The sequence below is a fragment of the Trematomus bernacchii genome, unplaced genomic scaffold, assembly GCF_902827165.1.
Source record: "Trematomus bernacchii unplaced genomic scaffold, fTreBer1.1, whole genome shotgun sequence".
Lineage (NCBI taxonomy): Eukaryota > Metazoa > Chordata > Actinopteri > Perciformes > Nototheniidae > Trematomus > Trematomus bernacchii.
In genome coordinates, this window is record NW_022987616.1 from 2677715 (window position 1) to 2821893 (window position 144179).

Consider the following 144179-nt stretch of genomic DNA (forward strand, 5'->3'; position numbering starts at 1 on the left):
AGATTTTGTAATGTCTTACGAAAACCTTGAAAAATGTAATAACAGTAATTCAAATTCTAGATTGAGTTGCACTCTTAGTGAAAACTAGCACTGTACAGTAGCATGACGCTTAGTTACATGCTAGGAAGAGCACAGGAACTGGAGAATTGGATGACGGTAATTAGGTGAATAACGACTGGAGGGGGTTGGGGAATTGAAACAGGATACAAACTCACTGTTCTAGTTCATTACAAAGTCAATCCCAGCGTAGATTGGGTTGTGGGGAGGGGGCGAGGTGTGTTGTTGAAATAGATTTAGTATAAAAACATGAGCCACCTGTTCCGGATCCACAACAAAGGTTTCAGAGCCCCACCCTCCTCTTCCTCTTTCCTTCCAACAACAGCTCATTCTGCCTGACATCATCTTGGCCTCCATGAAGGTCTCTATGAGTGTGTGCAGTTTATGTTACTGGATAATACTTCGGTGCAAACCAACTTCAAGCATCTGGTGAGAAATAAAGTCCTTGTGATGGCTCCTGGCAGGGACATTATCTGATCTTTTTATACCCTATAACTCTGAATGGTATGCTATTCAAAAGTCCATATTTGATAACCTACTGTTCTTACTTTTTGCAGCAACAAAGCCAGCTCTGATATTCTAGGAGGCCGTTTGGATTCATCAACAGGGAAACGTGTTTAAGTTTTTGCCTGCCAGCGGCTTTTTTGTGTTGTGTCCCTTTAAAAACAATGAAAGACAGGGTATATCCCTCTTCCTCTGATTTCCATTGTTTACCCGGAGCCGATGGCTGCCTTTATTTCACTCATAAATCTTGTTGTCAGTGGTTGACTAGATTGAGCAGACAAAATGGGCTGCTACTCTGAGCCTAGAAGGAGTTTGTTCCACGACATTACACCGCTGTTTGCAGGATGCCTCCATCCTGAGAGAAGTGGTCGCCTTTCAGCGGGGAGACATAGAAGGAAATATATCTAGGATCTTAAGGCTCTGCAAGGTTGTAGGACATCACTCGTGCTTTACAATGTGACTGAGGTCAGTCTCTAGCTCTTGGTAGTGTGACCTTGTCTTTATGCTGTGTCCATACATTAGAAAGTGTAACATTCAGGACTGAATAATGAAAAATGTAGAGATTTGTGTACCTCATGTGGTAGTGGTTACTGTTATTGTGATTTATGGTGTTTAGCTTAGGTTAGTAAGATAGCCGTGTTTGTCTACAGTCTCTTTTTGTTGTTCGTTTTATTGTAAACCCTTATCTCTATTTTGAACAGGCTCATTTTATTAGAGTCCTCCTTTTGTTTGCTCTTTAGTTTAACCTGCGCCCTTTTGGCCTCTTTTGTTTGTGCCCGGCCGTTTGCCTACCTTTTTGTTTAACTTGTTGTATAAATAATTAAAATAAATACTTGTAACTTTACCAATTCCATACTGGTGTATGTTGCATTCCTCTTCCCCTAATCGGGACATAACAAACTGCATTCCAAGACAGGAGAAGGAGATTTTTATCGACAACTGCCAAGATTTGCTCAAAAGCATACTGTATGGAATCCTTCTAGGCTTTAGTCTTTGCTGCCCACCTTTACACAAAGAGCCCTCACAGCTTTGGGGATAGAGGTGCATCTCGGACCAGAATAGGCAATTAAGTGACGCCAGCTGGTATTCAGGCGGAAGTGTTGCAAAGCGGCCAACGATGTTCGTCTCAGCCTCGTCTTGCATGGTTGCCTTGAAAGCCAATTGTTCTGAGATGCATTTTTGTAATAGAAGGCATCTGGATATTTGAGCATTTTCTGATGACCCTCCTGTGACAATCCCAGCAGATGGAGCAGCAGGGAGGAGAGAAGGATGGGAAAAGAGGTAAAGAGCCAGCGACAAAGACCTGATGGAGACTAAATGAGAGAAAATGAGAAAGAGCATGTGGACGACGAGAAAAGCAATGTAGGAGATATGAGCGATAGAGGCGCAGCAAATTGAGGACTGGAGAAAAGTGTTTTGCTTTCACATTAAATGATCCATCTGCTGAAGTGTGTTGTTGCTGCAGGGAAGGAGTTTGTTTTGCCCTTGGGATGTGTTCATCCTCAAAGTGTAAGCTCACAGCTGGCTCCACATTCAGACTGTGGTAGCCTCAAACTTAGGGTAGATGACCTGCAGTCAAAAAGCTGTTTTTTAATCATGATGGTAAGGAAGTGTATGATACTTTTATTTCAAGAAAAACAAAGGATAAAAGGCCTTTGAGCAATGTGAGCTCCTACTGCAAAAGGGATGAAAGAAAGAGGAGAAATCGAGTATTTTTTAAAGAGGTCCTTATATTGAGTATGCTATTCTGCCAAATAACATTGTTAAGAGACTAAGAGGCCACTACACGATTACACTTGCCTAAATGCAGTGTCAAATTCATTCACCATAAACATCACAGTGCAAGTGGAGTCATGGAGCCCCGTGAAATTACCAAATGGATGCCAGCAAGGACAGAATATAATTGCAGCTAACAAAATTCCATTCTCAAAGATGAAAGAGGTCTGTCCTCATGTCACCTCATCATGGCTTACTAATGACAGGAGACTGTCGGCACCTGATCATTTCAGGCTATTATATACTGTAGTGTTATTGAAGGTCATTTTCTTTTGGTCTACAGGTAAGGTCGCCCCTTCTCACTTTCACCCTTTATTTCTTTGGCTTTATCTTTTACTAATCACAAAAGCAACAGAAATAGATTCAAGCGCAATTCCTCTAAACTATTGAGATGTATCGAAAGTAAAGAAAAGAACAACAGTCTCTCATCAGCTCCCCTCTCTCCTTCCTCTGGATGTCTGAAACGTGGCCCCCTTCCCTGCTTTGATAAGGGCTCAGAGTACGGGGGAGGCCCCTCAGGTAACCAGAGCTTTGGACAGCAGGGCTTTCAGAGAGAGACAGCTGTGTCATTGAAGACAGCCAACCATGACCTATGGGCAAGCCAGACAGCCTGGAAGGGTCTGACAAACAGCTAGCAGATCTGTGCATGAGAACACACACAGCCACCTGTTTTTATGCTCTTTCAATAATCGTGTTGAGAGAAGTTTCATTTTCAGCCTGGGAACTTCAAGTGGGGAATTTATTTTTCCTTTTGCTTAATTTCAATCTTCACTTTCAGAAATCTAGCATGAAAGGTTTCGTGAGAGAATACATAAACATCTCAATCAGCTGCAAACTATGAGCATTAAAACAACATTCAACAGTGTAGTGTAGCCATAGTGTTTAGTATTGGGTCTTACATGTGTTTTTGTCATTTCCTGCAAACTTCCACACCAATCGCAATTTAGAAGAAACAAACTGGAGGACAGTTTATGAGTTGTTTGCTTGTTGATAGCTTTGGTTCCCGTCCTAACTTTGTTGCTGTAAAACCAATGCCACTTCTACTTTATGTGGAAATGCCAGTAGCTCAACAGTAGTTGGGCGAGCTGAGAGCATGCCTGGCTAAACCAAAAGTGGAAACCACTGATCCAGATGAAAACCAATTGGAATGGAGAAAATTATAGTTTCTGGGGTGAACTTTAGAGCACTATTTACAGGGGGTGATTACGGCTATACGCTGTTTAAATTAGCCTACTGAACCAAGACAGAAATCTATATAGTAATTTGTTATTTGGGGAAATGTAAATATAATGTTACCATATCTGTTCTACTATCCAGCAGCAAGGAGTCCTTAAGTGAGTAATGAAGCCCAGAAGCAGCACTACTTGTTCAGCCTTCTCCATCTTCACAATACATTTGGCTGTCAGTCACAAGCTATTAGATTTGCAGGACAGTTTGGCATGCTGACTTTGTATGTGGAATGGTGATTCGATGACTGGGGCTTCACACATTATAGTTAAATGGGGTCATTTTGCAGCCTGCTCCCCCTCTGTATCCAGAACAGAGATCAATGGGACCCATTATATTCCATTGATATTCAATCACGTTTCACTGAGTTCCCTTGTTCCCCAACAGCCAGCTACCACTGACTCATTAAAGAGCTGGGTAAAGGTAACCAGGCCTCTGCAGCCAATGCATTATGGGCGAAACAATCTCATCCTGTTGATTGTGCTGTAACGACAGAGCTGTGGTGTTTATGCTTTAAATGTGCCTGCCTTAGTCCCAGCAATAACTTTTCTTGACTGGCTTAAAACATCCGGATCTCTGGTGACGTTATAGTGTGGCAACTGATGAGGTTTTTTTAAACAAATGATGTAACTCATGATAATGAGTGAAAACCAAATGAAATGGCTCCCCTTAAGTGGTTGAACGTCTGTTTAAGTGCCAAATGATCCAATTGCAGAGGTGCATTTGATCAATGTTTTATTTTTATTTTTTAAATTACACAACATATGTAAACTTAATAGTTGGGTATCATGTTTTTCATTTACTCTTTCACATTTTTCTACACTGCAGAAGGTGGCCTATTTATAAAAATAAAATAAAATAAGACAAAAATGTATAAAAATGCAGATGTTTTGTCAGACTACATGTAGCCCTGTGTTGTTGTAAATTCCCCCCACAACACATTCTGTTGTTTCCACAGTCATTACATTGAAATCCTTTGGAGCAAATTAAACTGGCAATTTAATGAATCATAGAAAACATTGAAGATTACTTTTAAACTGCAGTAAACAAACAGCTGAATCTCCATTGAATGCTTTTTTTCATGCTCTCTGAAGTGCCCAGTGTTCTATTGCAAATTTATTTTTATTTTTTAGATTAACCTGGTGATCCACACCTTTTTTGATCAGTTGACCAAACATCCACCCAAACACTCCTGTAAGGCCAACTAGCTGATACTCTTTCCTTTAAGTAGGACTAGGAACACAGCGGAGACCTAAGGCCTGTACTACGAATCCAGTTCAACAGACCCTGGATATGTTTGAGTTACCCGGCTTACCTAATCCAAAACAAACGCGCTCTCGCTAAGCGATCCTACGACGCTGGTTATCAACTCGGTAACTCAAGCCAGGGTTTCTCTGTCCGGCTGAGTGCGCGTTCACATGAAAGGGGCGGGGTTAGCAACATTTGACCAATGACAAACATGGAGAAGCGTACTGACAGCGCAACGTCATACTTCCTGAATGAAAAGTGAACTATAATATTAGACAAATATGAAGAAGTTAAACTTTAAACATCCATGACTTAAACACTTTATCCAGGATAAAAGCAACATAGTTGCACCTGCGAGGTGAATACAGCTGGTCAAAAAAAGTGTTTGAATGTGTACATTAACGGGTTTATGATATCACTGCCCCGTCCAAGACACGAGTGGATCTGACTTTAATTACATTTGACTCGAGTGTTTCGTCAACTTAATGTGTTGCTTAAAATAATACTTCTGCATACAGTATGTGACACTGTAAGTGTTGCACGGCCAGATACGGCTCAAGAAGCTGACTCAGATAAGGAAATATATGATACATTATGATGTGATATGAATGATAATGGGACACATCGAAGTCTGCACTCACAGTGCCGCGGACTGTACTTAATGTTACTCTGATCCGGTTACTTATGTTGTGGCAGATATTTAAGTAAGCTTTCTTAACGCTAATGTTATATTAGTCAGATTGCTCTGAAGATGGGAGGTGATATTCTATTCATTTTCACGTTCACACAGTCAGTTGATTTTTGCCGGCCGTCTTTCCTGCAACGGCAGTTTTTCTGTATTTCCTTTATCCTGTAATATGACTTGATAGCTTTAAACTCCGTTCAGCATAAGTTACCATGGAGATCTAGCCCGCTACGAAGTGAACCAGCGTCGTAGGACCGGAAACCCAGAGTTTTCCCTGAAGTTAGCTCGCCAAGCGAAAATCCGGCTTCGTAGTACAGGCCTCTGTTGTCTGAGCCACCGTTAACAACACACATCCCATCTGTTCCCTTAGTTCAGCAAAAAGGTTTCAGGTCCATGTGAGCAACTACAAAAAAGAAAAAAACATTCATCTCCTTTGGAAAATATTATTAGGCCTCCACGGCGGTGTGTACACAAGCTCTGCCTGCTGCCAAGCACACAAACACAGATGACTCTTTACTGTCTGTTTGGCTCCGAGTGAGGTCAGCTTCCTCCACTTCCTGTTCCTTTCTATTATTCTATTGCACTGCAAAAAGTGACCACCTTAATCTTTATCCGTGCAATTCAACTTGATTTGACCCAACTCGTCATTTGTGAAGAAGTATTTAGACGTGTAATGAAATCACTTTTTCTATTAGAATGTAGCTTTCACATGCTAGCAGTTGTTGCTGACTCAGATCTGACGCATACTGTTAGTTCTGGGAGACGACAACATCTGGTAACTGATTTGGGATCAAGTAAAATTGTACTGAATAAAAGGATATATGTTACAACATTTCAGCATTGTTATGTAGCAGGATGTGCAATAACGGCAAATTAACTCAAACTGTCATGCTGAACAAGTTTTGCTGCTTGATTCAAAAGGGAAACTCACAGTTTTAAATTTGAAGGACTCTCCAGTCTTTCTGATTAATTTATTACAGTCAAAGCTTGCCACAATTTATTATAAACGTTATATATTTTTACACTTCACGAACCATAGGGTTCAGTATTTTGAAGTAGATTAGCACTGTGGGCTGGCAAAACTGATTACAATGCGTTAGTTAACTCTCTAGTTCTTCACATACTGTATATATTTAAAAACTGCAAGAGATGTTAAATATAAAACAAATTGAATAATAACATTTTTTGCAGTGTACTCTCTATCCATAAGCCTGATGTACCAGCATTTGTTGATCTATGACATCTTTCCTTCCACGGTGCTTTTGGAAAGTAGGATGTACGACCGGAGAGGATTCATTAGGGCGGCCTTGGCATCAAATAATGGCGTGGACAAGAAGAAAGCGACGCGAGGGTGCAGCACAGATGAGCTGAGGAATCAAGGCCAGTTGAGAGGGAGGAGGAGGAAGGAAAGGGGGGACGTGGGAATCGAAGCATATGGGCGAGACAGTAATTGTGAGCGTGTGCGCATCGGCACACATGCCTGTGCATGTTTTGCTCATGAACTTGATGGAGATTGGGCCATTAAAGACATTATCACTGTTCTGCTCAGGGGGACAATTGATGCCGACGCAAACAAAGACAGAAGTACCTCAACCTGTCTTTTTGTCATTAATCATTGTAAGGACGACAGCTGCAGCACTCCCAGCATCCGTTTGCAAGAATCCCTCACACTGTATATTTCTACAAAGGAGGCAATTTACGATGATGGGAGACTTAAAGCTGAGGAAGAAGGAGGCAAACACAAGACGCCGTTGGAAGGAAGCACATTTTATCTTGGCAGAGAAGGGATGACCAAAGGGTCGATGTGTTTTTGTATTCCAGATGCTCGCTGGAGAATGGGCTGTCATCTGGATTTCTATGTGAACATGAAGAGGAGACAGTGAAGGGACCGGGGTTGTCCCACCTCTCAGCTGATAAATTCTGTATTTGTTTATGCATCTGTATATTCCTCAACATTTTGGAATGTCTAACTAAACAAACGTCCATTGTGCACTTGTTTATGCACACTCTTCTGTGTCTGCTGACTTCCTGTGTGTGCATGCATGTTAGTATGTGTGTCCAGACCCCTCAGGGGCCAGTTCAGGCCACAGTGTTCGGCACTGAGCGCTGAGTCAGTGCATTACTGTCATGGCAGATGTATCCTCCGGCCTGTCCCCTCTGGCTCTCACTGCTGGCCCATAGAGATGCATTCAGCTGCAGCCAGCGGCACTTTGCGTGATGAGCCTGGGCAATGGCCTCAATAAGGACTGATGGCAGCATTTGGAGAAAAAAATGGAGGGAGTAGGTAGAGGAGAGGGTAGAGCGAGGGAAAGGAAGGTGTGGAGGAAAGATTACTGAAGGGAGGAGATATGTGTAGGGGTGGAGTGATGGGGAGCAGAGTAATAGCGTGGAGAGATGTGTAAAAAGGGTAATATTGGTGTATGCTGAGCTGTGTGTGTGCACTGAAATGGGCAAACTGCTGGCCATTAGAGATAAACATTCATGTTCTCTGACTACAGGCAGCTCAGACACCTATCATTACCCTGCTGGATTTATTATCAGACACTGAGAAAAAAATGGAATCCATTTCACAGTCACGTGGAGTCAATGTCCGGAGCCTCGCTGGCAGCTGAGTCTGTGGCACGTGTCGGCCGGTGGCACGCTTTAAAACTAGCCTTGTGCTGCTGCTGATGGGAGAGGGGCCGAAGCAGGGGGTGCCATCTCATTAGCACTTCACATCTATATAGCTGCGACTCATAAATAATTAGCAGTTTGGCACCATAGGGAGCCAGGCACGCTGCTATCTCAAAAGTTAATCAACAAACGGGCGATTTATTAACTTTTAGATCATTAGAGTGGTATGTTGGTAACTAAGATAATGTTTGAATTCACAGTTACAAACCATCCGTCGGTCGGCCTATATATTTCTGTCACACATATACAACATAATAAATATACCTTTAGCGAAAAGCATTAGGGAGTGGTTATAGCATCAATGAGCAGTGCAGTTACAGCCTTGACTGGTTCAATGCCAGTAAGTAATATGAATGTATAATAAAATGCCCCCTTGGCCAGAACACTGCCAGACCATTTGTGGGTTGGCATTATATAGAAAAGGCCCGAATGGCCATTTACTGCAATAAAAAAGACTGTACAATGACCTTGACCAACCATTTTAATTTGTATTGCATCAAATTTCAGTTGACATTGGCCACCTTCTGCAAATTGGCATGCGGGTCTAAACAGTAATAACTATTCATTGAGTAAGTAGCTGTATAGCAGGCTCAAAAGGCTTTTGGAGCAGTACAACCTTTATAAGTATATATATCAAGGAAACCAAAATCCTATGTTTTTTTTATGTTTTACATAACTATTGGTTCCGGCCCAGATGTCACAATTCATGCATCCTTACCAAGCGGCAAACTCTGGGGAAGAGCCGGGACGCCAATACCGAAGTGCCACAAACTGCAGTTCATATATTGGCCGATAGGCGATGACTGCAGAAAGGAGCAATTTCCATAGAGCCCCATGTTAAAATGCCCAATTTCAGAGCAGAAAAAAAACGTTTCTAGCCCTGGCTGCAATACATTTTATTATGTATATAGTTAGATTCCACCTTCATGATTATGAATCTGTGAGTGAATTGTTTTCTAACATGACCCTTTTATTTATATTAGGTCTTAAAGTTTTTGCATAAATTAGGGCGTGGTCACATTGAGTGACAGCTCTGTCAAGTGACTGCTGCTGTTAGCTTTTTGTCTCTCTGCTAGCTGCTCCGTCTCCGTGAAGCTACAGCGACTCTGCCTGGTCAGTTCATCCAGGGAACACAACTTGACCCCGGCCGTGTTTGTTTGTTCTTCATGCTTATATATCGGACTATTGTGACTCGCTCTGCGGTTAAAACAGACGGTGCATGAATGCCGTTTTGCGGTAAGTGAAATTCGAGTACTTTATTTATGTGTTTATGATTTCAATCAGCTACGTAATGAATGTTAAGGCTTGGGTTAGCGTGTAAGCGAGTGGTAGCTACATCGGTGCTAACGATGCTAATCTTAGCCTCCAAGTTAACTTAAAACCATAGACTGTATATATAAAGGTTAAAACGAAATAGACAAGTGTTAAGCGTTAAGTGGGATAATACTGTAGAACAAAAGGCTTCTGTTTGAGGTTGATAAAATACGGTCATCCTTGTAACTTAGAGAGATATTTTATTATGTAGGTAGGAACTTTATGCATCGCTTAGGTTAATTTAAATTGGCTATGCTCAAGTATGTAGACAAGCTAACGTCGAAGTAGTGTATGTGAAATCAACCTCACAATAAGATGTGTGTATATTACAATTATTAATGTCATATTTCAAGATGATTACTTAGATATTACAATATGGTTGGTTGAGCTGGAGTTCATTATTGAGCTTACACGTTAACGTCACAGTCATCTGAAGAACGAACCCAAACGTTGTTGTTTTTATTAATTGCATTACCAAATTGGTATCAAATAAACAGTAAGCATTGGTAACACAACTTCCAAAGTTACAGTAAAATAAAAAGGACCCTGACTCGGACAATACACAATCCAACATGTTCAACAGAAGATAATAAGTTATATTGTTTGTACACATGGTTCTTTACATATATATCTGTTTGTTTAAAGTGTCCAGGTGATTCGACAGGCTGGACCAGAGAGTGAGAGACAGAACTGGACTCCTCACAGCAGTGAACTTCAGCACAGGTACAAATACTCTTTTTTCATACTGTACAAAGAATCAAGAAAGATATTGGTTTAAATAAATGAAGTATTGACTTTAATACACTGATATACATTCCATTAAACAATACTAAATACTAGATCACCTACACATCAGTGAAGTTGAGGGTTTTTTCCATGCAAAGGGTTACATTTAGATGTTAACAAGCAATATGACTGTCAGCTTTCTAATTTAAGGTATTGAAGGCAAAGATATTTAACGCATAGTGACAACTGCTATTTATCTCTCAATATTGTCTGTAAAAACGTGGTAAAAGTTATTCTTTCAGTGAGACAACAGAGCAAGCTTGTTTTAATAACAGTTAAATATTATTTTGATAATAAAATACATTTCAATGTTGATGAATTTCATACTGTTCATTCATAATCTGATTGTCTTTGTAGCTCACTGTTGAAATAAAAAAAAATCATTACAATTACAAAATAATTATATCTACAGCCCCTAAACACAAGCACACCTCTTTCATAAATAACACACTTGTTCTGCAATAATATGCTTTATGTTTCCTGTAATTTTTGTTAGGAAAGGACATGCCTGAAAGACACGACTCAGCATCTCCTCTTTCTCCGTGGGTCAAGAAAAACATCCAATAGGAAAATTAAAAGCTGATGTTATGAGATGTTAAGAGCAGTACAGGACATTCACTAAGAAACCATTTTTATTGTGAAAACACAGTCAGCTGATCGAATGCACCTATTTCCACATCTACACTCCATCAGCTGATTATTTCTATTTGCCTCACTTCATGAGCTTCACAACATGTACCTTGTACCACAGAGTTTGCAACGCAAATAAACGGGGCCAATCTTCAGTCGGATGTGAATGTGTAATCTAACATTTTCAGTAAGAATAATGGACAAAAGGAGTGCAAATACAAATTCAATTTATTGAAATGTGAACCAAAAGTTAATCAAACATGTTTTAAATAAAAAGCACATATGGACAGAAGGTGTAAACCTATTAAATGTATAAGTAAACACATTTAGTCAAATAAAGTGACAGACTAGGCCTGATCAGGTGGTATCAGCTATGCATGGGCTCCTCCATCAGGTCTGGTCCTCCTCGCAGAGGAAAGACCCTCAGTCCTCTCCAAACCAACAGACTGGACGTCCATCACACGGAGGTTTCTCCCTGAAGTCGCTGCAGCTCTCTGGACACCACGCTGTCTCAATCCATCCACACTGAATATGAGAGGGGAAAAATGAAAATAATAAATGCTTTAGACAATAAGAAATATAAAGTTGACTGTTGAGTTGCTCAGTTTTTTTAGATTGTCAATACTATTACTGTATAACTAATATCTCAGGTTAAGAGGCACCTTCAAATAAAGATTGGTCTTTAAATACATTTTGTCTTTTGAATTGTTTGTCTAAAGTCAAGGATCTAGAACTGGTACTTGTAGTTTTAATGATACAGTCTGGTTATAATGCTGTTTGGAGGAGGCCTCACAGGTAAGAGCACTAACTAGCTATCATCACATGTACCTTAGCTTAACTTAAATGTATTAAACGTATAATTAAGTGATGGCAAAATATAAATAACTAATGTCATGCAAACATATTAATATTTTTGCTTGATTCCAGTGTTTAATTTAGCACATTGCATACAAACGTTAAGGGATTTTAAGATTCTGAAGTATTATGCTAAAAACTCAACTTAGATTATTATTTATAGTTTTGCTGAATAGTCTCATGTCCGCTTACCTTAGAAACGTAAAATGCGACGGCAACTCTGCAGATGGTGAGCATGTTAGCTTAGCTTGGTAGCTTCAGCTAGCTCTGTTACTTCCAGCCCGGAGGCAGCAGGTCCCGCCTCGGCTCCGCCTCTTTGCCCTTATTTGGAGCAGGCTGGAGCAGGCGGGAGTGGAACTCTGACGCCACTGTCGAGCCGTTAGTGGCCGACTCCGCCTACTAAGGGCTTCTCGGCAACTCTGCAGAATCCTATGGGTGACGTCACGGACCCTACGTCCATTTATATATACAGTCTATGATCCTTACATGTATCCTAAACAGACCATTCCTCGTGCAGCCTAATGTAGCTGTATTAATGAAAAAAAAAAAAAAGCTAAAACAGTTCTTATGTATGAGCAATGGAAGAAGCTGAAAGGTGCCGAGTATGCAACAGCTCTTTAATTAGAGCTGCACTTCAACCCTTTGTTCAGAAACATAGCTAATTGCTGTTGCACTAGCACTGCTTTAATGTAAAGACTAGTTCCACTGTAACCCACTCACCAGTATCTGACATGCATCCATCATGTTCGAAAGCACTGACACACGGTGACATTTAGCTGACTCAGATGACAGATGAGTCTGTGATAAAAGTGATAGATGGCATTACCAGCCCTCTGTACCGTACTGTAAGAATGCTAACTAAAGTGATGTCCGCAATGGGCCCATGTCAACTAATATGTCAATACAAATTAAATGTACTAAAGACTGAGATAAAAGAGGCATCTATGGGTATTAAAGGTCACCTATAATGAAAAGAAACTACTTTTTCTTCTTTTATCTTTCTTGTCTTTTATTCATAAACGTGTGTCCCCTCTGTGTAAAGATATTCTGAAAATGTTAGGAAAAAGATTCGCTCACTTTCTGTCCTGATCCATTTATAGAAAAACCTGTCTGAAAATGAGCCGATCAGATTTTGGCCACTTTATGATGTCATAACGATTGTTTGGCTTGTGTAACCATTAGCCAATCACCAACCAAGGTAACCCCCCCCACCTTATCACCTGAATCTCCTCCTAGAGCACCATTGTGTTCTTTGTAACCAAATATCTCTCAGAGGGGCGTGGGGAGGGGCTCCTTATTTTCATCTAAAGTAACAGACAGAGAATCAGCACTTTTGAAACAGGGCTGAAACAGAGGGGATTATGGGTAATGCTGCAATGATCTGTTTGGTATTTCGAGCAAAAAACTTCAGAGACATGATTTGTATATATCTGAGACCTATAATATATTGATGAAAAACAGTATAATAGGGGACCTTTAAAGAGAGTACACTTCAGTAAAAGTCACCAGTTGCCTTTCCCAAAGACACGACAACTGGTGATGAAAAAAACGAATCTGACCTGGAGGAGGGTTCACACTGAAACCAATAGAAGACATCCAACCCTTACATGGTATACAATCCACTTCCATCTTAGTTACGCTGTATGTTTGTAAAGGAGTGCGTTACGCCTCGTCTCATTTAAGATTGATCTTTTCTGATGCTGCAATTTGCTCAAGATTCCTCCTTCTGTCAACAAAGAGGATGACTCATTTCTGAATATTACCAAAGTCTGACAATGAGTGCTTCCACTGAGGGTCGACTGAGACAGACAGTTTCCTAATCAGAAAGACATTGAGCTTGATTATTTCAGCACTGATTTCCTGCAGCAAACAACACTGGGTGACTCCAGAATGTGAGATCACTGCTGACGGCTTTGACTGCTAATTAAGAGGGAAAGGAAGAGAGGTAGGAAAAGGAATGACTTGCAGAATATAGAAACTCAAACATTAGGAATAACTGATCAAATAAAATGTATACAAATGTTTCTGGATTAGATCATTATTTGGGATAATACTGCTTCGTCTGGATGACAAATTGGTGAAATAATTCGACATTAATCAAAAGATGGCATGCCTTTGATAAAATGAAACTAAATGATAATGCTGGATAGCTATAAGTTCTATATTCGGAAAAAAAACAACTATGATGTATCCAAGAACAATTCAGTCGTAAATAAGATTAATTGGTTTGTAATAATATAATAAATTACGATGTTTAATGATCTTCATCTAAACAAACAAATTGCTCTAGGGAACAGTGCCTTCTGTTTCGAGAAAATTAATAACTGAAGAGTAACATGGCATCCTAGCATGAACGGTTTCATTGTATAAAGCTGCAGGTTGTATCTGTTGTATATTCAGCATCCTGTTCCTTTGAAAAAGCACTCTCCAATACACCAATCCCACCTCCCAGCAAACAGACCCACAGTCATTATGCACCATTAGCTCCTGCTAACGCCGCTGCACCAAACATTATCACGCCTTGACACTAATGTTATGATTATGATTATCGTTATTATGCTGGAAACACATACACAGCGGAACTGGAGACCTCATTCCATTTTCTCCCCTGCCGTGAAACAAATCAAAAACTAGTTACGCTGGCGTCTCCGAATGACATTTCTGCTACCTCACCACGACATTGATATCAACCATCGGTAGGAATGTGCCGGGAAACTGTCCACTGGGGTCCTCTTCTAAGCTGGAGTCAATTAGTGAGGAGGGCGACCTCTTCAGATCTCCAATTATCATCCTCTCCCTAAAAACCCTCTTGTTGGTGCTAGTAACAGCATCGTAGCTGCGCTGCTAAGTAGAACCAATACAGATTGTTTTTCACCCGTTGAAATGTTTTCCTGACAGGTTTGATATTGTAAACCAAACACAATCTTATTTCTTAACAATTGGATCCTGCTGTTGCGGCCGGAAAAAAAAAGACACAATAGCAACAAAAAGAAGAAGACCAGAATGTCCATAGTATAATAATGTCAAACAGATTAGGTTCTTTGTGTTTACTAGTGGTGTCCTGAGTTGGCAGATAGGTCACATGTTGATTAGGACTTATCACAATATAACATGTTTTCTGTACATTTTAAACTAAAAAGATAATGACTATGGCTATGCTCCATTTTAGTTTCAGTTATTTTATTTCGGCTTTTAAACTGGTAGAAGGCCCTAGATAGAGATGGATATTAAATTGGGCATACAAGATACTCTTTTAAGAAGAAGTAAGTAGGAAACATTAACATTTCAGCCGCTATAGCTACATCTCTTAAAGTCTAGCAACAGAAGCAAAATCAATGGTCACCAACTACAAATAAGAACCTAGTTTTGGTCTGCGTCTGTATAAAAATCATCCCACTTTTTCAGATGTATTTCAGACTGTTCCAAACAACACCAGAACATTGGAAGGCTTGAAGGTGTAGCAACCACGATTACATGGGACAAAACCAAGCAAAAGGTCAACGGGAAGTACACAAAAAAGTTCTAGTATCTCCTCTCACCTCCTCTAGCCTCTATAACCCCTGGTTCTTCTCCCTCTTTGATCTCACACAGACGGATCTCCACCCTTATTTTGTTAACAGTAATTGGAGATGCATGGTGTAGGTCAAATGCAGCTGGACTTGATTTGTATTGCTAATACAAATTGGATGTTCTTAGGTACAGGGTGTACCTCTCAATCTTTACATTAAATGTCTCTTCTTATTGGTTTCCACTTAGTCAATGAATACAAGCTTGGCAGTAATTTCTTTTAGATAATCAAAGGTAGTTCAGTTCACCTTTTCAACCCAATGAACCCTAACAGGTTAACATAAACGTTATCAATGTTTCAAACCTTCTACTCTCAGTTCATTTGTCCTCAGCTTCTTCTTTAAAGCAGCAGGTTAAGTTTTACACAGTTTAACTTTAACTACCAAGCGGCTTCACTTTTGTTTTGTTTAATCCTCTGTTACACTTCAGGCTCTGCAACGAAGCACATATTTCTTCATGCTGTAGCCTGTGAAAAACAAACGTATCCAAAACCTTCCCCGTCCCTCTCTGCATTCTCAATCTTCTCTTCACCTTCAGCTTTCTAATAACGATCTTAAGTTGACATTCAGTTTTTCCCGGGGCAAAACACTTCTGCTGGGGCTGTCTGCTTTCTAATTGTAGTAATAATTGTGGTTCCGCCTAATCTCAGCCGGGGCTGTGACCCAGCCCGCTGTGAGCGGATTTGAGATAATGAAATAATTGCCCCAAATGCTTTTTTTCCCAAGCAGCCGCTGAAACCTGAACCCTCAGACGAAGAGACATCAACATTCATTCGGTCTCTATCAGTGGCGTTTTCCACCCTAATTGAAATGTAGATTGTTGTTGACCCCTGGTTGAGGTTTGGTGGGCAGAGCTGAGGAGAGGGAGGATGAAACTCTAATGGGGCGGGTTGGCCACATAATGCCATCTATCCATCATTGTATATATTAATGTGGGTGGGAGTACATTTAAGTTTTCATAAACAGAGGAAGTCCAGATCATATATCATCCCAAGAGTTGCATACATTTTTTGCATATTTTTGTGATCGCAGTAAACTTTACACGCAGATTTTCACAGTAGCTGTTTGGATATCACCATACATTATTTATCAGGCTGGTCCTGGCTGTGATTGGAAGGAATCTGAAGATCATTTCTGACTCATTTGTAAATGTCCTACATGACAGTGCAGTCTGTGTTTATATGTACTTCTCCACTGAAGGTTATCCGTGGAGCTGTATGACAGAGCACAAGAGGTTATCTTCACATTATGTGCCTCTGTTATGTATATCTGCCTCAATAAATAATGAGTAAAATGCCAGCAGCAATACATGTATAGAATAACAACTCCATGGGTGTCTTTAAGAATTCAGTTTGAGCATCTAAAAGATTTCATGTCAGATATCATAACATAAAAGTATGCTAAAACCTTCACTGTTGGAGCATACTGCATCCTTTAATAGGAGTGCTTCAAAGACATCTACAGCGGGAGCAAAATATATATTGTTGGCTATTGTATATCAGCTGGTACTAAATATTCAAACTGTAGAAAGTTAATTTAGTTAAGGACTGAAAAGCTGCTAAAAATATTTACTTTACAATCCCAAAAAGTTACATTTTAAGGCATTGTTTAATAGTTTAGTTTGGTTATTCTGTAGTAAACTAACGTATGCATCATGCAACTTTAAGTCCACAGCCAATTAATACAGGTGAGTGTATCCACTGAGAAATACATCTAACATTTACCTGTACATGACTTTCTATTTTCATCAATCAGATAATTATAATAGGTGTGAGCAAGTCGAATTTAAGCCGGTTATCATTTATTGCAAAAACAATGAGCTGGAAGATGCTAATGGTTAATAGGTCTGATTTGACTGCAATTATAGACTATAATTGTATAATTTTTTCACAACACATAAAAAGGAATGTGATACACTCTTGGTAAAAAAAAAAAGATATATATATATATTATAGCTTCTTTAGTCACTGACTAAGCTGGTGACCTTTCCTTATCAAACTGTCTTCACCATCTACAGTACAGGTGAATATTGATGTGTGATGGTAGTGCATTTCCCCACGATTGAGGAATAACAAAATGCTAGATTATATTCCACTAATACATTTTAGGCACACATTTTCTACTACATATTGTCAAACCTTTAGGAACATACTGTACTTAACATAGTACCCCATTACTGTACAACACTGCATCACTCATGGGGATCACCATGTTCACATTAAGGTTGCTTACATTGCACGTAAGGTCACTGAGGGGAATCACTGAAACATGAAGCTATTGAGAGGATTCCCTTAGAACCCATTATACTGTAGCACAACCGGTATAATATGGAAACTACTCCAGTAGCTGGAAATGGATCAATATTTCTAGAGAAACAATCAAATGAGATGTATTTATCTTGTGTACACACACACACACACACACCCCATTAACACACACACACACACACACACACACACACACACACACACACACACACACACACACACACACACACACACACACACACACACACACACACACACACACACACACACACACACACACACACACACACACACACACACACACACACACACACACACACACACACACACACACACACACACACACACACACACACACACACACACACACACACACACACACACACACACACACACACACACACACACACACACACACACACACACACACACACACACACACACACACACACACACACACACACACACACACACACTGTTATGAGTCCACAGTGACCAAAACCTCAGGAATCATTGTGTCTGAATGATTCAGGCCACAGAGAGATGGGACAGTGGGAGGAAATATACTCTATTCAGAGGTATACAGAAGACAAACAGGAAATACATAATCTAAGTTTAGAATATTACAAGGATTTATAGGGAAAAGAATGGAGAAAAAAGCCCACGTTCAATCACAGCATGAAAGACGTGAAAAGCACCTTAGCAAATTATTACAAAAGAACCATTTGCAAAAAAGGAAAAATAGTCCAAGACAAAGTGTTTTTTCTCAAACGGCACCAAATACACTTCCTCCGATGAGTTCTGTTCTGAATGGCATTTAGATCCTGGTTCCTATACAATTCATCACACTAATTAAACTGACTGGGGAACAAAAGCCAACTTAGCCCATCCAGTTTCCTTAATTGCTTTTGACGCAATGCACAGATCGTCAGAGATAAGATCCATACTCAGTGTTAGAATTAGTACCATTTTTAATTAGCCTCTTTTATAGAAGTCATTTTCATGAAGGCAATAAGAGAGGGACAGGGACTTTTTGTGAGCGCTCGAATTAAGGAATGACCTGATTCGGATAAAGGCAATTTCTTTATGATGATGCTCAACAATATCGCAAAAGACAAGGAAACAGTGAGGCTAAAGCAAATATAGATGCTCCATTATAAAGTTTATATATACATAAACCATGGTCACAGTGCAAGCTAAATGACCTTCCAATGTGCCATTAGATCCCCTTTAGTAATGTCGTTTGTGCTTTGATTTACAAAGAGAATACCGACACTTCATGTTACGCATTTAAGCTGAAAGGTTTTTTCTTGACCTTTGAAACAGCAGCTTGACAAAACATCTGTGACCACCAGATGAAAAACAGCCTCAGCAGGCCCTGAGAAGGGGTCAAAGGTCATGCATCAGGAGTCAACAAAGGGTCAGAGAACATTCAGGGAGGCCACTCACCTCCAACATCAGAGATCCTCCTTTAACAGAAACAGGGGAGCGGGCTAAGATGTGTGGCCAAAGTGAAGGAACCATGTGCTGGGAATTATTTTCTGATTCAGAAACCTGTTTATTGCTTTCAAAATGTCCCATATATTTCCTTTGTTGTCACTTGTCCCTTACTGGGATATGATACCTTTGTGGCAGCTTTTATTGAACCCAGATATTCAGGGATAGTTCACATGCTCTCCGACATCAGATGAATCCAATCCCTAGAATCTCCTCCAGTTTTGGTTCTTTTATGTCAAGACCTACAAAGTTTCTCAAAATCCTTTCAAAATACACTGAGTCCACTCGAAAATGAGGTCATCAAAACATCTTCAAACATGAATGAATGCAATTAAAGTGCATTTTAAAGGCAACCATTCGTTGAGCTACTTGCTATATCCGAGCTATGATTTAAAAAAAGACTGTTGATTTGACAAAAATATCTTACTTTCTAAAATAAATCCTCTTAATACTTTGAGAGCTTTGTTTGAATACACTGTTTATAATTCCCTCTCACAACATCAAACAGCTTTAATTCCCTCGCAGACGAGACGGTTGAATGATGATCTCATGAATTTGGGAGGTCAAGGCGTCTGTGTGCGGTGGGATTAGAAGGGAGATTCAAATCAGATCCAAATCTTTGAGATGCCATCAGTTATCAAACAAGAAGTAAGTCGAAGGTTGTTTTAGTCCACATCAAATTAATACAGTCGAGTGTGTCCACTGAGAAATACATCTTACATTGAGTGCAAATGTATGTTTCATATTTGGAATAAGCTTTGCCCCAAGAATTTTAATCCGAACGTTTCGGCCGGTGCATTCCTGAGAGGTTTGGAAATGAGATTCTGCTGTCGTGTATAATCCACTTCTATAATGACTTCCCTGTAAAAGGGATAGATAGTCTGAGCCCACAGGGGTTTGCTAAGTAACTCTGTCAGAGAGCTACGGCTACTCAACAATAACACAGGCGCTTACTAAAATACACACTGTCTGCTGAGCAGCACATTTCCACAGCACTGGTGTATTCTGTAAATAGACACCTTTCGGTGTCCTCACTGTACAGGTGACAACCCTGAGTTGCTGCCAGCATGAATGACCGTTTTGTGGTACTTTAATGTTTCCGCTACAAAGAGCCATCTGTGGCGAACTGCCACTGTTTTATCATGCCTGCCACTGAATCATTAATAATGAAAATTCCATTATGAAGCCCTAAATCAAATCATAAAGTCATGCCAAGTGGTGCATAAGTAGAGAGTTTGAAAAGACAGGAAGGGTTCATATTTGAAGCATGTATATTACTGTTGAGAGTGTCACGTTGAGTCTTTTCTAACAAGCTTTAACGAGTGTGGATAACGAGAGCAATCAAAGTGAAGATCCTTGGTAACTACCCTCATGATTCATGCATATTTCATCCACAGCTAAATTACACCAGGTGCTTTTGCATACAGCTCATTCTCCAGGCCACACATTAAATATACAAAGCTACAGTATGACCAAATGCTACTTCAAATCTTCTGCAGAATACAATGCAGTATCCATGCATGTGGTAGCAACATTTAACATAAAAGTAAAACAGCTGGTAATTTGCTACTATTATAAATAAGCTGTAAGAGAGTCCAGGGTGAGGGAATGTGAGCCAAGGATGTAGAAATGGTAAATCACAACTGTTTTCCAAAATTTCCGAAAATAAAAACTGTTGAACTACAACAATATGACAATGAAAAATGACAAAACACATATATCTAAATGTCCGTTTCCCAGACAAGATACTGTATCCAGAACTATCTGAAGAAGTTTAACAATTGTTTTCTTGGCAGTTGGTTCTGAGAAACTCTGAATTTGTGTGTTTTTTCTTAATGAAACCACAGTTATTTGAACTATTTCTGCCCAAACAAATTATGAAATTACTGTTTTCACATCATGTCTATTTTTAGGGTTTAAATTACAGAGTACCCTTAAGTGGAATGAAGCCTAGCTTTCACTCAGATAGGTAGCAGAAGACTTCAATAAAAACTAAATGGAGTTGGTAATGAGTGTCTCAACAGTGCAAAACCAAAGTAAAGGAGATAAAGTTTAATAAAGTTAAATATGACAAATTGCAGGAAACTGAGATAAACACACCCATAAGCTGAATATAAAGTATGTTGAGAAAGTGTGCCCTATCTTGAATGGGACAAAAGCCATAGTCTATTGACTTTTCTATTGAGCCAACATTACAGGGAAACTTAATGAATTAGCAAGGTGGAAGACTCTCGTTTACTTTCCTTTAGCCAATGTATAGTCCCTCTGCAAAAAAACTAAAAAAACTCTGAACAACAACAACAACAACAACAACAACAATACTGTCAATAGCAAACACATAAGCATCATATAGTAATGACAACAATAGGCTCAGTCCCAGTAAGAGCTTTTCACAAATCATACCAATGCTAATACTACAGCCAGCTAGCATAGCATTTGCAGAACTTAGCACTAAGCTAAGCCATGACACCTCACAAACACTGCACAACAATAACATGACAGTAGCATCAACAAACTCATATTATTAAGCAATTGTTTGGCAAGCAATTTTTACCTTGTTCAAGGGAAGCAGTTGTCCTGGCATCCCAGCGAAGAATACCCCCTCAAGAGTGGTTCAAAGTGGAATGTCCATCTTCAACTTCTAGCTAGCTGCTTTCTAACATGAATTCGGAGAAGTCGAAGAAACCAGTAGGATTAGGGTTCAAAAAGATGTCCTCCCTCCACAAAACGTTCAGAACCGACACTATTGGACTTTCAGCATGGAGTTAGCTTATAACGGGCTTTATGATATACTGTAATTACTGTATACAGTCTGCAGCGGCACTTACAGTTCAAAGACACCGCGCAACTAAAGAGGCAAATTCGATTCACGCCCCAACAGGGCCAGCAGGTCACGTGTCAGGGTGGCAGCTCACTTAAGCACCTGAAGTAGTTATCATGTATATATTTAAATTGTTCTTGTTACATTACATTACATTACATTACATGTTACTTGTTAGATGCTTTTATCCAAAGTGACTTACATACTCAATACTGTGGACAATCACCACAGGAGCAATTTGGGGTGAAGTGTCTTGCCCAGGGACACAACGACATGCTGAGTGCAGGGGGTTTGAACCTATGGTTTGAACCTGTGACACCCCTAATCCGAACACCAACGCACAGCCCACTGCGCCACACGCCTCCTCTTGTCCATATCAGTATGTATTTCACGTATCATTTTTGTTATACTTTAGTTTTATGTAAAGCACTATTGATTTCCATATTGTATAACATGAGCTGATAGAGTGGTGAAAAGTGGTGTGCCTACATTTAACCCAAGTCTACTCTATTTAAGTACACAATACTTCTGAGGTACTTGAACTTGAGTATTTCCATTTTATGATACGTTAAACTTCAATTCCACTTAATTTCAAAGGGAATGTTGTAAGTTATAGTTTACTACATGTATCTGATATCTTTAGTTACTAGTCACTATCTTCAATTTGGCTGTGACTATGTACATTTTCCCTCTGTGGGATGAATAAAGTGTTTCTGATTCTGATACTTTACAGATCACGTTTACTTGTATATCATTTACTTATAAATGGTGATATATAAGATAAATGCCCAGTGGGAAATTCTCAAGCGACCCAGTAGTTTAAAGTATTTAAAATGTGCGCCACCTTTTATAACTGGAACAATAAAGTATACATAAAGTGACACAAAGTAAAGTGTCAATACATATAATCAAATACAAATATATAGATTTGGATGCTCATACATTTACTCAAGAAACATTTTATCTGCATGACTTTTACTTGCAACAAAATATTTATCATATTGCTACTTGTACTTAAAGGTAGGGTATAGGTAAGAATGGAGAAACCAGCTCGAGTGCGCTAGAATTTGAAAGTACACAACCGAAAAAAATCTGCCCCTTCCTTCAGACTTCCTTACTGAGCCCCTCCTCCAACACACACGAACGCGCACATGACCAATGAGGGCACGAGATAAGTTTGTGCACGAGATGGAAGGCTGACAGGCAGGTAGGCCATCCAGTTATCTGCTGCGGGCCGAGGCAGATAATGGTACTTGCTTTTTACAGCGCCAAGGCTTCCACAGATGAAATATTTGTATATATTTATTGTCAAAGCATTTAATTTATTCATTGCTATCGGGATGTTAAGAGCATTCCATGGAATATAACAAAAAGTGTTTCTGAAGTGAATTACCTACCCTACCTTTAAGGTTTCTTGCACCAGTACATTTTCTTTACTCCCCAAGAGACTAAAAATGGCGACCAGTTACACACATCCATCATAAATCTTCTTTTCCCATATTTCACACACCATGTAATCTTCCAAGGGTTTGTTGACAAAACATGTGATCTGCTGTCTGTAAATTGACCTGATGGAGATGATGGGCCATATATCTTATGAACAGCCTGAAGGCCTTTAGTAAGCTGTGTGACCCAGCTGCTGAAGCTGAACAAGACACAGACGCACGCACACGCACGCGCACGCGCACACACACACACACACACACACACACACACACACACACACACACACACACACACACACACACACACACACACACACACACACACACACACACACACACACACACACACACACACACACACACACACACACACACACACACACACACACACACACACACACACACACACACACACACACACACACACACACACACACACACACACACACACAAACAATGATGCCCATGAGTCATACTGAAAAAGCACATCCATGCACACGGATTCATACCCACATGGCATATACACAGAAACATACTTCAGGCTGTGCGGGCCACTGACCATACATCCTGTAAGTAGAACACCATGCGGCTATACCCTTCAGTGACCTTAGTCTTTTCTTTTGGGATCACAAAGAAAAACATACATAACATGCACTTTACGTTACAAGGCCAAAGCCATTTACATCACATCCTCTGCTTTACGCACCCCGCTCTTTCCCACAGTCATTTGTCTCACACGGCCTGCTGTCATCCTACTTTAACCCCCATTTCCTTGCTTAACATATTCCTCAGAGACCTAATCCATGTTGAAGCCTTCTTATAGGAGTAAAATGTTTGATTTTATAGTGAAGATGTAGATGTGTTAGAGGCTAATAACGTCCCATAGATCTTATCCTAATTGCCTGAAATTAGAAATTCTGCACAGACAGAAACAGGGGTCCGTCATGGCTACAGTACCAAAATAGTCAGACCTGTCATATTATCTTCACATCGAGGTTTGAGACACAGTAAAGGGAAAGCAAATAAGACGGAGTGCCAGCGGGGTAGCCGTGCAGCCGGCCTCTCTGGACTGTTTGAAATGCGTAACACTTCCTGAGCCTGAGTTTCCACTCACTGAAAATAATCACCAACGAGGAAAAAAATGTCTGGGGTGTGTTGATTTAGCAGATTTCGCTGAGGTCCTCAGAAATGGTACAGTTCAACATGAAGCGATTGTATCCCATGTCTCCTGCTGATAAAACGTTATCACTGTCACAGGAAGCTGTTAAATCAGTAAAGTGATATTTATGCTCTTCTGATGTTCTCACGCTCATGTAACCACTCCTAAAGAGATCGAAAAAAATGTTAAATGGGAAATGCACCAACTTCAGTTCAGTCTACTCAATATGACTTTGGTATTACCATTTAAATGGGAAGCTTGTGTTACAAACTGGGGCATGTTTTTTGAAAGACACAGGCATTAACCAGGCAAAACACAAGTTATTTTTCTGATGTTGGTTCAAAGACTTCAGCCTTTGAAAAACTGACATACCACATGGCTTTCTTCTCTTTGTTTCCACCAAACCTCAATATTAGGTTTGTCTGTCTGATTTACACAAATGTTGCTTCAAAGACCCGTACAGGCGGAGGAATAGTGTGTGGGGAAGATCTGTTTTTAGCCGTTTTATTTCTAGCTGTGGGTGAGAAGGAAATAAACTCAACAATGAACAGTAGAACTGTGGGTGCACTTGTTTCATGGCTCCGTGTTTAGCGGGGGCATGTCAGCCGGGTGTGCAGCATTTTAATACAGGCCTTCCAGGTTCTGGACTATAAATTACCAATGAAAATGTGCAGAAACCCAAAAGAAACTCTGCAATTTGAAAGTAAAATATGCAGATAAAGAGGTCTTTATTTGAAGGCTTTTCTGATTGAAGGTATTCTTGGCATTGCATAAGCTGTTGAAAAAATAACATATAGAAGTTTGAGAAAGAAAAAGGTAAAGAAAGAAAATTGCGCTGTAAAATGAGACAGACCTACATTTCTCCAATTGTATTTATACAGTGAAATGGTAGAAATCTAGGTCTGTAAAATAACAACAGGGTTCCTTTGACGTTTCCAGGTATTTGGCGGTTGATGCATAGTAATGGCCTCTCCATTTTGAAATCTCATACATCTTTCTGAAAGGCTGATATCAATCAAAGAGAAAGCTTTCTCGCTCCCGCTCTGGAATATGGCCACTATAAAATGAAAACAGTTCATAATGTGTGGGTCAGGAAGCCGAGAGAAAATCTATCGGAGGCAGGAAGGAGAAAGGACAAAGGTAGTGATGCAGAAAGTGAGATTGAACATTTTTTCCGGCAAATCGCTGTTGAGTCTCTCTGAATGAGCCGGAGATGGAGGAAGTTTTTCAGCCCAATTCTTCTTAATCTGCAAGGTGACAGGTATTGATTGTTACTCCAAAGATTGGAAAACACAAACAGCACGAGAAAAGAGCCTCGGGATAAACAAAGACGTTTCAGCAAAGACTATTCCCCCACAATCAAAACATATTATTAAAAGTGAACCATGGAGCTAGAGCCCATTTTTGCTTTTTGTGAAAGGGACAGAGAAGGGGCCTTGCATTCTGCAGCTGACCGATCAATGGTGTGATTAATGGAGCTAATTTTACCTGGACACTACGGATCATTACTTCCTGCTCTCCATCCCCTCCTTCCTGCTGTCTATATGGAAGTCAGTGTGGATAATGTGTTTGCTTCACTAATGAGAGTCCTGCAGAGAGACAGAGGACAGCGGAGGGTAGAGCCACGGACGACAGGTCTTCAGGGACTGCAGCCTGCCGCCTCTGAATGCACCGCGGCGGCTCACAGTTGTGACCTTCTCCGCAGTGTCCACCCCTGACAGTGTGTTGACTTGAAATGTTACCCAGCATACCTGTTTCATAACAACATTGTTGTTTCAGTGAATTTTCCATCATTACAAGAACACAATTGTAGGAGAAAAACTAAATCAACACCTGTACTTCCAACCCAGTCTCACAGCATTTCGTGTTATAGTCACGAAATTAATCTATTGATTCGTGTTCACCAACACGATTTCCCCATTTTTTTCGTGTCACACAGAACGATTTTAAATGTAAATAATAACAAATTAGAAGGAAAAGAATATTTAAAAAAATACAGATTTCAGTATTCTGACACAGAACGATTTTAGAAGCAATGTATTTCTATTGGTAGTATGTTTCGTGCCTGCACCAAATAATAACAACTTAGAAGGAAAAAAAGATTTAAAAAAATACAGATTTCAGTATTGTGAGGCTCTGAGCCCCATTTCTTTTCCTCGCGGACGGCAAAAAAACTCCGACATTATACAATTTAAAATAAAAAGGGATAGGCTTAGGGTAAGATATTGAGTAAGAAAATGTTTTTATGAACCACACAGCTTCTGGTCTTCCAAGACCCGACTGGACAAAAAGACGTGGTGCAGGCACTAAACATACTACCAATAGAAATACATTACTTTTAAAATCGTTCTGTGTGACATGAAAAAAATGCGAAAATTGTGTTGGTGAACACGAATCAATAGATTAAATTAATTTTGTGACTATAACACGAAATGCCGTGAGACGGTTGGTACTTCAGACAAATTGGTCTCGTCCTTAGTCGAAGTAATACTTAATCAAACAATGTATCTTTTAAAAGAAGTAGACAAAAGTAAGTTTCTCATTTGTACCCAGCAACCATCTGTTTTGTAGCTAGCTGATTTTAGTAGCTGCAAGCAAGCTAACATTAGCCCCATACTGTACATTTGGCCTCTTATAAACACATCCTGTAACCCCAGAAAAACAGCTTTAAATATATTATATGCCTTGACCTATACATTAACACTGGGTTATTTTATTATTATTGTAGGTGGTAAACTAACGTTAGAATAGACAAGCACAGAATCCATTTTCCAATCCATGACCGGTCAGGCTGTTTAAACTAAGCTAGTCTGGACATCAGCCGTTTGGGTTCGAGTTTACATTCAATGTGAGTGTAAGATTCCACCTCAGTTTTGTGTAAAAAGCTCGACAGTTGGTGTTTTTTTACTCTTCTTTTTATGACTGTGAAGCCCTTTCAAAATGGAAAATGCTTTGTGGTGAGGATAAGGTCAGCATAAGGTCAAGGCGGGTTGCAGAGTTGACATTTTGGACATTTTAATCCCACAGCAACAATAGGCAAAGCATCTCTCGTTGACATTAACCTTGAGCTCAGTTTCAGGGTCGCATGTGTGATGCCCTTCTCTGTGAATGGAGCTGCAAAGGCCACCTGAGACCACTGTTTGCGATACGACTGAAAACAAGGAGCCTCCTGGGACCGGAATCTCAGGACGACCCCTACAAAATATGAACTTGTGACCCGTGCAGGGGAGAGGGAGACAATAGGCCCACAGGGGCTTGTACAATCGAGGTGTGAGGCTGACAACATGAGTCAGCTCTGTGACTCCATTACTCACTGGATTGTGTAACCTCATGAAGCGTTTACTGTAGTACTATATTGTTTATCTTAATAACTTTTAAAAAGGGTTAGTTCGCTGAAAAAACATCAATCTTTTATATATTTGACGGTTTTAAGCCATGCAAATATAAGAAGAATACATATTTATGGGATACTGTGAAAATGAGGGCCGCCACATCATTAAAATTAATATTTTTAATTTAAAAAAATGAAGTTGATTTAGAAGTGTAAAGCAGGTAGCCAATGTAAGTGTCATCTTCCTTTACTGAAATGTATCATTATTATAGTAGTGTATGAAGTAAGCAAGTTTATTTTGTATTACTAGAAACCTCAGAGGCAGAAAGCATTAAGTGTATATTACCTTCATCTACATAGTAAAATTATCCCCAGTTCTGCCATAAACTACCCTCAGTAGGCTACCCTAATGTAGGAAAAGCAAATGTATGCTACAGGGAGCAAATGAGAGTACAGGAAAGAAGTATTTACTTACTTCATTTAGGTGTGTTCAGCATTAAACCTCTTTCCTTTGAGTCTCATTCCATCAGCCCCATACCGCTGAAGCTAATGATGTGAACACACACTAACAGCGGGCCAGGGACAGATGGAGAATCACAAACTAAGAAAATTCTCAGTCAAAACATGGTGGGAAACCTAAACAAAATGTCTGCAAATGGGGAAAAAAGGGAGTCTAATATTGTTACAACAGTGCAGTTATACTTTCAACAAAAGCATAATGTGCCTCATTTTGAGTGTCTGGAATGTACAATGTGCCCTGGCTATGTTTTCATATGCATGTAGGTGTTATTCCAACAGATTTCAGAGAGAAGGTGCAGGGAGGAAAAACCATTTGGAACCAATGATGGGAATGATAGAAATTGGAAACAGATTACGAGCCCATCTGGTCCGAGCAGCTTGTTCAAAGCCAGCAGACACAGAAATGGGTGTTTCTTCGGAGGTGTATTGCAGCAGAGAGGTGTCATTGATTTGTATTTCCAATATAATGCTACATGTTGCTGCGTTACAAACTTTATCCTCCATCTGAACTACAGAGTGGGTTTATTGATGCAGAAATATGAAGACGTTTTGTGCTATAAGGGAAAAAGGCTCTCTGCCTCTCTGCATCTGAATGGACCTGAGGGAGATTGGAAGATGGCTTTCATCTGTAACAGTCCACATAATGACTATTCTATTCGTCTGCAATAAAGAGAAAAAAATTATGCCACGGCTCCATTCCCCTCTCTGAAGGAATGATAGAGGATCCCTGAATGGGTGAGGGAGGAATGACATGAGAGGCGGACATTTGATCAAGCTGTGGATATAAAAAATTGGGGAGTAAAGTAAAAAAAAAGATTTTAGATCCCAGGTATGGCTCTTTCATATGCAAATAGAGTTATTTAAGAAAAATTATCATGTTTACATTTTTACATGTCAAAGCATCGCGTCACAAAAATGCAACCTTATGAATAGTCATTTTTGAATCAGTTGGTATTTGATTAAATACAGAAGTAACCAAAAGAGCTTTCAAATTTCATCAGCAACAGTAGCTAATGAAGCTAATTTTAGCCCCAAGGGATGTTTGATAAAGTTATCTCTGAATATGGACCGAAAGGCCTCCCTACTGTAAAAGATATAACTACTGTAGTAAGAAAACATTAATCTGTGTGTGTGTCTCCTTTATATCCCTTAACCTTTTTCTTGTGGGCCAAAGCAACAGTTTGACCCTGCTGACCTTCAACAAGCTCCTTTAAGCTGCTTCGCTGTGCTGCGCTAATAACCAGCACTGGGATATATGGTTTTTAAACGGGTAGGGCCATTAAGCTGGGCGAAGTAAGGACCTGGGTAAATGAAAATGAATTACTTTGGTTGCTGTTGTAATCACTCAAGCTTTGAGCAAAAATGACAGGAGGAGAAGGAGGAGGAGGGCTGCCAAAAATAGCGCCCTAAAAAAAAAAACCCTGGCCAGTGCAGGTCAGTTTAGCACCAATATTTTAGCCTGGCAGTTGTAAAACAGGCTGCTGGGCACATATGGATTGTAATGTCTCTGAATGTGAGGTTGCAAAAACACTCAAATAAAAGACCAAGAAGCAGGAAGAGATTGACTTATTGTAAGCCAGACAGAGACTCAAATACACCGAGGCGGGCAACTTGGGGTTTGTGGGCCAACTTATTACTTCTCTAACACCCACACTGCATTCACAACCCCCACCCCCACACCCACACACACACCCCCCCCACCACACACACACACACCACACACACACACACACACACACACACACCACACACACACACACACACACACACACACACACACACACACACACACACACACACACACACACACACACACACACACACACACACACACACACACACACACACACACCAAATAGAGGTAAGTGAAAGACTGCTGACTGACTTATAAACAACTGCTTGTGTTACTGCTATCAGGTGCGTACAGAAAACACATCAGGGAGAACAGAAATAGGCACATGGACACACTCAGCCTCTACTTTACAGGGACGGAGGGAGAATAGACAATAAAGAGCCTCAGGAAAAAGCAGCGATCTAAACATAGCTGAGCATATAATGCTTTTGTCCAAAAGCAGAGGCAATTTCACCAGCGAACAGGCCTGTGATGAGACCCGATGAAGTGTTATCCCTGAGTGTAATTTAATACACACACACACACACACACACACACACACACACACACACACACACACACACACACACACACACACACACACACACACACACACACACACACACACACACACACACACACACACACACACACACACACACACACACACACACACACACACACACACAGTAAACTGGCTTGACCTCAGCTTCTTTGTTGTAAGAAGATAAACTCTAAGTCAAATGTGTTCAGGCAAAGATAGAATAAACAGTAGACTGCTCCTGTTTCACTTTTGCAATAAATGCCCACGCTGCACTGCTGGGATCCTACATCTAAAAGCACTGATTTTTATCACACCGCCCGAAAATACAGAAGCATAAAATAGGACTGCTGAACTCTCAGGCCTGGATCAGAACATAGTTTATTTTCTTTTTTATTATCATATTCTTATTTTTCTTTCCTGCTAATGATTAGTTTATCTCTGGAGTTCAGGGTTCACCGAAGTTCTTTCTGCAATGTTTGTATAAAGCTGGTTCCAGCCAAGTTGCTTAAAGTCCAACTGAAATCCCATGGTTTTGTAATAAAACAGGGAGAGAAACTCCCTCTGGAGGGAACACAGGGATTTTAGCCTTTGCAGACCATTTACATGCACAGAAACCTATAGAACACACTACAGGAAAGGGAAACCCCCAAAGGCATAATATGGCCCCTTTAACCATAATCTAAGGGTTTCCGAAATACTCAGTAGAATCAGTTGTGGGGAACACATAGAGAGACAGCATGGACCCGCATTGAACACATGTGCACATTAAAAGATGAGCAAAGAGTCCAAAGGCAGCTCTTAATCATATATTGATCAATTTATTCATTCTGTCGGGACACGTTTTCTCCGGTGTCCCAAAGTCTTACACAAAGAAGTCATTGTGAGATGTCCAATTTGTTTTTACCAGAAAACAGGAAAATAAAGAAAAACTAGTATGTGATCATGAAAACAGACACACATTCAAAGACTGCGCCATGACAGTGAGGACACTTAAAGTTTGCTGAAGCCAATTTGATTAGCCAATTCCCCAGATGTACCACTTTCATCTTTTAAAGGTTTTTCTCTGATTTAATTGTACCTGGAAGTAAGGGGAGGGGATGTTGGGGTACACTTAAAATGTACAAAAATAAATTCAAACAGTATTTTCAAGACAAACCTCCTCCTCAGGTTTTGAGGGGTTCTGAAGCCACGTTGAGCAGAACTGGTTGGATGTACAGTAAATGCTTGCATGCACGTTGACACAGGCACTGATCATGACTTGGTGTCTCACTTTGTGGGTCCTCAGTCAGGAGACAAAGAGCATTCTGGGAACTGTAAGCTCTCTCAACAAGGCAGTCAACAGGATTACAAAAAAAAAATGGTCTGTCCATTCACAAATAACCATTCAGAATGACCATTTTGGATGCACACTTCTTTAAACTGAGGGGAACATGGGCCGAGGACAAAAGAAAATCCAGTAACAAGCTCTCAGGCTCATGATGCGCCTGATTTCTGTTGTATGGAAATGATTAACGAATATTTTAACACATAAAAAATAGTGGCTTTACTCCAGAACCTTCCGACATCTTTTTTTACGATACAATACATTACTCTCAATACAGGCTGACCTACTGTATATCTGTCCAGAATGGCTCAGCAAGCCAGTGCTGAGAACTCTGGGTAATGTAATAAAAAACATAAAATACCAATCACAAGAAGCGCTCAATTAAGTTCTTTTACAAACAAACAAAAGCGGTATACAAAATAAAAAAAAATAAAAGTCCAAGAAACAGCAAAACCGATCACAAGTATTATGATGTATAATTAAGGCGAGTTAAAATATTGCAGAATAATTTGGCCCCTGTGTCTCAAGCAGACTGCCACAACAGTCAGAGCTCCCCGACTCTTAATCGCTGCAAAGATCCAGAGAAGGGAAGGGAGGATGAGCTGAAATGGAAAAAAGAAAGTGATCCTCTTTGGAGAGAAATTGATTATTTGGTTTCGTTTGGTCTCTTTCTCAGGAGCGTGTTAAAGGGAACAGTGAGGACCTCCTTTTGCAAATGAATTGAACAAAAGATATAAGATTGGTAACGTGGTTAACTCGTGTGTATCCGAGACAGTTTATCTTTTAAGCACAGTATGAAGCGAAGGGGGCACCGAGATCAGAAAATATAAAACTGCTGTTTCATCAACAGCCTGATATGACAGATGACAATGCAGCGCCCTGTGGGAAGAGTGCGTCCTCTTTCTGATTAAGAGCAGTCAGGCAAAGAAATAAACAGAGTTAAGGGATAGGAAGTCAAGTTTCTGAGATACAAAGTGATACCGCCCCTCTTTTTTTGACTGTCATTCCAAGCAAAGAAGATCCCCACAAGCTGTCCCCTCTGTTTGTTAAAAAGGCGGAGGTGAGCGGAGTCAGCTGTCAGTCCTGGGGTCACCTTATGCACGAGGGGCCGCCTGTTTCTGAACAAAAGTATCAGATCAGCCGAAAGGAGGAGGCGTGGCTGTCACTAAAGAAGTCCAAAGTCCACTGTCCTCCTTAGTGAAAGGTGGGGCTGTCTTCCCTCGGCCTACACCCACTCCTGCATGGAGCGCTTGCAGTACAGTATGTGGCGCGGCGTGCCCTTCCTCTTGAACTGCACCACGGTGTAGACCAGCACCAGCAGGCAGAGGGCCAGCACGCAGGGGATGACGATGGCGATGGCCTTCACCGTGTTGGCCTCGTTGTCCAGCTCGATCACCACGTCCGAGGTGCCGTCGTCAGCCGGCGGCCGGGCGGGGTCGACGGGCATCAGGTCGCAGCCCATGAAGTCTTTGAGGATGGAGCGCGGGTAGCCCGGCTCCACCCGCAGGAAGTGGTTGTTGAACTTCCAGTACTCCTTACCCTTGTAGAAGTAGGTGTAACCTGGAGGAAACAAAGAGAGGACATGTGAGAACATTGTTATCTAGAGTTAGCCAACTTGTTTAATGTCAGTTTCTCCTTAAGCAGTGATGTCAAAGTGTACTGGAACAACTTGGTGAACACTTTTCAAATCAGCAACAAGCTTTACAGGGTGTGTTTATTGCTGCTCTTTAAACACATATTTCAATATATTAAAATCAAGCGATAACTGGACAACAAGCCATCCCATCTCTTTGAAATAAACTGGATAAAACAATGACACTTAACTTGAAGTGATGGAAAGATTAACAGTTGAATTTGTCTTATTGGCGGAAGATATAAATATCTATGCAAAATTGATTTGTTTTCCGTAAAAGTACATATATCCATGTTTTAAAACTTCATTTCAAAAGTGCATACTACACTTTACTAAAGTAAAAGGGCATCATTCGTGTTAGCAAAATGTACTTGCTGCAGAATTGCCATTTAAAAGGCTTATATACATTATATTATTTGAGCCCGATTACTGCTACAGTAACATTAAAGCAGCATTTCAATGTTGTAGCAAATGATTGTATCTAAAATAGCTATTCTTTACAACTATATATTATAATATAGTTCAGTAGTTTTACCTGTGACAAAGCACCCTATTTAATAAGATAATGTGTACAAATAAACTAGTGCCAAGTATATCCCACCAGTGTTGACAAAAACACAATGCAATTATTCTTAGAATCTTTTGAGATAATGTGTTTCTGTGTAGAAGGTTGTTTGTACACTGTGTGTGCCATGCAGGACAAAGTTCAGCTCACTTTCAATCCAAGAGGAGCATCTTCTTTGTAATGAAAATACCGAACAGAAAAAATAGAGATGGAACTGAAACCTAAGTGACAATAACCTGCCTGTGCTGTGAGAGTGAGCACCACAGACAATTGTTTTTTGTAGTGTTTCCATTTCAGCTCCATTGTTCAGCTGAGGTGTCTCTGCCTGTCCTTCGGGACTCATTATATCTGGTCATAAAGGAGGAGACACACCCAGCCAGGAGCCAGAGCCCACAGCTCATATCACACAACAACAACACAAGTCATCCAGAGCCATGACTGGTGCTTTCTCCAAAGAGTGAGCATTGTTTTTGGGGGCGGCAATTGTCCCGATGTCACACAAGTTCATTAGTTCACTTACACAGTGAGTCAGTGTTTATTTTGCATGCTCTCCCCTAGAGGAGAAAATACTTTGTTTGTGTCGAGAGAAATTAAAATGACGACAAATATTATTCACAAACCCATTCCGGCAGACATTGTGACACAAAATAAATTGTGATATAACAAAATCAAGAATGGCATTATATTTAAAGCACCTTGACATGACGACTCCTACTTTGCCAAATGTTAAATGTGTCCCTGGTTGTGAGAATATATTCGGTGTAAAACTGAGCATGACAGCCTGGCAGGTTTTCAAGCTCTCCTCCTCCTGGCTGGCCCCTTTCACACCGTGTTTCTCACTATTTATTATTAATGCAGAGGCTTCTTCTCTGGGAAAAATAGGCTAGGTATTGCTCTAGATTTCCAGTTAGATGGCAAGATGGCTATTGTAAGAGCCAGGTCTTCTTTAAATCACTTGTGAGGGGATGAGGCGAGGGAGCCCAGAACAAAGCTTTAAAAGATTCATCTGGAAGGGGAGGACATGATCAAACAGCATGAAGGAAGAGGAAGACTTCCACCGAGGAAGAGGATGTGCTCAAATACGTCCTCTTGTATGAGTTTGTGAGAACGACTGAATGCCTATACAACAGACATCTTTCAGCTGATTATGAGCCGTAGGAAACCACTCATATCATTTTGGGGAAAAACACATACTGGCTTTCCTGCCAAAAGTAGTTTGAGCCAGGAATCGATCAGCTACGCCAATAGCAAAATTAGCGTAGCTTAAAGACTGGAAGCATGGGGAAACTCTTTATACCGTGGCATTGTCTATAGAAAACTCACACATTTAAGTATTTTATCTTTTAAATTGTGTCTTGTGGTGACTTTTGAGTAACACGCGTTAACTGTAACTAAAAGTAAGCAAAAAGTATTTCCTGGAGTCCTGTTCTTCAAATAGTTACTCATTGTTTTTACATTTCTGTTTTTGTACAAATGTGGCTTCATCGCATGCTAAGCTATATACTTAGCATTCAGACGTAAAGTGGTATCAATCCTTTGATACAACTCTTGTACACAACCCACTTCAAAACCTCATTTGAAGTTCAGCTGAGTATTTTGATTTGTATTTGTTCTCCAATCTGGCCTCAGCTGCTGCAACACTTTTCTACTACATTGAACTCAAATGAAGTACAGTTATTGAGAGACTGAGAGATCCAGATGAAGCAACAGATACATGTTGAGCATGAATATTAGGAGAGGGCGAGAAAAGGGAGGGGGGGGTGAGAGGTGAGGCAGCCTGAGCTCTGTGGGTCAGAGACAGGTCTTCATTGCCTCGGGGGCCGCTGCTCGGCAACATGTTCACACACCATCATCATCAAACTCAATTACGCCTGTTATCTGGGTCAAAGTCATGAGCGTGCCACTTGACACACTGTCTGCAAACAGATAGCCCGCCAAACAACACCAGGCAGAACCATTCTTATATATATGAGATGCACACATCCTCCCCACCCTTCATGCTTCGCTTGATGCCCGCTCCACCTGGACACGCCCGGCCACTGATCTGGCATCAGATCCACAGCACAGATGGCCGAGCCTCAGCACCACCTGCCCTGCTTTTTCCAACCCAGGCGATGCCAAGACCAGGCCCGAGCCCACCTGGCATTATCATCCAATGGAAAAAGCTTTTCACGTCTTCACACTGTCAGGCTGGCCTATGGGAGAGGTGTTTGAGATTTTTAAATCCCGCCTCCCCCACCCTTGGCGAGGACCAACTGGCTGAAACCGGAATGAGGGCCCAGCGGTGGTCTTGTCCTTTCTGCTTTCCACAATCCTGCTCCAACTGGGTCTCATGGAGCAGGATGGACTGATTTTGGAACATTGTGCTCGTGAAACAATAAAAACGGACCTCTTTTCATCTTTCATTTGCTGTACACAAGCACTATCGGTCTGTTTGCTCCTGATATGGCGTGTATGGAAGCGTGCCACCCACTAAACCTCAGTATAATAACTGGGGCAAATTTCAATCAATGCTACCCTGGATTACGTCCCGTGCAGCGCGTGCCAGTGACCGGCTGAAATCAATGCTGCTGGCACACATAGCGCGCTGTTATGCCAAAGCAGAGTATCAGGCAGGACAACTCGTACCATTGGCTTTGTCCACGAAGGCCCCCTGTGGCGAATCAGGCACACCTCTCCACACTGTCACAGGCTTTGGGTAGCCGGGGTCCATGGTTCTCATTTCCTCATTGTAACGCCAGTACCTAAAGGGAAACAAATGATGAGCAGCGGGAAGACAAAGCAGGCAGTATCTCTATGCAGGCAGAGGGAAATAGGTGACAACAGATGGTCATTTATTTCATGTGTTGTATCGTAACACCATATGTCAAACTGTTCTTTTTTTCGCCTTCCAACTTCATAATGCAATGCTAATTATCAATCACATGCAGCGAGCTTGAGTTACACTACATGTAAGATCTCCACTCCCATCATCAAATCCCCAAATGATCAATTTATTTTCTGAAAAAAGTGAATCCCCTTCGATAGAAAGTGTTTTTTTCTAATTTAAAGAGGCCCTATTATGCTTTTTCCTTTCCTGTAGAGTGTTATATAGGTTTGTGTCTATGTAAAGGGTCTGCAAAGGCTACAATACCAAATTCTGAGTTTCTCTTGGAATGGAAATTGCAATAAGCGCAATATTTGCTAAAGGTAAAATATGTAAAAATATAAATGTATATTAATTCATTAGGCGTCGCAGAGAAGTCCCGGCCTACAAACACTATTCTACAGATTCAATAAAAATGTGTAAAGATCAGAAAAAACCCGCCATGATAACTTTGATATACTTATCTCGTAAATAATGTTTAAAAAATGATCATTCCCTCTAATGTCCTGAATCATCTCGCAAATATTACATTAAAAGAAAAATCACTACGAGTTATTTTTGACCAAGTTGTGCAGCCCTAGCACTTCCTCGTTGCACCCACCTGTCCCCTTTGAAGAAGTAGGTCTTGGCCACGTCCTCCCACCACACGGCCGTCTCGATGCTCTGGGCCGGCATGCCGTGTCCGAACTGGGCGATGTCCTTGGGGTATCCAGCCTGCAACACCGTGTCCTTAAACACCCAGAACTGCTTCCCTGCGCACCGAGGAAGAGGAAGGGGGAAAGAAATGAGATGAAGAAGGACAAGAAAACAGCTGTGATTACCCTCCAGGGGCAAAACACGGAGAAGGGCAGATTTACAAGGACAGATACAAGCCTTGTAACAAATGGCAGGCAATAACCTGTTGCCTTGTATTACTCTTTTTGAAGTTGATGTTCTGCTAATTTAAAATAGGACACACGTCGTGACAAGCTCTCCTTGCCCTTGCCTCAAGGAACTCTGGGAACTTTTGAGCATTAGCAAACTGAGCTGTTAACACCCAGCTGAGAAAAAATAAATGGCAACGACCCTCATGGGAAAATGTGCGACCAGAGACAAATTAAAATATTTAAAAGAATGTTTCCGAGCCCCAAGCATCAAAACAAATGCATGAACTTAAAGAAGATTGTGGAGGACTTTCTGCTTAAAAATCAGAAAAACATGTCTCGCGTTTTCTATTTTTCAGATTACATTACATTTTGCAATTTTTAGTTTGACCCTCTTTCTCTTCCGGAAAAGTGTTTAGGGTTAAACAGACCAATTTTGACACAGTGTGACCCCAGGAAGTGCTTTTTTGCGTCACTAGTGGAGGCGTAGGGTGTTCCGACAGGAAGTGGGTGGGGGGTGATGGGAAGAGAAGTGTGTCGAGGAAGTTGAAGAGGTGGAATGACGAAGTTAGAGAGCAGATCAACTAAGAATGTCGTATAAAGAGTCCAATCATGTCACAAAGACTCTACTTTAAATCATAATCCTTTCAGACCATTCCATTTCATTAATCAATGAAATGAGGCTTCAGCCTGTCAGCATTCATTATTCCATAGAGTGGAAACAATATTCATCACAAAGACTATGGATATGATCAAATCTGTAAAAACGTTCTCAGCTATGACAAAATATAAATCTGGCCCTTTCTGGGATTTGAAACCCTCTTTTATGTAAAGCTTTGTTGAAGTAAAGATGAGCAGAGAAAACATGAAACGTCTGAAAAATATGTGTATGTTTTCAATTACCAACTATTTAATAAATCAGGTTTTACATTACATTTTCCTCTCCATGAATGGCAGATGGATTATGATGTACTTTTGCAAAGTCAGCTGTAAGATGACCGGCACAATTGCAGGAAAAGGGTGTGAAATAAAGCCCCCTTAATCCCGGCACTCATGCTTTAGCCTCATAAAGACCACAAATCTGACATTTAGCCTTCAAAAAGTGTTTACTCTATAAGGCTAAGTGGAAGAAGGGAGATTTATAGATGGAGAGATAGGACGACTGAATGTAAGTGGAGAGGAGAGACCTGCAGTGGCCTCTGACAGGAAATTCTTGTCATTTCACCTCTCTCCTTCACAGTACTCATTCTGGGACACACACACACACACACACACACACACACACACACACACACACACACACACACACACACACACACACACACACACACACACACACACACACACACACACACACACACACCACACACACACACACACACACACACACACACACACACACACACACACACACACACACACCACACACACACACACACACACACACACACACACACACACACACACACACACACACACACACACACACACACACACACACACACACACACACACACACACACACACACACACACACACACACACACACACACACACAATCCTATCCACAAAAGTTCAACTTGTTTCAGAAAAAACAAAAAAAGCTCTCCAAACTTTAAAAAAGAAAAATTGGAGTTGACTCTTTTTGCCCTCCACATAAAAGTCTGGCTTCATCTTCAGAGCAGTGAGGGCAGCTTTGATGTAGTGGCAGCGTCTGCTTCAGTGAACCACTAATCCCCCGCCTGCCCTCAACACTGTATGAAGAGGGATATATACTGTAGGCTGAAGGTCTGTTCCAAAAAGAGACCCCTCCTCCATAAACAGGCCACACACAAACATACAGCCAAATGAAACACACGTGTGTGTAGTGAAACTATTATGCAAAATCAATGTGACACTAAATGTGATCTAAAATATCATTGATATTTTTGTGGAAGCGTCAATGGTCAAGAAATAGTCAGTATTGTTGATAGCAATGTATTTGGCGACGTTATTATTATAAAATGAATCTGTTCTTGATATAAGCTTGATAGTTCTCTGTCCGCCATTTCTGCATTTTAAGTTCAAAATATAGAATACTTATAAATGTGCAATAAGCATATGTCTGCAGACGTTTGGGCCCTGCTGATGAATCGTCTGGCTCTAATCCTAAATAACACGCTCTCAGACATGTCTGCAGGAGCTAAATGAAACTGTCTGTTCTTCGACACGAAAAGGCAGCAATCAGGCTCTGATTGGATCCTGCCTCCCGAGAGGAAATACATTAAGACATATAGATCTTACTGCATGTGTAGGGTGCTGTTAAGAAACCTCGATAGAAAAATGTTGTTTGATTAACTTGATTGTAGTTCGAAATGCAACCTCTTACTTTGCGATTTAGGATAATGGAATATCTTGATTCTATGGTTTTTAAAAGCCGACTACACCTTCTTACTTTAAGATCTGGAAACAGGCAACACAGCCTCAAAATTGGCAGAAGTCCGGACTGTAGGAATGAAGAACACATGCTGAATCTATTTCAAATGAAAGCCAGTGGTGTCTGCTCACTGACCTGCTCTGTGATGGCTGAACATCGCTAAGCTAATCAGTGTCTCAGCCATGACTCTGAAAGTACACTCTGAAGCCTCCATCTGTGCATTTGACTTCAGGAGAATTCATCAGACGAGGCGCTATTAGACGAGAACCTGCATTAGTATCCTGACCGACTTTCTTACTAATGTTTTGTTCCGAATGGGGACAGACAGACAGACAGAATAAGGCCTTCAGGGAAATCAGCTGTGCGTGTTCAAATGAAAAATAGCATTCTGTTAGTAGAAGTTTTCTAAATCTGTGCGCAATCCTGTTGCTACCCACCAAAGGGGAAGAGAGCAGGTTGTTGGAGGATAAAGCTCCGGATTCAAACGTGGAGAGATTGCGGGCGCACGCGAGACCAGCAGGGCTTCTAGGAAATGTTTGTTGTTGAAAATAGAAACTTGTCGGAGAGGAGATTTGTCGTTTTATCTCAGATGACCTTCATTGCTAACCTCTCCTTTCATCAACACACTCTCCTTCTGTTTCTTTCTCTGGACTGTTTGGAAATAGTGGTGGCTTTTGGATTTAGACATAGTTAGTGTAGATTTGAATATGTGGACAGACCTCTTCAGAGAGGTTAACAATGAACTGTAGACTATATCAGACAGTGAGTATTGAAGCTCTTTGACCCTGACAGTGATTTCCATGTATTTTAATCATGTTTAGCTACAGTTGGAGATTTAAACTAAAACATATATCTAGCAGCAGATTATGGTGGATTAAGTGGGCAAAACGTTGCATTAATCTTCTACAGATTTATGTTGAACTCTCACACGGATAAGATCAAGGCACTTCTTTGAGTGAACATACAGCAGTGATTAAAGATTTAAAAAAAGTGTGTTCCTTTATACGCCTGAATATTAAAGACATGTGCATACTTTTGTACAAAATGTGTTTTTGGGCTGAAATGAATGAAATCAAAGATCAAAGCTTGACAAAGAGCTTTACACAGACGCACTATGACAACAGCGATGATGGTTACCTTTGAAGAAGACGAACCTTCCCTCGCTGTTCTCGTAAACGGCGTCTATCTTAGCCGGCAGGCCCCTCCAGAAAACACTGATGAGCATGGGGTACCCCGGCATCACCGAGTTATCTCTCACCCGCCAAAACCAGTGATCCTGAAAGAGACGAAAGGACGCTGTTAGGAAAAACAAGCACGATCAAACTCAACAACAAACGGCCCTGAACCAAGTAAACGTTTATAATACATTCTGCACTTTGTATCATGTTTTATAGGGGAACAGTGTTTTGCCAGGTGGGGAAAAACATTCCATAATTTGGTACCCCAAAACCTGAAATGAAATTTAGAATTGACCTCTGCGAGCGATACACTTAAGGGGATCTGATTAACAGAATGAAACTGTGATTTCACTTTAAAGTAGGCAAGTGCTCTGGAATATTCCAATTACCTGAAAGTATCTTGTAAGTAAAAAAAACATATTTGAGAGAAGTCGATGTCATGAAAAGTGAGAATCTTGAGTTTCTGAGAGAGGAGCAGATGAGATGTGTGATCTGGTTGCCATCCTAACAGACTGTTTCTGTAGGGACGCGACGTTCTGTGAATTAGAACATCTGATGGAGGTGAGTTGAGGCCAGCTCCTCACTTTCACGGCTGCTGGCGACGATCACTTCAAGCTGCTGCTGTGATATCTCTGACGGCTTTAAGATCCGCGTTTACTTTCTCAGGTTGCTAAGGAAAGCCCACGAGGCTGCCGCTACGCACGCAGAACATACTGGGAAATCCATCAAGGAACGGGGGCAGAGTGATCGCCAGGAGCTTTATGAGAAGCCAAGGGTCTCTGATTTCCTTCAGAGGGAGTGTGGGGAAGGGGAGACGTGAGCGCAGCCAAGTGGAAGGTGTGTCTTTTTGATGTTGGATGAAACTTGATGACAGAAGGGAGGCGAGGGGAGGCCCAGCTGTGAAAGCCATTATAAAGCAGAGAGATGTCTCACCCTTTGGCAATAAACGGCCAATTGGGTCTTGGATGGCCAGAAAGCCTTCATAGCGAGGGACGCAGAGACAGAGAGAGGGGAGACAACACATCATCCCTACCCGCCTCACTCACAGTGAAAGCTGAATAAACAGGCCATTTATCAAACACTCCCTCCGTTCTCTCCTTCTCTCTCTCTCTGTGTCTAATCCAATTGTTTCTCCGGGACTCTCCTCTCTCCCTGGACTCTTCCCCCTCCTTCTTTTCATTTCCCCTTGTCCCTCATTCCAATTCCTCCTCTTCCTTTCCGTCTTTATACCTACTGCCTCCATGGATTTCAATTGTTCATTTCCACTGTACATGGCCCGGCCAGTAATTGGAAACAGATACAACTGTGAAATTGGATCCATTAGAATTCATTTTGAATTTATAAAGCAAGAATGTTCCTTCTTCCACCTGAATGCCCGACCAGCCTGGGCTCCACCTTTAGGCGATTCCAGCTTTGCAATAACACACATGTCTAGAATAATTACAAATGTAGGTTTATGACATTTAGGTCATGGATTACTTGTTGAAAGTCAATCAAATGACTGAAAGAAACTCCAAATCACTACAAAGAGTCCATAATGACCACAAAAGATGCAAATTGACTACAAGAGAAAAACATTGAGATAACATTTTAGAAATTGCCAATACCTTTTTCAGATACTCATTAGAAGTATACTTAAAGAGCCACTACCAATTTTTCACATTATTAATCACAATAATGTTCAGAGAGGAAGAGCCAATCAGACGCAAGGATTTACCTGACTTCTGCTATACCATTTCTTTATCAAAAATCCTCGCTTTTTCTCATTTTATTTTATAACCTCAAACCAGGCGCCATTCAGGTCAGTCCCCGGTGAGCATCTGCCGCCGCCATGTGTGTGTTCGTGTGAGTGAAGAGGCGAGAATATGACAGGCAGCGGTGTTACGATGACCGTGTCGCTCACCCCTCACTCGGCTAATGTGACGCACACACTTGGTTGACTGAGAGCAGACTACAGGTGTAAATAATTCAGAGGTGTGGAGGATTGACGTTGAAGCCTGAGAACACATCATCCATCAGTATTGCTTTACACAATCACCTTTTACTGAGGAAAAGGACTGCAGAGAAGTTGTTGTTGTGTTTTCTCAACTCGAAGCTACTATATAGACTCTCTTCAACTTAAGCTATAAGCGAGGGATGCTCCCATCCACAAAAGTTCGACTTGATAAAAAACTAAAAAAGCTCTCCAAACGTTATCTTCATAGGATTCTTCTTGTTTTAAAAAAGAAAAATTGGAGTTGACTCTTTTTGCGTCAACTCCGATCGCCGATCGAGTGGGCGGGGCCTATGGGGATCTTCCATTTAAAGTGATGTTTAAAACTCAGTTAATGGGGCTCATTCACTGGCGCTTCCACAAACAACAACCAACATAATTATTACATTCAAATGAAGTACATTATTCAAGTTTACATTAACTTTGGATAATAACATGGGAGAAATGAGCGGAAGCGCTCTCTTTTCCTCTCTCTCCCTCTCTCTCTCTCTCTCCTGACAGCCTGTCAGTATCTGACAGTGTCTCATGCAGCTCGCTGATCCAGTAATGAGTGACCCGACAGTGAAGAATAAATATATTCATAACTAGTTTAGCTTGTTCCAGAGGTAGATAAAATAGCTAAGTGTGTTAGGTCTAACTCTTAGTGTGTGTTTTGCTCCGCTCACCTGTCCGTCACAGCGGGTGGAGCTGCAGGATTTCTGCTTCACACACGTTGCATACCGCTATTTTATTGTCTTTTTCGGACACCTTAAAATACTGCCAGACTGGTGAAGCCATTTTGGCGAGCTTGTTTTGCCGCGCACAGAAAAAAGTGTCATGTATTTTACATCATGTGATAGGCTCTCCTGATCGGCCTTCATAGAGAGCACCGATCGATCGGCAGAGAGTGAATACCGGCTCTCTACTATAATCAATTGTTCAGCTTTTTAACCCGCAGTTTTGATCCTTATATGGCAGCTTAAGAAGTTTAAACAACATTCTTTCCTCCTAGTTATACAAAGAGGAGAGACACTGATAAGAGGGGACAGCTCAGTGCCCAGTGGACACAGTGTTCTCATTAATGGATGTCGGCATCAAAGCTTGTCTCCAACATTAGCGACCAAGTGGCCAATCCAGAAACGCAAGGCAACCTCTGGGGTCCAAGAATCCCCTGCTCTAAATCTGTCCCCATCAAGGAAGCAAGGTCTCCCAGTGGCTGGTAAGAGGGTGGAGCTGGACTGATAAGGATGTGTTCTTTTATACCTGACTGTAGGCAGTGCAGGGGGCTTTGATTGTAGTGAAGCAAGGTCTGCTAAAACCAACATATTAAATGAGAGCAGAGGTTGAAACCATTGCTAAAACAATGCTTTCCAGAATTTGTATTTCATCTACGCTTTAATGTAAAGGTTGCACTGAACAGTGGGTATTTCACTAGCTTCAAATGGCTGTTAGGTATATGGATGTAAACTCTCTGGAACACCTTGTATTGATTTCCAGAATAATGGTTCCATTAAGAAAATACTAGACTATAAAAGGAGTATGTTCTTAAGGAATGTCTGGCTTGAAAGCCTGGTTTAGATTTTCTTGCTTAACAAACTGACAAGATGGCAACGAGCCACAAACTCAAATCCAGACTTCTAAACGTCGGCTGGTCGAAGATTGTATGTACATATTTTACTCCACTTCAAGCCTGATGGGAAATGAACGTCCTCTTGGTGTCTTGCTGTCTGGTTCGCTGTCTGACAGTATAAGTGAGGTCACAGTCTAGTACAATTTCAGTACGGCAGTGAAAATGAGCCTGAGAAAAGCATATACATGAAAGAGTTATTCTCTGTCTCATACAGTTTGAGGGTTCACAGAGAGTTGAACCTGAAGTGCCTCCAGCCATAAAAGTGGTAGCTGTGTAATTTCACTGAGGCATTTACTGGTGACACTGGATCTACACGCCGTGAACCTCAAGCGACCCTCTGTCACCCCACCGGAGAGGAAGATGATCGATCGTAAACTACCACCTTAACAAGCATGACTCTAACCTGCCTTTGTAGATTAACGTGCCTGGAATAAATCAGGAGCCTCAGCTTTGTTGGGAACAAAACCTATTAAAACCTGTTAAGCCCCAAAGCCCCCGTCGGCGGGTCTTTCTTTTTTTCACAAAAAAAAAAAAAAAAAAAGGTTTTTTTAAATTTTTACATTTTTTATAAATTTTTTTAATTTAATTTTTTTTTCTTTGGATGAAATGAATACCTATGGTGATAATTCAATGTAATACATCATTTTTATAGTATGGTACCTGAAAAAGGTCAAATGGCACTGATGGAACCAGATGTACCCAAATGTGCCGAAAGCTTATTCCGCCTGGAACTTTTTTTTGCTAAACCTCTCTAAAAAGGTCAAATTTAACTTGTTTTGCCTCAATCTTGATACAGGGTACTTATTATATGTTATAGTTTGGATTCCTAAAGCTTTTAGTCTACCATCCCATCATTCAAGGGTGGTTTTCACTATAAGTAATGTTTTTTCTTTAGGCGGAGGTAAGAATTTACCTTTTTTTACTATGTTCCATCTGAATTTACTCTGACTGAGAAAAATCTATATTGATTCTGACACTTCTACATCCAACTCACAGATGTAACCTTGCTTTGATAAAAGAAATTATTCATATAATTTGTTTTGGGCATGTCATTTTCGAGCCTGAAACCTGAAAAACAGGCTCGGGGCTTAACAGGCTTAACCCACTGGTCACCTGAAATAGTTCCTCCAGCTGTGAAAGCACTTGTGATGTTCCTTTCTCTCATATAATCCAAGTAGTCTGAGTTACAACCATGATGCTTGAAAGGCAGAACAAAAACAATTAACCTTTTACCTCCATCTGTAACTGCAACATTATCACTGAAGTAAAATGGGCACTAAACCGATTTTACAGTTCAGTTTAGACGTAACAGCTAAATAATGTCTTCTGTGGCTTTTGAAGCAGCTTCCCCAAGTTGAATAATAACCCTGATGATGTCATTAGAGTCATACCATCTTGGGCTTTGAGGAGTGAGGTTTGAAAAAGAAGGCAGTGGTTCTATTAAAATATGTTTTAGGGTTGCATTATGGGAAGTGTAGGATCAAACATTTCCCAAGCTTGACCTATACTTAGGGCTAAAAGTTAGGATATCTCTGCCTCTTCCTGTGTGTCCGCCAACGTGACAGAAGTGCAATACTTAATGTGTGATTTTCTCCATTATTAGTTGTATTACCTAATAATTACATGTATTAATACCTGCTGTATTAGGAATACATTTATACAATTGCTTTGGGTTTCTTAAGTGAGATGCGTAAATTCAGCATGGATTGGGTAGTCGAGCATAATTTGATAAAAACTTACATTGTATAGAGTACAGAAGTAGACCTAGACGAATGTTGAATCCTAGTACAGAAAATGTACAAATCTGTAGACTTGAATATACTTTTGTCAGAGGTAGCGATGTGGCATTAATGAGGTGAAGATCCAACTGACCATTTGCCTCTCTTTCCTTCACCTTATGTCCCCTTTTGGAAATCAACAGGCTCCACTCTTGTTCTCAAACATGGGGAATTTGGATCTTTACATTTGGTTCTTTTTTGGAAATAAGATGAATTAAAACCACATGAGAAATCACTCTCAGTCAAAGTAATACGTTCAAACAGCATCTATGCAACCTTTCCTTGGGAAACCTCAGTGCTCTCAGGCCCCGCTCACACGGGACCGTTTGCGTTTATGCACAGTATGCGTATTCAAAAAAGTCTTCCGTTCACATGCATTAGTTTCATTTAACGTGTCTGTTCAAACGAGGCCGCTGGAAACGCTGTAGTACATATGCCGGGACTGTAAGTGGCGCTGTAACTTCCGCCAAAATACACCAAAAGCAGCGAAGAAGAGCCTTGGGACCCGTTATCGTTTGTGGGGTCAGTTTCTATCGGCCTCGTGTAAATAATAGGGCTATACGCACGCGAAACTATGCAGATACAAGCAGTTTTCTCCTCGTGTAAACGGCGCCTCAGTGTATTTCACAAGATAAAGTCTTGTTAAGTCTTCCCTTTAAACCCCTACCTACTTTACATTCCCGGACCACCTGTGGACTTCAGGGCCAGTGGGACTGCTGAGAGCTCTGCTATAATGACTTGGCATCGACTTGACTCTGCTCTTCCAAAACAATCAAGTAGGGATGGTGAGTATAGTCCTGCTGTTTAGGACATGGACCTACAGCATGAAGTAACTAAGAAGATAATCAATCGTATAATCGAAAGAAAGACGGAAAAAAGCACCTATTTAAATGCCAGCAACAAGAGACGCTGCTTGAAATAAAACTAGAAGTAAGCCAGAGCTTTACATCATTCCTATTCTGTCAGCCATCATTTGAATCAGTCTTTAGTCTAATACGTAGACCTTGGCATGCTCTTAAGGGAATATATCAAGCTCTGGAGTAACACAACCCTCTTCAATTAGGATTGCAGATCAACTGTTTTACAGTCGGGCAGCTTCATCTGCCAGGAGGAAGCAAGGCATTAACATGATACCTTGGAGTTCTTGGAGAAAATTGGCAAAACTATCACTGAGAATCAAGAAATATTAGGACCACCTGCTCCTCCTGTGAAACACGCTTCCAAACCAGTGATCCCTTATTGATTTCACTTCCCTAAACACATTTGATTCACTGGCTAAGCCGCTGATTATGGCCAGCAAATCATTTATGAGTCATAATGTTATTGGTGGTCCTAATGATGGTGGATTTGAAACTTCATTTACATGTGTTCTGTAACAAATCATCACCCTCTGTCCGCCCCTTCACTAATCTACACCTTTGAAGATGTGTGAGCTGGTGCTACTTCCAAAGGCCAGGAAGGAGAAACATACATCAAAGCCCTTTACTCATCAGTGGTATCGCACACTTCACCATTTTTTATTTCTATTTTTGTTTCATATCATACATAATTCAAAAACCCAGCATTTAATTTGGACGTGTCTTTTGCACGTGGGTTGCTTAAAAAGTTCCATTTGAACACTCAACACATTTTTCAAGATACATACTGTATATCTAATTTCCCCATAACTTAAGTTAATTATATACATTTCATTAAAAGTATTAATTGGAAAGCTGGCTGTAACAAGCAGAAAGTTTAATTGACGTGGGTGGCCCCTGTGGATCACATGATCATTCGGCACATGAGACTCAGGACTGTGGGTTTTAGTATGATCTTTGCTACAGTTACATCAAAATTCAAGGAGAAGGGTCCCGAAAACCTTAAGGCAAGAGTACAGGTACAGTACCAATGAAACAATAGTGATTGTATCTATTAATCTGTTGCATTAGCACATTAAAAAGCTGCTTGCTGGACACAAACGAGAGCAAAAGAGATGCCTCTCTGATGCACGTTTCCAAGGAGCTTAACATCAGGAAAGTATTTAGAGTTGGAGAAATTCCCTGGATTACTATTCATATAAAGAGAAGAGACCGTTTTAAATGTGAAAGAAAGCCTTGGATTATTATTTGATTTTGGTCAATAAAACAAGAGATCACAGGTAGAACAACTTCAAAGCGATGTCGGGTCAGTTGTGGTCATTTCAAGTTAAAGGACTGGCATGTTTATAATAATAGTAATACTACAGAAATGATTCTTTAAAGTATTGCCAACTCAATTTGTTGTTCCGCCAATGCACGCAAATTCTATTTCATACCCAGAGACACACGAGTGTTGTATTTAGAGCCAAACTGTATCATTCACTTCCTAAAATTATTAAAATGTTGGCTGAGTGATAAACGTCCTTAATGTTTCTAAGCACCTTTGAGCTATGCACAAATCCCATGATCCTCATCACCCGGTCAGATCAGGCCCTTTATCCAATGGTGAGAGCATCCACTGCAGGCAACATGTGAGAGACATAGGGGCTGTGTTTGGACTATTATATAGCACATTTTATTTCCATTCAAATAAATATATCAGAGACAGTGTAAATATTGGGTACAATTTTGGTTAAATTCCTTCACAAGTTGGAGCTCTGTGTCCGAGCTGGGTTTATTATTTTTATATTTAAAGAACACACTCTGAGAGAGGGTAGAAAGGGGGTTTCCCCAGGCTCCACAGGCCCCTTATTTAACCGTTGAAATCTATCTATATATATCCAGAGAAAATACAGTCACTCTCACATAAAGAATGAGAAGCACTCTCTCTCCTTTCGGTAGAGAACACAGCACATCTTTGTGTTGCCTCAAGGTTTTTCTCCATTCCTCACCGCATGTATCCATTTTCTCACAAGCTTAGACCACGGATAAAGATGCATTAAGGGACATGTGCACATTTGCCTTTCGCACAGGAATGAAAACATGGCTGAATATGTTGGGAGATAACTGTGCTACACTGTGCATTGCATTATATTCTTGGTAAAATACCAATGATGTTCAGATTCCTGCTCAACTGGCACAAAGTAATTTTACACATAATAGCTGCTTTAATTATGCACTGAAATGGCAATAGTTTTCAGATAATTGAGGAGAGTCCACCAAACTTCTACACGCATAACCACAGTTTCAAACTTCTCTCCTCTAACAAATCTACTCACTATACTACTCACGTGTAGAAAACTCAACCACACAATTTATATTACATCCAAGTGGGCCGTTTCCACATTATGCACACCATGCACATAAAAAACATGAAGCAGCTTATCACAAAAGCTCCCACCCTCTGTATATTAGATAATCCTCGCAGCTATCCGGCCAGCTCTCTAACCAGCTCTCACTCCACGGGGGGTTTCAAACCTGCAGGCCATTTCAATGTGTCTGAATCAATGGATGAGTTATTTTCTGTTGCATTTACTAGCTACCTAGTTTATACACAGAAAGGCATATGGTGTTGGTTTGTAAACATCACATGATTCTATCCTTCAACCATGGTGTCACAAGTTGGTGTGTCCTGTAAAGACTGATTGCTGTGCTTTTGGAGAGCTAAGAGATCCAAGTTTGGGGTAAAACAGCTCCAGGGTTAAAAATGACTCTTCAGAACAAACAGAAAGTGAAAATGCCTCAGGTTTTTTCACAGACTCTTCTCTTACCTTGAAGACGAACATCTCTCTCCTCAGTATGCCCAGGGTGTTGAAGCCCCCATCGCAGATGTTGGGTTTGGCATTGGGGTGGGATGGCCTGTCTCCTGGGGGCAGCCTCGGAGGTCGCGTCTGCCTGTCTGGCTTGCGGGGGTCTGATGGAGGATGGGAGCGAGGAGGGGGTGCTGTCGGCAAAGGCATGGTGGGCTGGGGAAGTTTATCAGGAGGCCCTGTAGGAAGCCAAGACAAATATCTCAATTGTTTGATAAAAAACACACATATTCAAGTTTGAATTTCACGAGGGTGGGAAGATGTATTTAGATCAAACCTTAACATACCCTAAGAACAACATATTGGAAAACAAAAATCAACCAATTTAAGACAGTTAGCAATTGGAGACTAATTCAGGATCTGATCAGGGTATGATGAAGTGAACGGGAAAACTAGTTTATACAAGACTTAATAGATAGTTAATGATGTAAACATGCATGAAAAGTTAACGTGATCCATTTTCATTATACAGTAGCTCTGCCATTTATAGCCAAGCAGCCACCTGAGCATGCAAAACTATTTTTTTCACATGTAATTCAACTGACAATGATGGCGATAGAGGAAGTTAGAAGTGAGTTTGAAGACAAAAACACATGAGAGATAAAGGAGAAGATGGAAAAACAAGAAGAGGTCATGCAAAAAAACAAAACAGTGGGTAGGATATAACAGTGCCAAGTTCAGGGATTCATCTCTCCAAAGCATAATATGATATGTTAAGATGAATAAAACAGAAACAAAGAGCATATGGGACATCAATGTATAAAGGCTACTGTGGTGATAAAAATAAAATCTGCTCCCAAATGGAGGCCAAGACGAGCGTCGGCGTCATTCCACATTCATGATTTACATGAGAGAGAGCGGGAAACATAGAGAGGAAAAAAGGAGGGCGAGGAGAGAGGTAGAGGGAGGCCAAGCGAGTGGGTTGTGAGTCTGAATATTTGAGCACATGACAACACATGAATAACAGTGTAACTGTGAAAACCAGGATATGAGTTGCCATGTGTTGATTGGGGCCAGCAGATGCAGGAATAGATGAGTGCAACATGAAACATGGAAATGTGACGAGCAACCCCCCCCCCCCCCACCCCCACCCCCTCGCTCATGCACAGTATCAATGTTGGCTTGTATTAATAATGACCATGAAAGCTACTGTATATATTCAGGAGTTATGAATGAATGATTAAATGAGTCGACTAATCATTTAAAAGCAAAATTATAAGAGGATTAAAAGGAACTGAACGAGCAATCTAAAGGAATAAAACTAAAGTGAACCATCAAACAAAGAAATAACCATCGAACTGGTGAACACACCCGTGTGATTGAGGGATTACGAGAGGACTCTGCTCTGTTAGACACCAGCCAGTTCGCACAACTGATCAGCGAGTCTACACGAGAGATCCCATTCACGGACTGAATTAAATCCCCTGAAATACACCCCAGATTAGCGGAGCCTAAGCGCTCTGCTGTTATGTAAGCATCGGGAAGACTCGCAGTCAGATGGACATGCAGACAAACATACAAATGTGTACACACAGCGCAGTATTATAGTAAAACCATGGCAAGGAAAATGGAACATGGTATCAGGCAGATTTAGGACCTTTGAGTTCATTTGAGCCACAAAACATTTGTTCCCAACAATTGGGAGTTGCCCTACATGTCGGAGCTCAGCTGGTGTGGTGATTGGCTGTGGTGAAACTCTCCAAACTCCTTTGCCTTGATGAAATGTAGTCATTAGTCTAGACTGAAGGTCTGAAGAGCGTCTGAGTGTCAACACATGGTTACACAGCGTTTGACTTTCATAAAATCAAGGAGCACACAACAGTTGCATAATAAAAACACAATACATCAGAGAAAGCCTACGTTTTAATCCCTATTATGGTATCCTACATTTCCCATGATGCAGTTCGATACATGTATAGCCAATTCATAATTTGTAGTAATTTTTTGTGAGTATTATATGTTGATTTTTATGTATACTTAACTAAAACAATGTACTTTAGTTTAGCCTGTTAATTATTTAAGGGAAATACTTATGGGTTTTAATAAGAGAATCTGAAGGATCAATGCAACCATCATGTATTTCTGATTCTACTATAACTCTGGTGAGAAACAGAATGAGTACAGATAGATGTCCAAAAGTGTACTTGAGAATCGAACCTCCACGCCGTCTGCCTTTCTGACCTTTTTATTCCCACAATTCACTGTGTGATCCCTCCTGACTTCCACTACCTGCAACTCAAAGTCCTACATGAAAAGTCTCCGTATCCATTGCCCCTCCTACACCCGTCATTCTCTTAAAATCTCAATATATCTTATATATATATATTTCTTATTCAACCATGACGCTTCACCTTCTAATTAATCTAAATGTACAGATCATACCAATGTCCCCCTTACATCATTGCCATGAGGAAGAAAAGGAGGCCAACTGCTGCTTGAAATAAAAAAAGAGACAGAGTGGAGATGCCATCACTCGTCCTGCCCTTCAACTCTTGGTACGACTGAGGGGGGGGGCGGGAGGGGCAGTAGCGGAAAGGAGTTAAATGCGAGAGAGATGAAGAGAGATTTGATCACTTGCCCAGGTCTGTCACTCCCTGAGGACGTGCCCTGACCATGTAAGCAGATGGCAGGTTCTTTTGTGTGTGTGTGTTTGTTTGTGTATGTATGTATGTGCAGCCATTCATGTGACAGACCCGAGTCATCTCAGCGGAGTGTGACTGGTTTACATTCATGGCAGCTGTACGGGACAATACTGTCACTTCCAACCAAGTTGTTTCTGAACTTTGATGTCAAACTGAGGTGGACATGAACATAAGAATTCCTGAATCTCAAAATGATGGGTTCCTCCACAACAAATGACATGTAAAAAAACATGTTTAAATTAAAGTCATAGCAAAATCCTTCCCTTTGAGCCACTAATTCAACTCTGAGAGAGTAGAAATTAAGACTACGCTGATGATTACATAAATATGTTACTGTCAAATTGAATTTCACACTTCTGATACACCCGCCCCAGAGCTACATCAGCTTTATGAGCAGACAAAGCACTGCAATCAGCTTTTGACAACTCCAAATGTGTGTCAATGAGACATGTGTAGGTGCTTTGATGATGAAACGCTCGCCTCCTGTGATCGATTAGACAGATCTAGCTGATTTCGTAAGCTGCCTCTCGAGACTCACACCAGGAATGTGGATCAGATCCCTTTATTTATCATTCTTTTACACATTTAAATGTCCTATTCTTTTGTAACGTACCTTTCTACATCTAAATGAAGCCAGGAAGCCTTACCATAAATCTTCTGGATGCCCAGCAGGTCGTCCATGGGCAGTTTGAAGTTGTCGGTGTCCATGTACTGGTAGAAAGGAGCCATGATGGCCGTGGGGTCGTTGGAGTGCTCGAGGCCCAGCGCGTGGCCGAGCTCGTGGACCGCCACCAGGAACAAATCGTTACCTAGAAACAGAAAGAAAGAGAGCAGTCCGTCATCGCTATGCTCACATTTAAAATGTCTTTGTAGCAATTTATATCTCACATAAGCTACTCCTTTTATAGTTGGCGCTGGGAGTGTGTTTCCCTCAAAATAAAGCCAAGATTAAAGCCAAGCAGACTTTAGCGGGAAACGTTTCAGTTGATGGTTAGCCAACAGAATTAGCCCATGTCGATGCAACAATACGTAGCCAAACACATGTGTATGAGCATAGATAATCCACTATGTATGTACCTCATGAGTGGATTACGTAGCAGGCTGCAGCCCCTGATGGGACACATTACACAGCCCCTATATATGAACACATTCATATTGTATACACACACATCCCCCCCACGCTGTGTAATTAGTCTCCGGGCGGTGGTAAGCCGATGACTACACTGGGTTGACCTTTTGACTCAGAAGCCCACTGTGGCCAACAGCAAAGCCCCAACCCAATCAAGGTTAAACTGTATTAGGTTTGGATGTTTGGGATTTAAAGCCGCCCCTCTGTGTCCCATTTAAGTTCTTGGACTTACGTCACAGGCAACCAAAACAACAACAAAAACATTCCTCCTCTCTGATGATGTGCCAATATGTCAAATCTAACCCATAAAGAAACTCATCATTGTTGGGAAACTCGTGATTGTACAATAAGGGTTGCTACAGTATGGTATAATTTATAGTACACTGGCTGTCTGTGGGAAGCTATTTATGTGAGTCAAAGGAGACATCTAATGTTTTAAAATACAGTACTTCATGTGGATGTCTTTCTAACCATTCATGAATGCAATGTTAGAGCAAACTGTGATCTTTGGGTATTTCAATCACTCCTTTAAGTCAACAAACTTTGGGAGACACAGAGCTGCTTTTTTGATAGACATTTGGAAATGGACTGATCAAATGCACAAGATCTAACATTCTTTGATCCAGGTTGTCTTTAACGATGCTGTCCCCGCTGCCATCTTTCCTCAGTTTTTCCCTTTCTCTCTCTTTTTGTTATCACGCTGAGAGACTCGACAGGCATGAAAAAGAGCATCACTTATTCATTGCATTTCCTACGAAAATGAGGCACTTATCTGCTGCAAATCTGCCACATGAATAACGCATCATCAGATACAGACAGTGATTCAGAACACTTGCTAGCAGGTTCAGTACAATGCTTGAATTTACGCATCAGACTTCTTAAAAGAGATGGCCTGATTGGAACCTGGTTGATGATATTTGACTGTAGAATTGTCCGTGAGTCTACATTTGGGTGATGTTAAGGCCTCCATTGCACGAGTGTTAAAGGACAGACATTGCTATCCAAGGTTTTGCTGAAAAAGCTCAAGCTTGTGCAACTTTTCTACAGAATGGTCTGTGGCACTAGTAGGTTTCCTTAAGGTCGATGTATTTTTGGTGTAAACCCATTCAACTACTAAAGCACTTCTTGAAGGAAATGCGTGTGTTTGCTGTGTGCACTGAGGCAGTAGGGAATCACTTTTGAATGACCCTTTGAATAATGAAATGAATAGGGAGTGAATGGAGGCTTTTAAACACTTTTAAATTAAGCTTCAATGCATCTAACAAAAAAGGGAAGGAGACTTTGTTTGCATGTATGTTTGCATGTATGTTCAACTATAGTGCATCCTATTGAATTGACCCTCGGTTGGTGTACTGCTGGGGACCCAAGGGAGCGCAGTGTTGAGTGTCAAGTTGTCTGGATGAGTGGTTCTTGCCAAAGCTGCAAGTAGCAGCTCTCAGGCCTAGTGATCTATTTATATAACTCATAAGATAAAGGACAGCTCCTAGTGATCTATTTATATAACTCATAAGATAAAGGACAGCTCCTAGTGATCTATGTATATAACTCATAAGATACAGGACAGCTCCTAGTGATCTATGTATATAACTCATAAGATACAGGACAGCTCCTAGTGATCTATGTATATAACTCATAAGATACAGGACAGCTCCTAGTGATCTATGTATATAACTCATAAGATACAGGACAGCTCCTAGTGATCTATGTATATAACTCATAAGATACAGGACAGCTCCTAGTGATCTATGTATATAACTCATAAGATACAGGACAGCTTCTAGTGATCTATGTATGTAACTCATAAGATACAGGGCAGCTCCTAGTGATCTATGTATATAACTCATAAGATACAGGACAGCTCCTAGTGATCTATGTATGTAACTCATAAGATACAGGACAGCTCCTAGTGATCTATGTATGTAACTCATAAGATACAGGACAGCTCCTAGCAGAGGTGTGGACTCGAGTCACATGACTTGGACTCGAGTCAGACTCGAGTTACCAATTTGATGACTTTGGACTCGACTTGACAAAATCACAAAACACTTGCGACTCGACTTGGACTTGAACACCAATGACTCGGGACTTGACTTGGACTTGAGCCTTCTGACTTGAGGTGACTTGATAATTTAATTCAGGGGTCTCCAACACGCCGATCGCGAGCTGCCGTTAGGAGAGCAGAATCTTCAGCCGCTGCAACTCTTGCTGAGAATCCATGCAGGCAGGGGTGGGACTTTATTTTGCTGAGCCACCATGCGGCCAATCATATGCGAGGACACACTAGGATCATACCATTATGTGAAAGAAGGGTGGGGGGCAGACGCTCCAAAGACAGCAGGTGTAGTGGTACAGGCCAGCTACAGAGCCACGGGGAGACGGGGAGCCGGATTTAAATGCAAGCGCATTGGAAAAAGTCAAGACATTTGCGAAAACCGAAAAACGAAGCAGCATCTGGCTGCATGTCAATGATATTGGAGAAAGCAAAGCTGAGTGCAGGATTTGTAAAATGAAAATAACCTTCAGAGCAGGGTTTTTTTTTTGGTAACCACTCAGGATTTATTGCCAGAGGTGGGAGAAGTTCAGATCTTGTACTTGAGTAACAGTACCAGAGTGTAGGAATACTCGGTTACAATAAAAGATCCTGCATTCAAAATGTTACAAGTAAAAGTACAAAAGTATTAGCATCAAAATATACTTAAAGTACCACCTGCAGAGGGATCTAGATGCAGGTGTTCTTTTCCCCATAGAGACGCCTCGCTGCACATTATCCCTTGCATAAAGATAGATTGTGGGTCCCTTATAACATGTTGTACACAGTGGAAATAAACATTCTGGTTACCTCAACATCAGGGATCTTATCAATTAAACTCCTTCTGAATCAAACCGTCACGGTAGCCTTACCTTACTGATCCCTCTTACAATAGAAGACAAACACGTTACTTTACCAGCAGAGAGAAAATGGATTATTAAATTATTAATGTGACTAATAAAGAGCAGTTTGATTATTAAGTATTATTCTGTTGATCGATGTCATTACATTTGTTGAAAAGCACATAATGACTTGTTTAAGACTCGTTTTGTCAAAGTTTAGGACTTGGACTTGACTTGAACTTTCCCATCCTGACTTGAGACTTGACTTGGACTTGAGCGCCAAGACTTGAGACTTGACTCGGACTTGAGCGCAAAGACTTGAGACTTGACTCGGACTTGCAAAACAATGACTTGGTCCCACCTCTGGCTCCTAGTGATCTATGTATATAACTCATAAGATACAGGACAGCTCCTAGTGATCTATGTATGTAACTCATAAGATACAGGACAGCTCCTAGTGATCTATGTATGTAACTCATAAGATACAGGACAGCTCCTAGTGATCTATGTATGTAACTCATAAGATACAGGACAGCTCCTAGTGATCTATGTATGTAACTCATAAGATACAGGACAGCTCCTAGTGATCTATGTATGCAACTCATAAGATACAGGACAGCATGCTAAATGGGCCTCCATAGACTGAAATACACTATACAAATCACAACAATAATTACTGTACATGTCATCACAGCAAGCCAATGCACAGTTAGTCAGTGTATTTGAAAGATTGTACCAATGTATTATATCCTGCAATTACATTGGGACTGAATGGAATTGCCATAAAATATAATGCATACAAAATAATCAATAAGAGTTTAAATCAAAACGCCCATCTACAAAAAAAACATTTGATATATCAATCGTTATGGTATTGTTAAAAACTTACAGTAGAAGCCAATTATTTAGTAGGAAAAACAGGCAAAGTTAAAAATGATATTGTTGATAATAATAATAATACGTAATTCTAGAAGTGCGTCATTTAAAAACAAATGCAGTATTGGTAAATGAGAGCTGTACCAATGCAGGTCCTATAACTAAAGATGCTGTGCGAGTAAAAGGAAAGACTGTCTGTCTTTTTACATCTCCATCTTGTTCTATCCCTCAAATTGAGTCAGCCTTTCTGCCTCCTGGGGCCATTTGAGGCCAGCGCTGTCACTTTGTTTCGGCTGCTTATATAAGTCGCTGTGGTGGATAGGGATGTCCTGTTGGCCCCGGGGCCACAAACAAAGCTGAGGATGGTTGTACTGCCTAGCTAATTATCAGCTGGACAGTATATACACAGAGGAAGGTAGAGAGGGTATGAGGCAAAGGATGGGAGAAACAAAGAGTTAACAAGGGAGAAAGGAAGAAAGATGAAGGGAAACGTTAGGGAAGGGAGGAAGAGACTAGTAGATAAATAAAGAGATAGAAATGTCAGGTAAAAAGAGGAGAAAGGGCATTTGGAGCGATAACTGCTTAAGAAAAGTGGGAAAGAAAAACACAGGATGATAAAGAGAAGGGCAAAACTAAGGCGAGGAAAGAGATAAGTTGGGGACTATTTGTTATCTTGTGAGATGTCCCAATGTCCCTGCAATCACAAAAGATGGAGATGATGAATTATACAACTGTAACCTTTGACCTTGGAGTTTGTATCATCATCCTCATGTCCGTGGCTGTTTCTCAGCCACAGCAAAATAAAGCAAAAATATTGCGAGGGCTTCCACAGCGGGATACATTTGAAGAAAACAATGCTGAGAGATGAAATACATAAAGCTGTGCAGGGCTTGTGTGATAAACCCTGAGGGCAACAACTTTTTAGTTTGTCGGGGGAAAAGAAGAGACATTTTTACCACGCAGTGATTCATCTGTGCCATCCGTTGGTTTGGGCAAGATTTTAGCATGAAAACAAGGCAGTCCAAGCTACTATTTAAATCATAAAAGCCACATTTGATGCAACAAAACACTAAAATTAAAACGTTTGCGTGTGCAATGATCTTAGTGGCAGCCCGCGGTGGCAGCAGACTCCCCATGGGTAGGTCAAGGTTGCTTTAATTAGATAGTGTTTAAAAAAACTCCCCAGAAAAACTACTGAGGGACGATAAAGTGGAAGAGGTGGAGGAGGAGAGTCACCGGAGATTTATGCTCAGAAGTACCTCTCTCCGTCTCTCCCCTCAGGGTTGCAGTAAAGTAAACAGCGGTTGTGATTAGAAACCAGAAACTTCTACCTGCTCCTTTCACCATAATTTACTCCCTGCACATGCTGCCGCTGCTACATCCCATCTGCTGGCTGATGTGACATGGGAAAAGTGGGTTTCAGACATAAACACGCATGGACAAACACACACCGGCCCACAAATCAGACACGGGGCCCTGGACACTACTGTTCAATTGCAATAATAACTCAAGTTGTCAGCGCAGGACTCCAGAGGCTTGTATCCCTTTCTGCTGCCTTACTGTTTAACTAAGAGCCCACGGTTCACTCAATACATGACATCTGACGTCAGATACAAGCTGGGGGACTAGTAGGCTGTCCACTTGTTGGTTTTTCTATTCTTCAATCCCTTTTGCTCAGTGTTTATTATCACTCTTGTTTTAGTTCATCGAGAGACCCATTATTTCTCTCCAGGTAGGAAAGCTTTTTCGGAGAACACAACAACCCCTGCAATGTTAAAACCATATGAACAACAAGCGATCGGCCGCAAACAAAGCTATAACAAAATGTAATTGTACAGACGCCCAGCAGAGACCGGCCATTTGTACCTCCTCCACCCTTTCTTTAGAAAACACAGCAGCGATTGTTACTGCTTTGTACTGCGTCTCATTGCTGTTGTTATGCCGTCCAAGTCCAAGCAAGCACTGTGTTTGTCCCGGAGGACCTCAAATGTTTCCCATTGTTCAGCGCCTACAATTCCCGAGGTGGCTGACACTGCACTTTCAGAACTGGTCTGGGAAAAACTTGTTTTGCAGGGGGAAGGAAATGCGAAAAGTGGTTAAATACAAATATTTTCTGGCAGTAAGGCAGTGGGAACAAACCTTTTATTTTTTAACCACAATAATGTTCCAATTGTGCTTACTGTAAATGACTGGATGGTGTTAAACACTATTTATTTACGTGGAGGTTGTTTTAAGAACATTTTCATACAATTGAACTGTCCAATTGGGTTGGTGAAGTATATATAACAAAATATCTGAAAATATCTTGTATACGTCTTGTGGAGCTGCAGAGAAATCCTGGCCTGCAAAGGTGTTATAAAGACATTAAAAAAAGGCTTGTAAGTTACAGATCCTCCTAAAGATATATCATGTCATATTTGCTATATCAGTCAAATGTATTTTAATTTGTTTTTTATTATTCCGATGGTGAAGCCCTCACGGTGATCCCTGAGGCTGACAGAGTTCAACAGTGGAGAGCAGTAACAGGAAAAGGAAGGGAATCAGCTGTTATCCACCAGCCGAAGAGCAGTTTCTTTTAGTCGGTACGTCATCAGAAATCAGGACAACCTTCACACTGAGGGAGCTGGAGCTATGTGAAGTGAGAGGGAAACTTGCAGAGAGGCAGCAGTGAGCTCACTGTGCTGACAGGCTGCCAGAGCATCTCACCCAGTGGTTCAGTGCCTGGCTCAGAGGCCCGGGGCACACAGAGCTCTGCTGGCTGTCAAAACAGAGCTGTGAGCCCGACGTGACAGAGTGACCATTGTGAAGAATGCAGCCAAAGAACAATGGCTGCATTCTGCTTGCTTCAATTTCACACACTCTGCTTCCAACATACCCTCACAGGACGAAACAGAAGCATGCAGAGCTCAATCTGGTGTATTTCACCAAATGAACTTACATTACCACAAGTGTGATACCATGGTGTTCACATGTGGTATGCTACAGTATGTCGGAGCAACATTTTCATAAAGCTGGAAATCAGTATGTCATGGGATAAAAAAATGATACCATAAGTTCACACAAGTTGTCACATTATTTGAATTTGGAATATGTTTGATGTCTGAAAAATAAATACTGGCAGTGTTAGTGTCAGTACCCTGCACTATCCTCTCAGAAACACTATCCTTTAGAGAACAGTCTGTTGTTCCACTAGCTCTTCTTCTATCCCTTACTTGCTGCCCTCACTCTTTCTCAGTCTCTCTCGGGGCTGTTGACATTGGTAGAGCAACACTTTGAATCCATTACACTTAATTCTCACCAGCTTGTCAGAGAACAAAACCCCGGCTGAATGGAGCAACATATGCACACTGAAGTAATTATTTATTTACAGAGACTGCTACATTCTGTGTGGAACATTGCCAGGGATCCAAATATTGGCTGTTCCTGTGGACTCGAGGTAAATAAACAAGCAGCAAGGAGGAAAAATAAATGCTGCCAAGGAAAGGACATCCTTAATTCTTGTCATGTTTATCTCTGTGCAGCACCTGGGAAAGAGACAGGGACGTGTGGATGCTTCAGTTGTGATCATTAATCATTAATAATGTATTCACAAGCACACTTCTGCAGCTGTGTCCATGGACGCAAACAAGCGATGACCCACAAACCAATAAATCCTAAACTTTTAGAAACGTCAGAGCTTTTACTTCTTTTCTATCTTTGGGGAGGAATACTTTGTTTACAATGCGTTTGAATATTTGCCAAAGACGTTTCAAAGTGTCAGCTTCTTTCAGTGCTTCCACTGCGGTTTCAAATTTGACAATTTCGATTCATCTCTTTTTCTTCAACTAACAGTCATTCTCCTTTCTACATTTTTACTAAGAAACCGTTTTTGGTTGTTTCTAACTTTTGGTGTAGAAATAAAAAAAAGTTTACACTAAACCAAGGAATCCAGTAAGTGCGCAGGGAGTTGAAGCACATTTTTGATGGTGGTACTACAACTTCTGTGACGTTATTTGACCCAAAAATAGTTTCCCCATTGAATTACATTATGTAAGAGAGGGTATTAGCAGGTCATTAGTTTTTTAGCTAAATAAAGTACCCAGTACAAACATCAGAATAGCCTTTATTTCAATATTTAGTCCTAAAAGGTGTAAAATGCACTAAAAGCCAAATCTAGCCTTATTATGTATATTAGAAGCGAACACATTGTCATGATTTAAATAGTTACCATGGTGAGATTTTTATTACAGTATTAGCAACCCAAGCATATTTTAGGATTTCCAAAGTGTTTCCGTAACCATTGCTATTACTAAATGATCCTTTAAATACAAAAACAGACCCCACATCACTGAAGACATGTGATCAAATGTGTCCTCAGAGCGAGGCAGGGCTCTTCACACTTGTTGTTTGCTAAGAATTATGGGTACGAGGTTATGAAACCATCTGACAGACTAGTGGGAGGGCAAGCATCCCTAGGTGTGTGATTTTCGTGCCCTTCTGAGAGTAAGTGTGCGTGTGTGTATCCATGTGTGGGGGCGGAAGAGAGTACTGCCGCCCACGTGGAAGTTGAAGCTGCCGTCAGTAGGTGGCCGTCTATTTCTAGTGGAGGCATGGTGGGCTGGAATGCATGCTGATATCTCTGCTTTCTTTCTCTTCATTGCTTTTTGAGATTTTGTGAAAGCAATTTTAATCCCTTATCCCTCCCAAAGGTGGTATTCGTATTAAACTAACAGGGTGTAACCACAAAATACATTTTCGCACACAATAAAGGAAATATTATAGCTCTATGTAGCAAATTCAAACATTCATATAGTGAGATGCAAGAAACCTAGTAGCCATGTTCTCACATGTGTGCTATTGTGCTAACATTACATTTATATTGATATATGCTATGTATGAAGCTTCAAAACAGCTAGGTTTGGATTTAGACGTTGAGGTAATTTAAAAATACACCGTTTTATTTTCTTCATATCTCCCAGATTTATGATATTGAGATGGTAAAACATATATTGTGGTATATTCATCATGTTCCTGGACTGCATCATGGAGGATTCTATACATTATATTACATTGGAATCATATCATAGTGTTATATCATTTGATGTCAACTGTCATACCGCATCCTTCAGATAAACTGCCTACAAGGTAGTTCTTCAAGCACCCTTGAAATGTGTGTGTGTGGCTTACTTTGCTGTTTTACCGGCATCTTCCGTTCACAAATTCTTTAACTTACAGCAACCCAACCATAAATACCATCATTTCTGCTTTCCCAAATGGAGCCATGTTGGATTCAATGCTCGATACGCACACAGACACATGCTTCCAGTAAAGGATAAAGATCTGCTCCTCCGGTAAGAAAAAAGCATCTTATTCTTATTTATTTTCTCTAGGAGATAGAGCCAGGCAGCGGCAGGGTGGAGGAGATAGAGGGACACAGATAGAAATAGAAGGACATCGGAGAGATTGAAGAGCTTTGTGGAACATGAAGGTTTTCTGAGAAGCTGAATAACCTTGAAAGAATGAGGAACTTTTTTCTATTATTGAGCAAAAGCAGGGAGGCAAATACCCAAGATAGATATCAGTTTCCATCTTTGTCCATATTGCAAGTCAATGGGTTTGTGAGGTTAAAACAACAATTACGAATAGCTAGTCTAATTACAGACAGGAAAAAGATTAAGAAGGCAAATTATCCTTGATGCAGATGATAATATATAAACTAAAGAAAGACAAATAAGATAAGAAAATATATAGACTTAATGATCGTCTTCTGACAGCAAATAGATGGACCTCACTCTCCAGACAAAACTTCCCCAAACACAAACATGAAGAGACATTCTTTCCAACATTTGGAAAAATACACTGTCATTTCAATGTCTGGACTACAGGGAGAAATGACTCTCTGGGGTAGGGCTGGCTGTTAAATACATTACTGCCTGCCACATAAAAACTAGAGAGAACGCAGGAACTGCTTCTTTTTCATCACCCAGTAGGAGTAGCAACCTAAAAATAAACCTGCAAGGACACCATATGCTCCTCAAGATCTGCTCCTTTTTCCTCTCTTGTACACTACATTCTCTAATGTCTCTGATTAGATCCTCTCTTATCGCACGGTCCACTGCTAAGAAGCAGAAGATTGATGTCCTTTCATTGTATGCTGGTCAAAACACCCAAAATGATGTCCGCTTTGAATGTACCAGATTGGACGTCAATGATAAACCGTTCTGCCAATCGATGCCAGGGATCCAAGCTTTCTCCTGCGACCATCAATCAATCAGCTGATCAATGCTGAGACCATCGCGACATCCCCTCCCTCAGCCAATCCTCTCCCTGTTATCGACCGCCCCAGCAAATCAGCCAACGTTATCTTATCCTGATACCTGGAGACATACATTCTTGGTGTATTTTCCTCTCGTGTTTTTCTAACCTCTTCGGCTGATTTTGGGGGCAAGGGTGAAGAAAATAATAAAGCCCTGGAATCTCTCATTTCCTGTGAGTAGGTCTAGCCTGCATGCTGTGTTATGTTAAATAGAATTCACTGATATTACTGGAGGCTGGAGGTCCTTCAGGGCATACCAAGCCTTATAAGTCACCCTTGGGTGGGACTGGGTGTTTGTGTTCACCCGTGGTATGCAGTGGCAGTGATGAAATGCCTTTTTTTCTGTTGCCAAGCTGTTTTTTTGTAAAATCCAATCAGCCCCAGTGTGACTGAAAGTCACAATGGAATCTGTCTTATCTGTTCCAGTGCGCACCGCTTTGATTTTTTCACAAAGAAAAACACAGCAGCCTCGGCCCACAAAGATGACCTTGTGATAAAGCACGGATGAGCTTATGCTTGTTCGCCTTTTTCTGGCACAAATGGAAAACTGTCAAATCAAAACGCCTCCTATGAATTTGCACCCCTTCATAAGTGGTCGTGGCACGTTGAGCTCTGATGAAAAGACAATCTAATCATCTCTATTTCTATCTCCAGCTTCAGTTTCTTTATCCCGTGTTCACACTAAATCCCCTCACAATCCTCTTTTTCCGCCCTCCAGCGCTCTGCATCCAAACTGTACCTTTGTTGAAATATTTTCTCCGATGTTTCATCCAATCATATTTCATCTTCTTAACCTTGTTTGATAATATTCCAATCCAATCCCTGCCCTCCTTCGTCGAAACCTGTTGTGTCTTTCCCATGCATCTATCTGTCCCTCCATCTATTGATCCCTCACAGCCATTCATCCATCACTCTCTAAAGCCTAGACATGTAGGGCAGCCACAGTAAAGGAGCTCCAGGACCAATTCTCTTTGTTTTGCCCCCAGGCATGTTACAATCTCAATGGGGATATTGGCTTATCACCCACTCCTTCCCTGTTGTCTTACACTTGGCTAAAATATGCTTGCAGCTAAAATTACGCAATCCGTAACACAAATATGTGTGAATTCCAACAGTGTAAGATCAAATGATACTGTATTTACAGAGAGAGGGATGTACAAAATAAAAAAGATCACATTTCTTTTAAATATTGGAACTGATCTGTCTGAGGTGCCAAAAGCTTTATGATTACACAACGGTGTTTATCTCTGAAATCACACAGTCCACAAATCATCAGGGATGTTGCTCAATTTTCTAAAATCACCAAGAATGTTGATCTTTCTTGTGTAGAGTATCTTTGTACATGACAAGTACAACATCACATTTGCTAACTGCCAGGTGGTACAAAGTCAATTTACTTTTTCTGTCGCTCTCAGATGTGTTCCACAAGACCGATCTGATACGACCAGAGTTTGATAATGATGGAATAAAACCAGCAAATTCTCCAAGCCAAAAGTGCTCCTCTAATCCACTGTTGGAAGCATTTGTTCATTTAAACATTGCTTAAACAAATCCTTTTCTATAATGCAAGCTCCATTGTATAATCGCTGCCAAAGGCTGACACACACGTTGTAACTGTAGAGGAGGGAAAGAGGGTGGAAATGTGTAAATGCAAAAGTATGCTTTGTAAAAAGAGGATACAAATTGAGGTTTAGTGGGAAGATTAGGCATTTAGATTAATGCAACTCTGTGTTGTAAAAAAATACTGTCATTAAAATATGCAACATATTGTGTAGCAAGTGTACTTAGTTCCATCAGGAATCAACATTTTGCAACCAAATCCTCAGATCAGTCACACTTTCTGGATGCTTATCTGCATTTTATAGGGTTAGATTTTGCAAGCAACAAATCACAAACTTATATAAAGCAGATGCTTCAGACTGTGTTTCCAACTCTCTGCTACCATTAGCTAATCCTAATAAGATCCTCATTCTGCTGTGTGTGCTAAAAATCCCACCGAATGTAACTTCTGAGTAATCCTCTCTTCTCAGAGTTGCAGCACGGGCTGAGGTGCAAACAAAACTGTGCAGATGCATACGTGTGTGTGAGAGCGAGGGTGGGAGTATGTGTGAGTACTTTAAAACGTGTTTGAGAGTGTTTATCACCATGCAGCTGGGGATTAATCCTCCAATGTGCAGCCGTGATGTCATCATCCAAAACAACAACAGAAAACATCTCTGGCGACGATCGCTAGGGCAACTGATCCTTCCCGACAACAGCGCGGAGGATTAAGGTACAGGGCAGCTTACTGGACAGCAGCTCATCTCCAGTGTGTGTGTAGTTGTAACTTTTAAAAATCAATAAAAGGAGGGAGAGGAGACTCAAAGAAAGAGAGATGAGAAATAGGAAAAGCCTGACACAGACGTAATGTGTTGCTCCGAGCTAAAATTACATCATTCCCAGCTGTCGACCAAGCGTGGATACAGGAGGAGATGGATGACAGATGGATTACAAATCCTAGGAGCTAGTTTCATTGGAAATATAGGGAATTATCTACCTCTGCCGGAAGAGATTTGGAGGCAATACTTAGATTAAAATGAACATCCATCATCTATGCAATTGCTATTAAAACAAATATTTGGTTCAATAAATTGTCAGATTTTTAGTAGTAATGGCCTCGAAGATCCAGTATTGCTAACTGTTTTACAAAACAGGAATCAAGTCTATAATGTATTTTTTATTGCATTGTGAAAAGCTTTCTGTTTTACAAGATTAAACAGTGTGTACCAAAATGTACACCCACACACCACTTCTCAATGCCAAAGAGCTACAAAGGCATTTCAGGGTTTTGATGTGATCACTAAAAGAAAAGAAAGCACTGCTGGCTCAGAAATACTGAAGCCAGATTATCAATATCATATCAGAGGAGATTGACATATAAAGCTGGTAAATGGAGCACTGATTTCACATCCTGATACATGGCAATTATAAGTAGTAACATTAGTACATGCAGTACTATTATCATACAGGTTTTGAATTTTGGTCGGCCAAAATCTACGCATTGGCTCAGAAAATGTTGCTTTTAGCGCCGCGACATAAAACAATACCAGTACCTGATATTTGTACTGTCTGTGGGCTAACGTCAAGCTGTAAGAGCCTTTAGATATTCATCCCAGTGGAACACAAGTCATCATGCAGGAATAAGAGCACGAGCGCCAGGATTCAGCCAGTGCATGTTCCTATTTGGCAGGAAAGCCAGTTGGAGTGTGCGTAAATAGAACCACATGCATTATGGGATGCTTTGACAGAAGTGTGGGCCCACAGCAGGGCTGTATTAATATTTCACGGAGGGGTAGAGGGAAAAAGTGTGTCTGAGTGTTGAAGGGGTGAATCATAGCCTTCACTGACAGCTGCTTCTCCTTCCTGCAAGGGACAACAGCAGGGACAACAGCCCTGTGTGTGTGTGTGTGTGTGTGTGTGTGTGTGTGTGTGTGTGTGTGTGTGTGTGTGTGTGTGTGTGTGTGTGTGTGTGTGTGTGTGTGTGTGTGTGTGTGTGTGTGTGTGTGTGTGTGTGTGTGTGTGTGTGTGTGTGTGTGCTTGGACTGGATTTTCACCTGCACATTAGGGTGGTCCTTAATATTGAAAGTCGGAAAGTCTAAGCTCCAACCCCCAGAATTCATTCCATTAGTCAAGAAAACATTCCTGGTGAATGTTTTCCTCAATCTGACAACATTTACCCCTTCCTCATCAACCTTGAAGTTTAGCCTCAGTTGCAGCACCGTGGCTGCTGGTGTGGCAGCCCAGGTGGATGAGGGAGGGGTACATGTTGTTGGAATTTGAATAAAATTCACCAGGAGAGTTTTCTTGACTATCATAACAAATTCCGCTGGTTGGAGCTTACCATAAATGAATTCAAAAATGTACATGGCACTAAGGACCACCCTACTGCACATGTGTACATTTGTATGATTAATATGAGTTTTGTCTAAGCATATCATGTGGGTGAAAAGCAGACATCTCAAAACGTTTTTGTGTTGATTGCATTGATTTTTGTCCGTTTCATTAATCTAGGCGCATTATCAAATGCCTTAAACACAGCCATTCGCAACCTATTATCTATTCCTCTAAACCCCCCCCCCCCCCCCCCGCTCCTGCTTAACATTCAGTCTTCCTCACTTCTCTTTCGACGCTCAACAGCTCCCACTCATCTCCTCTCCTCTTCCCTCTTCAAATGTTTTCTTTACTTGTCACTATATGGTTTTCTCGGTCTTTCCCTCTCCATCTATCTCTCTTGTGAGCTCTTGAACCTCCAATATTTGTCTAGAGATACTCTTCCATTCTCTCTTATCCCCTCTTTCACTCGCTGCCTTCCTGCTAGTAACTCGACTTTTTTTTACCTTCTCATTTGTGTCCTTAAGAGTGTGTCCTTGTGAGTCATTGTTTTGACTCGTGACTCAGTAACAGGCATGACTGCTCTTTGAGTTGTCTCAATGGACCATGGGGCAGGTTTTGCCCCTTAGATTAAATGAGGAATTCAAAAAAAAGAAAGCTGAAAACACATTTTAAATTAACAAGGAATCCATTTAACTTTCCGTACTTGGTTGGATTTACTGCTTCGTTTAACCTTACTTGGATTATGTCTATTTCTCAGTATTTTCTTCCATTCTTTCCTCCATCCACTCCTGCACCTTTCATCATTACACAGAATGCTGCAGAGGGGTCAGAGGCCAACCCTGGAGCTTAGTTGCGTGGCTGCTGGCTGCCACACACACCAGAAGAGATGTGTTGGGCCTCAACGCAATGCTAAACAGCACCAAAGCTGCTCAACATGCAACCCACACAATAAAAATGCCTCTTGGACCCTGCTAAAGGCTTACATACAGCCAGACAAGCAGTAAAGCTCCGGGGGCAAGTACTCAGCGAGGGCAGGAGCTGGAGGTCGAAGTGGAGTGAGAGGTGCTGTGATTACTGCGGCTCACCAGGAGAGATATCTGCTGGCAGGCTGGGATGTTTACAAAGAGACGGGACTGTGCGAGCCACAAGACTTAAATCACACCAGATCAGACTGGAAATCTACAGCATGCCACCAGCAAAACCAATAACATGCTAGCAGAACATCAAAATCTGTGGTTCAGTGAGAGAACATGATGGTCTGTTTACTGAATAAGCATCCAGAGCTCTAATCACTCATTTTATGCCATTCCTGCTTCAACACAGCTCACCTCAAAGCGTTCTCAGGTTGCTACTGCTGTTGTTTATACATCATATCAAAAGACAGACCTCCACTTCAGCATCTTCCTGTAGAACCTGAGAGTATGTTCCCTTGTAGTAATTTGCGTCACCTCAAGTTAACTCGGCCTTCTAGTCATCATTGTGTGACCTTAGTCGAAAAACCTTGCACTACAGTCTTCCAGCATTTCTGGTTGCCCAAAGCTGTTCAAATAATTTTCGTGACTGATACCAGTGTCCCTCACCAGGATATATGTGAAGGTTAGCTTTCAGCCACTCAAAGACTTCCAGAGGATATAAATGATTTCATATTATGCGCAAATGGCCAGATATTGAAATGGCCAGATATTGAATAAGGGGCATATTAAGAACTGGGATGATGCCATCAATCTGCTGTAGGTTTGTTGATTCTTCCAGGAAAGATGTTGTACCCTGCCAAACAAGTTGGTCTACCACCCACCTTCTAGTATTGGCTCAGGTTGCTTGGACCTTAGACAATTCAAGGTACTATGGACCACTTTTGCGAATGGAAAATCAAAAAAAGAGACAAGTTGAGTGCAGCCGGGTTGTAACAGGCAGTGGAAATCGGCACATCTGCACAAAATGGGAATTAAGTTTCCTTTTTTTTTTGGCAGCCATCATTAAAATCCCTAAGCACATTAACCACCACTTACCGTCATGGTTGGGGTTGCCCAGAGTCCACGGTTCATCCGAGTCAAAGTGTGTGTCGCCTCCTATTCCCGGCCCTGGGAAGTAGGCGTGGGCCAGAAAGCCACCCTCGCCGTCAAAGGGCGAGCTGTCGCCATGGAAACCGGAAGCGAAGATGATGGTGATGTCCACGTCTTTCTTGGTCCTCTCCATCTCGCTGTAGGGAACGGCCTCGAAGCGCAGCGGCGTCACATTTTGCCAAACGTCAAAAGCTCGCCGAATTGCGTCGTGGGTTTCCTCCGCCCCAACTTTGGGTGTGACGTTCTTTATGCTGCAGAGACACGGGATACAGAAAGGAAAAGTTAGACTGTGAGAACACTAGAAGTCATGTAAATGTTAAAACTAACAGGATGAGCAAATATATTGTAAATGGGTCTCAAAAGACTCTTGGGTTATTTAGAACCCAAGAAAGCCTTCAATACCTGTAAAGCATGAGAAATTGTGGGATACAAAACGATGTATTCAGTTATAATACCTGCAGGGTCGAAATATGCCCAAAAAACAAAAAGATCCATCCCTATTACCGTTTCCCTGCATGCTGCCATTTCACGCTCATGGAGAGCTAAATGGAGCGATTTGGGGGCGAAAACAGCTGAGTTCTCCCCCGTCGGCTTTGAGTTGCTGCAGGTGTGGAGAGGCCGGGACAATTTCCTGCCACTGGAATTTATTTTCTAATTAAGGATTATCAACAGCCCACTGCCTGCTGAGAGCCCCCGCCTGGTTTGGGCAATCAGGAAAAACCTCACTCCACTTCATTTGAAAATATCACAGTGTCACGCTCTATTAAAATGTGGTTTCTCTCCCAGGATAGACGGATAGGTGTAGTTTACATCACTCAACTGAGTGAACACACAACACTCTGTATTCTCTAAGCGCACTGTCTGAGTTTAGAGGAAAGCTAGTTGTCTGATGTTCATGTGATAAGTGCCGAGTGGAATTAAAGTGACAATTTCTTTGACTTTTTTCTTTCTCCTTGCTTCGATGTTTCAAGTAGTTTAAGGAATCCCCTTTTCTCCTCCCATACAGCCTGTTTCCTTGATGTGTCACCTACTGTCCTTTGTTCCCTCCTCTTTGTTGTTCCATCTCTGTTTGGCTGTCATGCTGTCACTTTCCATAATAGAAATAAATATTATCAGAGCGTTTATTATCCTTGAATCTTGCTCATCTTCTTCTGCATGGTGGGTAAGGAACATTGATATACTGCAAATTAATATTGTATGTTAGCTAAGAGATTAATTATTGAATCAAACTCAGTGAAAATGGAAGCATACAGACTGGTTATGAGATATAAATAGAGTGCCACTGAAGATGTTCAATGTTCATTAAAAAAATTCCGGATTACTTGACACAAACCACAAATTACTTTTACTTCTCATTACTCTTTCAAGACAGACATGCTTGTGTTGGCTTCGATTATAGTCTTGCAGAGTTTTGGTGAAAATGTCACTTGCAGCTAATGTTTTTCTATTTTGACAGACATAGTCATGAATGAATTTAATTGATGGTATTCTTAAAGATAAAGCTACAAAAAAGCGAACCGAAATGCATTGGTAGAAAAAGTTGTTCTGGACAGATATTACGTTAGCTTTTATAATTAGTTACTAGTTATGGAGCGGCTTTATCTACAAAGATGGGAGTTTATTCAAAGAAGTTTGAAGTTAATATGTTACATGTCCAATAATCACTCCTATTTTTGCTCTAGTTTTGGTCTCCACTCTTAAGAGCCAAATAAGTTCCTAAACTGTTAAAAGTGAAACCTGGCTCAAAAGCTAGTTGCTAACTGTTTGCCTGCCATGCTAGTAAGGTAGCATACTGAGGGCTTTACAGCTAATGCTTGCAGGGACAGTGAAACTAAACAGTTGAGGGTTGTTATTGGTAAATTGTATCAAATTAAAGCTTGAAATTGGTTCTGTTTCCTCAACTGTACTTAAACAAATGTGAGTAATAAATGCTTCCATCTCAAGAACTGCCAGTTCTCTTGAATTACAGAAACAATCTTGAACAATTGAAGTGTTGTTAGCGCGATGGTGGCTGGAGAGTGAGCTAACAGTCTGTCTGATTGGGGCCACTTATGGAGGAAACACAAAATGGCCCTTTTGTCTTTTGAAGTGCTTATGTAGAGCAGATAGAGAGTCTGCAGAGGTACAAATGTTTTCTCTGAGATTCAAATGAAGAATAAATATTCTAGCACCTCAAGGGTTCTCCATGAAAACATGTCCTTGTCTTGCTCTGTCTGGGATTACAATGAGAGGCTTTAGCATCAACTGTGTCCTCTTGAGGAATACAAAGACACGTTTATTTGATTCTATTACTCATCTCACTGTACAGTTTGTGTGTCCTATTTTAAGGGCAATGTAGGGAGAAGCTGAAAAAGGAGAAGAATCTCCAACCTGCTCTGAGGACATATAAAATATGACACACCGTGATGTGATAATGATTCCGGAGACAATGCATGTGCGTTAATAGTCGCTGCATGCAGGGCTAACTGTAGGATGCCAAGGCTAATAAGTGCATTGCTACAGTAAATACTGGATGTGGTTACATAGAAAGCAGCATACATCAGGGGAGCCATGCATTCGTTATATCTTCTAGATGCCAGAGTTGTTTTTCAACATTTAGCTTATAATGTGTTGTAGCCGTGTCACCATTCACAGATCTCAGCAACTTCACTTGGACAGGACAAAAACAAAAACAGAAAAATATATTATATATTTTTTACATTTTGGTACATGTCGGAATGGTAAAGATGAATCATTGTGTGACACATAGAACTGCTAAAGATAACCGGTTATGGATGTCTTTAGAGAGAATATGTTACATACTCTTCCTCCATCTAAAAGATGGACAGTCTCCTTCTGTATGTCTATCCTTTGTTTATTTTTTACAACAACTGTCTATTAGGTGTATTACTAAGGACCAAAGGAAGTACAATTTAAAGTCTGAGGTTTTAATATCTAAGGGACATTTTATAAGTAGTGTTTTATATACACATTATGTACTGATTTAGAGAGGACTGTTACAGCGCCTATCAGCATGAAGGGTACAATTCTCCGTAGTTTGCTAGTTTGCACATGGAAGAGCAAGATCTACAGGACGTATTTATCTGTCATTTTCTCAACAATTGTTAATCTAATCAATCTCACACTTGGCGGGTGTGTTGAGGAGGAAGTGCATTGTGGAGTGTGAAGTTGCTTGGATGATAAGTTCTCCAGAAATCAGCAATACCGGATGCCAAGGAATCTGCCTGTTTCCGAAAAGTCACGTTGCGAACGGGCAGTGCACTAGTTGCATCAATTTGAGTTAAAAGGAGCAGCTGCAGGCCAATCTGACTGCTGACTGAAGGACACACACACACACACACACACACACACACACACACACACACACACACACACACACACACACACACACACCACACACACACACACACACACCACACACACACACAACACACACACACACACACACACACACACACACACACACACACACACACACACACACACACACACACACACACACACACACACACACACACACACACACACACACACACACACACACACACACACACACACACACACACACACAGCTCCCTCCCTATTACATAACCCTAATCTGTCAGAAAGCACCCTCTGCTTTCCACTGGGGTTTCCTCCTCTGCTCTCCTCCCCTCTCAGCTCATCTCTTTCTCTCTGCAGCTGCTTCTCCTCCAACTCCCTCCACCCCTCACCCCCCCCCCTCCTCAAATCCTTCCATTTACTTCTTCACTCTCCATCAAGTCTGCTCATTTTCTTCTTTTCAAATCCATGCCCTCACAAATGATCCAAATCCCAGTGTGATTCATTAAAAAGAGAAAATGCATATGCATTCATCTGTTCAGTTCTGTCATCAGTGATATACTGCGCTTCTTCAGCTGTAGATCGCTGATCCACTAGATTAAATCCTGCATGTAATACTGTTTATACATGTATCCTCTGGGCAGAGCAAAATAATAAAAACCAAGCCCACTTCTTGAGGATTATCCTAGAAAACATGGAGCTGCGGGCAAGCTATGGCATAGTATGTATAAAACAGAATACTGACCTCACTAAATCAAGAGGGAAATATTATATAACACGTTGCTCTATACATTACTCATGTAGCCGAATGCCAGGAAATGCGCTTAAGAATTGTGAAATTAATGATGAGTTCCCTGGCTCTTTCATGTTAAGAGGATCAATCTGGTTCATGTTCAGTACTGTTTTTGAAGAGCAAGAACTGTGTGTAATGTTTGCCGTTTGGCTTAAAGCAATGGTAAACGTTGGTTTATCCTATGGCTTGTAGCTTTCTGTACAATCCAAATATTGTGTGCAGTATGTGCTTATGTGATCCACAAAAGGGAATTGGGAAATGTTTAAGCCCAAAAGCCTATAAACTGAGCAACACAGTCCAATAATTGTTTAAAAGGAATACAAATAGCATGAATAAGAGCAAGAACTGCGTGAAAACAATTCTGTTTCTCGTTCTGCCCTTTTAAAGGAATGTGTTTTCTTAATTAAAAGGTCAATAGCCCTGTTTGTGTACACATGCCTGTGTGTGTGTGCACATGTTATTTATTTGTGGCTGTAGGCACATGCTGGGTTAATATTATTCACTGGTTGTCTTCACAACTTGACAGAAGCCCCGTTGACGTTGAGTCAGTGTGTGTGGATGGGTTGGTTATGGGGATTGTAGGGAAATTGCATTATTCTAAAACGCTGTAATGACAGCACTTCTTTATTAAACTTGACGTAATCTTCATATATTTAAAACCACCCACCTGTATGTGATATGTTTGTGTTGCCACTTCTGTCCTGTGAGGGCGTACCGCCGTTTCCGGACACTGAATCTGGACGCTCCTCCTACCTGGTCAGGAACCCCGCATCTGGGCTTCTTCATCCACCTGCAGGAAGACGAGAGGAGGCCATTCAACACGGAGTAGACAGTTCATTCTGCTGTGGGTGCAGATTTTGAATGACGTGATAATGATGGTTGACGTGATAATGATGGTTGCAATTACTTGTTTTTTCTAAATCCTGCAGCCCTCGTGACTACAAACCAATTTTGATTCAATGTTTCTCTTGATATTTATAAACTTAAGTAATGAAAAATAATTCATATGAAGCTCTATATGCATTTGTATGTAAAATAAATTCTAACATGATATGAAGTATTGGATAAACATACAAAACAGACACATAAAAATGCATAAACGCACCAGACATAAAGGTGTTTTTGAAATCTTAACAGAGCACATGCACATTTTTCTTAATCCTCACCTTATTGTGTTATCGCTACATCGACACAGAGAAGCAGAGGAGGAGAGAGAAACAGGCACACTGTTAGATTATCACATTTCTCTCCGTTTCAGCCCGGTGGTTGGACAGCTGTTAGTGTGCATTCACACCGCTGGCCACCACATCGCCACGTTACAGTTCAGCGGTCAATTTGAGCTCTGTGCTATTTGTAGCAGAGATGGCATTTCAGTGTTGGTGGGGACAAATGTCAGTGAACACTGGTTTCAGTGATTTGCAGGTAAAACGATGTCCCAAGGGTTAAAACTAGGTATAATCTGAGCGACAGTAGGTTTAAAAACACAGACATTAAACCGTAATATCCTTACATAACTTATATCGCTTTAACTCTGAATGTAAAGTACAATTTGCTGAGACCTCTTATGTAAACCTCAGAAATATTATTGTTGTTTCAGTAAAAATAAGCTCTTACTCTAAACCCACGCCACACTTGTCTGATGCATTCAGGTTTGACAGATCAGACAAAAAGAGACCAAACACTGTCACTGTTCTTCCCGGTCTTAATGTCAGAGTTATAACACTTGGGCTTTTTGCAGCCTTTGATCTGACAACATAGGTGCACTCTCAGTAAAAGGCCCCTTTGATCAAATTAAAACTTCCCACTTAATCCATGTTGGAGTAAAGTCAAGTCTGGCAAAACGACTGCATGCAAAACAGGGGAGGAATCTACCATTTGGCCCCATTTAGAAGATGTGTACATCAATTTATGTAAATCTTTTACCAGAACCGGTTGGTTTACTGCACGTTTACTTAAATGTGGTTGTTGACTAAAATGTTGTAAATAATAGATGTATTTTTGTTGATTTAATTCCAGCTTGTAGTGTTTATCAAATCATAAAAATCAAGCACAAATAACACCAACACACCAGGAATAATACCTTAAAAGGATGTTCAATGGATTCCATCAACAACCGGCCATGACTAATAATCCTTTTATATTTTATAACTCCCAGTCTCCCACCCATGTTTCCAAAAGGCTCATAAATCCATGTCCCACATTCTGGCATCCTTAAAGCAGCGTGACTCACCCTACAGTGCTGCTGTCCAGGGACCCTGTGACATTGAGGCCGTAGCGGCGCTGCATGGCAGCGATAGCGGACTGCATGACTCGAGCAGAACGCAGCACCGACATTCTGGGGTCTGCAGGGGGGAGGTAGCCGTACCTCTGGAGCCATGACTGTGGACATAAACATGCACATAGGGAATGGTAAATATCACAGTACAAGGGATCTCCAGGTGAAAACAGTACGAAAAGGATCAGAAAATATTCATCTAAAAGGCACTTTCCCAAGACTTTTGGTTAGGATAGAGCATATGTAATAAAAAATAAATCTATATACAAGTTTATAGTGCAAAAGTTCATCTATTTTCAAGGCATTTGGGTTGTCAGAGGAAGACTGTTGTAATAGCTTTCAGTGTCCCATCAAATCCTGCCAGAGGGAATCACAGCTGAGATCTTTGCAACCAGGGAGAAGACGAGGGCATCGGTTGAGCTTTCCCACAGAAGAGGCTTTAGGGATTGAAATAGTGCCAGCCTCTGTGTATTCTCTCCGTCTTCATCATTGCACTGGCAAACTGATTCGTTGCATTTGGCAAAAAACTAAGCCAAGCAACCAATAAAAAGAAATTGAACCAATTAAAACAATTAAAAGATTGAAGTGTCAAGCAACAAATGGAAAACAGAAGAACCTTTTCATTCTTTATTCTGCAACTCTGAGCTGTGAAACCTGAGTGTTTTTCTGCTACACAATGTAGTGAAAGTCAGCCTGCTGCTCAGGTTAGCATACACACTGAGAGGGAATTCACTAAACAGGAAGCGAAGCATGGTGGGAGCGGGCGAGGAGAAGGCAATAAAAAGGAAAACCATTATCCAACAATGGAACAAATGTGAGTCTACAGCCTCGGTTACAGTGTCAGGCTCCAAGCAGCAACAAAAGGCTCTTAAGATACTCAGTGGACGGGTTGCTGGTAGATTTTAAAGTGCTATAAACTGGGACAGGAAAAAAAACTGTTTTAATTGAAATCTGACTGGGAATGTTTAAATATACCAAAAGGACCCTGAACACTGTAAATATGTAAACCAACGTCAACAGAAAGAACCAACATGCACGATTGGATTCATCACGATAGATGAATCCAAAGGTTTTTTTAAAGGGATAAACAGTGTCAAAGCTAGATAGTTTTTCTTTTGATTGGTAGACTGACAAATCCATGCCTGCCTACTTCCTGTCTCCTTACGACTGGCCCATGTACAGATTCACACTCTGCAACAATGACCTACAGCAGTGACCATCAACTGGCGGCCCGCGGGCCAAATCTGGCACGCCAGACATTCTCATGTTTAGTGCGTTCGCCCCCCACTCGTTTTTTTTTTTACAACGTCTCGTGAGTAATGTGCAGTACCGGAGTCCAACAGAGAGGCAGCAGCTGCGGGACAGTAGCTTGCGTACTGCGTAGCCTTCCCTGCCCTGAAGAAGAAGTGATCCTTCGATAGCGCGAAGAGACTGCTTTATGCGCTCCGCAGTAGCCCCCGCTACGAGGCTCCGGCGAGTTGACAGTACATGAGCGTGCTCCACCAGCACTCCCACCCAGTCCAACAGAGAGGCAGCAGCTGCGGGACAGTAGTCTTCCCTGCCCTGAAGAAAATTCAGGGCTATATATAAAAATCGCTGGCCCCCGAAAGTGTCTCTAGGAATAATTTTGGCCCCTTGGACAAATGTAGTTGGTGATCCCTGACCTACAGTATCATGTCCAACTCTTGTCAGTGTGGCAGATGTCAAAATGTTATGTCACGGTTCAAATGTTTTGCACGTTTCGGCACCTACAGTTTGCCTCCTTTCACTTTTCATTTTCATAACATTATCATCATTCTCTGCTCTCTATCTTCTCTCCTCCCGCTAACACTCGGTGGGTGGGTGAAAACATTATGATGTGTGTCAGGTTCCTGCACTCTCAACGCACCTCAGGGGGAAGCAGTGCATGGGCGAGATTTCCTATTTGGATGCTCGGGTACTAACAACACAGAGCGGCACACACACACACACACACACACACACACACACACACACACACACACACACACACACACACACACACACACACACACACACACACACACACACACACACACACACACACACACACACACACACACACACACACACACACACACACACACCACACACACACACACACACACACACACACACACACACACACACACACACACACACACACACACACACACACACACACACACACACACACACACACACACACACACACACACACACACACACACACACACACACACACACACACACACACACACACACACACACACACACACACACACACACACACACACACACACACACACACACACACACACACACACACACACACACACACACACACACACACACACACACACACACACACACACACACACACACACACACACACACTATTGCATCTTCTCTCGTTGAGTCACTCTCTCCAGCCGCTCCTTTTCTCCTAATTTCTACTTGCCATGTTCCTGTCTGTAATCATCCCTGTCCCTCCCTCACATGTCCTCTTTCATTGTAACCACGCTTGGCTCTGTCCTAACCTATAACCACTGCCTCTGTGAATTCCCAGCTGCTTTTCCGATTGACAAAAAAAGATATTGATTTTGACGTGGCACTGCATATTTTCCTAAAATCCAAACGCTATGAAGCAACCAAAAGCTCAGAACACTGTACAACTGGTAGATTGAGTTAGAGGAGAAGACATCAGGGTTTTGAAACAGTAGGACTACGTTTTCTCATTTTTTGACATTTTGAATGACTTTGCATTTAACATTGCTGTCATCTATGTGAAAGGATTAAGATGTTTTGAAATCCTCCTTGTTGTTTATCAAATGTATCCGCAGTATGAGCAACACCACTTTTATGTAAATGAGAAGCAGCAACCAAAACAACACGAGGGATTGTTTTTTTTTCAGGAGGTATTGGCAGTATGTATTAAAGTGAGGTGTTTGGGCTTCCAGACAATGCAGCCATTATCAGACACAGAGATGTATTAGAAAAGAGGCTGCTGTTAGATATGTCTGTCACTCAGACATTGACAGGATATTGGATGGTGTGTGTGCATGTGCGTGTGCGTGTGTGTGTGTGTGTGCGTGTGTGTGTGTGTGTGTGTGTAGGAGGCGAGGGGGGTGTTCAGAGAATAAGATGGAGAGACAGACAGGACATGGAGGGTGTAGCTGTCACACCGGATGCCTTTTATCTGCTGTAACAGTAAGGCAGCAGAACATTGGGTACAGCAGGGATGGATATACAACTACAGATATATATTTAAATTAAACAATTTATTTTACATTTCACATATTGGAAAGAATATTGCCTGGTAGGTGTCCACATCTTTCAAACCACACACCTCCAGTTTGCAACGCAGTATTTCTGTTATCACTTTATATTCTTTGCGACTATTTGCAATTCCATGGTCAAACAGAAATCAAAATGAACCCTTCGACTTTCGAAGACAGAGGCTCAAAGCTCAAATAAATGAATACTGCACACATTTTCAAAGATTCAATCCAAGTCTTTGATCTTTGATTCCATCATTACGCCAAAGTACGGCTGCACCCAATGTCCTTGATTTTAACTTTCAGGTTTTCAAATGAAACTTGAAATATCTGTCTTCATATTTTATGTAGCCATCACCCTTACAAAATTGTAAAAATGGATCTATTAGAATGCTGATCCCCACCCCAATGGATTAAGGAAAAATATTTTGGATAGATACAAAATATGTTGAGAATTTTAAACGATTATCAGTTTTGAATCAGTGTTTTGGATTTCCTAACACTCTGTTATTGGATATTTTTTCGTTTTGAGTATCGCCAAAGTGTATACATTATGAAAAGTTAAAGGGAGCGTGAATTAAAACATATTAGACAAAATAGATATACAGCAGGTATTGACTACTGCCTACTTCACAGCACACCTGTAGCTGCTAGGGCCCATCTTCCAGCATTTTACTACTTCCTGGATAATGACCCATCTTCTTATAATCCTGGAGGAGAGACATCCTCAAACTGCTTAATCATCAGCGAGCCCTTTGCTTTTTCCTACCGTTCACTCTCCTATCTGTCCTTATCTCCGTCTGTTTTCTTCCCCTATCCTCCCGCTCGGCTGCCTTCTTCTCTTTCTTATTGATCCGCTCTTTGTCTTCATGATCTATGGTTCCCGGTGTTCTGCCAATGTAAGGATTCCTGAGAGCGGGAGGCTGCAGCTTGACAGCCCTCCTTATTCAATAAGACAGAAATCTCTCTCTCTGTACATGGATAACAAGGGAGCGTGTCAGCACAAGGTTGTGTTTCAATAGATCTGCAATTTGTAGTAGTTGTAATATTAATTATACAAAATGGTAACCATGCTTAAACAAAAATAAGTCTTTCATCTCATAATATTTTGGTTAAAAAAAAAAAGAGTGGCCTGCTTTAATGAGGTTAAACTTCTCCAGAAATCAAGGCTCTCTTGAAGTGGAAAGATAAGGAGTCCACTAGCGTGCCCCAATGAAGGCTAAAATGCATTAGCGCCTATTTTTGGGTTCTCCACACTTGATTTCACTCGCCTTTGAAGTACATTTCTCTCTTGCTCCTGATGGTGGAAAAACTTCTTCACACACAGTGCTTTTCATTTTTTACCTTTGCTACACTAAGAGAAAAACAAGCTGTGGTTTCAAATCCTAGCTGCCCTAATAGGATACTTTTAATTGTATATATAACATGCAATATGCTGGTTCTCTGAGGCTCTTATTATCCAGCTATATAAGACCATTGAGGTACAGAACAGTCTCCAACAACGACACAATCACACTACAACAGTCATCTCAGGTGAAATCCATATAGTTCCCACCCACAGACATCACACATGAGGAAATGGAGGGCAGAGAGGTGGAGTGACTCAGAAGCCTTTTCCTCAGCCAGATGCCTCACACGAGCACTGAACTGAGGCGAACTTGGAGCGCTCGTGTCCCCGGAGCACCTCCCAACCACCTGACGAGCAGAAGGAGGGCCAATTAGTCGATGGGTGCCATCAAAAGGCCAACCTGCGAGGGGATGGGATCACTCTATTATGAATGAGATGTGCCTCAGGAAGCACGGTTGGCATGGGAACGTGCTGATGGCGTGTGGTGGCTGGCTGCTGATGTTGACGTTTGCCAGCGATCAGCTGATAGTAGCTCCGTCCCCTCAGGTTACAGGGACGCCATGCGACTCACATGTGCATTAATAATGTATTCAGTTAGACTTTTGACAGTGAAGACACTTGGCATGGCAATGGTTATGGTGCCATCAATTATTTTTTCAATTATCATTTTTTTAATGTATATATTTTTTTTTCTATGTTTATAGTTTGAGGATACAGCTTTAGGACAATTGAAAATAAACAGGATGCAAAAGTGTAAAGATGCTTGTTAAAGTTTCTGAAGGTAAAATAAAAACGATGTGACCAAAGCTGGTGTTATTATCAGGATATTTTCACCAACTTGAAGTCCTTTTTGTAATACGATACGATCATTAATGATCTCTTGCTTAATTAGGCTCAGGCTGTTTTATAAAATGATGCTTGTGAGAGTGTTTTTGTCAATGACACTAAAACCATTTTTCAGAAAGTAGGATTTGTTTAAAAGCCTGGGCTACTCAGAGAAGGTTTATAGGTAGAATGGGTCAAAGGAGATGAACTGTTCCTCGTTAGAAAGCAGTTTTATTCAGTTTGAGTACACACTGTTCCTTCATGTTAATAACAGTTATATATGTACGGTAATACCCCCACATGCATCAGCAATAGTAACCGCATTCGGCTTATACTTTAGCTGTTTCAGAGATTTTTGTCTCTAAATCTGTCACAAAAAGTTAACATATTACTTATTAGTTTTGTAGTTATGAGATAATTATCTTCAAATGCCTAATATGGTATTATTATCAGACACCCAATAATGCTGTTTTTTTATCTAATCCTCTAATATATTCTTCATAATTAGAGAATCCGTCTGTCAAACTGAGAATGCTAACCCCCCCCCCACTCCAGGATAATATTTCACAATAATTTAGCAGGACATGTTGAGCCATTTGCCACTTTCATAAACACAGTGTGACAGGTTTAGGGTTCTGGCTGCAGGCGGCTAAATGTCAATAAGTTCCTGTGCTGTGGCTGACTTCCTGTCAGTACTTGCCTCAGAGCCTTTTGCTCTTCAGTCCACTCATCTAATCAGTGAAGGATTTACACCCAGGGATGCTGAGTGAATACAATTAGCTCCCTGCTGAGGCAGAAAATCAGCGGGAGAAAAAAACCTTGCCCCGAGTCTTTTTTCATACCGCAAGTTAGGTCTACCAATTATTAAAAAAGTTGAGAAAGTTGAAGAAGAAATCTGATTTTGGCTTCATTGTGTGAAAAGTAAAAGGGCTGCACGACTGGGAGAAAATGGCTAATTGCGTCTGATATTGCAAATGGAATATGATTCACGATATTGGAGGATATTTCTTTTCTTTTTGCATAATAATTCTCATTATCGTGGAAAAATATATTCGTTTTTTTAAAAGATCTGTACCAAACAAATATGTTTCTGTATAGTCCATTTCCATGCAAGAATATCTCTTCAGCTCCAGAATACCTAAAGAATATGGCATTTTACCACATATTTAACCTTTAACAAATATTGTTCCTGCAAATTCAATATTGCACTATACTCTATATCAAGATTTCAATAGAATATCAACTAAGTCCCTGATAAGTAGGTCCATTGTTAGTGGTAAGAAAGCAGACAATTGAGAAGAATCCGCTGTAAACTCACACTAATTTCCCAACTTTTTCTTTAATTTAATTCCCTATTGCTACATTTCTTAGTATTTAGCAAAGCAAAGAAGAGGTATTACAACACCCAGTGGGTGTGCAATGCATCTCCGTACTCTAAATATGTGGGCGATGGGTAACATTGGTTCTGTGTGTCCAGTAACAGTCGGTGACCATGCACAGGTGGACTCGTGGGAACATGATCTCCACCTCCAGGGAAAGCCTGCCGCCGCTGACCACCCTGAATTATTCAAGAGTTACACACTGAACCGCTGGCGAGTGTGCCAGGGTCGTCAAGGCAACCGCAGCCTTTCCTGCCCACACCAGTAACCACAAACCCACACACATAATTTAACTGCTGTGCGACTGTAAAGTTAGCATTTACTCAACATGACTTTTAATGATAGAAAAACTCTCATGACCCCACAGTGCAATGTGATTATAGCAGGGGGTGAACGGGGCCTTGCTTCATATTTAGCCCTTTCACACACACACACACACACGGAAAAAATACTTCATGCACACCATGTTCACCATCCTCGTGGCACCATTAGGACAAATGTCACAAAATGTCACGCTATAAATGTCAGGGTCTGATCATACATACTGATCAGAACAGAGCCTGTTCTACTGGATATTCTTTAGGGGGTTATTCCAAGGCATTCAGATGTCTAGATGATGATATCTGACACCAGCTGATGTCTCATAAACTCACTTTGTAGACATTTCTCAATCCTACAAGACAGAATCGCCATATGACTTTTTGTTCATTTTTTGATGAACTGTAATAACCTGCTGCTAAAAGATTATATCACAGCGCAGTGCACACAGAAACAGATTGCAACAGTTTCTCACAAAATGATGCTGTGTAAGAAATACGAACACAAATTCACACACAACCGTCCCCCAAGTGTTTCTGTCAACAGCTTAATTGACAGCCTTACATGTGATGCCCCATTGGCACCATCTAATGTTGCAGTTGTCAGTCACATTAAAGATTTAGCAGCTCAGTAAGCTGTGACCAGAGATACATCTCAGACAGAGACGCTGTGTTGACAATACAGCGAGTAAGATTGGGAACAACACACAACAATAACAAGTGAGGAAAACCAAGTGTGTTTCAGCGTCTGTGTGTGTAACTATGAATCATTTAGGTCAGTGCAGGTGTGTATTCTCTGGAATTGGGTAACAGACTGACACAGACACCCCGGTGGCTCTGAAATGTGCTCTCTTAACAAAGCCAAATGACGTCAAGAATGCCATGTGTGTGTGTGCCTGTTGGTGTACTTGCCATCCATATGATTGCTCAGTGAGAAACGAGGGCAAAGCACACAAGTACAAATACACTCACAAGTACGCCTGCATGCACTCACACAGAGAAGGTAAGCTTGTTCTGTATGTAGGAGGACAGTATGGCTGCATAGAAACCACAGCAACAATTTAACAAGTGTTTTGTTAAAGATAAGGATAAAAACATGTGAGAAACAAAGGACAAAGACTATATTTTCATGCAAAATGTTTTCAATTTGAGACTATATTGAATAGTTGTGTTAACGTGGTTAATAAAACAACCATGGCACAAGAAAGTAAAGAACCAGACTAAAATACTGCCACGCTATTTTTGGAAATGCAGGGGGAAAAAGAACGCATGCCAGTGAAGTAAATATGAGGTGTGAATATGAGCATATGAGATGCATTCAGTTATATTTAAGCCTCAGTTTAGTCCAGCACACACATCATACACACACACCGTACACACCAGTTGCTTTCCATTATTTAGATGCCACTCTGAGGCTGAGCATGCCGACTGGAAACATGAGCAGTGACAGGAATGAAGCTCTATCCCCCCTCCCCCGACCCTTCACAAAGTGACAACAGCACTAAGTAGTTTGCATTGGACTGAGCTTTGCTTAGCATTAGCCAAGTGCTGAAAACTGCAATAGCCCTTTCAATGTCAGTGGTATAATGTGACTAATATGTTGCAATAGTGATGTGCAAATTTGGGCTTAAATTGACAATATGAGAATAATTTGAAAGGTAATATAGTAACGATTTGTATACAGTTATTTATAATGGATATTTTCCATAAATGTGATTAAAATAACAACCACACAAATTCTGCCATTGTTTATATTTCGTAATCACAAGTATTTGTTTCAAATGTCTGAAAGTCAATAACAGACGAATGTTAGATCGCGACCAAAATCTAATCCATTTGGTTTTGTTTTACGGTCTACCAGATTTCATAGGAATCTGATCATGGACTGTGGAGATACTTCGCTGACAGAGAGACAAACAGAGGGAACAGATCAAATCCTTGATGGAGTTATTACAACTGACAGTCGGCGGAGTCTAGCCAAACCAGCTTTTATTAATTCATTCCTCCATCTGAGACAGGATGTGTTAACAGATGGGAGTACACTGGAACAACTTTGCGCTCTCTTTCTTGTACAGCAGATTATCTCTGACTCGGCAACTTGGCTTTGTCTCTGGTGAGTGTAGTGGCATGGTTAAAACACTTAATGTAACACCTGATGTAACACCTGATGTATCTGTGAAATATTAAGTCCAACCAATGTGATGCTCATGAGGCTTTGGCACTTGTTCGTGCTTTTGTGTTCCCAGAGAAGCTACTGTGGTGAGACAAATCGTCCATGAATCAAGATATGACAACTCCCAACATCATTAAAGGAGGGGACATTATTGAGTGGTTCAGGAATGAGTCCTAACACCTGGAAAATTAGTTAGCATTTACCCACATCTGGTTCCCTCGTCTCTTAACCAACATGTTGGTTAAAGCCTGACATAAGGTCTGTGGTGACACACGCTTAAGACATGTCCATGTTTAGTCCTACGACATGAAATATGTCAGGAAATGCGTTATAAAGCTGAACATTAGCCGCCTTTAGCTCAGAAACAGTGACGGGCAGCTATGCAATCGTGATGTCGTTTACAGCCCAACATAAGCTTTTTAGTTTTGGCGATAGCATTTACGCTTCAAAATCATAAAAATGGTGTTGTTGTGAGGAGATTATCCAGCTGGACAAAAATGTGCAATATTACGAAATCCAATGAAAAAATGTCTGTTTGTCGCGGGAGCCTTTGCGATGCTAAATGACGGGTTGGCCTCCATTGTACCACTATTGAGCACAGAAATAGGTGTGACTGATACAATCACGATTTTATGTAGCCAGAAATGTTTTGACACACATGGAAAGACAAAGTTGAAAATCTTCTAGTTCGCAAAATTATTAAAATGAACATGTTGGTGCCTGCACTTAACGCTTTCTGGTATTATCAATCCATTTAAAGCAGCACAGGGGTAAGAGTTTCAGCAGCGCATTGGCCTCTAAACCTGGTGAATAGGATGTTATATCTTGAACTGAAAGCCTTGAATAACCAATTTAGACAAACTGAGAGGATAGTTAAACACAGCTGAGCAGGATGTGTGTCTGTGGCAATGAGCGGCGGCAACTCTGATGCAATATTAAGTGAAATTTCATCCTAACTGTGTGACAGTGTCAAACACAGACAGGGAAAAGAGATTAAAAAATCCAATCTCTCTTTTAATGAATGTGTTATGTAAAAGCTAATGATAAAAATAACCCATGATAGCTTGACTGCTTACACAGCCCTCCTACTGTATGTTGCCTCGCAGAGAAATATTAAAACATGACTTCATATAAAACCAATAAGGATTGAAACAGAAAATAAAACTCACAAGGAGATAAATGAAATTAAGTCGCGCCTGTGCCATTGTTAACGACATTGTATAATTTGCAGAGAAAATTTCTTCTTGAGGGAAGACAATCGGATAAACAAAAGCTGAAGAGCTTTCGGGGAAATATTTCAGCATAAGCACAGACTGTAGTGTTAGACTGAAGTGAGGTGTTACAAGTGAGTATTCATTATTGTTTAATCACCCGGTGACAGGCTGTACTTTCTGTAAAAAGTCATCCAAAGCAAAGAAAATTGGAAGAAATTAGAAAATTGGCAATACACTCAGCCATGAAGTCAAATCCAGGAAGTCAGCGCGACAGCCATTTGGAAAAGCCATAACAAATGGCTCCAATGAAACAAGTTTAACACTGCCCTCCACACTCTTTACAAGCCCGAAACTGTTTAAAACATCACAGACCCACAGAGGGACATTAGTCATCCGGTTACTGCCTTTATAATGCTGTCTAACAGAGCATAACATTGCTGGGTTGGGCTTTTGAAGCCAGAAAAAAACTATTTACAAAGCACTCACAGTAAGACAAATGTTAGACTATAGATTTATCCTGCTTCAACTACCCCTTAGGGTCAAATAAAGTTGTATTTGTAATTCTATTGTTTCCAATGCATAGCCCACTGAGTGTGTATTCTCATCTCATCAACAGTTACACACAGATACAATTGGCATCTTGAAATATCCTATTGTACTAACTGGGAAGCTTCCTGCGACACATACCAGTATGTCAGGAAGCTGTAAACACAGTGATCGCAGATATGAAGCTACTGTAACCACATGTATTCATGCTTTCTGTTGGCAGGACACATGACAGGCAGAGCAGGAGACTGCCATATCTAAAACTTATCTGATAATGCTTTACTCTTGCAAATGCAGAAATGACTGTTATTCTTACATTTATTCAAAAGACAACCTATTCTTAAAGCAACGGTTTTGTGTTTTCTTATGTTTTTATTCTTAGGGCTAAGCTCAAGACTTAAAAGTCAAAGGTCTTGCATTTTATAGTTTTTCTTGCCACAGGCTTAGTTTTGTGAAATACAAGTAACAAATATAAAATAGGAAGGGTGCCTGGTTTACAGTACATTCACATGAAATTATGACAAAGAAAAGCTCTGAAAAGAAAGGGCAAGAAGCAAAGGCTGTGGGAGGATAATAACATGCAAGTCAGCGCAGAGGACGTGGGAGAAGGGAATGTGAAGCCAAGTAAGAAACCTGAAACAAATTATGAAATACTCTATGATGATTATAACAATACTAGCTGTAATCGCTTGAAAATAATAGGTTTTGACATCTGATTGGCGGAGAGTTAAGGTTATTTTGGTCATTTTATCGGACAATGGTGAACTAACTCCTGTCTGTCATGTGAGCTTGGACATTTTAACTGAATAATAATCTGTAGCATCTGGACTAAATCGGCTCCCTACCTCTCCAATGGGAACAGTGTGGCAGGCCAAGCTTGCAAATCATGTGGATATGTGAATGCAGGACTTGATGACTTTCAGTAGACATGCCAGGATGTTCTGTGTGGTGTCTCTGTGAGCAGCCAAGTGTGAGAGACAGCGAGGGGTTGCGGTGTAACACTTTATGATAGCCGTATGCACTCTTTGGCTAAACAGAGGTGAATTGATCCGGAAACAAAAAAGGATGTAAAGAAGACAGATGTACCCTCGATAAAACCCAATGTTCTCTCTTTACCCATGGAAGAAAAGCTTCTGCAGAATCTTGATGGACAAAACAATAAACACTGATTCTGCTTCAGGATGATTGAGTGTTAAAGTTAATTGCTGTAGCCTGAAGGCTTTTAACAATCCATTAACTAGGGTTATGAGATGAGAATAAAAGCGCTCTTTGTAAAGAAACCTCTCAGTCAGTTAACATCTCCTCTAGCTGCCTGCATTGTTGACTGTGAACACATAAGATCTCTTTCAACAGAACTAGACCTAGAGCATGTGCTGCCTTTGTTTATAATGGTACAAGTGATACATTGAATGCAGTTACATAGAGGTACTTATGTCATGTTTTAATGTCTTCAAGTCAGCGACCCTTAAAAAAACAAGATTTTCCCACGACCCACTGTATTCTTTAGGAGTAGTTGTTGACTTTGTATTCAAATACATATATAAAAGTTTATGGAGAGATAACTTTATCAGAGATTAAACTAGTCTATATTGTCTTTTGGAGACTTTCTCTATTATTTTGTAATATAATCCAATTACACTACTTCTTACTTTGGTACTGACATCTTTTGAAAGGTTAGCCCACTTTGGGAAAATGAACAAGTTATAACGGGGCATACATTAGGTTAGTGATACATATTTGAACTGATAGAGCATACATTTCATTCAGAGAAAATTCAAAAGTGAAAAAAGGACATGATGGAAGTACCATGCAGCTGGGCTCCTCACAAAGAGCCTGTTGTTGAAACATCAACACAGACTAAACATGGGCAACAATGTGCTTCAAATGCTTTATAATTCTAAAGTAAAACAACAAAAAAACACACTTATTGGATAAAGAGCTCATGTCCTGTTCCTATATGCAAATGGTATGTGAAAACATAACGGTCCCTGCTCTTACCTCTACACTGAACGGCTGCTCCTCTCCGTTCACGGCACATAAAATCCACAGCAACAACTGCAAGCATAACGTCCCCATACAGCAGCTATTAAGACATCTCCTATTGCGGAATGCCAATAAAACCATAGTGAACCCCGCTGTTATTGTCTCTGTTCAGTTGTATTTACAGTCGATACAAAGAAACGGACACCGGGGATAAATCCTACACGTTTAGCAGCAACATTACTGATGTCTCGCTGTCTCTGTTGCGGTGCAGGAAGCTGAGGAGAAGAGGGGGAAAGGGGAGATTCTTCGACCGTTCGCGCCGCTGATTTCTCCGCTGGTTCAGGAGGAGGTTATTCCCGGGGGAAAGTCTCGCTGTTAACGCCTGTCAGCTAACTCCCGGTGCTGCAGTCCCCGGGTCTGTCCTCCGGTACTCCTCCTGCCGTTGTTCCAAGCGGACGCGTCCAGCCCGTTTTCTGCACCGCGCGGCATAGCTGCCCGTTTTCAATCGTGTTTCCCACCGAATGCGCATGTGCGTACTGGCACGAGCGCCCCCATCCCACTCCTCAGCCAAACTCTATGAAAACAGTCCAGTCACAGTACTGACCGATAGTGTTTCAAATGTCTTCACTAGCAAATTTCAGTACATTATCAATCATTAGTTCTGCAAATACACTTTTCTAACACCAAATTGTAGAACTTAAAGGGGTTAACTCATCTGAAACAAATGCACCATCACCAACAATGGTTTGTCTTTTTTGAAGTGAAAATCTGCTTTTTTCCTATTGTTCTGAGTTTGTATATTTATGATCAATTTCACTATTGGAGGTTACTTCAGATAAAAGCATCAGCTTATAGTCACATTTACCAAATTTGAGCAAAGCTCTACCCGTCTTACTTTGGGTATATTTATGATTTTAATATTGGGGTAACTGCAGAAAGGAAGGTCAGTCATTAGCGTTGAGTTGAAGCATTGCTTTAATATAGCTGGCATAAATGTTCCCGTTAATTAAATAAAAACACTGTGAGTTATATGAGAATATATAGAACATTCAAAGAAAAGCTGTATTATCCTCACATCATTTCTTCACATTGGTAGGATTTCTGCCTTTTCATTAAATTATTCTTGTTTTTAAATGTTTCCATCTACCCATACAAACGGCATGGTCTATCATGATGTTTCTGTCTGTGTGTGGGGTTAATATACAGTACTCTGATAATATTATAAATCATTCCAGGCCACTAGAGGGCGTTCATAGGATCAAAGCTTATTTAAATAACCACAACCCTCAGTGTATTAAAGAGTCTTGTATGGTACCCAGAAGCCCCTTCTGTGACTCAGCGCTGTTACCAGTAGATGATAATGATGCCATCAACTCTCATTGCAGTTGCTGTAGAGTAAATGATGTGATGTGAAGTATCAAGTTCCTGCTATTACAGGCACATCTTTCATCAAGGTGTAATCATCTATTCATGTAGAAGATTATTTTATATCTCATATTTTAGATACTCTTAAGGTAATGTAAGTACTGTTGAAAATAGAATAGAATTGACACTCCCATAATAAACAAACTGGATTTAATGAGAAAAGCTTTCTCTAATTTCTACGGACAATAGAGAAGGGTCAAATCTAAAGAGCCCGATCAATGATTTTCCACTTAGACTGACACCAGGGGATGAGGAACAAGTCAGTGTGTGTCAGCCACACTGACTTCGTTTCAATTAGTGTGTGACCCATGAGTCTAATTTCATTTCAAACCTTTATTTAACCAGATGGTCCCATTGAGATCATAGATCTCTTTTTCAAGGGAGACCTGCAAAATATGTATATATGACTCTATAAGTATGTCCATTTTCATTTTAATTTATTTCTTACTTCAGAGTTTCTCATTATTATTATTTGTATTTTTATCTTTGATCTTATTTTAGATTTTATTAATCTGTGCTATCCTGTTTTTCACCCTTACCCTGTTGCTGTTTGAACTACTGAATTTCCCTGCGGGGATTAATAAAGGTCCATCTTATCTTATCTTGAGTTTCCGTAGGACACTGTCACACTAAAACAAACATTATCACACTCACTGTAGGTCAAAGCGGGACTACTACAATGTGAATCAAATGTAGATACAATAAGTGAGAAACTTGGTCTCATACTCCGGGGTTGACATGTGACGGTGAATCACGGTTTGGGAAACAGAAAAAGGATGTGTTGTTCTCTTTGGTCTGCTGACTCACACTGCCATTACTTCCCACTGTGCATAACAAGGCACGTAGCAGACTCATGAATTGTTAATCTACCTTTCGCACAGCTGCACCTCCGTTTAAAATTCTAGGGATTTATGTAAGACAGTGATTGTTGATTTACCTCGTAAGTGATGAGAATATAGAGACTAGAATCGCTCTGGGACTAACGAGTAGGTCAATGATTCAAATTCTTATTTCTTCTCGCTGTTGAGATAACGCTTATATATTTCTCTCACAGAAAAATAGTATATGTTAAGAAAAACTCGTACAAATTCAGTTTTAGAGGTAAATCATTTGAGGCATTTCCAAAACTTCAAATGTCTGACAGCCGTGAAAACGTAGCAACAAAACGTAGCAACTGTAGGAGCTAAAAAAAGAAACTTGTAAGCCTTTTCTTTATCCCTCGGATTTAATAATTTCACCGTATTTAGCCGTGATAAAAGTGTACAATAATGTTGCCAGTGTGAAAGTTAGACTTCCTTTCTTTGTTCTCCTTGTGCTCATTTAGAAGTTTGTTGGCTGGTTAAATCATTTTCTCATCCTGACTTCCTCTTTCCTTTTTTTTTTTTTTTTTTAAATCTCTCGCCCTCACCGTCTCTCTCCCTCTTAATGATTTCCTCTCTCGCTCTATAATCCTGAATACCCTTTCTGAAAGGTTCTGGCCCTTTCCAACTGGTCCTCCCACCAGCGCAGAGCCTTGCCAGGATCCTCAAATCCTTCCCTTTCCAAACATGACTGTCTCATAACTGCTGCATCTGCTCCCAGTCAGACCTCCTAGATCTCCTGGCAGCATGAACCAAAGCCTCCCGTCTGTCTCCTTTTTCTCCGAGCAGAGGAATTAAAAAAAAGAGTGAGGCGAAGACGCATTGATCTGCACAGAAGCGCAGATTTTCCTCTTAAGGGATTGTATTATTCAAGGTATTGTAAAACCTAGATTTTTCTGGGAATGAACATTTCCTGTGTACCTCTGTTTTTCTCATGCAATAACATTTCAGCTCATTAATAAAAGGCTAAGGATTTCCCTCTTTTATTTAGGAGTCAAAGTTATCTTAAATCCAGACTTCACAGCATGATCAACTGTTAATGTGCTTCCTGAGGGTGGGTGGGATCACGATCAGATCACATTCTCTCCAGATGAAGCTCCAGGGCTGCGTTGGAGGCTCAGAGGGAAGCCGCCCTCCCAACAAGGTCTGGGATTGATTGCTGTGTTATCGCATGGCCAGCTTGAGCCACATAAAAGACACTCCAGTGAGAAATAACTGCTCTCGTCCAACTAGAGCCTTTTACACAGTTGGACCATTCTAAACCCAAAATCATTTCGGGGCGCTTTTCACTTTCACAGGGTTTCTTTCTTACCACGAACAGTTTGCAGTTCTCAGCACGACTTTTCTTTGTTTTTGTGCCACTATGTTCTTTCTATTTCTAAAGAATCTCAAATACTCACAATATTGTAAAAAAAGACACTTCTATTAAAAATATATTGGTTCTCGTGTTTTGTTGGCTCAAATGTGTCAAGTGTTTCAATAGTTCTTCATTTTCTCCCTTATGGTGGATTTATTAGAGTTTGGATTAAAAGTCTGCCAGTATACATTTAGTTATTCAGTTTAGTAGAAGATGGAAAGCTTTGACTCATTCTTTCCCAACTTGCATCATATACCTAGTTTACGCAATTACCTGCTGTACAAAAAAGTGTGCACACATTCAATAAAGTCTTTAAAACAACCAGATAAAACGGGTGGTCCTTTTGAGTCTTGGCTAAGCTTTCAGCCAAAGGACACAGGAAATCAACATATCTGGGCTCGGATCACATGCCCATCAGTGACGTGATCACACCTTCTTCTATCAAGTTTATTAACCTTCTTTTAACCAAACCATAATGCCATGAGTCCCTTGCATGAGCCGGCCACTTGTTTGTACTTTGGACACACGAACGTACAGACAAGCGGTCGGCTTGATGTGAAAATAACGTGATTACAGCCCACACGTAGCCATCACCGAGAACAGATTGAATATTTACATAATGAGCTTAGTCGCGCAGTCAGTTTCACACCAGCAACAACAACAGATTCACTTTGCAGAATCAATAGGGTCCCCGTTATCTGAACTGTGAGTGCAAAATGTGGGTAACAAACGAATGCACTGAAGAACCTCGACTTGATGTAGCCCGAGTTGGTTAAAAGAGATCAGAAAGACGATGTTAGAAGGAGATGAAGCTGTGCAGAAACAAGGGTTGTCAGCTGATTTGGCAGTAGATTGGTTGAAGACGCGAGGGGAGAACATTGGATTTTTTTGGCTTCCGAGTCCTGTCTGTCTCTTTGCTGATGAAAGCAGAAATCCTAACAAGAGGAAGCTGCGTTGAGAGACAGAAATGTAAAGTGGAATAAAGAGAAATGCAGAAAGAGGAGGTGTGAAGGAATTCTGTGTTTGTGCAGTATCCAATTTTCAAGACGTCTCATGTGACATGTGTTTGTTAAATGTTGCGTTTTGTATTTATATGAAACAGTGTGTCTCAGTTTGTGGGCAAACCACAGATGTACAGTATTTCTAATTTCATCTAAGGAGAATAAGACCAATAGATAATACATTAATGCTCCTTTATTACTAGGATGACATGTGTGTCATTTCACTTTGCTGGCCCACCGTATTTATTCAAACTCGAGTGTACATCAAAAGAAGAAATATTTGTATGGTTTACTTTTTTCAGAATGACAGAACATTGGCAAAGGACGTCAAATGTGCTAAACTGCTGATTGTAAACATTAACCCCGTAGAGATTCATTACATTTGAAGGGTAACCCCAAAACATGCTTATACTTATTTTAAACTTCTGTTAAGTAAATAATAAGGAAATGAAGGTGAATTTGAATGGACACATATCCACCAAATCACTATTAGCAAACAAAGCCAACATAAAGTACTTTACTGACTTTACTTCCCAGAAGGCCAATTCAACGTCAAAAATAGATGTACCTCCCTGTAGATCTGATAAGAACTGTGAGCTTCAAAGTCTGAGAAATTAAAGCTAATTCACTACACTCTCAGAAATGGCTTTGGGGAGATTTTCCCCTGTGATTGGTTGTGGTTACAGCGGCTCTGAAGCCCTTAGTCTCTTCCCTGAACTGAAATGTTTCCACCCTTCCTGTACGTGTAAACATTCGTACCAGGCGGCTTCCCATTGGCCAAAAACCTGAAACTGATCCGCACCGCAAAATCGGAAGTAGGTCGATTGGCGCTGTTGGCAAACTGTCTCTCTCTAACCAACTCTCCCTCTCTCTCTGGCTCAGTGTGACCAACAGTTTCTTTTTCTAACTTGTGCTTTTGGGAATAAGGCAGACTGAGCTGTTAATAACTTCAGTGGGAGAAACTTGGAGGGGAAGTATAACACTCGGCGAAGGCGCTTCCTTTCTCCTGCAGTTCATGACAAGATGTAAAAGAAATGTGTACTATGTGAAGAGGCATGGAGTCTATATTTTGAATTAAGTGTGTTTTTCTTTGAAATGGTAGAATCACAGAGTTTAAAGGAATAGTTTGACATTTTGGGAAGTGTTCTAATCTAAAATTAGCATCTCGTGCAATCATAAATCAGAGTAAAGGGCAAAAAAGGCTTTAAATTATCTATGCTGACAGTGAGCAGTTCTGTTTCTAAAAATCATAAGCAATCAAGTTATATTGTAAGCAGCAAAAGTGCAAGTATTTAGTAAACAGACATAAATAAAACAGTATAAATGACAGCCACCAATACATTATTCATAGTGTATTTTTTCCCCAAAATGTTGCGTAGAAGAAGCAAAAAATGCTCTACTACAGCTTGAGAGTTGGCAGGCTGATCTCTAATTTACCAGTCAGTCTACTGATATCTGCATGTCTTCCTGTATGTCTGTGTTTGAAGGGAAAACAGAGGGTTTGTGTGAACGATATGACATAAGACTCTTGCCCGTATGCTTTAATCCAGCTGCTGTAAAGGTGGGAATACTTTCCGTGATGGATCTATCCAACAATCTATCACCTCCAGCTAATGGCTGCTGTTCCCCACCTGTCGGCCACCTCGACATACTGCTGAACAAAAGCTGAATGATGCTAGTTCAGCAGTGAGGGGAATGCCACAGCAAAAAGATGAGCAATGCACTTACCACCCTACTTTGAGAAATTATGATTGATTATAGCTCTCTCTCACACCGCTCTTTGCTCTGCACTAAATTGGCTCTTGGCTCTGGGCACAGCATAATTTTAAAGCAGACTGAAGCCTGCAGAAGTGGGTAGCCTATACCTGTCGCAGTTTGCATATGAATTAATGCTACAATACGCTAGATGAGTTTTATTCTTGTTACGAGTGTGACTGCTGCGTTACCCTATAGCTGTCGGCTCAGATTAGCCTGTAGTCTGAATGTGTTGAACAGCGAGACACTTGACTGCAGAGCAGGATCCGGACTGCAGTCATGGCCCTGTATGATTTTTTTAAATGTGTCGGCATTGTTGGCCCAGACTGCAAAAAGGTCCATGTAGTTTAAAGCAATGCAAGACTTAGCAGACAGAATGTCAGTTTTCTCAGGGGGGGGAAGAAAATGAACAGAACCTATAGGACAAATGCTAAAATACTCAAATTTAAATCTCAATAATATTTAAAGTGACTGATGGGAACTGCAGATTGGATAAGTCTCCATAGGTTCGCCACAACTAATGTGACTTGTTACATTACACATATGCATCTGACCTTTTGTTAATATAAAAATATTGAGTAGAGCAGCTTAACTCTAAGAAATTGAATTGCTCCACAGTCCATCTGAGTTCTAGGCTTATTAATAATGTGGGTCAATTTCAGACCTCTTAGAAACAGTATTTTTGCATGCAGTGTTTTATTGGATAACATTTTCAAACATTCATTTCTGGTAATGTTGCTTATCTTCAAATTGAAGCCTACTCCAGTTCACACTGTAAGCAGCTCTAGTGGAAGTCTTAGCTACATGTCTAAAATGCAAATGTGAGAAAATGTAATGGGCTAAATTAGCCCTCAGCAAAGAATAATCGTGGGCTGAGAATATGCCATGGGAAAACCATTATCCTGCAGATGCTTCCCAGATGGATGATCACATTAAAACAAAGGTGTTATGACATGAGAGGCCTTTAAAAATGTTAATTGTAAGCAAAAAAAGCCCTGGGCTGTCAAAGACAAAATTGCTCAAACAGTTAAGAAACACTTGAGGAGGAAGCGATGCTGCAGCTGATATGAAGAGGAAGATTCTCAGACTGTGATCATTAGGGGAGATGTGCCTTGCTAACGAGCTGGGTGAATTGGGAACATTGGTGCGGAGTCAAATGGAGTACAGAGGGTTCAGTATTGTGTCTCACCATGACACAGATACAAGAATACACTCCTGAATAAAATCAACTTCCAGATGGATGAAAGTGGAGAAGTGGAAACACTACTGGGAGCCATTTTACATTCATGACATTCATTGATTTTTCCGCAAAAGGATACCATTTTGACTTCTGTTTATGACCAAATACTTGCATAATTAATTCCAATACTTAAGTATTTGTATTGCTATATCTATACAAAGTCCACCATGTTGCCTATTTTCCACAAATGCGTCAAATGACCAAAATGTTAGCAATGGAGTTTTCCAGCTCCATTGCCCTACATACACCATCACAGCAACCTGAGATAATGTGGTCCATACGGAAATTATACATAATAAAATGGCATCAAGCACCATGCCGTAAGGGATTTCAATTGTATTATGAAACATAAGGGGAGCGTCACAGATAGATACACACATAGACAAATGGAGGAAAGAATATGTGCGTTCACTGATGTCAGAGAGCAACCTGGCAGCATCGCCTCCTAGACAACCTGTCATTTCCTGGCTACCCCCCCTTCGCACACACGTTATGCCATCACAGGAAGTTCGCCTGCTGCTTCTGACCCTGACTCATAAACCTCACAGCCAACTGGGGTGAGAATGTGTTTGTGTGTGTGTGTGTGTGTGTGTGTTGCATCAGCATTGGATCCCTGCACAGAGGAAGTGATAGGTCACATCCTCGGATATTTGCTGTTTATCGGCCTCTTAGCATAAATCCAATCCAGTCAGTGAACATCCTCCGTTACACAAAGTGCCACACAGTTTGACTTTTGATGAACTGCAGAATATGTATATAAAAAAGGATCATGGGAAACTTCAGATATGTGTCTTTGTTGACGGTTTGATCGAGTAGTTATGTTTGTTTTTACTTAAATATCACAAAAGAAACATACATCTCCATGACACAACCCCTTTTTCTGGTAGTAGCTAAAAAAAAGATTTGTCTTTATCTATTGTATGTTTAAATCTAAAAGTGCCATTAATTCTAGGAGAAAGACAGTCAAATACCCGCTGTAGATGTACAACAATTTTGAAGCAGTTACTGTAAATCTCCCTTATATAACTGATGTTGCTAGATTCCCAATGCTGGGTATATAGAGAAGGTGAGCACCATGACTGCAGCTGATATACGGAGCCATGTGTTTACCAACAGAACATTTCCCACTATACATTTCTCATTATGTAAATCCAGACAGGTTTGTGGATTAGGTGAGGATTGTTGACCCCAGATGGAAGAGCACATTTCTACCCTCTGTTTGGTCTCGGGTGTGTGTCAGCGATCTCTCCTCCCAGAGGATGATGAACAGCTCACGGTAACGTTATAATGCCACAGCAAATAACAGCAGCCCAGCGGATCACTGTTCGTATGCAGCACAGGTTCAGACAAATCTATCAAACGTATAGGTCAGGTGTGTGAAACAGACAGTTGAAGATTATTGCAAATATTATATTATCTGTGTTATTGAACCTTTGAAGCTAGATGGTGTCCACAAAAACAAGCACAAGTTCAACCGATCAACAAATAGGATGCATGCAGATGGAGGTTATTATTGATGTGTTTATTTCCTTGCAAAAAGCATGAGCAGGAACCAAGAAGTGCTAAAAAGCTAACCTAATTCCGGGTTTAGGACTCATTCCTGCACCACTGTATATTGCTCATTTGCTCCCAATCCATTGTATGTTGTCCTCCAGCCTGTTGAAGAGCCCAATGGCTGCAGCTGCAATATCACCATCAATGCTGCCCATGGCTGTCTGCGTTGTAAACCATTTAACCCAGTATGGGTGTGCAGCACATGGGTGCTTGGAGCTTTATCCAAAGCTATGATAGGCAATCATTGAGAGCTGTAATCAATGGCTAATGACCATCCAGGAAGCTCAGCCGCTCGTTTGGACGGCCAGGTGGGATTGGATTATCGGATTGGGTCCTCTGCGATGTGTCAGGGCGGGTATTGAGCGTAGTGGCCAGCTGCAGGGTAGATGTTGCAAGTAGCAACACAATAATCACTCTGCCGGAAAAGAGGTGCCAGTTTGGTGTGTTACTAAGAGGGGAAAAGGGTTTATAATAGGCAAATACAGTTTAAAATGTATCTGGAGACAGTTACTGAGAATTTCTTATTGAGGCTGCTAATCACTTATCATGTATCTCCAATGTAATGCTTGCACTTAGCGTTTAATGTGTTGTCTTCATTACCCTCCGTCTTCTTTTGCTGATGTTACTCTGGGTATCTGCAGGTCAACAACAGTTTATAACAATGGATTCATTGCACAATAGAATTTGAGCAAATTAGCATTAGTAGTGCAAACTACTGTTGTATTTGATTGCTAACTATATTTTCAAAAATGACGTGCAATAATATTTGCGTGCAATATGTAAATTGGAATCACATTTGAAATATGATGTACATGCCCTTTGTCTAATAGTGTTTTATTTGTTGTCTCTATCTTCATTTTTGCTGCAACAATGTACATGTATGTGTATGTAAGACGAATAAAGGTATGCTAATTCTGAATTGTACAAAAGGTATTACATTTCATTCTGTGATAAAAGTCTTACATTTAACATGGTGAACTCTGAAGAAACAAGACTTTTAGATTTGATAGTCATCTGCTCTGAGAAAAGTTATCAAGCTAAGCTCACTAGCTTCCACTTTCTGAGAAGAATACAATTGCTGTTGGCTGAACCTCTCCGCCATGGGAAACACACCCCCAAAGACTTGAGGCTTAATACAATCAGCAAAAGATACATATTTTTTTTTAGAACTAGCATTTCATGTTGCTTACGATGGTATTATTGGACGGATCAGAGTAGTTTGCAAAGCCATCAGAAATAATCTATATCCCAACAGATTTTGGTTTGCCCCAAAAAAAAAACTTTTTATTTTGTGTGTGGCAGTTTTACAGTACATACATTTATTTGGCTCTCTCTGTGTCCATCCCTCCAACCCTGACAGACTCTTTGAATGAGATCATGTTGTCATCTGCTTTCAGTGATACTCGCTCAGAAATGGGACATTCCCCCTCCCACCTCAATCTGTCTCTGTTACTGGGCTGACATTGGGGAGGGACTCCGGTCATTTTGCACACTTCTTTTTCTCTTTCTCCCTCTCTCCCCCTTCCCTCCACCCACATCTCATTTGATGCCCAGATGGAGCCATTGCTGGAGAAGGAAGCTGAAGCTGTGCAGCCTAATTTTTGCAGAAATAAATGCTTCAGGGCAAAGAGAGGAAAAAAAGATACCAATGAAAAGTTTTGCCTAGGAGAGTAAACTGAACTGTAAAGAGTTGCTTTAACCAAAAGGAAAGACATTTGACGCAGGTATTGAAAGTAAAACATGTATACCGTCTTATTTGCAGAAACGCATACTAAAAGTATATTGTTTTCTTGTTTAATATAATAATCACAAAACAAATGAATTGCCACCATTTGCATGCAATATCCTTATCCAAGATGGAGGAAATAGGTTGACATTATACCTGTTTTAGTGACCCCCCTTTGTGCTTTTTAAAACGTTTCGTATTTCCATTGATTTACGATTTGGTTTAAAAGTCAAACGTTGTTGCTGCAGGGTAGTCAGAGTTCCCATCTATGAGCGCTCTGGTCCTGTGAAACTCAGTGTGTAAAGCTTGTTATCGTAAAAGCCTGCGGTTTGCTCACCACAGGAGACAACCATCCCGAAAATGCATGTCCTCTTTGAACGAGGGCACCTGGCTCAGCAACACCAGCCCAACATGTCGGCCTGCAGAGGAGGTCGCTCACTGTGGAGATGAAATGGGCTCCAGCATGTTGTCAGAAATGAAAACAACAGCGGCTGCAGAGGGAGTCCCATCAGGGAGGAACTGGGGAGCTCGGATTGGATTACAGGTTATTTCAAAACATATCCTCTCTCACATTCTGTACAGGCATCAGCTGCTTCTCAGAGAAATAAAGTGTTGAACTGTACAGTACATCTTTTTCCTTTCACCAAACAACATACAAGCTTTAACAAAGGCCAAACTTTTGGCCATGGGGGAAAACACTCTCTCAACTTTTGGGTGGATACAAACATCGCCTCAGGACTTCCTGAATATTTATCCTGTATTTCTTTAAGAAAACAATATTAGTTGAATCAAAGAGCAAGAGATAATGTAGGGAAATAAATACTCATTACATGCACAACATGAGAGCAGTAGAAAATAATGTGTCATTGACATTTTCGATATATTTGCACTTGTGCTATGGTCAAACTATAAACTGTCACATATGTTTTAAAGCCATAGGAAGTAACATAGTTAGACAGAAATGTTAACAAATGCATTTTGATAGAGGGCAAAGATAAGCCTATTTATTATGATGCGAGTCCATTTTTAGTTTTTATGGGAGAAAGAACTAAAGTTTTCATATACAGAGTATAACTGTAAATATGTCCAGACAATACAAAATCACAGCACAGCCTAAGCAGATAAATCAGCTGTGAATAAACTAAAATGCTTCCAATGTTAATGCAGGTTCAGTCAGCAAATCTTCAAACAGAAGAAAATAAAAAGTCTGGGGCTTATTACACAATGCTCCCCTGGTCATTAATAGCTAATTTCATGATTTTTATATATCCCTCTTCACTTCCGAGGGAAGTCAACACTCACGAGAAGATTTTATAACTCACTTTGAGAGAACCTCCAAGCCTGCTGCGTCAGAAAATGAACACGGGCTCGTCCAAATGTTCATCCCACCAAGGAGACATTTGGGAGGTCGTTCTGTTAATGCCCTCTGGCAACGCACATGGTTTAAAACAGGTTCCCATGAACTTTTTATAGAAGTCTTGGCCTGAATCATTTCCTTGTTGTTTTAATGCCTTAAATCAAAGTAACTGTCGGCTTACAACAATCAACATGACTGGTCTAAACGGCCATTTAGAATACAGTACGAATAGATTATATCATAAGAACGTGGCCAAAATACAATCATATTACTTGCTAAAAAGGTAGAATTTCAGGAAATAACTGCTTTAATTTGGGAAAAAACTATATTTCCAACATGTAAGACTATTGGAAGTCTACTTTTCCCATACTTTCACTAAATTAAAAGATCAGAGTGCTTCTTTATCCCAAACTTTAAATACTGTGTGAAGTGAACATCCTCTACTTAAACTTGATTTCTCACCCGAAGAGACAATCTCCAGAGCTATTTCTCGCGAGGCAATAACTTTTTTGTCATTGTCTTTATGACATGTGTCGTAAAGCTGGGGATATTTTTTTCTCGACCATCTCCTTTAAAAAAATGTTAACACTGCCAAACTTTTCAAAGTGCATTTTCAAGAGTTGATCGGAAGAAATTTGTGGCAAAATCACAATTTAGACAATAAACCCAATCAACCAGCAAACTGTTGCCAGTAGCAGCAATAGTTGTTTTGTTGAATGAGTCGTATTGGAGCTTAAAGTCAAAAGTTTATTTTCTGAAAAATATTAAAAAGGATCATAACACAACAGGGTTCTCGTCCATTATTTTTTATCTTTCCTTTAGGCACACTAGTTACGCTAAGAAGTTGCTGAAAGCCTACATTGTGGCCATCACTGCTGCTTGTGTATTACTGAACTGGTGAAACTTTTACAATGAGAGTGCACCTATGAGAGCAATAATAATAAAACTAATATTAATACGCAGAAAGGAGTCATGAAGGCACAACAGAAAGACATTAACCCCCCATTGTTTGTGTCGCATGCTGCAGGCAGCAACCATGAAAGTGGCTGAAGAAAGAGAAAAATCCAAACGTGATCAATAAAAAACGAATACAACGTTCTAGTGTGGCAAGGTCAGCTATGAGAGGACTCCATTTTATGGAGTCGGAGTATACTGTGGCATAAAAATCAAGATGGTATGATTGCCCTAAGGGACTGTTTTTATGTCCAATTCCTGTGGAACCTTAAAACTCTGACTCACCGGGGGGTTATGGGTGTTGTCAACCCTTGACACTCTGCTAAAGATTGTCCGAATGAGTCCCATCTCTTCACTTCTGCGAGCCCTGCAGTGCTTATTTTCACAGAGGTCATGCTGCACTTATAGAAGAGAGTAATTGAATAGAATTTGATTCAACTTCATGGCACTCACCGGGGCAGGAAATGCTCCTCTGTGTCTCAGAGGGAGGTCAACAGATCATTTCAGCTCCATATGTGCAGTTAACTGTGGGAGTCGAAGTCTCTGAATTCCTTTCGATGAGAGGTATTTTTCATTCCGGTACAAACTCTGCTCCTGTGTTTCAAGGCTGGTTTGTCAAGGGCAAGAAAGCTGTAAATCCAAGTAGTAGGTTAGACAGCAGTGTATGGCACTCAGTCCTGTCAACATTCTTTGACTTATACCTGACATTCTCCCGATGAGGTTCCCATTGACCTGTCATCACCATCGTCTCACTCTCCTGAGCTCTCACCTTTACTCCCCGTCTGCCTGCCTCCATTTCAAATGTCCAGCCACCACTTCCAACTCTAACTCACTGTAAACACAAAGTAAATCTAAGCCCATGTTCATCATCATGACAGCTTCCAGTGATCAATGACGACTTCACCAAGCAGCGCTCTCGTTAAGGGTTCCATATTACCTTGCTTATATCTGCCGACTCACTAGGTTAATTGTGCCCCTCAAGGGTATCACTGCCTCCAAACAGCTTATTCATCATATGAGCGATTGGCTCTATGAGACACTGAAGAATGGCTAGAGGCCCCTTGGGGTGAACAGGAGGACACATGAGGATATAAGGCGATACATCCATGAGAAGTCACACAGGAGAGCTGTATTTGCAGCAGCAATGGCAATAGCTCTTTGTAGAAGCCACCTTGGCTAAACTAGAAGTGCATGTAAGGCTATATTATGGTGTTTACAAGGTGAAAAGCAGTTTTGGCACCTGATTTAGTTTTGGTTTGGTTAGTTTCATTTTAGTCTAATTTGTGGTAACCATAATATTCTTCTCGTCCTAGCTTGAGACTAAATCACATTTTCGATGATGTAACTCGTAAATTGGCCACATGGTTCCAAATGCAACCCTCACAGACAGAAGACAACTGTGATAGCATTGTAATATCATGAGACTTAACCTGCTGCTGCTGGATAACACTGGAAGGGGAAAGGGTAACATTTACATTGTTCTCCTGAGGTTTTAACGGGGAACTCTATGTGACCGAATAAACGTACGGAGTGCTGAGGTGTTCGCTAGCTAAAACATTGGATAGCATTGATGTTGTAATATTGCTGGAGAAAACACCTGGTTTAGATTAGATAGTTCACGGTCTGATTCATTTTGGAAGTCAATACAAAAAACAACAAACGGAAAGTGCTCTTAACATATAGATTTCTTGTTTTGTCCAATCTGTTATGCTGTTGCTTCTTGAACAACTTTAAGTTGGATTTTGTTATGCATTTAGTCTATAAAACTGTTATTGTCTTACGTCTATGACTCGGCACCTAAATGCAACATGCTGCTTTTTTCGGTTAGCGGGGGATACTGTTTTACAATGTGGGATTTTGCAGATGCTCGCAGGTTGAAAAAGATATGCACTTATCAGAAGAAAAACACATTTTAGTGTAATGCTGCACAGGTGTTATGACAGAACAGAAATAATTATTTGCTCATAAAAGGCTCATAGAAAATGATAAATGGGACAAAGTCACATTATTTACCCTGTTATTAATCTCCTCTTTATGTCCCTCATAAGCACCTAAGATCTATTTGACGATGCTATTATCATTGCCGTTTATAATCTGCTCTTAAGGTCATTTCACACATTCACTGTGATTAATTCGCATATATTCAATAAATATCTTAGCACATTATAATTACCCAACATTCCCTGCAAAGAGTCACAAACTGACCTTGTCCCTTGAGGTACTTCTTTGACTATTGCTGAATTATGTGTCATTTATGATCAATGAGGCAGGTTGTATAAGAAACAATTTGGCAGTGAGAAGTTGGATATGTCAAAACATCCTGCTTCTTATCACATCAGTTATAAAATGTTCTTTTCACAGTACTAAAGATTCTTGTTTTATCCATCTGGCGCTGCAGTCTGGGCCCAAATGGCCGATGACGAGATACCGTGTGCACACTTCACTCTACGCAGAGAAAGAGAGAGATGAAGAGCCAAAGAATCATACATAAGACGAGGTGGGTGGGTGAACTATGTCCTGTACTGCGTGACCATCATGAGGCATCACAACCTGTCCGCCGAGCAGCATCAAAAGACATCAAATACAGAACATTTACTTCCAAGTGATTTACGTTTTTCAGCTATACATCTTGTTCACTGGCATGGTATGTAGTGTACAACATGTGCCTTTGATTTTATCAGCCTCTTTTCAGGAAATGTCTGACTTTTTTTTCTTCTCCTTGGCATATTTTCAGTGGTTTAATGGGGTTTGCCTTTCAGCTGGTTTCTATATGCTTTACCACAAAAATGCATTTGTACTTTGGATCAGCCGGCACATCGTGAACACGGAGCTTTCACGGATCCTTTCAATCAATGTCTGCTTAGCTGAATGTATTAACACAATATGTTCAGGTTTTTTAAATCCATATACAAAAGGCCATTTGTTAGAAAATGTATTAACCTGTAGTGTTATACTATGTGATCCTCTGCAGACATATTTCTTGAAGTTTATTTTATATTGTTGGTATTTGTTATGACTGCTTCAAAGCGGGGGAATATCACTTAAATTCCAACAGATACGGAGGCAGTAAACAAGCTAACCAAGTTTCAAAGTTGCTAGTCTCATCTGGGATTTAAACATTGCTTATGTTACTTCTTAAAGTGCTGAGGTGGTTACAGGACTACCCATTACTGTGAGTTTCGACTTACTGGTCATCTTCCACCACAACCACGACAAATAGTCCAATTAAAGAGTGAACATTAGCGAAAGCTATACCCACTCTTGTCTGACTGGATTAACAGGCGTCGTCACTTCATAGTGAGATGAAAACTTTTTAAATGTTTAATCTTCTAAAGCTAGGAAAGTCTTACATCACTGATGGTGTGGCATATATTCCAAAAAACAAAACCCAAACAACAACCAAAAAACCATATAAGGCTATTTACATTACAGGGAAGGAGGACATACTAGTCCACATATAGTAACAGGTTGCAAACACCTCCACAACCACCAACATGCCGAGGACTTGAACTCATTGTACTTATCGAGCTACCGCCTTGCATAATCACATGTGTCCCTAATGTCTGCAGCAAGTTTTTCATTATTCGATGTCTGCGGGCACTGATTTATTTTCATATTCTTTTCAACAAACCTATTTTGAAATCCGTTCATTTCATTATATTGCAATCTATTAGATCCACTTAGTGGGTGAAATCCTTCTTTGTGCAGTAGTAGTAGGAGCTGGCTCAGCAGTGCTGTATTATGTAAGCTTATAGCGTGCCCACGTCGCTACATCGAGTTGTAAAAACAGAACAGTAGTTGTTAGAGTAGCCTTGTAGTTAAATGTTCAAAAGTCTGTCTGCACACATGTTCAATACAAGCAGATCCTTGTGATTTTCTCCTCAAACCGCCAGTGTGCTTTAGTCTGTGGAACATTTCTGCCTTCCTGAGCCGAACCAAATGCTAATGGCCCTGGCAGGGTTAACCCGAGGCCATTATGACAACTCTCTGCAGTCCAAATCTTTTTGTATGAAAGAGAAACTTCAACAGTGAACACGGGGAAAAACGGGCTTTTCAGCTTGACAGGGCCTCTTTTAGCAGGTGTTTCAGCTTAAATTCTGCAGACATGAACAATGCCAATGATGTTTAACAGACGCAAAGGATCTCTCTTCCAGAATGGTATTTCCTCTTTTCTTTTAAAGCTGGAAGCAATTTTAGCCAAGTGGGTTTGCCAACTCTCTCTTTCCCCCCTCACTCTGGGCATAGCCTATATCACACAACCTTTGTCCTGTGCAAACACAAACAAGAACTAAGCATATTTGCACTACAGAAACTTTTTTTACACTCTCAGACGATGGGATATATAAAAGCGCTCATGGCACATCAAAATGCCTCAAAGATATAGTATCCACACAACAACTGCTTTCAATTCTCCCCTCCCAGAATCTCACCTTCCACACACACGCATTTTCTTTACTTTTCAGCGAGTTATGGTCTCTGTATGCATGGTCCTTGTTTGATCTGCCTGATGCGTTTCTGTTTCACAAACTCCTCTGGGACTTTCTGAGAGAAAGAAAGAGGATAGAGGAGGATCAAGGATCAAAGTGAGTTAACTCTGAGGTTTAGAGATCAGTTCTGCGCTCCGGGATGATCCACTGTCAGACGACCTATTTGTACTGTCTGATTCAGATGATGTACCGTCACACTATACCACCCCTACTGGGAAAAAGATGGTGCTTTGAATAGCTTACATGAAGTTTGTTTGACAGTGTCACTTCAGTTTGTCAGTCAGACAAAACATACCTCGAACAACTACTAAAAAGATCACCATACAATTGACATTACACATTCATTCTTCCCAGACGATGGATCCTGACTTTGGTTATTTTTATTTTTGATGCAATATGAATTAATCTATCACCAATTTGCTCCAGAATGAAATATCTCAACAACCATTTTTTGTGGGCACTTCTAGCGCTTTTGAAACAGACCTCTGGCCCATCAGTTGTCTTTACACATATTTCTGTATTCAGGAAAAAACACAGGCATCCAAAAGAGAAGTAGTGATTAAGATGTAGCTACATTCTTTCTCTTTCCAAATCCGGATTACTGTGACAAAACAGGTTTTAGTCTTAGTCTCTGACAAAGCAGCAGTAGTTTTAGCTTTTAAAAAACTTCCTCATTTAAACTGAAATAATAGCCTATTGCTTAAGAGCATAGTCAAAATATAGTCTTTCTATGTTTTTGTAATTGTGTTGTGAATAGCACTTATTGAACACATCGGGTAAATGATCACTCTTCAGGCAAACATATACTTAGTAGACGGCTAGTTAATATCTACAAAAATAAGTATTTAATGTGCTCTGGTAATTATAGGACCAGTCTGCTGCCTTTATCAGCCATCAGGCTGCTGTGAATCTGGCAGGGAAGAAACCTGAATATTTTATAATTACATTTTGTTTCATGGATTTTTGGTGAAATGCTGTTCGCGCAGTTACTGCTGGAGTTGGGCTTCCTCGGCACAGTGGAGGATTGTGTGTAGGTACGTGTCTGCACACAACATATGAAGATAGCGCAGGCAATAAGCTTAGCTTAAACATGTTTGTCCATTTCTGTTATGTTTAGCTGAGAGCTGCTGAGAGGGATTTCTTTTAAAACCCGAATTTGTATGCTTAACTCAGCCAATTGTTTGCTGGCCTTAACCCATATCTAGCTGATGAACGTGTGAGTGGAATCAATCAAACTCTGGGCAAGACTGCAAATGAATGTATTTCTGAAAATGTCATACAATTCTGTGAGATTGAAAGATTACTAAGAGAAGCATGAAACACAAGCCTTCATAAAAGTTGCTCAGCATCCCCCTCTCATGCACATACAAACATAGGTTTATCAATCACACGAAGGACACATGTTTGCCCAAGTATTTTTACTAAAGTTAGCAAACATGCGCGCCCCCACATGCCTGCACTTGCACACTCTCTTGTCTTGTCTGAGAGAAGCCTGACAGTCCATCCTTAAAAACCTCCTCACAGGGCAGGACGGTGGTTATGGGAAAGACTTGAGGGGCCACAGGGGTCCCCGTGTTTATTTAGGGTCAAACCGTCACCCACTTTACATTCCTTCCTTCGGTGGGACTCAATGGACAAGCAAGGCTGATTTATTTTGTAAAACCAGAGCCAAGTTAGGATGTAGGATCTTTATGGCTTTAGAGGCTGAATCATCATCATCATATAGTACGCTTTATTTGGTCTCAGTTGGAAGAAATAATCCTACAGTAGCTCACAGTGGGGTGATTCTTACTGGAGGTGGATATGTGTTAGTTATTTACAAGCGAGTCGGTTATTTGCCCCCTAAGGTTGCTGAAACTCAGAAATTGTGTAGGATTTACGTCTGGCCGATCTTGCAGCCAGTTGCAAGGACAAGGAATAGCTGCTGTTCTGGGAGAAGTTTCCATTTTAAAAAGGGAGAGAAGCTTTTTCACTAGAGAGCTAACATTTATCTAGTGGAGACTTCTTTCAGTCCAATGTGAGTTTTAAAGTATATTCCACAGCGCTCTCCCCCTGTGCTGCTGATTGAATGGTCGTATTGATAAAGAAAGTGACTTTGTGTGTATGTGTGCGAGTGTGGGTTGGACACTCGGACCTGTGGGAACGCGTGGAGTCTGACCAGAAAATGGATTGCATTGAGAGTAAGAAATAGGAGTTCGACCCTCCGGGAATCTCTGGCTGGCTGCTGTCCCCTGATCACACTTTAAATATTTATTACATTTTCACACAGACAGCGCCTGTGTAGAGAGATGGAGAGAGAGAGAGGGACTTTGCCCTGAGCTGCGTGGCACACATGAAGAAGACAGAACTGAACTGCGCCCCATGCTAAGCTTTGAAACAGGACCCTGGGGTTACTGCCATCTGCAGCCTGGCATCAAGAGGAGTCACAGCTCATGTTGTGATATACCATCAGGTACACGGTCACTGAAGACATTTCCCACCATCTTATGTTAAGTTATACTGTTCTCCATTTAAAAGCAAAGATATCATATTTGGTGCTACTCACTAAAAACCTAAGACTTAAACAGGGATTATCGTTTAATGCAGAGTCTGCCAAAACACTTGACGACTTCGTGTGGCTTTTGAAAGTCTGGGAAAAATAATAACCACCTAAAACCATAAATATGCATAACCGTTAGTAACAAACAGATTACATATTTAGCTAGCTTCAATGGTGAAAAAGCAATAAGTAATTTATATAGTTGAACAAGTTACTAAAGTATCTTTTAGCTAACAACAGGTGACAGTAAAGCTAGCTGACAGAAGAAAAAGCTAGCAAGATCAAATGCAATAAAAACTACCTTCAAATATTCATTGGTGTTGAATACTATCTAAGTAAGAATCCAATAAAAAGAACATTTGGAACAAAAAGTGGTATTGGAGAAATGTTACATTTATACGACTTGGCTGTGGGGAACATCAGACAGTAAAACTCTGGATCTCATTGGTCTACAGGACACAGTGTGTCTGCCTCTCAGGCGTCCTGTTCTTCGGAATAGAGACTATTGGGACTTTAAACACTTTCCCTTGTTTTTCACTAATTAGATCTTCAGCGTTTTCGGGCAGTCGATTTCCTTAAACACTTCCTAGTGTAATTTTGGGTTTACCTTTTAAGTTTGGCTCTTGGGCATTGGCAAGCGATTTCCCTTGCTCAGGATGTTCATCGTTTGTGTAAAATGTGCATTATCCTCTCTAAGACGTATTAAGGGCTTATTTCGGTAAGACACTCAGGCTCTTTAAATCAGAACCCGGCCTGCTTGCAAGCGTAGTCCACCATCTTTATTCTATGAAGTGCACACCACAGCCAAGAGGGTTTTGGCAGAGGCTGCTCCATTATTCTAATTGCCTTTAACCTGTAATCAATATTTACGACACAGACAACCTAAAGGCTTGAAGGACTAAGCATTTCTTCCTTTTCTCTTGCCCCTGATTTGATTAAGAAAGACTGCAGGCAGACTGATAGTGCGCTTACTGGTTATATTTTAGGACAAAATGGTGATTTGTATCCAAAGGATCACTGTGATAACTCTTGACCTCCCACTATTCTTGTGTCTTCAGAAAGATGCATGCCTCAAAGTGAATTGAACAATCTGCCCAATACGATCGACCTTTGTCATGTATTGTTTGTGAAATGCGAAAGACAACTGAAGAATGAATAAAAAGGTCACAATGAAAGGTGAAATTGAAAAATGAGGCGAGGACGCATTGACAAAGATGAGAGAGTGCAGAAGAACGCGGGTAAATGGGAGGAGGAAGAAGAGGAAAAAGGGCCGGTGGAGGAGGAGAAACAGTGAGAAATCAAGTCTCCAGAGAGTGAAAGGCCAACAGCCCACGCTGTGATTCCATCTGGCCTCCTCGCCCAGCATGTGTGTGTGCTTCAGCGAGGGGAAGCGCGCCAGAGCGAGAAATGACCCTGTATATGTGTTTGTGTATGTTAGAGTGTTTTTGTGTGAGTACATGCCTGCTAGTCTGTGTTTGCTTGCTAGTTCACGCATGCATGGCTACAGTGTGTGTGTATGTGTGTGAGCGTGTATGTGTGTGAGTGTCTGATGTCAATATACAGTGTGAGGATGGAAGTGTACACTGCCCCTCGGCACTACAGTGCGTCTCATTGCCTGACCTGAATAAGGCTGAAATAAGTCAATGGGGACACATCTGTGATACTGACGGTACAGGCTGCTAAAGACACCCGGGGGTACTAAGCAAATGGGAGAAAAACGTCATCTTATAAATATTTATCATTTCGTTTTTTTGCAGAGTTCTTGAAGACCTATACCAAAGGTCTGTACCAATGTCTCCAACTTCGCGGATTCCATTGTAAAAGCACAGAATATGCTATTGTCACAATCCTTTTTGAGAATAGAGACAGTTTAACTTTCCTTTTAATTGAAAAAATGTGTTCATTTGAATTCTGAGAAAAAGTAAACTGTATTGCCCTCACAGAGAAATGTTAATCCAATGCAGTCATTTGATATTAACTTTACCTTTAATATTTATTCAGCTGCTTTTTACTTTTCTATCTGTCAAAGTGTACAGTATATATTTTACAAGGCAAATCATCATGTTTCCAATGAGTGTTGGACACATGTCATCTCCTAAAAAGAGTGTGATCTGTGTAATTTGGAACACCATTTCCGCATGCCTAAATCTCAGTAAATGTGCGATTTATTGCCATCATCTCCCTAATTAAACCTCAGCTTAGGAAGGTCATGTTTGTAATGTTCTGCTATCAATGCACACAGAGATGAGTCCATTTGTTTTAGATTTCTGTTGATATATTTAGAAATAACCCATTGAGAGTTTACTATGATGTACATAGGTTAAGTAAACAGAACAGAGCTTCTTATATTTTTCACTCCAACATCCTGTTTCATATTGAAATGTTATTCAGTATGTTCATGCTAGCATACGCCCAGCACAATGTAGCCTCAGTTACCCTGAACAATCCTGGGAACACTTACTATCCAGGGAGCATTTTATGTAAATAGCTTACAGTAAACCTGCCTTTTACAGTGCCCTTTTGACCTAGTTCAGCTCACTAAAGATCCACACTTTACAGTATAGTGCTGAAAACAGTGATAGAAAAAAAATGCAAGCCTAGCATCATAATCCCCTTCAATAACAAATGGTGATGAAACAAACAGCTTTTCCAATCCCTCAGAATCCTCCCGTCTACACTCCCCGAGCACTGTCTTGTCCCTGAATATCCCCTGACCCACTTCTGGCTCTCGTTGGAGACCGTTAACCAGATCTTGCATAACAGGCAGTCTGATCAACAGTCTGAAGGAGTCATCAACTTCAGCTGTATATAGAAATGTGTCCAGAAACATAACAAAAGAGAGAAAAGAGTTTATTGACTGTGAGTATTCAGCCGATTCTGTATTAAATAAGAGAAATTGAAGCCATTTGTGCGGGGTCATTTAGTGATGTAATGTTAGCCTCTTATTTGAAAGAAGTCTACAAAATTAGCAGATTAAGATTTTTGTCTGATTTAAATAGAAATAATATTTATAATTGTATGTATTTAAATAGGGCCACTGCTCTGTCTGTCTTTGTTTAAAATAATGGTATCTTATTTATTGTTTTCTAGAGTTTATAAGTTCAAAATGATAATATAAAAATCTGCCAAGTCAAATATTTATTTAAACTTTCATGTATGAACTTATTTCACGTACACTTAAATTGCACTTTTTGAAAAATGTTAAACCTAAATCAAATGTATTTGGGTTTCAGTTGCATCCATCACTATGTAACATGAGTCTGTTAGAACTTATGGTATGACACTAGGGATGCCAACAAATAAGTGTTGCATGTTTTTACCCAGCAGCATGAAGCAGTCCTTTTCTCTTGTGACTCCAAAAAGGGTCATTAAAAGTGCCAATTCCAACAATATGGCTCAATGAGATGAATTAGTTAGCAAACACTAAAATAGGTTTCAAAGATACTGCCAACAACATCTTGGCAGACAAATATGACAATTAAAAGCCCGTGTTTTCATCAGCCTCTTCTAAAGGTCTTCCAAACCGGTCACCCTTCACCTTTACCGATTTAGGTTATTGGCAAGAACAGACACAGCATAACTTTCTGTAGAGAGTCATGGACATATACTGGAAGATACATATAGAAAAGGTAAAGAACGCAAAGACATCTACTTTGCTTTTGAGATCATTCATAGCAATATAAAGTATCTGTAATACAACCATCTGATTTCATTTAAAACCAAAGAGCTTCAGTGTGCTAATTTCGCACAGTCAAACCAGATGCCGGCGGAAAGATATTTTATTTTGCCTTGTGGATCCAGACAGGGTGCCCTTTTACTGGGCTGCAGTAAAGAACGCCAGCCTCCCCCAGCTATTCATTACCTTAAGTGTGTCTGCAGCAGACAGTGAGCAGGGAGCGTTCAGAGGCATGATGGGAAAGACTGCTGAAATGAGCATTTCAAAAAGGGAAGATCTGACGGGACGCAGTTAATAATGAGAGGATGGAATGCGTCTGATTAGGATGGCTGACATTAGCTTATTGATGTACAAATACGAGGTTTTTTATTCTAGAAAAGGTAATCTATAACTTGGCCCCCATTTAAGAGTCTGATACTGTCTCAAAAATGTACTTCCAGGGGCAGAAATGTACAGAACTTGGCAATACTTTTTGTTAACTCATAAGATTTGATAGTTGTAGCTATACGTTGTTTACAGCAGCTGGATTAACGTGATAGCACAAGATAATGCATCCTCTCACATTTCACAAAAATCTGTCTTGTCATGCTTCAAGTTGTGCGGTATGTGACAGGGACACAGAGATGTAGCCGTTTTTATAAACAAAAAAAGGCGGGTTTCACAAAAGCTAGGGTAGACACTGCAATAGCCATGTCATGCTTTTCCGGTTATTACCCGTCCCCTTGTGTATTATGTAGCTTTTTCTGCATGTAAACGGTCTGCAGAGTCACAAACCCTCAAAGTACACCCTGTAGCGAGTAAAACTCTAACACAGAAAAGACCTGTCTATACTGCCCCAGAACGCCTCGTTGGAGATTTCTCTTTTTCTTCCCGAGTATGGTGACGTAACTACAGATGGAGCCTCTTATTTTGGACCCCAGCATACAGCTTCCTGCCGACTGCCAGCCAGTTGCCAGCCAGTTGCCTGCCAAAGACCAGTATTCAGGAATGTTAGGCCCTCCCACTATTCTCCAATTTCAGGGTTTAACCAGGAGATGGCGCTATATATTAAATAACTAAGACTTAGTTTTTCACAATAGAAAATGCAGATATTATATAAAAAACTAAAGTTAAAATCTTGTTTTTAATGCCCCAAGAGCAATAACATCTTGTCACAAGCTTTTTGGAAGAAAAAGACTGACTCAAGAGACCTGTAGTTGACTAATTACAGGCCTCAATAAAGTTCTGCCATTGGTTGTGAAAAACAACGGTGGACATAGTGGAAAGTGAAATTGACATTGTCGAATTTAATAAAAATACAAAATAATGTATCTGTGTACGTGTTTTACTATGTGATCTGCACTTATCAAACATCTAATTAAGGCGAGACACCCCAGGTGAATAGGGTATTTTTAACTTAAAGATATCAGCTAAATATTTCTCCAGTTAATTACTTACAATAAGGCAATTGTTTTTTGTATTACAAGTTTTCTGAAATAGCATGTTTAAATATCCAAATGAACCATTACCTCATGAAATATGCGCATATTTTAACACATTTCAGGAACCGAAATCTGAACTTTGGATAAAGCCAGGATCAAAATTATTGTTTCATTTTGTAGTCATATTAGTATCTAAGGCTTTTACAGAAGGGATTTTGGATATCTCTTTGTATCACTCCATAAATCAGAAAATACTGTCAACAGCCCTAAAATATCAATTTCACCATGTTTTTAGGTATAAAATGTTATATAATTCAGGCTATGAATTATATATGACCAAACCCTTCTGTAAAAGCCTTCATAATATTGATAGGAATATAACTGGAAGGTTTGGTGTATGTAACTGCTGAGTGATTCTACAATTTAGGGTACATTCCATGTCCATTGATGTCCATTGATGATAATTATAATTATTCTAACTATTTTCTTCAAAAATATCATATTTTGCCTATTATTGGAAAGCATGTTATAATATCACACAAACATTATGTGCATCCTATGCTTTATTTAGCTTGAAATGTGTCATGATGTTCTTAAATTGTCAGTTTTTGCTATGTCCGTTTTTCAGTTGAGGGTGTCTTGGATTCAAAATAATGAATAAAAACCATTAAAGTAAATTTAAAAAATGATTCATTTATTTCAAAAGTCTAAATACTAAAGAATAATAACATATTTTTAATTGATTTCCCCCTTTAAATAATTTAAATATCTTAATATATGAATGTCCGCAAAAGTTCTGTCAACTATGTTACTAACAGAACTTCCCCCTTTAACTCAAAAATTGTTTGTCCCAATACCATGTCACCAGCATCACATGATGCCATGTTCCTCTTTGGCAGACATTTTGAACACACTGTGGTGATTGTCCTCTACATTTTTACAATATTTTATGTATAATAGCACATGGTCAATTAATATACTCATTGACAATCAACAATGTTACGTACATTGTTATGGTTTACAATTGTTTAATGATTTTAATTCAATTATATGTGCAAATGTGATGTTAACCTGTTCAAGAAAATGACATGTGGTCATCCAGGCAAGGCCTACCATTGAAATGATGGGTCAAAATAGGGAAATTGTCAACTAGGTTACCTGTCAACTGAGTTACCCAGTACTGTAATAACTGTAGTAACTTAGTTGACAGGTAACCTAGTTGACAATTTGTACGACATGTAGACGTCATTACACATCATTATCAATGGAATTTTGCACTTCTGCCTTGAAATTAACATAGTGCTGATGGTTAATAATGTGTCCAGTCAACTATGTTATTTGCGTCAAATGTTTGACTTTCATTGTCAACTATGTTGCACCTCATTTTTTCAAATTTAAAATATCTAAAATAGTGCTTCTGATATCCTTTATAGTATAATGTATATCTACACAGGTTGGAGTTTTACATGACATCTCTTAAAACTATCAAAATGACCTGTATGGTAGTTTTATAATACAAAATATCCCTAAACTTAATGACAGTGCTGAACATATCACATGAAAAAACAAAACTTTAATACAATTATTTTTTAAACTTTAAAAAATCTTTGGATATATGGTAGAATAGACTCAAGAGCCTTTCAAATTTGATTTTACTTGAAGTGCAGGACTTAATCAAATGATTGTAATGACATCAAGTTTGTCCGTAACATAGTTGACAAACTGAGTAGTGAAAACATCCTTTCCCTTAAAATAAAAAAATATATAAAAATGTTTAAGCTTTGCAACTAGTGGATATGTTACACTGAGGAATATACTAACTTGAACCACTGATTGTTCTATCTATACATTTTATTTGGCATTAGTAAATAATTATGCACATTTACAGATATTTTACATGATATGAGTGATAACACGTGTTATAAGGGCTATTTCGCACAATAGGTGTGCCTTGAGATTTTTACTTGTCCTTTGGTGTGCCTTGGGCACAAAAAGTTTGGGAACCACTGCTGTAGAGAAATGTAAACGTTCACCATCCCCCACCCGCCTACTGTATGTTGCTTTTTGACATGTAAATGGGTAACTACCCCCCTCTGAGTGAATACCTGTTGTACCTGTCCGGGGCTAAGCCCATAGGACGATGCTCTGATGTCATCACCCTCGCACATTGGTCATATGTTTACAAAAAACGATGTTAACACTTTCTCGTTCTTAATATATGCTATATTTAGGGTCGATATGTGTTGAATTTACTTTAAAATAGCAGATCACTGTGATTCACTTCTCCGCGGCTCCTCCGTGCAGAGAGGCCCCCCCCCCGTTGACAATTCACGAGCGTCTAACTCTCTCCCCCCTGTGAAGAGATATCACAGGGGGGGGTTGGGACACACACATTCCGATGGCCAATTCGTTTTAAACAAAGAGTGGGGTGGGGACTGGTGAACGGTATGGTCAATGTTTGTAAACACTGTGACATTTTGACTTTATTTGATCATTTCAGTTAAAAACTAACGTTCATATTTCATATTACTGTTTTGCCTGGCTGGACCTGTAATTTACAGGAAAGGAGTGCACGCTACTAAAGAGACACGCTACCATGGAAACCAAACAATGGTGTTGCTGTATTGAAGTCCGAGTGGAAACAGTCATATTTGGAGCGTTATGTTAGAATGAAACAGCGAGGTCGTGACTCACAAAAAAAAAGTGTTACTTCACTAACTGTAAGCTTGTCACTCAGAGTAACCTACAGTTAACTTAACTGTTGGAAAAGAAAGATCAGAGTTAGGAGTGTGAACACACAGCTGAGAGCTGCCGTTTCATTCTGACTGTTTAAAAAACGGTAACAACGGACTATTTTTCTTAGCGGATGCATGTAAATTTAAATCAATACATAGAACTATGTTTTAAATCAATAAAAATATTTTCTAAATCCATAAAAGCATTTTAATTAATATTGGGAGTCATGTCGTTACTTTGTTGAGAATGTGGCCATGTAATAAGCGGGATAATTTGCAGCGACTTGGTCATTATGGGGGAAAATAACACCCAGGGATCAAGGGACCCAGGGATCCCTCCGCGTCGCGGAGGGATCAGTAATTTTTAGTGAATTACTGAGTTTAGGCACGTTAATAACATTTTAATGAAGTTGAATACAGTATATTCATATTTGTCAGTGATTTCATGTCAATTCGGCGAACATAAACGATTAAATTAGGATTAAAAATCGAGAGCCGGCTGCTGTTCGTTACGGTAACCCAACTAGGACACTTGACACAGTGGCTTTTGGCAAAGCACACAAAGAAAACAAAAAAAACCGAGAGAGATGAATTATTGTTATTACAACGTGACTTCACTATTATTTAACAACTATTTTTATTGGGTTCTTTTATTTGGGGTTAAGTACATTGTCAGAATAAGTGAGAAATGGATTTAACTTCTGTTAGACAGCTATCATACTGAATAAATATTTATGCAAAAATGTATGGCATTAATAATGTATATCTAATTACATTTAAAAATGTATGGCATTAATAATGTATATCTAATTACATTAACTGTGAATGTCTTTCATTTTATTTAAAATGAAATAAAATTACATAAAACATTTTCCATAAAAAAGTTGATTCAAGAACAAATCAGTACTTTTCTTATATGACTATTATTGCTAAATTTGAAAGGTCTTTACCAGCTTTGGAATTATATATATATATATATATATATATATATATATATATATATATATAGCACCTTCTGCCATCCCATCTCTACTGACATATGGATCTTAACAAAGATCCGCTATACATTAGTACCAGATATACTGTACACGGACATTTTAGTGAACCAGACCAGCTGTTTCCGCCGGGTCTTCGCTTCCCGGGCATCACGTTGTTTACAAGTGTGTTCAGATGCTAAATGACAAGTGCAAGTGACAATTGTTGTCGTCTTCTCTGTGAACGTTTTTTTCTCCGTTATTTTGCCATTTTCAGATTTAAATTTCGAGCGGAAAGCTAACCAGGAAGTAATAATTACTTAAGCGGAGAACGGAGAAAGTAAACGTTACAGCAGGCATAACAACAGCCGGTGTTTATTTTATTATAATATTCAAGAACAAATCAGTACTTTTCTTATATGACTATTATTGCTAAATTTGAAAGGTCTTTACCAGCTTTGGAATTATATATATATATATAGCACCTTCTGCCATCCCATCTCTATATATAATATCTATCCGTGACATATGGATCTTAACAAAGATCCGCTATACATTAGTACCAGATATACTGTACACGGACATTTTAGTGAACCAGACCAGCTGTTTCCGCCGGGTCTTCGCTTCCCGGGCATCACGTTGTTTACAAGTGTGTTCAGATCGTTCAGATGCTAAATAAAAGTTTAGCTTGTACTTTTGATACCCCGCCTCTCGGCACCACAACATCCAGTTTACTGTATTTCACATGAGCGATGTCGAACATTGAAAAGTCCTTATAAAATCTCTGTTATTAGATCAGTACTTTTCTTATATGACTATTATTGACTTGAACACTGAGAATGTATTTATTAACTTCAGACATTTGAAATATTTGAAATCAGATGAAAACAAACTGTAACGGACCCTGCCGTGTTATCTATGATTACTATGCCTTACTGTACATTCATAATTTCAGCCGGAGGTAGGTGGTAGGCGTTGCGGAGGAGCAGATTGCGAGTGAGGTGCCTGTTCTAAACGAACTATTCCAGCTGTTATAAAGCATTAAATAAAAAGTAAGCAAGGAATACAGAATGTTTCGTTACGTAACTTTGTTGAGAATGTGGCCATGTACATGTAATACATGGGATCATTTGCAGCGACTTGGTCATTGTGGGGAAAAATAACACCCATCCTGATCGTTTCAATGAAGTTGAATACAGAATATTCATATTTGTCAGTGATTTCATGTCAATTCGGTGAACATAAACATCAATGATGATGATTAAATTAGGATTAAAAATCGGGAGAGCCGGCTCGTTCGTTTTTTCCGACTAAACAACATCTATTATTTAGAAGTTGATTTCACATGACTCCAGTGTGGAACCCCACTGCACCCCCTGGTGGATCAATGATCCATTGCAGCTGGCTTCACAATAATTAAATGTATTTATCATGGGGGCGGTATCAAGTCTGACTGGGGGCCGGCCGGCCATCACGGAACGTGCATGAACCGATCACGACCCTCGCACTTTAAACCGTCCAAAATAAGACGCTTCATCTGTATGCCCAGGTCCAAATGGACCAATCCGTGGAGCTCCTCAAACACACTCACTCACTCAGCCTTATCTTTTCTCAGCCGCGGCTCCGTGGATCTCCACTCACAGTTCGCCACACACTCACAGCCAGGGTGTGCTCAGGCTGAGTTCCGCGGTGTCTCGCTGTCTCGCAGACCCCACGCAGCAACCAGGAAACGACACCAGTAATCCAGCTCACACTGTCCGCTCCTCGAGCCTCAAAGGGCAGAGCAGCGAGCCCCGCCAACACGGCACCCAGACCCCACGCAGCATTCTCATCTGTTTGTCCTTACTGGTGTCATTTTCTGGTTGCCAACAAACGCCGTTGTAACACATAAACACACATCAGAGCACAGTGGGCTCATAGGGAGGGGGGGGGGGCAGGAGCTCCAACAAGCCGTTTAGGACAGAGAGTGAATACACATACTATACAGAGATGCTGTATGAGAAACCAATGTGATTTTGGAACATTGAACAATGTAAATCTATTCTAGTAGACCTCAACAATGGAATTATGATCAGTAGAAATGGCCATGACATGGGACCTTTAATTTGATCACAACTTAAAAGTATATCTTCATTGAAAAAAAGGGCAAAGAACTTAACTGAAGGCCTTTCCAGATGGAAAATATGACTTTGCTCTTCGCTCAACTGGCTTCGCGTTTGATTGACAGATGGCTCATGCTATGACATGCTAAGTATTTTTTTAATTGCCTGCTTTGTCCAATCAGTTTTCAGAGACGACCTCTCAGATAGTTCTGTCACAAACATCATGTGCGTGAGGTAATGTTGTAACTGCTTATTATTGAAATTAAAAAGAATTTGGTTTCCTGTGCTGGGAATGATTAGGAAAGGTTTCAGCCTCACCTGCAATTTGCACCTTGATGACTGTAATGAGCCAGGAAGAGGAAGAGGCTGATTGAACTAATCCTGTACCTGACTTCCTTCTTCTCCTACTGATTATACAGTAATGCTAAATGGCTGATATTGCTTAAGTGAGACAGGAGGAAGAACTTTGCTCCTTCTGCGAGTTTGTGTGGTCAATTTACTGATCAAGAAAACCTCATAGTTTGTCATAAGGTAAAAGATTATTTGTGTGCAGGTTATATGACCCAAGTTAAAATAAAAATAGCTCTCACAGATGTATTTTCAACTTTTGTAACCAAATCAAGCGAGTGGACTATGTTTTACTACTTGGAAATGTAGTGCAAGTGTGCGCATAAGACATATTCCCTCAAAGCCAACACCTGCAGCAGCGATGCAGCCAACCAAGCAGAGACACTTGTGATTTATCTGCATCATCAAAATGAATTGTTACTCAGCCACATGAATGGGAAGCTAATCAATCTTAGTTTGTACAACTCAGGAAAATAAATGTTTCCCTGCCAAGGGAACCTTTTTTCTCTAAGAGTGGTGTAAAATCTAATAGAAATCTGGATGAACACACAGTCTAGACTGCAGGACAGATACTCTTTCTTAATACTCAAAAAGTATTATTCATTTTTAATGGGAGTCTTTCAGGCAATAAGTACCATTCATGTAAAGATAGAGCACGACCTGCAGCTTATTTTAATTGGTTTTCATGTGATGTTTGCTGGCAGTTTGTGGATGTATAATTTAGTTTAGTTGCTTGTAAATTATCATAGTTGTTGGCGAACAAAAATGTATAAATAGACATCTTGGTCTAGAAGTGAAATAAAAGCAACTATTGTTGAGTTTATATCAATCAGTGTGCAATTACCTTCCAATCAAACCAAACAAAGACACCATTTGCGAACACAATACAAAGACGCAGATAAAAGGTTGCTTCTTGGGTCAAAATAAAATTAGTCTTTCCTCTGGAACGCCCGTTTTTTAATTTCCATTATAGTCCAAAAGGTTCGGGAAATGAAATGACAATGGAACATTTGAAACAGCAATGTCTGCTTCATGTCTTTTCTCTTTTTCTTTCAAAGAGTCGCTCACGCCTGAGGCACTGCGAAGCCAAGACAATCCGCTCAGACAAAAAGAGCTCCTTATCTCTCTCTCTCTCTCTATAATAATGGAAATCCAATACATTTTATTACTCATACAAATTCTAATTAATGCCGGGTTTATAAAATGAGGCCAATCAGTCAAAATGATGTACAGTGCTCGCTGCATGCAGTGTTCGCTGTGGAGCAGGAGGAGGACTCTGACATGACAAAATGTAATATCTCCTTTCTGAGTCGGAGGGGCTCTGAAGACATGCCAGACTTCTGTATGGAGAACAGCCTGACGCTGCATCTCAGTCTCTTTCCGCTTCACTTCACTCACTTTGCAGATGAGGTTGGCAACGGCGGACCGCTCCGTATTTCAGACTAATTTATGACCTCTGCAGAGGAGGGTGCATTAGGAAGATCAGCCTCGTCAACCTCCGCCATGCTGCAACAAGCCACCATGAGAATGCAAAAGAACAGTGTGTGTGTGTGTGTGTGTGTGGGAGCATGTGCATTTAATTAAGATGAAGTATATTAAATTGCTTCACGTCTCCTTACAACTGTATGCGTTTTTTTTATCTTTTCATGCAACAGTGCTGGAATCACTCAAAGTGTGTTTCTGCTCAAAACACAAAGCATGAACTTGACAAATTATAATGACATTTGAGGCAGTAAGACATTTTTTAGAAGTGTTTTGGGGTTTTATATGGTAAAACATTTACATATTTTACTATCTAACAAAAAATAACATAAATTGTTGACAACCTTCTTTGGGTTTTGTTTTCATGCCATGTCATTTCATGATGGTTACATCTGCTTGACTTGTTAATACATCCATATTCACCCATGGACTTTCTGTGCAATATAACAATGTTTTCTCTTAAGCAACAGTTGCTGACATTTTTCTGATGTGACGGATATCATTTACAGTACATGGCCACTGGAGGCATTTAGTCGAAATAAAGAACGTTTTAAGCTTTGCTAGAAGTTCAGCAGTCCTTTTAACAAGCTTAAGCTAAAGCAGCGTCACCAATTTCCCCCTTTCTTCATAGAAACATTGATGTTTTGAAACTCAAAGCAATTCAAAATTAAGTTATGCTGCTAAGTTTTATTTAACCCTACATAGTTTATTTCTGTCAAATGTTTTGGTTCATTCCATTTGGTATCCTATAAAGCTGTGGGATTCAAAAGAGAACTCAACTGACCTTAAAATAGTCAGTAAAATAGGAGACAACAATAAAAAACTTCAACTTTATTTTGTCTGAATTGTATTCATAGCTTCCTAGGCATACATTCCTTCGTGCAGCTCAAATGTCTCACCTCTTTGATACCTCCCTCCCTCCCCCCACCAGAGGAGGGGAGGGCAGATGTAAAGCCAACAGGACGCCGCCGCCGCTTTGCCTCTAGCACTGACCTCCTCCGATGACAACCATATGCTCCATTATTAAATATGTATGGCTGTGGAAAGAGCCCGACATGTAAAAGTCAATATGTTCCAAACATCCTAAAGGCGCGGTGACGACTGCCATATGTTTTAATGTTGAGCTGCATATTTACATACTTAGGCCTATTATGCGTGTGAGCTTATTCGTTTTCACTTTTATCAATTATTAGCTCGACAAATCAACAATATTACTATGGCTGTTGGGCCATTGCTTACGGACTCTTTCCTTGTGGGCGGATGTTATGTGTCTTTTTGCTTCGCTTTTAAAGAGTTGATTAAATTCTTTCAAGGTCAAGGAAAAACGCCCTATTATTTAAGTGGGAAACACATGGTAGAAAAAAAAAACAGGAAATGGAGAGCAAAAAAAGGGATTGCAATCCAGAAAGATCAACAAGTGTTTCTCGTTGAACAGATGTGAAGTGCTTCATGATGACAACAGGAGGTGGATCTACAGATGGATCTTCATATCGTCATGTGCACCATCTCAGTAATCTCTAGAAACAGATTGACGGGACAAGATTATGGTAAGAGGAGCATTTTGGTTTGCATTTGTAGTCCGTTTAGTATTGACCTATATCATGTTAGGTGCAAAATCCAATTTCTGAATACAAATGCTAATTGTCGGCTAACGATTTGGCTGAAAATGAGCTTAAAGCTAGCATGTAAAGGATTTGGTCGTAGATGTAGCATATGTTTGAGAATATGTTATTTGTGGCACTATGTGTGGGATGTTAACCCAGTTCTATTTTAACATGCAGAGGCATTGTGTTTTTTTTACTTTGTTTTCCATATCAAAGAAAACATTCATATTCACACGTTTGTCTTGACACTCCGGGACCTTTTCATTTTTGCAGAATATGTCTGGTGAATAAAGAATAGAGACTATACTCCTTATCTTCTCACAGTGACTTCATGCTCTGTGACGTCATGCTGCTGTGATGCACCTTTACTTCTCCGGTTACAATAGTTTTCAGATCGAGTATCATGTAATTAACTCAAGGGCCAAACAGGCACATCAGAGGAGCGGTCATCCAATAGAAAGTCACAGATGATATCAGTCTGAGTAGCATGAATCCATACGGCCTCCACTCACAGTAACATGAGATCACAGCCAGGAGAGCGCTTACAGTCAAACACATGTGTTGATGAGAAACTTTAAATGTCAAGTGAGTCACGCCTTCTACCAGTCCTCTTGTAATGCCATGAAATTAGCACATTATCAAGCCATAGTAGAAACAACCTTATAGAAACTGACAAAGAGAGAGAAAGTTCATTTAAAATGAGCAACTAATACAGGGAAACATGCGGCCATTGAATCAGGGTGTGACATTTAGTGTCTCTAAAGCACTTCTTGGGGAAAAGAAAACACAGTGACGTCAGAGGGCACTGCGTGTAAGTGTGAAATCAGCGGCAAGCAAAGAAAAACAGAGCACACGAAAACAGAAACGGTAGGAGACATGTTCCAGGAAGATCTGAGACAAACACCGCCTTAGAATTTCAAGTACAAAAATACGCCAAGACAGAGAATAACATGCTATGAAGATTGTGGGAAATACGTAGAAAGAATGTGAGGACTTACTTCCTTTAGGCAATCAATAAACTGCTTCTACTGTACGCAAGACTGTGATTCCCCAGATAGTTGTTCAGAAACTTTACAGAAAGACAGGAATTACTTTGAAAACACAACATATCCTTGAAGCCACATGTCTACTCACTGAGGGATGGAGGAACGCGGAGAGGTGAAGGTCATCTTTTTGCCACATATTTAAAGCAGCGATGCAATGAGTCTGACCTTTCAGCACAACCTCCGCCTAAATACCAAAACACTTATGTTAACCACGGTGACACTGGGACCCCGCTGCCTTTCATTTACCTTAATAAAATGAATTAAAGCTGATGTGCATGCAATCGCATTGACCTCACACTTCAGCACACACAGAACACACACTGCATACACAAACTAACACAGTATGTGCATAATAAATCTATATGTGCTTCTTATAGTGAGCCTTTCAAGACTTACTGCTGGTTTGCACTGTTGTGTATTCTGGTGCAGTACCATTGACTATTATATGCATTTAAAGATACATTTTATCAAATCAAATCAAGTTTTATTTATACAGTATAGCACATTTTTTAAACGATTTTTGGTCGAGCCAAAGTGCTGTACATATAATAATGACCTTACAGTAAGGACACTTTACAGCAAATATAACAGCACAGTTTGTGCAGAATATCAGTATGAGAAAAACGACACCCTCTGTCCTTAGACCCTCACCTCACAAGGAAAAACTTCCGGAGAAAAATAAAATGCCAGGACATCTGCAAAATCTGCATTAAGAGAATTGGAAACTTGACATTTTGACCTATGTGTGACTTTACATTACATGTGTAGTACTGCAATTGTAAACCAGTTAGTTTCAATATGATCCAGCATTTTGTTTTTGGTTGGTGGCCAACCAACAACAACAACAACAACAACCTATAGTAATATAGTACGCTTAAAAAAAACAGTTTTGTGAGTATAATAAAGAAGACTTGTATTCAGTGCTTGCTCGGCTATCTCAAGTACATTTCGCCATATGTTGATATTCATAGAATAGTGAAGTGACTAGAAAACAATGGCAAAGGAAATCCAACTTCAAACAGTAGTCCATTTATCGTAGAATCTTTCATATTTTACCGTTACGTCACTCCATCCTACATTTACTTGTATTAGAGTTGTTTTACATGCTAGTTGTTGACCTGGTTTTTATGCATAACTATAAATGGTAATAAGGATAATTGCCTGCCAAATGACGACCCAGGTACACAAAGATTTCATGAATTGCAAACATCACAAGTGGATGCAACATAGCCAAAAGGACATGTATGTGCAGCATAAAATGATAAAGATTGTTGTTTGATTCACAACCCGAGCTTACGACTTAGTAGAACAGCTTTCCTTCGGTACTGAAGCTGATTTCTCCAGCTTCAACCAAGTGTTGTGGTGATCGTCTGCTGACTCAGCACAACAGGCGCGCATGAGTCATCGGCAGAAAAAGGTCAGCTCGACTGGACATTTAGCTACAAGACGGCCTTCAACAAGAGAGAAGAGATGGAGGAGTCCATTTGGCCCTGCAGGATATTCAATTAAAAAAAAGTTGTCCTGCTCTCTGTAAAAAGAAAAGGCTCCGGGCTCTGGCATGATGAATCGCTCTGATGATGAAATGACTGTACGACTTGAAAAGAGATATAAAGCCACACGCTGGGAATGATGAGCGGCATTCTGAATCGGTAATTCTGCTGTAATTAATATTGATTAGATTAGCTGGCAATAACCCGTGCTTATCTGCTGAGGATAATGCGAGTGTGTGCATAGACAACGCCGGGGCCAAATCAAAATAACAACAATATTTGAATAATGAATAGGAGACTATGACAGACATTCACATTGCTGTCACGCAGGAGTGAACACTTTAAAAACACAATGACTTGTTTTTATGATGTACCCCACAGCAATTAGGTCCGTTGTCTGCACTGCTCATTTGGTTTATGGCGTTGTTTGTTTTGCGGATATGTTTATTTTATGTTGTTTACTTCACTTATGTGGACGTACGACAGCTCAGAACAACACCGCTTCATATGGGAAAACCCTTTAGTCTTTCTCCCTCTCTTTTTATGTTAAAGAAATCCCGCAGGGCACTCAAAGCTGCTTTGCTTCCCCGTGGTCTGTCTGTTATGTTTATCTGCGGCAGCACATCTCTTCGGTTTTTATAGTCTTTGTTTCTCCTCAGGATCTGTTTATGCCTGACTGGGCTCCGCACTTTTAAAACGATGAAAAGGAGGGCAAAGTGTTGGAGAAGGAGGTCTTGTATTTGTTTGATCTGTTTATGGTTCAGTTGTTATCGACTCACAGCAGCCGGACAGAGAAATGTGAAGCGATTGACAACGTGAGTCCGACCGATTTGTTTTTTCTAAAATATCTTTACGCCCGAGTGATTGACAGCGAGCATGAGTTGCATGGAGCCCTGATGAGTTCAATGTGAAACCCACTGATCATAGAAAGCCCAAGTGCCAGTGAGAAAGTCCCATACAAAAATCACAGTGAATTTCCCACTAAGGCGTATAACTAAATGGCAAGCCCAAATAACTTTTAAAATAAAGTAACATTCAAACATTTTGTTATCATGCAAATACATATAAACGAGTAAGAATTATGTTAAAGTGGACCTATCATGCTATATTATAATAATATAGTGTAGGACCATACCTATATAAGGCATATTTATACTTTTTTTTGTTCAAAATACTGTACCAAACAGATCATGCATTTTAGCCATGCCTCATTTCGCTCAATTTGCACTATTTTACCCCTGTTTTTGCAAAGGCAGATTCAGTGAGAACAGCACCACCTACAGGCCTGGCATATGTACTACAGCATCTCCAGCACTTTCGAACGGCAATGGCCGTGGCTGTCTCCTCCTGATTGGTGGAGTTGGCCCAATAGCCGTAGCGCCACTGTCCTGACGTCAGGACAGTGTTCAAATCTGGATCAGTTTTTATCAGATCCGTTGCAGCCCCTTTTTTAGAGATTTGGGTATGGAGGAAAATAGAGAGGGTTGTGTTTTCTGACACTTGGTGAGTTCCCTGGAACACCGGGGACACATATTCATGTATAAAAGACGTACAAAAGTGCATTTTGCATGATAGGTCCCCTTTAAGATCTGTTTTAATAATATTAATATTGTTTATTTATTTTATATATTTGTTGCATTTGACTTTAAATGGTGTACAGACTCTCCATGTTAAACATAATATTGTTATAGTGTAAAAATACAGTACATTTTAAATCTACGATGTTCAGCTTATAATACATCATACTGTACGCCTAGAGTTGGATAGTAGGTCAGTTTGCAGCTCAAGAGTCAATTTCAACCTCATTTTACTCTAAGAGCATGTGCTTGTTATCCAATTCAAGCATTTATGAATTCTTAATATCATTTACATATTCAAGGGAAATAATAGCTTGCAGTTGAATTCTGAATTCATTTAGAGCTTTGGCCAGTCATATCAAAATAAGGCTCCTCTTGCCCTCTCTGTGCTCACATGAGTTCTGCCGGAGTGAGGTGAATTTAATCAAATGATCCTCTGTAAATGAAACCTCTCATTAGACTCGGAGGAATGTGGAGTATTGATATGGGCAGCTGCTACCCTGAAGTGCTGTTATAATTAAATTCACCTTTATTCCTTTTACCATCAGCTGTTGACATGGTGTCCACGCACTCTTTCGCCTTCCCTGAAGACACATCCACTAATGGTCACATCTCGGCAACCGTGTGTATTACTGGAAATAGATGACCAATCAGAAATCATGTAACACTAGCCAAGAGATCCAATGATGTTCAAGACACAACTTACTGTAATGACAAGGGCATTTCTTTTTTAATTAGATCCACACAAAATAAGACCTACAAATCTGAAATGGCTCTACAGAGCTAACAGAGACTATTACAAGGAGTTTATTATGCTCATTTTCAGGTTCATATCAGTATGTAGTGTCTCTACTGGGACATGTCTGCATGCTTTAATGTTCAGAAAGCTCTTTATTGTTCTCATACTGCCTGTGCTGCAGCACCTCTTTTCACCCTCTGTCTGAGAGCCCAGTCTGCTCTGATTGGATAGCTGGTCGGCTCTGTTGTGATTGGTCAACCGCTTACAGATGCCCCTTAGCCTCTCACGTACAATGTGTTGGACCACTAGCCAATAGAAGCGCAATATAACATATTGATGTCAACATGTTACTGAAGTAAATAATGGAGTCAAATGGAGGCGTTTCAGGCGAGGGGGGAGGGGGGGGGAGTCTGTGGGAGAAACACACCCTCTGGAGACCATTAACATACACAATAACCTATATAATACATTACAGGAAAGCACAAATAAACAAAATAGGGCCCCTTTAGCACACACACATGCGTATTTCTGTATATGAAATGCTTTTTTAGTCTGCAAGATATGTCTTTCGCATGTTCCAACTAAACTAAAACAGCAATTTTGTGCTAAACTGCAAAACCCATTAATTAACAATCACCAGCCAACAACAAAGTGAGAATTATTTCTAACTAATTTGTCTTTAGAAAGGGCTTCCTCTGAAGCACCAACAGACAGGGTTGTGCATATGCTGATAAAAAGTAGTTGAAATGGATGGAGGAACAGTCAGTCTAACTCTAAACAAGGGGAATAAAGAATATGACACTATGCCCTTTTTCAGGGAGTATGCCCTGATGTCTAAATTCAAACAAAGGTCCCAAAGGACTTAAATCAGACCCTGTTTGATTTTAAATCTATTTATAAAGAGACCTTTTTTCTTTTTTTCCAATTCTCCCAATTCAGAGCTGCTGTTGATGGTATTTTGAAGAGTGAAGGACTTAAATCTCATCAGGACTAGTGGGGGGGGGGGGGCGGATTAAGAGTAACACTTTGGGGGGTGAAAGCTGATCCCTGAACAGCCTGCGGTGCCGATGTCAGCGTCTCAGCAATCTGTGTCTTCTGGACAGACAAGAGTCTGACCTGAGTTCACCCCAGCCTCTGATGCACAAAGCCCAACAACACACCATGCTTAGCCTACTAACACACATGGCCTTACTAAACCTTGGAATATACTTGACTTCTTTGGCGTTACTAAAAGGGATATTATGGTGAACAGAAGGTGTTTCTGTGGTGTGAGAAAACTCTCCATCTGACCCAGGATTTAAAGATTAGCATTAGGATAAACATGTTTCTTTTCTTTTTCGAACACATAAAGCATCTCTGAGACATCTGTTGACGATGAGGTCACGCACAAGGAGCATGGTGGCTAACAAGGAGTTTCAGCATCAGTTAGCGGGTAAAAACAAAGAATTTAAAATGTAAAACCCACAACACAGATCGAAGGGGTTTTGCTTATCTTTTCCCCTCTTAACCCTTCGCCACATGCACCACTCACAAACATGTTGATCAGCCTGGGGAGGCTTAACCAGAGCAGTCTACAGTAAATGTGTCATACTAATGTAAAAACACATTATAATCTGTTCAAAGTGGCTAACCTGCAGCTTTTTCTCATCGACTTTCTGTCTTTAAAAAACGTCTTCTCCAGATAAAAACTGAAATATGGTAAAAGGAAAGCAAACAGCCCAAAATAAGGCTTTGCTTCTGCAGCACGGAAGACCGACTGACAACATGGAGACAAGTCTGTGTCTTGTAATTGAATTCCTGTCAGATTTGCATAATGTGCTAGCTGTCAGCTTGTCATACGCACATCTCTCCAAACTTTCATTATGCCTGTTAGAGTGCCCACACACTGGTGCCCACATGGTGAAACACACAGCTATGCTCGCATACATATGCACACCCACAGAGCAGTTATAATCCTGTCTCTTTCTTATACAGTTCCACCCCTGACCAGCCGTCTTCTGCTAGTGTGGTTTCTTTCGAAGCTGTGTTTGACATTAGTTAAAGTGTCATCCAACTTCCTGCTGATTCACTTCTGGACCACAGATGGAAGCAGAGCCTAGCTGGCCTTGCCTATTTTGATGCCTTTTCAATGTGCCATTCCATAACGTTGTTTAAGCGAGCTGTAGCCTTATAAAGGCAGAAGAAAGGCATTTCAAAGGCAGCGAGGGAGAAAAAAGCAACAGGTTTTATTTTGTTTGCCGCCAATCTGCCAGTAGCGCCTGTGCCAAGGCGAGAGCGGGCTGAGCACAGTTAACATCTGCAGACACTGTGGTGTACCAAGCAGCAAACACAGCCGATTAAAGAGGGGACACTGGAGAAAAACACTCAAAAGGAAATCCAAATACACAAATTGATATTTCAGGGAAGGACTTTTAGTTCAAAGAAATCTTGTTTGTGAATTTATTTTATAGGCCTTCCATGGTGTTTAATTCTGTTTTGTCTCTTTTCCAAAAGCCTGCTTTCCCCCATGCCAGGAGCATCGGCACAAAATAATAGCATATAAATAAACAAAGCTGTATGCCATTTCAGGTGTCAGGAGGAAAATATAAAACTTTCCGAAAGCTCTTCTGTCCAGACAAACAATTGCCTCAAACGTGATCACACACACTGTCACGTTGTTAGCAAGCCGAGCATGGATAGCGAGTAGAGAGAAAAACGAGATGCAGCATTGCAGTGTCTCTCTGGCCGGAGACTGATGGGCCGGGGAACTCATTGCATTAGGGGGAGAGGGGTGGAGGACTACACAGAGGAATAGTCACCACACATACACACCAGTAGAAATGCATCCTGCAAACACAAATGGCCTGTCAGCATCAATACCAGCCCCAGTGTGTCACATTTATGTGAAAGGTTAAACGGAAACAAATGGTTGATTTGGCCGGGCACTGGAGCTCGGCAGGGGACAGAGCTGCGGGCCATCCCAGGACAGAGGTGACCACGGCGGGAAGAAGGCATCAATGTGTGACACTGAGTAGAAAAAGTAGTTTTTACAAAAAGTTTACTGTGAAATAACATTTCCCTCTCAGAGTTTGAGAAGCACCTTTAGAAGTAACTGATGCTAACAACTAAAGAAACTAATACTTTAACAAAGGAAACAATGTGATAGCTGCCAAGCTAACAGCACTTTTGTGAGCTCCCTGGTTATTCAGTGTTTTTTACTTTTTCAAGTCCCCCCCCCCGAGAATAATGAAGTTGTCAATAATTGTCAATACTGTCATAATTACAATGGTTGCAAGAGGTCAGCGTTGTATTCCTCCTTTCAATGATCAACATTTGAATTGATGATAAAACCTTTCTAGTTCCTATAGCCAAACATATTTGAGTCTTGTGACGCAAGTACTTTTACTCTTGAGCCAAAGGGTACATTAAGTTCAACAATGAGATGGTATTCATTTGATTCATAGCAAATGAGTTTAGAGATAGTGTGAATAACTAAAGCTTATAAACCAAAAAACAAGTAGCTCAACACTGGCATAACATTGAGGCACACATTTGTAGAGGGGGCTGAGTTCAAATGTAGTTCTTTATTTACCTCCTAATTTCAGTTATTAGTGCACGTACACGGTGTGCATCAGAACAACTGCATTTGTGTGTAATGATACAAATGAATTGCTTACCCCAGGCCCCACAGACGAGGTCAATCTGCCACTAAATGTTCATAAAGAAACCACAACTGATGCTATCACCACTATTAACACTACTATTATAAATACATCTTCCCACACACCAACCTCTCCCACTGCTTCCGTCAATAACACTGCAAATACTTTGTCTTCAGCAACCACAGTTGTCATTAGAATTGTAAATGATATCATAAATTAATCACAGCAGGATTATCAGCTCCTGCTGTAACCATGGTTTCAAATCTACTAATGCAATACTCCTCCGTTATTAGGCGGCCTGGCTGTGCAGAGGGTGAAAGACTTTTGCTCAAGGAATTGCAATAATGAAATCAGCCCTGCAGTTCAACTTTTCGCCTCTGCAGAAACAAGAACACGCTGCCATTTCCTGTGTGCTGGCTCATTCCTCATCCCATTTTTAAATATAAACTATTCCTCCAGCAGAACAACCAGATTCAATCCAAACTCAAAATGTTGTTATTGACGTCTTTGATGAGTTAATTACGCATTTACATAAAGGTCAGGGCGACAGCTGACGTGATTCACTCGACTGTACAGTATGGGGTCTATTTTTCCTCCCTTCCCCGACACACACCTCCTGTAAGCCTGTATGCTGGAGTTTATTTTCACATGTCACGTCATCAGAAATGTTCCGCTAATAGATGTTGTGAGTGTCCAATGTGGCAGGTTGGGAAAGGTGTCGCACGCAGGGATGAGTGACGCTAATGAAAGCGCTCCTGTTGACGTGCAATCAGCTAACCACTACTGTTAACATGATAATCTGTCAATGAATATACGCAACAGCACTGTTTTGGCTGTTACAAAACAAAAGGAATTGACCCACTTGGGCTACTCAGTGTGGGCCGGAGTAAAATTGAGTTTACAGGCCCAGCAGAGATTGTGATTTTTTTGGAGGGGACTTCAGAGGAAGAATGTGATAAGAATAAACAACTCACCACCCACGGACAGCCAAAGGGAGACAAACATAGAAACCATACCTGGGAGGAGAAAAAAGGGAAGAGATTACTATGCAGCACAAAGAAACACAACAAATCTGAAGTATGGAGCAAGGATGCAGAAGCAGCATCGATTCAATCCAGAGTGATAAATCATTAAACGCCAGCTGTGCATTTGCACTGTGAGAAAAACGATCAACAATTCACAGGAAGTTCATTAATTTCCTACAGAGCCGAGGGACTATAACGGCAGTCGATGACTAGAAGCCTGTCAACCAAGAAGTTTGAACAACAATTCTGCCTGGATGGATGGGGGTTTGGTAACGACCAATCAGATCTTTCTCCAGTTCATACAACTTATTTGGAGACTAAACGAAAACAGCGGTTTTTTATAACCTCTCTAATATCCATTTCATGTAGACTTTCAACGAAAAAGGTTAGCAAATTATATTTCGCACAATTTTGCGCAGCTTTGAAGTGGTTTACATTTAAAATTAAAAGAAAAAACAATTGGATATCAAGTGCCAAATCCAATATTTTGAAGCCTTGAGTAAAATCATGTTGTAATGGGGACTTGGATGTTTACGTGTTGACTTTGAACATGTCTAAAACTAAACTAAAACTGGCCACAATGGTCACAAGACATTAACAGCATTATTATGCAGCCATGCCTCCAGGTGAGTGCAGGGAAATCCACCGATTACACTTACATTAGAAATGGTAATGAGAATAATTCTATGTCCTCCTGATTTTTATTTGCATATTTTTGTTCCTCCGAGGGGCTTGGATAATCCCATTAATATAAATGGTGTACGGTTTGTGAGCAGGAATCATTGTAGTTAAAGGTGACTCATGTTATGAGCACACTGCAATTTTCTGCTAATCATATGGTGATGAATCATCACTTGAGTTCACAGCATGTAATACATACTGATTAGTATATTGGGTAATACTCTGTCTTAAACACAGGCAGGGCTGAGACACTAGCAACAGGGAGAGTTCATGTCAAATCATCAATACACTGGGATTACTTGACATGGGCCATTTTCACCATATGTAATAGTGACTATGAGGAATTTTAGAAACATGAATAAAATACGTCTGAGGAAAAGATGGGATTGACGTAAAAAAAACATGAATAGAAATAAACTGGCAGTGTCCGTTTAATCTGTGAGACAGGATCTTACTTTTATTCTAAAAAGGTGTGTTGGCAGCTATCCAGAGCAGTGCTGTGTAGCCTTGCCATATTAGATTAATCGAATAAGGAAAATAAAAGGTTGAGCCGTGTCGTCTGACTGTGATAGAAGCAGAGGGGAGTCCAGGCCGGGGGGGCGGGTACACACATCTACTGCTGCGATCTAACATTTTCATAAACACACTTCAATGTTCAAAGTAAACCTCTGGGAAACTTCTCAGAGTCAAAACTAAATCCAATCCATTCAGTCAGACATGATACACATATTTGTAGCTTCAGTATGACTCATGAGTTTCCTGCAGTATAAAGAAATGCAGTAATCTCTACAAGCATTGAATTATTTAAATGGGAACTGCTACTTTTAGCCACCCTAATTTGCAAAAGAACGAGGGTTTTCCTACTTTGTAAACCTTCAAACTATGGTCTAATAAATAAATGCAGTTTTTTTGTATATTAGTTGTTTTTTTATACATGTGGTCAAAAAACTAAAAAGGCTTTGGTATGGCAAGTTCAAAGACTGTATCTGCCTTTGAAAATCCATACCGATCAGAATAAAGTTGTCTTGAATTCTAAGACGTTATAGGCATGAGAATCTAGAAAGGCTCCCAAGTGAACCTTTAAACTTCTTTAAATTGAACACACTCCCAACAAAACACAATATATCAAAGACTGCTGTTTTTTTAATGTATGCAAAGGCACTTTTTCTCTCCCCTCCATGATGACTTATCACGGTTCAGTCTGAGTTGCTGAGCTGCATCTATGAAGTTTCTCCAAACTAGTGCTGTGCCTCGGAGGAATGCTCCTTGTGTCATTGAGAGACATCATGTAGTGTGACTTAAAGACTTTTTATTCCTTCCCCCCCCCCGCCCTCTCTTTGCCTCCCACATCCCCAGGTTGCCGGAGGGGGTCTCTACGCTCCGATTGGTTTTATTGGCAGTGGTTCAGTCGAGGAGGATGCCGGCGTGGCTCTCGGTGTCGTGCTTGATAAAGATGGATCAGCACATAACATTAGGCAAAGCAGATCTCTTTTCCATCTCATTAATGAGACAACACTCAAAGCGAACAGAAACATCCTCCAGTGTCACAGAGATTCATGTTGGGCTTTTCATCTCTTAGCTGTGTTTCATAGAAGGCTGCGTGCATTTATAAAGCACAGTCACGGCACTACTGAGTTCCCTAATAAATGTTAAAGGACTTTTGCATGTGGCTCATATTCACGTGTCTTCTTTTCTAAGCAAGTGAAGCAGAGTAATATCTGTCATAATGAATAAACAAGAGCTACTGGAAATGGTTTGCATGCCATGTTAAGTGACAGAGAAACTGTCAAACCCTTTGTGAAAACAATTTGAGATGAGCTGCAGTGTTTGAGTCTGACCTTATAGGCTCAAGAAACATAGCTATATTTAAACAGTTGTCAATGTTTTGCTATGTCTACTACTTTATTAAAAATGAGTTAATTGATTTACACATATGGCAATTCAAATGTAGCTTAAACTCACCCAATCACATCAATGTAAATACAGACAAAAGCTGAAATGCCACTTAGCATACTGCCTCTCTGCTAAACTAGCTTCATTAGCAGGACTCAAGCTGTTCTTTCAACCCAGTCTCACGGCATTTCGTGTTATTAGTCACGAAATTAATTTAATCTATTGATTCGTGTTCACCAACACGATTTTCACATTTTTTTCGTGTCACACAGAACGATTTTAAATGCAATGTATTTCTATTGGTAGTATGTTTCGTGCCTGCAACACGTCTTTTTGTCCGGTCGGGTCTTGGAAGACCAGAAGCTGTGTGGTTCATAAAAACATGTTCTTACTCAATATCTTACCCTAAGCCTAACCCTATCCCTTTTATTTTAAATTGTATAATGTCTGAGTTTTTTTGCCGTCAGTGAGGAAAAGAAATGTGGCTCAGAGCCTCAGAATACTGAAATCTGTATTTTATGTCATCTTTTTTTCCTTCTAATTTGTTATTATTTGGTGCAGGCACGAAACATACTACCAATAGAAATACATTGCTTCTAAAATCGTTCTGTGTCAGAATACTTAAATCTGTATTTTTTTAAATGTGTTTTTCCTTCTAATTTGTTATTATTTACGTTGCTTTTAAAATCGTTCTGTGTGACACGAAAAAAATGGCGAAATCGTGTTGGTGAACACGAATCAATAGATTAATTTCGTGACTATAACACGAAATGCCATGAGACTGTGTTGGTTCTTTACTGCTACTTCCCCATTTAGTTAAGTCGAGTACCTAACCAAATTACCATAATGTTAACTAAAAAGAAAACAGATTTAATTTGTAACATTTTGTTTTATTTACAACTAAAAAGATAAATGATTAAGTTTAGTTTTAGTTCAGCTATAAAGCTATCTCACCAGCTAGCTTTAGCTTCCACATGAATCAGCACCTTTGCTTTAGCTATAGCATCAGTTAGCTGCTTTGATGTGATAGCAGGTCAATTATGGCATTTAGCATTTGTTAAAACAGACAAAAGGTCAGCTTGACTCAATATGGACCTAATGTGTAGCCACTTGGCCAGGCAGCATGGTGATAGGCCGAATGCCAATCAGTTTGTTCTTCTCTAGATTGGAGCTGTCTGACTTGAACTGACATTTGTGAAGAAAGAAAGGCGGGAAAAAAAGGAAGGGGCAGGTGAGAGACAAATAGCATGACATTTTATCCATCTGTGAGATGTGGCGGAAGCAGCGGGGACAGCGAGGGTGTCTGACATTTGATGATAGCGTGGGAGGAGAGGCCTGTCCTTTACAAGGTGTGGGAGTCAGGTTTAAATTGTGTTACTGCACTGCGATTGATGTAGAGACGTCCCCCACCCACTAAGAGGGAGACATGAAGAGAAAGAAGGAGGGAGAGTTTAACACCCACGACAAATTGATGTTAGGCTACGCACCATCAGTCAAATCCCCATGAAAGGAGGACAGGAAGTTGTCTATTTTGATTGCACACATCCCAGACGCCTTCTTGTTACGAGGAATTTGCATTGCGACCTATGTTTTTCTGCCTATTGACAATTAGATTTAAGAGTTTCAAAGTATTCAACTCAAGCAGCTTTTATATCATCAACTTGCCTAAAAGGGGAGATAAGAAGCCTGCAGTTTTCCTGTCAGTGGGTGCTGCTGAGGCGCAGGCCGTCAATAGAGAGGCTGAGAGAGCCAGCGTGCAGAATAGCATCCGCCTCCCACTGAGGCTCCGCGGGAACGCACATATTCTGGTGCAACAGCTCCAATCAACAACTATTTAAAGACTGCAGAGTGTGGGTTCAAGTCTGAAACTAGACAGAGGAAAAACATTTGAATCTTTTTGCATCACAGAACTTCTTCTCTTTGTAGTCAAAGAGGAAGACAATGTGTGATTATCAGCCACAGGTGTAAATAGAAGTTTATTATTCATCAGGGGAGGTGTATTGATATACTGTTAAGAAGAGAAGTGTGTACTGTATATAGCGGAAAAGCTGATCATTAGCATTAATTAAGGCTAATCTCATCCCAGGAAGTTGAAGTGCATCTGTGACCATGGCAACCCGCTCCCGATTAGTGAGTGGCGGTGAGGCTCGTCGTCTCTGCACTTCCTCCGGCAGTCATTGTGATTTGTGGAGCAATTACCACGCAGCTAGAGGAGAAGCAGCACTTCAGCGAGACAAGTCGCTGTCCCGCCTAATGCGTGACATCCTGCCGCTGTCTGCTACCATGGGCTCTCACTCAGGGGCCAGCACCTGAGTCTGGAGGGGGAGGAAACCACATGGTATGCGTGAGTTGAAGATGGAAATGGGGTCGAAAGGTTTGCTTTGGGTAAGAAGGTATCCCAGAGTGTCTGAAAGCTGAAATATAAAGTCAAGCAGAGAGTGTGTTGGTTTACTAACTGGGATTAAAAATAGCTCTGTAGCTCAGTGAACAGTGCCCTGAAACAAGAGCTAAATCACAGAGGCAGTGTTTGGGAAATCTCACAAGAGAAGATATCCTCCCAACACAAGCTTTATTTGCCTTTTTTCATAAATGCGTCTCCCTGACATCATCGTAATTATGTCTCATCTGCCCATCTTTGACTGTACATAAACAAAAGTGTACAGAGCTAGTGGCTCAGTCAGTAGGGGCTTGGACAGGGAGCTGTAGGGTCGCCGGTTCAAGTCCCCGACCAGACCTAAATATGGAGTGTGGACTGCTACTTGGAGAGGTCCCAGTTCACCTCCTGGGCCCTGCCGTGGTGCCCTTGAGCAAGGCACCGGACACCCCCCCCCACCCCGGGCGCTGTACAATAGCTGCCCCAGCTGCTCCTAGTACTAGACTTCTGGTACTAGGATGGGTTAAAAGCAGAAGCCAAATGTCACTGTGTGTGCTGTGTGCTCTGCATGTGTGACCATTAAAGAGGGTTTCATCCCTCCCATTCTTCTTCTGTTTTATGGGCACGGCGGTGCTTTGAGCGGTGCTCTGTTTGCTAACATGCTCAAAATGACAAAGCTAACATGCTAATGGTATAGCAAGTATTGGTATAGTTTAAAATGGTTGATTAGTACTCAACAATACAACCTGCAGGTAAGGCTAACAAGGATGTCATACAGTTTGCAGATATTTGGTCAAAGTTGAAAATATTGCCCGAAAGATAGCGTTGGATTAAATGTTAAAGGTAGGGTAGGTACATTTGAGAAACCGGCTCGAGATCGCTAGAATTTGAAAATACACAACCGGAGAAAATCTGCCACTTCCTTATAGAGCCCCTCCTCCAACACACACAAACGCGCACATGACCAATGAGGGCACGAGATAAGTTTGTGCACAGATGGAAGGCTGACAGGCAGGTAGGCCATCCAGTTATTTTAGCCGGGCCTGCTCAAATGATTGGTCGTGCTTTTTACAGTACTACGGCTTCCACAGATGACATTTTTTTAATGGATTTTTTGTCAAAGCACTTAAGATATTCATTGCTATCGGGATGTTAAGAGCATTCCATGGAATATAACAAAAGTGTATCTCGAGCCGGTTTCTCAAACTTACCTACCTCACCTTTAAGTGTTTACAAAAGTTATTGCAATTCATCCTAAGTGCCTAAAGGAAGTTTTAGGGCAATCCATCCAACAGTTGTCAAGACATTTCCCTAAAAAACAAAAGCGTAAACTTTGTGTCAAAATGATTTATCCTGTCGACCATAATTCATGCAACTTGTACAAAAGTTCCAGCCTGGACCAACATGGTCACCACAGAGCTATGTGTAGCTAAAGAGCCAGTCTGCAGCAACTACAGTGCACAGTCTAATTAAAGACAAACTCATACAGTCACAGATAAATATATTGTGCCAAGATCAATTTGAAGGTGTACCGATTGTAAAGAATATTAATGGATTTTAGTGTTACACCCCACACAGTAAATAATTAAAGAGTCTCTTGTTCAGGTCAAAAGTGAGGTTTGTGTGTACTCTACTGACTTCAGTACACTAGTGTATAGTACAAGCTCCATGGACATTTAAAAAGGAGCATAGGTATTTTGTCTAGGACATAATTATGATGCTTGTCTCATCGCTTCCCTCTCTCTTCCTTGAAGAGAATGAAGGAGCCTAAGCAGCCTAATGAGAAATCCTTGGTTCCACAGTGACAGTTTTAAGTGATGCCCACACGCTAGAAAATATTTTAATTACTCAGAAGAAAGCTGTAAACTGTATTCATTAACATTAAGCAGTGACAGTAAAACATGCTCGTGTTAATTACTTATTTTCTTAAATGTTAAGTTTTGTTTCAAATTCACTGTGATCACTGGAGCAATGCACTTTTGAATGCTTGCTGGATATTTCCAGGCATTGCTTTTACATGCTGTATAATCTGGATTTTTTTCAGTGACAGCACATGCAATATTAGCAGAAAGTCACTGTGGATCAGGGGAAAACATATCTAGTGTATTACAGTATATATCATGGCTACCAGCCGGCCCGGGCTGACCCACAGGGAGTGTTATTTGTTGTCAAAGACAGCATCATGAGGCTTTAACAGCCTTGGGCTAAGCTGCTTTCCAGCCATGTATGAAGAATGGCATCAGGCTGTCAGCTGAGTCCCCTTAGGTACTAAAACTAAATGTTCATAGCTGAGCCTTTACCAGCACAGGACCTGTTTATCTAATGTACTGGATCAGAAAGTGGGTTAACAGAAACACTGCAGGACAATGTGAAAAACTCAGTGTGGATTAATACTGCCATCTTGTGGTCAAGGAGGAGATGTAAATTGAGGACGTAAATAACCAGCATAACAATTTAATTGAAAGCTACATACAGACAGTAAGTAAATGTTTTGGAGATAATACGAATCTTACATCTTCACTTAAAATAATAAATTGAATGCAGGACAATTACAGTGTATTTATGGGCCGTTATCATTTGTTTTGTCTCGGAAAGTAAGGCTGACAGTTATCAAAGAATATTTTAAGTGTCAAGAGAGAAATCCGCATATAGATCAAAAACGGTCACAAAGCTCGTACACTAAAGCAATTATAACTCCCAAACACTTTCCTTTGATAACCAGTAAGCCTTACTAGCGAGACACAGTTAATCGTTGTATAATAATAATAATACCTGACGTATGTGTCGGAAACTTGGGTCGGTAAAGAAAAACAGTATAACAAAAACTCACCCAAGTGATGGCTAACTGTTAACTCACGTGCAGGTGTACCCTCTGATTCCTTTAGGATATCTCCTCGTTCTCGTTGACTCCAGTCCAGGGTCACGAAAAAAAAAGTTCGTTTATATTCTTATATATCTAGCATCCATGATGTGTTAATTGTTTGCATGTAACGTTAGTTTATCTAGCATAGTACAGCGGCAATAGTGAACTGCTGTCAACAAGGCCTGCAGCAGACGACATGTCGGACGCATGGCGGCTTGTTTATCAAAGCGTATTAATATTAAACGTGAAATAAACTGCACGCCATTTGTTCCGCAGCAGGAATACATCCGCCAGGTGTAAAGTAGATCGCATTGATGATGAGATGAGATTTCTTGCTTTATAGTTAGCTTAGATAAGTTAAAACGTTTACATGTCACTGAAAATGTGCACTTGGATGTTGACAGGTTACCATAAACAATACAGCTACCCTATAAAATAAAGTAAATAGGCTGCATTTTTATTATAAAACTCTTCTGAATCTACAGCCACCACTAACATCAATAACAGGCCTAACATTAAATAGGTCAAGCTCCTTACTTTTGATTATCATTTTATCACACACCCAAACTAAATAGATCCAATAACTGTAAGAAATCCTATCTCCCTTACACTTTGCTCAAACTACACTGTGTTTGTTATGGTGTATCTTCTCCAGGCTTTCTTCTAACATGATCAAAGTGCAAGTTGTTTATGTTGGGAATTACTGACGTTTCCCAAAAGAGTGTATACTATATTAATTTTTAATCAATAGGGAAGTTTCACATATATTTCCCCAAAACAAGTCAGATCCAAGGGGGTGGTTGAAGCTCCCTTTTATGCATTTCATCAGTGTTTCATCAGCATCAGTTTGGCCTGAAACGGGTCTGTTACTGGTTCACCATTAAAACCATCAAAGCAATATATTAAATGTATGAATATCATATAGGCTGCAGTGTGCACACGAAGCCTTACTTAAGGATAACCAAACGGTTTTATTGTATCATATTTTGATGTATTTATCCCATCTTTCTCTTCATTTTGAAAAGTAATTTAAAAGTAATGGCATTTAGTGTTGTTTCTCAAGCAACTATGTGTTTATATCGTGTTTCAATTTGGCAAAACAAGTCTTAGATCGTTATGGCTTATTAAAAAAAGTAACAGCAGTAGCAACAACTTACTATCTTTTGTACTATAAGGTGTTTTACAGAGTTATATTTCATTGAGTGAAGGAGATTTGTGACTTATAGACGGATTTCTCTCTCGACACTTACTCATCATCTTTGATAGTTAGTCAGCCTAGTCATACTTACCGTTTTATCTTCAAATATCGTATTTGTTTTGGTTGTACACCATTGTTCAGAACACAGAGTTATTTTTCAAAGTTCCTATGAACACTTATCATCGCTGCTTATCAGAAAATATGGTTTTTAGAACTAAATTCTCTGTTGTGACGTTTTTCCCCAGCATGCTCTGCGGGACAGGATTTGTTGTACATTTGACCATTTCGAGCTTATCTACTCAAATATGTATATTGTATTGGCATGGATATGTACTCATAATTTATATTCGTTTGTGGACCGTCGTGTTAATAATTCTCCACCGTGTCTGAGAGACACATAGCCAGGCTGATGTATAACACCACGTCATTCTCCGTTACTCGGTTGGTCCGATTACAATCGATTACTACAGTGAATTTCAGAACCTCTACGTTTCTTCTCTTCTCTCCCCTCCCTCACCGCCGGCCTTGACTAGCCTTTTGACTGTTTTAGTGTTTTAGCTTCGAGTTTTAATTAATAACATATTTATAGTACATCCTTACAGAGAGCACTGTATATTATAGTAACAATGTTGAGCAGTACAGCATTTGTCTGAGGTAAAAGTTAAACTACATTGTTTTAAAATTGTACAGCTTATCACAATACCTATAAAGTAGAGTGTAACATATAAGTAGTGTTAAGTGTTGCAATGTAGCATAATTGGTATCAAACCACAGACATCTATACAATAATGTCAGATTATCTTTAAAGACTACCCGAAACTGAAGAATAGCAGCTGTTGAAAGAATAAATACAACATCCTGTGACCTGATGAACACTTTCAGAATTTGTAATGGACATATTTAGACATGAAACATTATTCTTGTCTTGCAAGGTAAAGAATTTATCAAATGAACCCAACACATCACATGAGGAAAGTTATGATGTTTATTAGAAATAACAACCGGATTGGAATCATACAAAAGCAGGACTGAATGCTTGGCTGAATGACTGTTTAAAACTCCAGATCTATGTGATTGACAGGGTGACCCAACACACACACCCCCATCAAACCCCTTTTCTTTCCCAAAAGATTACCAACTGAATCCTCAAGCCAATAAACAAATGGATGCAGACAAATAATAAACCTAAATCTATGCATGTAGCTGTGTAATATGCGTGTCCATCATATTTTACATCAGTCCAAGTTTGTATTCCACCATCATGTGTGGCTCGCCCATCATTTCACTCTGGGTTGGATCTGCAGGGGAACAGAATACAAACACAGGTTAAATATCTTATTCAGAAAGTTGAGTGAATTGCTGTGTAAAGATGAAGGGCTGAGGTTCTCACCGTTGAGGATGTCCTCAAAG

At 40.4% G+C, this 144179-nt stretch overlaps 2 protein-coding genes across 3 annotated transcripts in view; both read right to left on the reverse strand.

The window, feature by feature from the left end:
* Positions 1–31306: 31306 nt before the first annotated feature.
* LOC117484110 (matrix metalloproteinase-16-like) lies at positions 31307–90158 on the reverse strand. Of its 2 annotated transcripts, XM_034132562.1 has the most exons (11): positions 89661–89786; positions 76541–76689; positions 75477–75491; positions 74978–75100; positions 70143–70447; positions 53737–53898; positions 50409–50626; positions 41321–41459; positions 37506–37656; positions 36667–36782; positions 31307–33400 (listed from the first exon to the last, which is right to left on the reverse strand). In XM_034132562.1, exons 1-11 carry the CDS (start codon positions 89784–89786, stop codon positions 33066–33068), a joined length of 1839 nt encoding a protein of 612 aa, XP_033988453.1. In that variant the 3' UTR covers positions 31307–33065. The 2 variants fall into 2 exon arrangements, with proteins under 2 accessions (XP_033988453.1, XP_033988454.1); XM_034132563.1 differs by lacking the exon at positions 75477–75491 and having other exon boundaries at positions 33066–33400; positions 89661–90158.
* A 53582-nt stretch (positions 90159–143740) lies between these two features.
* pomp (proteasome maturation protein) overlaps positions 143741–144179 on the reverse strand; it is a 2034-nt gene continuing 1595 nt past the window's right edge. The window contains exons 5-6 of the mRNA XM_034132217.1: positions 144160–144179; positions 143741–144067 (exon numbers count right to left, since the gene is read on the reverse strand). The exon at positions 144160–144179 is cut by the window's right edge and continues 74 nt beyond it. Of these exons, the coding sequence (XP_033988108.1) occupies positions 144000–144067; positions 144160–144179 (88 nt within the window). The 3' untranslated portion in view covers positions 143741–143999. The remainder of the gene's footprint in view (positions 144068–144159) is intronic.

What these genes read in the sequence shown, in the direction of transcription:
- LOC117484110 (XM_034132562.1), bottom strand. Translation starts at nt 89,786, where the DNA reads ATGGTTTTATTGGCATTCCGCAATAGGAGATGTCTTAATAGCTGCTGT. An exon ending in AGCAGCCGTTCAGTGTAGAG is followed by an intron (nt 76,690 to 89,660) that starts GTAAGAGCAGGG and finishes TTATGTCCACAG; the next exon opens with TCATGGCTCCAGAGGTACGG. An exon ending in GGGCATCCAGAAGATTTATG is followed by an intron (nt 50,627 to 53,736) that starts GTAAGGCTTCCT and finishes GGCTTCCTACAG; the next exon opens with GGCCTCCTGATAAACTTCCC.